A 144,179-nucleotide genomic window follows, 5' to 3' on the forward strand; every position below is an offset into this window, starting at 1 on the left:
TTGGTTCCTTAAGCGCACAGGCCACTTTCGGCCGCTTCCTCGGTGGCTTTCCCCTAATCCAGGCGGCCGACGGCCACTTCCAGCCCTCGTCCGCGGGTAAAGCGGCCTGTGTCGCGTGGGCGACCGCCAGCGTGGCTGTAGCCGCCCTGGGACCTGCGGCTGTCAGGGTCACTTTCGCCGGCGTCAAGCACTTCACAGGCGGGGTTCTCTGGGCCATGATCGTAGCCGCCGTCGCTTCGCCGCTCGCTGTGGCCGCCGGCCTTGCATGGGCGCTTGTCAATGTTCAACGCACCGCAATTCTTTTCACGGTATTAAAATAAAAAAGTGGGATTAAATGTCTCGTCTCGAATCGAGTGTTTTTTTTTAATTTTTGCAGAAGGTCTGCAAGATTCTTCCCAGAGTGCTGCTGCCTCTTGAAAAATCTTGGTGCCGCCTGCACCCTTTGGTGGTCTTTGATGTATTTCGCGCCCTGGGCGAGGCTTTGAGGCTTGTGGCCGCACTTGAGCCAAAGTTAGACGCCATGACGCTCGTTTATTGGGTAATTTTTTACCTGGTTCATCTCTGTCCGCTGGCAGTGGACCTGCAGATCTGGGCTCTCTGCAGGTTTCTAGAACGGGGATTTCAGTTTGTGAACGAATGCTTGAAGAATTTACTCCATGATGTAAGTTAAATAATAATGCTCTGCGAAGTTGTGATTTTTTATTAAACTTTTTAAACGGGATCCCTCATAAATATTTTATTTTACACAATTTCTTGCAAAAAATACGATTTTTGCCTCGGATAGTGACCGTAATCAAAGTTCCAAGATTTTAGAAAAATATCACGCTGTTAGATTAAATAAAATATCACTGAAATTTTTATATTTGGAAATAATTTGCGACGTTTTAAACGGCTACTCTGCTTATTTGAATAATAATCTATAAAATTTTCAATTTAATTTTGATGTTTGGCTCATTTTTAATTTATGATCGAAACAACTTAAATAAATTGCATAATTCCTGATAAATTGATATTACATACCTTGACTCAGGCTAACAGCTCTAAGTTAAAAAAAGAGAAGAAGCAAATTTTTAGCTCTTATTTAGTTTTTTTCAACTTAGATAAAGCAGTTTTGCACGCATTTCAGTTCTTAGTTTGCGCTGATTACAAATATTTTAAAGGACAACATGAAAATAAGCCTGATAAAATCAGAGCTCTTCTGGAAGCGGCCCCCGACAGAGCAGCGTCTGACGGAGCTACGGCGCCTTCACGGCGAAATGCGAGCCGTGGCGGCGGAGACGAACGGCCGCTTCGGCCTGGACATGTTGGTGGCCATCGTGGGCGGCCGCCTGCTGGTGGTGCTGTTCCTCTACTCCATGGTGGCCACCGTGCTGCGGGGCCAGACGGCCCTCACGCTGCGCGGCGGACTGCTTGAAGCCCACTTGGCTCTTGGAGTATTTACGGCCTTTGCGCGCGTCTACGCGCTCTGCCACCGCTTCCAGGTGGCGGCCTCGCAGGCGGCTGACGCCCTCGACCACCTGCAGAGACTCAGCGTCGAGAAGGTTGGCCAAAAGGCAGCAGAGGAGGTTGGATTTTACTTTATATTTAATCAAATTTGTTTGATGAGTGTTATTTTATTAAATATTGATTGTCATTAATTATCGACCAAAAAATATTGTTCAAATATTTAAGATATTAAATTCAAAATTGAGAAAATTGGAATATGAAAAATTCAAAGGCATGCCAATTCACTAATTATCCGCATGATCTGACCTCATTCATGTTGAGAATCCTAAAGACCTGGTTGAGATTTAATATAAAAAAAAACAAGAAGTAATTTTTACAAAAAAAAATTCTGAACTTGAATATTTTAAAAAAATCCTAGATGAAGTGATGCCGTTAGCTGATTTATTCAAAGTTTTATGTGTTTGAATGTGATGATTAAAACTGCGTCTATTAAGAACTCACGTTTAATCAATTTCTTCGAGCGCATATTAACTACATTTTTGAAGATTAATTTCAATTTTAGATCCAGATTTTCAGCATGCAAGTCCAGAGTTGTCCCGTCGGATTCACTGCCCTAGGATTCTTTTCATTGGACATTGCACTAATTTCTTCAGTATGCATTTTTGACCAATTTTAATTTTCTTTTAACTAAATCCAATTTCAGATTGTGGGAACAGTGATGACATACTTGGTAATCTTGATCCAATTTGAATCAAGTGATGAAAAATAGTGGAGTAATCTATATTCAAATTGTATATTAGCATATATCTAACAAAAGGCACTTGATGGTTTGAAATTTGAGCTAGATTGCCTACATATCACTTTCTGAGTTCAAGAACTTATTGAGGAACGCTGCATTAGTTTTTCAAGAGCGGCTACATCCTTTGGACAGCCGGCTGACAACACCTCGCATCCAGAGTTAGTGATCAAGACGTCATCTTCAATTCGGATGCCAATTCCTCGGAACTCGGCAGGAACATCCTTTCTGTCGGACCTGATGTACACCCCTGTAGAGAATTGACATAAAAACCTTTGACGAAATTTAGATTTTTCTTTAAATTACCTGGTTCAATAGTTATGACCATCCCCGACTGAAGAGGGAGGCTGTGGGAGATGGAAGGCGTATCGTGGATGTCCATCCCAAGAAAATGACTCACATGGTGAGGACAAAACGAGTGGGCGCCCTATGAACACCGTGTTAACACCACTTAATTGCCTATTTTCAATAAACTCACAGAAAGCAGTTCACTTCCTGATACGGATTTAGGGAGAAGGCCGATTTCTTTCAGATTCGTGCCCAGCAGCAGGCACATTTCAGCAAACAGCTGGCTTAGTGTCGGCCTGGAGGTGTCCAGCAGCTTTATCAGTTTCTGCTGCACGTCGAGGACAGCCTCGTAGACTACAAGCTGGGGTCCTGAGAAGCTACCGCTTAGCGGCCATGTGCGTGTGATATCACTGTTGTAACCATAGTACTCGCAACCTGAAAATCATCATCAGTTAATATGGAAATCCCCATAAGGCCCTATATCAAGATTTTCTTACATAGCTCCCCTATGAAGCTAGATAGAAACTTTCATTGGTGAATTCCTTCTAAATTCATGAAAGTCTACACACTTCTGATGCCAAAATACTTTTAATGCCGATAGTTATCCTGTGTTTCCTTTTAATTGACAATAATTTTAAATTAACTTTTTGGCAGTAAATTTTAAATCCTAAATTAAAGCATTTCAATAATCAGCTTGTTGTATGTTTTTAGTAAACTTCACATTTAATTATGATAGGTTTATAGAGCTCGATATTTTTTTGCGGACTTTGAAATCAGTTTGATTTTAGTGGGGAAACGCAATTGGATTCCTACCTGCATCCATCAGGGCCAGATCTCCAGACGCACCAATGTTGTTGTTTGCCACATAATGAATTGTGTTAGTCCTTGTTCCAGTTGCCACGACAGGAGGGTAACCCAGGTGCTGAGCACCATGACGCCGACACTCAAACTCGACACGAGCAGCAATTGAGCTTTCTTCTACCACATCTGGAGAGAAAAATTGATCTTTTCTATTATTTTGTTAAGGGATGGAAGTAGCCGTTTGAATGAAATCAAATTGCTATTTATTTATTCAGTGACCCTGATAAAAAATGGTGATATTAACGTTCCAAGGCTAGCACATTGGATGGAAGAAAATTCTCAGCTCCAATAACCAGTCGTGTTAAATAATTAAAAAAGTGAGAATTTGTCTATTTTGATGGTCACCTTTGTGTTTTAAATAATTTTCCTGAGCAATAGTCTCTGCCACAGCAGCAGCCCCTATTTGGCACGTCTTCCGCATGAGCTCAATTTCTGCCAGAGATTTGATGACACGAAGTTGGTGCAGTACTGGTCTGGTTGAGTCCAGCTTGATGGAGCTGATATTGTTGGCAATAACCGTGTCCATTGTTGAGCGCGGAGATCCGTCATGAGCTTGACCAAAACTTTTGTCAAACCTACAAAAGGGGTAATTTAAAATGTCTCAAAGTATTATAACAAACGTTATTTTTAAAAACAAGAAAAACACGATTGGTAATAACGTGCGGAGAGTCCAAATGAAAAATTATTTTGAATAGATGAAACATTAATGCAATTGTAAGCATAGTTTTTGTTTGGAAGGATTGAGCTATTTAAAATATTTGAGAGAGCATATATAAAAATTCAAATTATTGAGCGTCCAACTCTCAAAGTTAAATTCCTTAAGACCAAAACAAAACCAGAAGAGTCAAATTAAATTAAATTATAAAAGGCCAACAAGTTATACCAGACGTTGGTCATCCTTTTCTCATTGTCTCCGAGTGCAGCATGAAGGTAATCGCCCAGCTTGTCTGCGGGCAGAACGAGGTCAACGCCGAAAAAGTCAGCGGTAGCCTCAGTGGCGTAGAAACGGGGCCCATCCCAAAGTTCCTTTTTGTCGTCAGCGCCTCGGACAAAGAGCACGGCCCTGTGCACCTCAGGGTGGACGGCCCTGATCACCAGTGCCGAGCCAGGCTCCTGGCAGCCACTCAGGTACAACAGGTCTGATGACTGGCGGTAGGGGCGAGGGATCTTTTCGGACAGGAACTGGTCTGGCGCTGACGGGATCAGAACCATGGCAGCGCCGTTACGGCCGTTACTTTGCTGTGAAATGGTGTTCACCAGCATCGAACGCCGACGGCGAAACTCACCACGCCGCATCCCTGGCAGAATCTGGAAATACATATGTATACACTTGTAATTGCAGTGACAGTTAAATTTTTAAAAGTTTTCAAATTCATTCTCAAATCTTAAGATTTTATATTTTTTTTATAGAATCCTTTGCAATTTGGCTACTTGAATAGTCCATTTACACGAATTGAGATTTTGTCTTATCCACATAAAATGACTAAATTACATAATATTATTTAAATCATAGACTGCTGGGTATTAGCATTATAATAAGAAATTATAAATTACCTCTCCATTTTTGAGAAGCTGTGGGTGAGAGTAATGCGTAGGCTGTCCTGCCGGCATTTGTGCTGTTCTGGTCGAGCATTCTCTGCAGGTAAAAGCAGAAAATGCCTTTCTCAGACCTGTGTTAGAATTTAAATTTAGCAAGTCAAAATTTCAGCAGAAATAATTCCAAACCAGAACGCAGGCTGAATTTTCCAGCAAATTTGGAGATCATTTTTCAACCGACTCAAGTCAGGTTTCAATGCTTCAGGACGCCACAAACCACATTCCGACCGAAATGCGACGCACTTCAAAAATATTGATGGAATCCTCGATTTAGCCAAATAGCTGTGAATATTTGGGAAATTTCGCAAACTACATGACAGATTTGACCGGCAATATGTGCGAATGTTTTGATTAGTGACGTCAGAATAGAACTCGAAACTGATTGGTTGGTTTCAAAATAGTAGGATGGGAATGTTAGGCGGCAAACCGGCAGAGCTAAATTATCCTAATTATGTTGAGATTTCATCTGAAATAATATAGCACGCACGCGTATAGCACTATAACTTTAAATGAGATGAAGTTTATATTCTAGAATTATACTTAGAAATAATGGAAATAATATGGCATTAATGTTCGACGAATAAATTTTTTTACCAAAGATTTTTTGTATCATTGATGACTTATTTTAAGAATAAACATTAAATGGATATATAATAGTAGGTATACCCAATAGTTAGCACAATTTTTTGAACATGTTTTTAGGATGGTTAAATTTTTGAAATAAAACAATAGCATATTTTCATTCTTCACCTTTTATTGGGATGGAGGGATTTTCAATCAAAATATAAATATCAGAAGCTATTTATATTTCAAGTAGTATCCAAGGGCACAACAAGCACATGCACAATTTGTTTTGAACGGCTGGCGAATGAATAGAAATAGTGAAAGAGCAAAGTGAAATTTATACAAAAATAATGCAATAAAAACAGAGAAATTTCACATTGAATCTGAGTCAGAGTAATTTCTGATTGGTAATACATAAATAACAACTGCTGATTTTAAAACACGTGACTGATTCTAAAATTTAAAAACCACTGAAATTCGGTCTTCATATCAAACAGCACAATAATAATATCATCATTGAGATCAGTACAAGACAATAATTATTCGTTTACTGAAGTGCAAGTGTGCCAGCTCTGTCCGAAATTCCTTCTCAAAATTGTACAAATAATGAAACCCTTTTCAAAATCTCCCACAATAGGCTCAACAATCAGCAGCTCTTTTTGCTCTGGTAGTAATTTTGACAACCATTTTTACTCTTAATTGATAACAGGACAGATGGCAAACTGAACTTTTCATCCACGTGTGGACTTGTCTAGAATATATTGCTAGAAAGTCGCTCCTTCCGATTTATTTACACAGAAATGCCATCGATTTGTGTGTAAGAGAGTACACTATTTACAAATGGTACACAAATCGCCGTTTAAATGTTAATAATGTTGAGACACAATCAAGTCTGCATCTTTTAGGTAATATTATAAGAGTGTTGCCATCCATCTAGACTAGGTATTTTCTGTACACAGTAATTTTCTCTTTATTCTTCTCAGTAAGAATCAAACATTTATTCACAGAACACAACCAGATTTTTGTCAGTGATTTTCCAAAACGAATAAATTAATTTTCAACAATGTTTCAACGGCTAGGGAAGGAAATTTGGGAATAAAAAGCTATTATAAAAATTCTAGCAGCTTGTTACGTACAGTTTCGTCTCTGTTTGGCATTGGGCAGGAAAGGGTAGCTTTTTCTTGGGAGGGTTGGAAGAAATCGGCTGGCATTTTTTGTTTTGTTGGAATGCTGGCAGGCATGACTGCCATCAAATATACATTTTTTCCGTTCAGTGGGATTCAAATTCAGTCTTTTTACTTTCAAACATGAAAAGAGCGTTTTAGGAATGCCTTTTTAGAAGTATATATATTATTCAGGAAAGTAGCAAAACTGCCGCGGACTTAATTGTTTTCAATTTTCAGCCGGATCTTCCACCGTTTAAGACTAAATTGACATGCTTCTCTCCTCGTACGTTCCACCAGGACGCAAGTGAGCTTTGCAAAAATAGCATGTAAATCGAAACCAGAGGAATGACTCGCAATTCTCAAAAGATTGCAGGCACTCGAAAATAGGAAACTCAGACAAGTCCACTTTCAAGCCTCAGAGCCGTGAATATTTTGCACAAAAATCTTCAGAGTCCAGTTGTATGCACAAAAAACACATTCACAAATAAAAAAAAATTACAACAAACTATTATTGTACACTTATAAAAAGCTAACTAGGTCACCTGATCAGAAATCTACTGTGGTTAAACACACTGCGAAATCAAAAGTTCGTCCATCCACACATCTTGTCGCCCACCGCCATTCACGATTACAAAAAATGATCACAATAAATACGCATCATCTGCTACTCGGGCTCTCTCTCTCTACGCTTGTATGTGTGCGAGTGTCGTGTGTATGTGTGTTTGGCAAGTATCACAGTTTGGCAGCAGTTTTCCGCGTTTCTCAGGCCTGTCAGTAGAAGGGGCTAGACAGGAGAAGATCAGGTGACCCGCGTCGTCAGCATGTCGACGTCTCTTCGCCTTCGAGGGTGCAAGCCACATTCTCGAGCTTGTGAGCCAAGTGCATTTTCTTACAGTACGGGTCAGTCTCAAGTGAATCAAATATCTGAAACGTAGAATTAGAATATTAATTAACAACAGCACCATGTTACGCATTTTTATTACATTTAAAAAGGGTAAGTTTGCAAGGAAGGATTGATTTGATTTTGAAATTATGGAGGCGTGGATCTAGCAAACCATAAATAACGGCAAATTGTCAAATTTTATCAACCATTGCCAAAAGGTAGCGAAAAACACAATAATTTTGGAATTAAAAGGGGCTTGTGAGTAAAATTATTTCAGATTGTGGCCTTACCTGCTCACTATATTTATTGACGTAAATATAAAGCTCTTTGAGGGCTGCAACCACATCAAACTCTCCGATCTGCGAGACCGACAGTTGCTGCATGGCGGTGCTCATCTCCTGGTCGGTGATCTGAGGAAGCATCTGGATGTCGCAGTAGAAGTGCGACACCATTTCCCGATAGTTGGGGATGTCCTTGGCGAAGAGAAGCTTGTTCGAGGGCGAGTCCTTGCCGAGGCGGTGCTCAGAGGTTGAGCACGAGTCCATCAGGGTCTGGGCGATCACAGAGAGGCAGCAGTCGACGGTGGTTGTTTTGTTAACGTCAAAGATGAAGTCAGGGTTCTTGATAAAGTTCACCCAGAAGCGCAGAGGAAGACTGAAAAATGAACAGCATTAAAATTAATTTATTACTTAAAATAATAAAATAAATACAGCTAATACATCCTGTTCCAAATTTAGTTGATTTTTGTTTCATTATTTTAAAACAAAGTAAAACTAAGAAAAATGGTACAGATCTTTGCAGAACTTTCATATTGTGAGCGAGTTGGAAGTAAAAAAATGACAAGAAAAATGTACAGATTAACTAAATTTTCTTTTGTGTTATTTATACAGCTTTCTCTGTTATAACTTAGTAATATTTTAAGCTAATAAAAATTGCTCTCTTAGGTCCGTCGCCCTACCTGTTCGATTTCCAGGCGTGAACCACCTCAGGGTCAGTGATTCCGTGCCTTCTTGCGGCCTCGTCAAGGAGGTCGAACAGCCACTTGATGGCGGGTGGCAACGATTCGTTGGCGGCAAGGATGGTGTTGAAGAAGTCATCGACAAACTTCTGGATGGTACCTTTTGTGGAGAGCAGTCTCGTCAGGAAGATCTCTGGAATGGCCTTGTGCGTGCGCTCCGAGGCGTTCTTGTTATTCTGGTAGTGGTTCTCGTCTACTTGACGCAACAAGTGGTACACCTGAAACGAAGCGTGCTAATTTTTTACATCAGAAACATTGAAAACTGATAATGAATCATAATTTTACATTTTGCTCAAATAAATAACGCAGAGATTGTGAAAAATACTTAATTATTTTTTGAAGATTATTAATAGGGAAAAAATCTAGATGAAAATAGAAATTTTCCATGGGAGTAGAAATTTTAAGAACAGTAAAAATTGAAATTCCTAAATTCAATATCTATTTTTCTATTTACCACCAATTTTGATACGGTCTAGTCTCTATTACATTTATTCTTATTTCAGAAAATAATTTAAATTAAGCTTCATTTGAACTATTTTTTTATCTTAAAGGTTTTAAATAAAGAGGTGAGCCATTTAAAATAATGTAATTTTGACTGGGTTTGAAACTAACCTTGGCACTTCCAGAGTGTCCAGATTCTATGTCACCATTGTTGGTGATGATGGGAGAGAGGGTGTTGGTGAAGTAGGAGGAGCCAGTGCAGTTCTGGCACGGTTGCTTGCAGTTCGAGTTGAAGGCGTCGTTCTGTCTGGGGATGAGCGACATGACAGCAGACTCCTTGACGCCGTAGTGAAACAGCGTGTTGATTTTCTTCCACCCGCCAACAGTCTTGGTAGTCAGGTCCTCGTCCTGCAAGGTCAGGTGGCCTCCGCGGCCGTGGCGCCACTCGAGGTCGATCTCGTGGATCGAGGGGCGCATCGAGTAGGGTGTGTTCTTGTACAGGGCGTCCAGGATCTTTAGCTTCACCTGACTGATGGTGTCGCAGTCCAGCACCTTGCACTGGATTTTTTCATCCACGTCCTCCTGCACCACGTGCAAAGTCTGCAAACAGCCAGTTGAGTTAGAACACCATGTCAAAAGGGGTTGAGGGAAACAAATATTATGCTAGCAAGCTAAAATAGCTAATCTATGGGATCCTACTTAGGCTGACTTAAGAATTTTGGACAATGGAATAGTTGTTTTACTATAAGTTTAGAAAATTGACATAAAGTCTCCTCAAAAATCACGAATTCTAATTAAGAGATTTTTATAATTTAAGTAGGTACTTCATTTTAAGTACAAATAGATTGCCAACGAAGTGTAGAAAATAAATAATGAAGAGCAGAAGAAAAGCCATTAAGTAATTTATTTGTACCCCTATTGTATTTACTCAAGGGAAATTTTAAAAAAGAACCCTAATGTATGAAAAAATGCGAGATTTTTAAATTTAGCAAATAGGTCCATATGACATCGATGGAACCTACATTTTCTTGCATTTCTCTGATTGATAACAATTATTTAGTTCTAGATCTCAGACAATAATCAGAATAGTTGTAATTAATATTTACAAAATCTACTTAAAGAGTATAAATAAAATCAAAATTCATAAGTCAATCCATTAAAGGGATCTGGGTTTGGATAGCATGCAAAAACTGGGTTGTGATTTCTCTTAGAGAGACAAGGCAAAAAAGCAGCTGCATAATTTCTTAGAGTCAGGAACTGGACCAGAGAGAAAGGAAAGAAATCAAAAGCACATACTTGATATCTTTGATGGTAAGGAATTTTCTCATAATGCGGATCCTCCTGCACGAGGTGAATCGTCTGGGGAGAGGAAGAACAAAAATCAATGACTTGCCAAATATTTTGTCTTTCAATGAATTTCAATTTAAGGGAAAAGGTAAAAATTATAAACTCTCCAATTGACTATGCACTCTGTACAACGACACTGAAAGCTCCTCTAAAAAATCCTCCACAAGGACATCAAAGCAAGCCAAAAGCACTTGAAATAATATAATAGTGGAAAACTACATACCACAAAACCGTGATCAATCTGCTCCCTCAGCAGGCGCTCTTCAGACAAAGAGTACCGGGCGTCGTGTGTGATAGCGTCGACAGGTCCCTTTTCAATTTGGTACTTGATTGCCTTGAAGAGGAGGAAGAGCGAGGAGCCTGAGTACTCCTTCAGGTAGTTGTACATGCAGAGAGCCATCCAGTTGGTCAGCATTTTCTCTACCACCGACTCGGTGCGTCTGAGCATCAGCTGCGGGTGCTTGGTGCCCACGGACTTGTCGATCAGGCGCAAAAGAAGGCACCTAAGGATCTCAGTTGCGTACTCCATCTTGCCCATGAGGACCACCATCAGGAGGGACGCAACATTTACCCTGGAAAGGGTGGGGTAAATATTGGTTATAATCGGTTGAATTGAAGGATATGCAAATTTTCAAGGTAGACTTAAAGCTTTTAACTTTTTGTGTTAAATATGTAGAGGATATTATTACTGAGAACACAGTTTAGACGATATATCTGACGTTGAATTGTAGTTTAGTCCTAAAGAATGAACATCAAGGAGACCGCATTCCCTTTAAATTCTTTTTAAAATATTCTTGAAACCATGCGATGGATTCTTATTTTATTACTGGTATTACTGGACCAGAATATATCGTATTCCTTTTTCAGAGTTAAAAACTGTGAATTACGTTTAGAGATTTTCCCATCGATTTTATTTTTAATTTTCAAACGCGCTTTATCGCCAAATAAAGGTGAAGAGAAAAAAATTGAAACTACAGAGCTAAATCATAAAAAAATACCTGCTCAACGTTTATTCAGAACACGATTTTAAATTTCATCACTCACTTATCTCTAATGTTGAAAGACTTTTGCGACTCGAGCGTGTCGATGAAAGTCAGCAAAAAGTTTTTATTGCTGATGAGCTGCTCGAACTGCAGCATGGCCGCGTCGTAGTTGGTTCTCGGCGCTGAAATTTTGACCTGCGGAGGGAGATGCTGTATTAGCATAAGAATAGTTGGCAACGCATGCCGCGCGTGTCTCACCTTCGGGTCGTTCAGAATGGGATGGTCGTTGACGCCCGGGAAGAAGACCTTCATGATGTAGCTCTTGTGGTCCAGGGTGGGAATGCCGGAGGTTTCGAGGTCGGCAGTCAGGTCGGTCATATCTGTTTGGAGTTCAGCGAAAGCTAGAAGAAGACCAGAAACAAATTCGAGCTGTTAATCCAACAGGACAGAGGTTAGCGTCACACATTAGCATTGGTACAGACTCGCGCATAGTGTAATTTCATCTGGTCACATGCACGTCTCGGAAAAGGAATTTTTCGACCACCCTTTTGGCGCTTATCTCTAGCTTTAAAAACCAATACAGCCGAAATGGGTGCAAAATGGTGGCTTCCCCTATTTTACAGATGAACAAACTGAGCCCAAGGTTGACTGATGGTATTTAAAAGGGACACTGAAGCGTTATAGAACAATTAGGAAATTAGCGTAATACCATTTTAAACAGGCGGTGACTGCTACCAGCTAAGAATTCCAGAAGGCAGACAAATTTCAATTTAAAGCTAAACGCAAGAAAGCTTTTTAACTCACGCAACTCCAATGTCAAGCAGGTTGCATACGATTACCAAAATTGTATTAATTTAGAATAATTCCCATTTGAAACCAAATCCCTGGCTCGATCGCAAACTTGGCTTTTAAGCTGAAAAGTTATACGTGAAACGAAACAGGGCCGTTGAGCGCACAAGCAACTCTAGAAAAAGCAGCTCTGGGAGGATAAATATTTATGTACGAAGTTGACAAGACAAACAAGAGAAGAAGCAGCTCTGAAATTAAGATTGCACCCCACCGAGGAGGAGGGTGGCGGCTCGTTGATGAGACAGAAGAGTGGTGCACAAGAGGCGATTGTTAGTCCAGCATGCGGCTGCAAGAGAAGACACAAGAGACATTCAGCCTGTTAGTCAGTCGGTCGGTTAAGTGGCTACTCGGTTAACGCTACTAATTAGTAAATTCAGAGAGAGGCGGGCGGGAGCAGAGAGATAGTGTTTTGTGATATACCATGCAGATATGAACCACCATTACGTCGCGGGTCCCAGGTGCACATCTGAGTGAAAGCTGCAAAGAAAAGGCAGAAAAAAGCCCTTCAACATCATCAGTGGTTCAACTAAAATGATTAACTAACTAATATGTTAAGTAATATAACGAATAAAGTGAGAGTAATTAAAACGTGGTGACCTCCCCAGGGCAATCCGCACGAAAAAAAACATAAATAATGAAAATTGTGATCTGTACAAATATCCACTCTAAACACCTATCAATTAGAGATTCAAAATGTACAGCAAGTGCGGAAAAAAGCAGGACAGAGAAGGGAGAGGAAACCACCACTAATAAAAATAAAAGCGTGTGAGAATAAAAAAACTGAACGTAAAAGTTCAAGGTTTGCAATAATTGTTTTTAAACGTCTGCTTCAAACCAGAAACATCAGTGGAAAATATTAAGTTAATTATTGGCATGTAAGTCGATTTCAAAAACGCTCGGTTAAAATTACTAACCAGGAGAGTCAACAGTTAAATGGCTTAATTCACGTGAGAGCAATATGGATAATATGACTGGTTTAAGCTAAAAATTGAATAAAGCAAAACATCTTTCTAAGCAGTTTCATGAAGCGTGATTTTCATTTTTTACGAAATAATAATTCCAAAGATTTCCTGAACATGAGACAAAAATGGCTTGCGAGAGTGATAAGCTGGGTTGATGCCTCGTAAAAATTTAAAACTATAGATACTCCAAGTGTAGAATGTTGAAGTTTCTATAAATCAAATTTTCTCAAGAATATTTGTTATGGCAATAAACAGCAACATTTTGGGGGATAGCTAACTCATTTATATATTGTTGTTTAAAGTTTTTCTAACAAAGTATGGCCAAAACTTGGAGATTTTTTGCAGAGAATTTTAAAAGTCGCAAATATGGTCTAGTTGCAAATGCAGACGTATTTCTTTCTTCGCTTTAGCCCGGATAGCTGCTGACTTATAAGCCAATTACATTTTTTAAATTAGCGGAGTATTCTATTAATATTCACGCCCAATGAATTTCAATTCAATAACTTTCTAGAAACGAAAAATTTCCACTTTAATTGTAGACTCTCCTCGTGAGACACGATAAATATTTCGCAGCATACATCACAAAATTGTTCCTACCTTGTTTGCACTCAGAGCGGACGTTGCTTTCAAGAGTGTCCATCTGGATCTGGATGCGCTTGTACTCTCTCTCGGCCTGCGTTGACTTGCGCCTGTAGACGACCAGCACAGCCGCGAACAGGATGATCAGAAGGACAGAGCCAGCAGCAATGCCAAATATGGCCTCGTCGGCGTAGTACTGCAGCTTCATCACGTCGTACTGCAGGTAGCCGACAGGGAAGCGCAACGACTGGCCCACCTTGACCACCACCAGCGGCAGGCTTGAGTCAGTTTGGATGCCAAACTCATCTGTGCCGTGCGGCTGCATGTCTGGAGGTGTGCACACCAGCTGTGTATTCGCCAGGGAAGTAACGTTGCAAGGGCGGGTGCCGATCGTCACGTTCACGTCATACTCCTCGCTCGCCAGGTTCAGATTTTCACCCTGAAACCATCAAGCATATATATGTTTGAGCGCAACAAAATAACACAAATTACACAATTAAATCTAAGAAAAATAAATTCCATGTAGAATTTAGTTGCAGTATTTAAACAAGTGGAAAAATCTTCCTGTTGCTTGATAATGGTAGAAAGTAAAAATTCTGATATTGAAAATAAGTAATTTAGGAAATAATAGTTTTATTTAATTTAAACAAATATTAAAATATAAGTTCATAAAAAAGATGTACCTCAATGACTAGCGTGTCTCCCTTGTAACTCTTCTTGTAGTTGGGAAACTGGAAGATTTTTGGATCCTCGACATACGTCAGCTGAGAAGAGATGTGCTCAAAGTATTTCCCCATGTCCCTAACTTTCTCCACATTGTCCATGACGAATCCGATTTGGTATGAGACCTCTCGGAATTTAGACAAAGATCTCTGGTGGCGGGACCGCTTTTGCCTGGACGCCGTGAGGAATTCCAGGTTGATGGGGGGAGACGGGCACTCCATGAGGGCATCATTCAGGACGTTGCAAATCTAAAGAAAAAAACCACGTTTAAAATCGGCATTTCATATTTCAGACAAGGCACTCACCGTTTTGTTGATGGGCTCGTTGTCGCTGTACACCACCATCTCTGGCTTCTGGATTGAATCTAAGTCGGTGCCGTGAACCGTGATCATCCTGCCTCCTGAGGCAAAACTCTTCAGTGGCTTGATCTCCATGATAGTTGGATCCTTTGTGTAGTTGAAGCAATTCCCTTCGAGGGTCCTGTTTGCACCGTCGATGCTCAGGGTCAGTCTGTTGATCTGTCTGGGGTTGTTGGCCTTTGAGGTGATGCACGTGATCCTGCTGCTTGACGCCTGTGTCATGTTCACCAGGCACGGCAGCTCGTCCAAAGACGCGTGCACCGTCGAACCAGTGTTCAGGTTGTGTCCTGTGATGGCCAACTGCGTGCCACCACTCTCAGGGCCAATAGGGGGGTACAGACCCTCTAGCACAATGTTCTGAAATAGATACAACCATTAAAATTTCAAAATAAATCAATAATTCATTTAAGTGGAGTTTTATAAAATTCGTTAAGAAATTGAATACATAAATAAATTTGATAAGAAAGCAAATTATTACCTTGTAACTAAAGCCAACAGGCGACTCAGCTGAGCCAGCATCGTTCCAAACAATGACAGGGGCGGTCATCTCTCCATTAATGGATGCACCAGTTCTGCACTCAATCCGTAAAGAAACCTCAAAGTTGACTAGTTCGCAGGGAATGTCGCCAATACTGATCTTTCCACTGACATCTTCTCTCTTGAGACCGAGATTGCCACCAATGATGGTCACCAAAGTGCCACCTTCGATAGGTCCACCCAATGGTTTAACCTTTGGGAAAAATATTTGTTAGAACAATTTTGAATGTTAACAAAAGATCATTGGAAAGAAATACGCACGCAGGGAATTTTAAGAAAACTACGATTATATTAAATAGTTTATGACTGAATTATGCTGCTTACCACATCAATTCTTGGCTTGGGGCATTTGTTGGCTGGCGTCTGCTGGCAGCTTTTGCTGTAGCTGCATTTGTTTCCGCACCAGGAGCACTCGTACTTAGCATTCCTTGTCACGCAAAGGGAGCAGTCAGGGTGCTCCTTGTGTGAGCCTAGGATCTCACACTTGTACAGCGTGATGTTAGTCGTGTCCACAAAGTGGTTGTTGTTCCACACAAGCGTGAGACTCGCCTGATACTCGCCTGTGTTGGCCTCGTAGGAGTACTGAAACAACCGCAAAGTTTTAATCTCTGAATACGTAGAGGCATTTGGAAGCACTTACTGTCGTCTTTTCGCAATAGACAATTCCACCCTGCTCAACCTTGGTGGGCACCTTCATTTTAGCACCCTCGATTGTGATGATGCACTGGAAGCCAGAGTGCTCCGCCTGGATGTAAGGCAGGTTGTCTACTTGCAGGCGAATCTCATTTTGGACATTGTTGGGCAGCAAAATGCTGTCGTCAAGGTTGACAAAGCGCGGACAGGACTTGGCTCCTTGGGAGGCCAATTGAGTTGGATTCTGTGAAGAGGATACGGGCGATAAGATCAAAGAATGTGCATTTTCACTTTTAATATTTAGATATCACATGCTTAATTTCAAAACTAAACAAGAACAATTATTGATTGTTAATATTTTTAATTGGAAAATGAAATTAAACGTATTCACTAACTCTTCAGGCACGTAAAAGCAGTGTATTTAACTGGTAAAACAGTAAGCCTAGGAAATTTACTGACTACTGCTCTCAAAATGATGACAAAAGAGATAATTTTGGAAATCTTTAAGTCAAAAGGTCTTACTTTACTTAATTCACAAGACAAAAATGGTCGTGTTCGTAAGAATGTGCAGTCCAGCGGTAGTGCCAATAATAATTTCCCTTCCTTACAAATGCATTTAATTTACTCTTACAACTTTGCAGAGATTTTTTTAACTTCGTTTGGCAGGGCAAGCAACATCAAACAACGCCATAAACGGATCAACACATATTTTTCTAGTCCTTCAGAAAGAGCAAAGCAAAACATAGAAACGAAGCATGAAAGAAAAACGAAATAAATGCATCAAAAAGCGCCAGAGCAGAGTAGTGTGATCTAGTCCATTCCGAGCAGAGTGAGAGAGATTAAAGGTAGAAAACCCGGCGTTTTGGAGGTACCTGTTGGAGCATAAGGAGGATGCTTACATTTTCGCCGCTGACCACGGCCCGCTGGCAGGAGGTGGTGTTGTGCGTGCACTTGTTCTCGTACACGCACCAGTTGCACGCCCACTTGGACGTGACGCACTCGCGGCACGTCGTGTGCCGGCTGCAGTCGTAGTAGGCGAAGTTGCGGCTGACGAAATCCTTGTTCGTCTCTGAGGATCGCACCGACAACAGCACCAGCACGTGGTCCTCTTCCTCGGGGATCTTGGGCCGCTTGTGCAGCGGCGGCGACCGGCACTTCAACCCGTTCGGGAGCACGTCAGCGTCGATCGGGTCTGCTTCCCCAAAGACACACCTGTACTTGGCACCGGAGTGGAGCGTCGGCAGGGTGCGAATTTTTAGTTGCACCTGAAGAGAAATGGTTGGAAATCATAAATTAAAATTGGTAAAAAAGAACAATACAGTTGAATATAATTTTCCTTCAAAAAAGAGAAAGAAGAAAGTTTGAAGAGGTTGGAAATCAATTCCAATCACAAGAAAACTATCTCTCCGTAAAAGAAATGAAATTTAACAAGTAATTCAGAATATGTTCGTTTTTGTTCTACGATTAAGTTATATAAACATCACAGAGCCCAAAGCAAACCTTCCCAAGGATTTTTTATGTAATAAAATGACTAATCGAACAATTTGGCTCCTCAAGAAGCGTCTAAAGAAACCAAAACTTTCCTACATAGAATATAACATAAAAAATTAAATTTTAAATATTAGGAATATTTTTCAAAATCAATAAAATTAACAAATAAAAAATTTCGTCTGCGGAAATACATATATTCACATAACGACAGACTATTCCAAGGGGTTTCCTCTTTAGATTTTTATGAACTTAGAAATTTCGACTCCCTTTAGACGATTCTGGAGAAATGTGGCAAAAACTTTGATCAATTTATTTCAACAAGTACCTCGGTTCCCAACATTGGCAAGTTCCGGCTCCAAAACCAACAAATGTACGCTGGAAAAGTTCCTCAAATCCGCGGGGGAGTGAAGCGTATCGGAAAATCTCACGGCGAGCAATCAAAATTAATCCGGGGCCAACTTTCAGCGCAGCAGCAAACTTCGCTAAGTTTCCGCCCGCGGAGCAAAAAGCTGCGTACGTATAAACGTCTGGCATGTATGTATACATATATCCGAACGCTCGCAAATTACCGCGCGCGGCATTGATTTATTCATTCGCGAGGCCGCTCGCAAAAAATTGCCGTTTGTCAGCTTTTGAAAATAAATGTGCTCATTTGAGACTCACGAGCGGCGTGTACCCATCCCAGAAAGATAAAATCAATGGCCGGCAACATGGCCTCACAGAACGAGTCGATCGCCGGCCGTGTGGGTATAGGGTATAGAGCAGTGAAAAGAGAGATACGCGTGCATAAAAAAGTAAATAACTTACATCAGTCATTTGATTAATAGGAATACGATCTGGGAGCACTTGCTCAAAGTCGATACACTGCTGAACCGACCCAAAGGTCAGCCACCTCGGGGAACTGTGGTCTGCTTTTTGGCATTCCCCTCTCACGGTGCACCTGCGGACAAATAGACAAAAGGGTTAGAGCTGAAGAAATAGGCAAACAAAAGCATTACGGTGAAAACACACAAAACACATTTTCACAACGCACTAGCATGTATGTAAAGTTTACACTACTTTTGTAAACAAATTTCTTTTTGCAACAATTTATAACTAACGTAAATATGTTTAATGAAGTGACAGTTTATTAAAGAGTTTAAAAATAAAATATAACTGTTCAAGGAAAGAAATTTCGATAAAAAGTTTAACGCGGATTTCTTAACTGGGAAAATAGGGTAGATAAGGTACCCAAACTTATAAATTAGAGTTTGATTGCAACAGTGAACTCAACTTTAGTACGGCACTTAGAAAACCAACACTCTTTTAAATTTCCTTGACGGCATTTTTAGCCCTTAAAATACACTTTTGGACCAGTAAAATATGCATCAACTTGAGAAAAAAGATTTAAACTGGACGACGCACAAAAGAAAAATTCATCTCTAATCACATTTCAACCAGCCCAACTCATTTACGAGAGATCCAACCTATTTGCATTTTATTTGAATAGAAAAATATGAGATCGGACTTACGATATCCGGTGTTATTATCAAAATATGGAATCAACAATAAAACAATAATTCCATTGTGCATTCGAGTAGCAGGAACAATCGGTTTTATTCAAAAGCAGACGCAATTTATAACTCAGTTAGGGAGCCGAATTTGCTCGCGGGCGTCAAATGCATAACATTAAATTGCTGTTTGCTTTCCAGCCGCGCAGCCGCTGGACGCCATTATCATAAAGTGCGGTGCATTTTAATTCTCCATGCATTATTAAACAGCAGCTGCATGCATGTGTGTCTGTGCACGCCGGTTATGCATGACCGTCGTTTTAAGCAAAGTAGCCCCGGCAGACGAGCGGAGCCGTTCTAACGTTATTAAATTCAGTGTAATAGAAACACATAATTACGGCCCCAAAGTGGCGCGGACGCTTGGACAAAGCCGGCGACTGGATTAACCAGATCGGCCATGTAACTTAATGGCTCTACAATTCGCATAGCGATGCCTGCCTTAGGTGGTCAAACACCATTTTATCAACACTCCCGCAACAATTAAGTCTTTGGTTGTGTGTTTCAAGTAATTTGAGCTGGTGTTGTAATTGACTCTTTGGCTTAAAACTAGGTTTTCATCTGAGAAATAGCAACCAAAACTCATGGCAACGTTTTCACGAATGACAGTAAACAAAAGAAGCAATTTATTCGGTTTTTCTTGATTTGGAAATTTTAATATAAATATATTATATATATAATAAAATTCACACGATTCGTGCTCATTTGATTCGTCCCATGTCCACAAAAAGCTCAGTAAGAAATATATCAGCCACACCTACGTAATAAACAATTAAATTTGAACTCATTGTCAGATAAAACTGAAACCAGCTCTTTTCAAAATGATTTCCTTCAAAAGCAAACTATTATCCTGAACTAGCATAAAAAATATGAGGAGATACTGATTTGAATTCTGGCAGTTGATCTAATATTTTCAGCAGAAAAGGAAATTCAATCAAAGATTGCGAAAATACGCAGAGCATTCTTGGATCTGAAATTCACGACATGAATATATACACTTAGAAAATAATTTTTTGAAACGATATATCAATGTTTATTCGAGTCTGCATTATTTTGAAATTGATCAATTCAATTGCAATTCAACAGACTAAATTGAAACGAAATGCTGATGTTTTGTTATTGGATCTAGAACATCTTGCAGCTTCTCCCGAGCCTGAGACTTGGCCCTTACATCATCGATTTCTAATCGTATTTCCGTGGTTGTGATTGAAATCAGTACACCGCGCGCCGGCTCGATTGTTCCAGCCCATCTGAGCATCTTGTGCCGCTCTGTGAACGCTAAGCAACCAGCTCCGCTCGAGGCTCTGTTGGAAATGGACCTCATTCAAAGGGGGCGTGCGGGGCAGGCAGGGGTATCGAACCTGGCGAGAGACGCTAAAAAGAGAGGCCAGAGTCTGCCGCTGCTGCTGCTTCTTCTTCTTGTTCCCCGCTGCGAGGAGAGGAATTTTTTATTCAATTACACGCGCAGACTCTGCCAGCCAGCACTCGAAAAAGGTTTCCCATTTAGGAGAATAATTTGCCGGAACTAAATATTAATTAACTACCTGCCATTGTTCGCCGCTTGGCGGTGGAGGTCGCATCGGGGAATCACTTCGCCCGGCTCTGCAGCCAGATTGATTAGATCGAGTTTTGAATTGGAAGCGGCAAAAAAATCGACTGCCGAGACTCAATATGGCTTTTTGTCCTTTTGTCGAGTTTGGTTATTACTTTTCCTCGCGTGATTGATGAGTTTCACTCGCGCATGAAGAAATTTTTATTTTCCCATTTCACTTCGCCAGAGTTTAATTTGCGCCTGAAATTCGTTGCGGAATCGAGCAATGAAGAACCCAAAATAGAGCTATCATATTCACGTGCAAATGCGTGGGTTGAAGTTGTTGAGTATTTGGTTTGAGGCTAAAATTAATGCGTGTGATGCGGGTTTAATTGCTGGGAGCAAAATGGAAAATGATGAATGGCGAAATTTCGCACTGAATCGGTTGTTTTCAGGAAGCCAAAATAATGTTTCACCCTAAAGATTCCCACACGAACGAACTTTGAAATTTGCGGTGGCGGAAATGAAATTTTACGTTCACGACTCGGGATATCCTGGATTTTATGGACGCACGAATTCATGTCAAACTTTTCGACACCTTTTTGTGTTCGCTTTCTTATCCGGAGAGCGCGCCGCGCGCACCGGCTGTGCGGAGTGTGCGACGCGATGAGAAATCTATTTTTCAGGCACTCTCTTCCTGCGAACTCGATCTTCCAATAAAGTTTAAGGGCTGCTGATGGAATTGGAGAACGGCTGGCCAAATCAAATGGCGAGGAACGAATAGAATTTATTCGCACATCCCCGGAGCGCAGGCTTTTGTTTCAATTAAAGTGGATGTTTGCCGAGGTGCAATAAAACTAATGCGTGCACCCCCATTCCGGCTGAAAAATTGATACTGCCGCCGGGAGGGTGAATTTGAATTTCATTAAGACGTAGGAGCTGCGCGGCGCGGAATTGATGAGGCCTATAATGATTTTTTTATGCTCGCAGGAGAAGAAGAAATTGGAATGGAGCTGCCGTTTCGCCGAGGATGATGATGGAATTCCGTTCACTCTGCTCCTTTTCAATTAGTCGAGGGTAATCGCAAAAAATATAACTTTTGCCAGTTGGAAACTTGCCGGAGCTCGCCAGTAGAGCAACTTAACTTTGCGGCTGATCTTTTTTTATCTACCCCTCGTACCCGCCGGATTGGTCAAAAGAACCGACTGCCATAAAAGTGCAAATTACGTCGGCAAAGTTTGTAATGTGGATGGAAATTGGGAGGAAATGCAAAATGCGGTGGAAATTCCGGCACAGTAAACATAGATAATGATGCCCAAAGTTCTTTTGTACCGGCAACTTCCCGCAGTTACATAAATTGCAAAGAACAAAATTCGTTTCTAGTGTTTCAAGGTACGTGCAAGAAGGAAATTTACTGCAATTGAGAATTTTTACTGAGAATTTTATCTTCAAATTTAGTTTTAAAATTTTTGGCAAGGGTATGACTCTAGTCCCATTTTTCCTGAATTATGAGCCGCAGTTCCGCACGTGTCCTTACACAGTCAAAACATAGTTGCACACAAGAAAGTGGCAAAAATACAGGCGATTTCACTCCCCTTCCGCACTCTTGATATAATAGCAACGAGTTCGGCAGTTAATAATACATTTTGCTCATGTCCCAGTTGGCACGGGAAAATATAAATGCACCTCGAGCACTCCTCTGGAGGCAGCGGGGCGCATCGCATCGGAATTCCAGCGAGCTGGCAAGGCGGGTGCTAAAGTGACTCGGCGAAAAAGCTGCGAATCAATTTTGGCAGCAACACGCACATTCTTCCAGCCATTTGGCAATTGTTGAATGTGCTGCGGCGCGCACTATACTCGCTTTTTTCACAAGGGTGACGAGATAGATACAAATCCGCCCGCGCGCGCGTCTCCATCATCCTCGACGACGAGGCAGATATCTTCCCGGAATCGGGGGACGCTTTGCAAATATCTGCACCGCGAAGAAATTGGAAATTGAAGAACAGTGCAAACAGCAGCTCGCTGGTCGGAAATAAGAACCTTGCGCAGAGGGGCGTGAACAATGGTCAAGAGGGTGAGAAGAGTCACGTAAGAATTTATTGCCTTTCAGATCTATCTAAAAACCAGGAATTTAAACTTTTATTTGCAATCTCATGACTCTGGTTCTGGTCAATAAAGACACGGAGAGAACTGGCGTAAATTACATACGAGAACGTTGATTTTTATGACGCTTTGAACTAGTCTTCATCACCAGTTGCAACACAGCACGGGAAATGGGCAATTAAAGATACTTTGCGGACTTTATTTTCAATGTTTTTTTTCCAGAGATTGGAAAAGGGACAGGTTGATTAGAACGAAAATAATTTTTGAAATCTGCCATGCGCGCGGGCTAGATAAATTTGAAAAAAATTATGTCAACTAAAACCTGATTAGTTGAACTAGATTTTAGATTACTAATTAATATGAAATGAAGAAAAACTGAAATCAGTGGAAGAGCACGTTTCGCACACCCCTCCTCCCTTTGCCCTTAGCGGACAAGGAAGTTTTCGGCCGGCTTCGTTCATTCCACTGTTCCGTGATGCTGCACTGCGCGTGTTTGTCGCTCGCCCAGCGGAAAATACACACTTACAAGTGCACACGCTATTTGCACAAGACGTTTTGTGTTGTTGCAAAGGCAAGTCGAGAGAGAGACTGACTAGCAGGCTGATTCAATTACTGGGGTAGTTGGAATAATATCGCGCGCGGTGAGCACCTTTCGTGCGAGAGCACTTCTTGTGATACACAATCAAAATATTATTTCTGCCAGCTCTTTTCCGGCATTCGTTATTTTCCGCCGCCACCGCGCTCGCGTTCCGCTCACTCGTTTGAGTTTGTTGCTGCATGGTTGGGCAGGAACACAGTTTTTAATTAATTAGCCGCTGCTTACAGTTGATCTCCCTCGGGCAATGGCACTGGAGCGACAAAGTTTTGCCGAGCTTTTCAGCAGTCGCAATGCCCATTATTTAAAAAGCAGCTCGAGTGTAAGTTGTCGAGAAAGAGTAGGTCCTTTTTCATCAGCAAATAAATGGTAGTCAATATATGCGCAAGTACTTCTTTCTGTACTTGGCCAAATAAAAGAGAAATTTGAACTTAGAAATCAATCAATTAAATTTATTTAATGCTAAGATATGACCACATTTCTAATACAATGGAGATAATTATGGAGAACAATAGAGGTAAAAATATTTACTGGAATTTTAACCGTTGCAGGAAACTAGCAGTAAAATAATAATTTAAATTTATTTACCCAAAATATATCACATTTTGTGCTAGGAAACATTCCAAAATAGTTAAATTTTTGGCACCTGATAAAAAGCAAAATAATTTACAATTTTGTATTAGAAATCGACTACCTGCGGATTTGACCTTTCACGTGACAGCCCAGTTTCGTTTGACATGATCTGAATCAGCTCATCACATAGAGCACGATATGTACCCTTTTGATTAGCCCTCTGAACCGATACATGTTACAAATCTATCGAACGGAAGCATTTTTGCCTTAAGCCCACGCATGATATCTATCAAGAGGAAAGGTCAGATCTCAGTTTCACCGCGCAGTGGTTTCAGATGGCAATGAATGATCTTCTCTTTGAAGCAGCGCACAAAACAAAAAGAACCTCGTTAATTAAGATCTTGCTGAACTAAAATCCTGGTAATGGCAACATTATTTTAGCAAATATACCTCTCGCTAACAGCTTAATCAGAACTTTGTCAACGCTCACACACGCAGACAAGTGAAGCGATGAAAGAGAGACGCGGCGCGGGGAAAGGAAATTGCGTCTGTTGGTGCTGATTCTGCTGCTGTCCGAATCAATCAGCAGGTTGATCAGTCAGCCGGCGCTTATTAAACGCGGCTGCGCGTACGATAAGTTCGTTAGCACACGCACACAGGCAGGCGAGCCGAAAAGCCTTTTGCATAATGAAAGAGACTTTAAATTAGAATCCGTCGAGGCGGAAGCGATTCGGTTGTTCCACTGCAGAAATCAGTCGATTCGGATCAGCCAGTCAGAAAGTTGGGCGGCAGGTAAACGAACCGGCGGCGTGCGTCGCCGGTTAATTTTCACTCTTATTCGCCAGCGCGCAGCCGCTTGATGAGCTTAATTTACCTTTGAACGCGCCGCTTATTATCACTCCGATTCCGGCCGAGAAAGGGTCCTTTGCCTACTTGCTCTCTGGGGGCGAATTGGCCTTGTTGGAATTTGTGCAACGCGCGCCCGACCGCAGCCGTTTATTCGCGAGGGGACGTCATTTTAGGCTCGAGGAAAAGGCAAACGCACGAATAGATGGGCGATTTCTGCATGGTGCATTGCGATTCTTAATAAAAATGGGGTTTTATCGGCGTAGAATAGAGAATGAAATTAAAATGTTAATTATGTTCAAATTTAAAGGTAACCACATAGTAACTGGATTATTTTGAATCTTTTTAAATGTACTATCCATATCCGCAAGGTAAGTCCACCCGAAATACTAACTATGCCAGTAGATTCACAACTCACATGTCGGGTAAGAATGGCAGCTGCCTTGGTTTCTAGTGCAAGATATTTATGTCACAAAGAGCAAAAGTTGGTCATAATACTAAACTGAAAAATAAATATTATTAATAAAGTGAACTTTATTAAATTAAAAAAGCAGTCAGGATTATCTGAAACAACCTGGCAGTCACTATATCTAACTTGTCTGATAGACAGAACACAAATAACGACTAGCATTAGGCTCCAATAGCAATTAGCTCAACTAAATCTGCACTCAAATCTTTGATTGGCCAACAACGAGGCACTTCCAAAGACTCAGCCCCTCGAAATGATGTCGAACTCTCAGCCTATTGCAAAAGACATTTAGGGTTTGAGGGCAGCTAGCAGTTTGACTTCCGCTCATCAGTTTATCGCGGCATCAGGTACGTGGCAAAACGCTCCCTCGTCCCCTCGGATTTCATCGGCGATGGCAAATGAAGAAAATAATTATGCCGCACCAAACCCTCTGGGGGCTGCGTGTTTGCAAAGAGGAAATTAGTAGCAATGACTGACTGCAGGGATTGGAACGAGGTGCTGCGAAATTATGCGAGAACTCAAGCAGAGCAGGCGGCACTCGCCCCGAGATCAGCGCCGCCGAAATCTAATTTCTCGTGCATGTGCTGCCAACTTGGCTATGAATTCGCCCGCCCGCCCGCCTTCTCGTCCTTATGAATATAACACTCATTGTCGGCAGGACCGCTTTTGAATTATTGAGGCAAACAAACCGCCGCCACACTCGACGTGAATGCTGTGAATGCCGAAACTTGGCGCAACAGCTCCCCTTCCTCCGCACCTTCTCGATTTAAGTTTCGCCACTGAGCGATATATTGTGTACACCGTCGGTTGTTTCTTCTCCTGTTAGCAAAATTTGACTCGGAAACTTGGCAGTTTGTTGGTGCGCGCTTCAAACTTTCGGGATAATAGATTCAAAGGCAGGTGAAACGGGAGGATCGAGTGCAACTCTATGCTGATCAATTATTTAGCTAACTGGATTAGCGTATCAATTCCCTCAGTGGTTTTGTAATCCGTTTTAATGCGGTTCAGTTAAAATTGATGCTTCAATTTTCGCAGAAATTAAGATTGAGGAGGAAGCAAATGAATCCAGCGTTAAGAAGAAAATCCAAACGCTTTTGAGTTTAATTTGACAATCCTGTTTTCTTAGCATTTTCCAAATGATAGGGTAGATTTTATCATTTTTATAATACATGCATCATGAAAATCTAGAAGATGAAATTAAGTTTTTGACCAAACCATCCCAATTTTCTGTTGCTCAAAATTTTCAGTGCATTTTACATTTAAACGAAAAGCAGTCTTCTCCCTTCACCAAAAAGCAGAATATGTTTGATGTTTTCTCTTTGATAGCGACATTTTTAGCGTTTTACAATGTAGATTTCTGACGAGCAATAATAGTTTATGGGACTCGTTTGAGTGCGATTCGAATGTTAAGCAAAGCGCTTTAATGCACGCTCAGCAAAGTGGAATGGATGCAGTGAAAAGAACGATTTTCCTGGATCTGCACGGACGCAGCCGGCTGAGAAATGGAACCGTACAAACAAAGGCAAATTGAGTATGAAACGGAATAAAAGCATGCTGTTTGTGTACACATGCAAACTTGGGCGATCACGACGGCGAGGAGGCGGCCACACACACGCGAGCTGATGCGGCACAAAAGAGCCCATTGGCAAAAAGCCGGCTCCTGTGCACGACAAGAGGCGCGTTTGTTCGCTGCGTGAGTGACGCAAATGTTAATTTGATTATGTTTTATTGCGAGGATGCCCGTATTGCTTTTTTATCGAGTGTGTGTGTCCCAAGGATGAAGCGACCAGCTTTATGTGTTTGCACAGATACGGTTGATCCACGGGTGACGTGGCCGTTTGTAATGACGGCTGGTGGAATTGAGATTTGCGAACGTTGATAACAGTCAAGCGCATTTGTTGCCCGGCGGAAGCGAGGGTAGACGCGATTTTTTTTTTGCTGGGACGCTTTTTCGGCGTCTGTTTTTGATCCAACACGCTGATTGAGAAGAGCCGAAGGCAGAATTCGCAGAAAAAATTAATTCTCAAGACGAAAAGCTGATATTGATAGAGATTTGTCTCGCTTGACCTCTCAATTTGAAGAGGAATATCAGTGCTGCTTTAAAGATCTTAGAATTTTTCGTTAAATCTTTTCTATAGTGTTTTTTAATTTTATTGTAAAAATGTCAAGAGGTTTCTGCTTATAGAAAAACGTGGTTAATTTTGCAACACAAAGAAAACTCCTGCAAAGCTGTGCACCGCATTATTCAGATCTTAATTAGAGGAACGAGATTTCAGCCGAGCCAACAAGGAAATTGTTCTTATTTTCCAGATATAATTACAAAAGCCATACTTCTTCCACTTTAAAGAATATATTTTAATTACAATTTTATACATTTTCATTTAGTGTTTATATGTTAGGAAGTATGGAGAAAAAATAGCTACATGAATCAGTAAGAAGGCAATTTTGAAGCTAAATCCGGACGTATAACTCGTTACTTTATTCAGCAGTTGCTCCTGCTCAAGTGCAACTCGATTTCGCACCTCGGCAGTTTATTTTCCAGCGCCCGAGTAACGAGCCAGTTTTGCATGCGCGAGTCTTGCTTGCTAGACGGCCGGTGCAAAGAAAGAGCACGCTTTGTTCGCAGGCTTCTGGTGCCGGGGCAAAAAGCGAGCTGGAGCCGCTTTTTGATCTGGCGGGGGCCATTGATGCGCGATAGCCCTCAATCACTCTGGCTCGCTCGCTCGCTCGCCCACTCCGGTGCCATGCAAAAACAGCATCCATTTGATTTGATGAATTCGCCATCACACGCACAACCCCAACGTCGAGCACTGCTCCTGCTGGATGGACGGATGGATGGGGCGCAGCGCTGCCAAAGCATAATATTTGCGCTCGCTCTGCCTTTTTCCTCGGCGCGCAAATTAATCGGAGGGGGCCGCTGAAATGACAGGCGCCAATCCGTTTTCGCAAACTTTGACGAGTTTCGCACGGAAAACTTTTCAATTGCTGGCTAAATTGAATGTTTTTTGAGGATGCCACAGAGAAAAGAAAAATTTTCCTCAAGCATGCAGTCTAAGTAATGTTTTTACCTTTTTTGCATGTTATACGTTCTACGCACCATTCATTTGTGCTAAATCTTGAAATTAAAAATTCCTTCAGAGGAATATGATAGTTGCCATTATAAAGTTAGAATTTATTTAATTTGGCGAATGGATCGAATGATTACTTCTGAGCTTGCTGACATTTGGAATTTGGATTCAACAATATACTTTTGGACCTGGCGAGGTTGATGCACGTCAGGGGTTCATTAAAGCCACACGTTTGTATATTTCCAATCCCTTTGGAAATCATTCTGAGAGTGAATGAAATATTTATTAGACAGCAAAGGTGATCATTGTGAGAGTGAGTGTATATTCTAGAATGAAACTAGTTTAGTAATTAAACGTCTCGGTTCAAATTCATCCCAACAATTTGCATTTTCTTTCTCTCTAGGAGGCATTTCCACGTGATTTTGTATTGCAATAAAAAAATGCTCTGAACTATGATTGTGAGAATAGCTATGCAGCAAATTTTACTATGCTCATTCATTGAAAAACGAGGGCGAATTCCTTCCTGCAGGGTCGAAATTTTAATCCGAAGCAAGAGTCTCAGTGTAAACTCGGGCATTCCATTCACCGCAGCAGTTGTACTATTCTCTCTGGTGCACATTTCGCAACACTCTTTGGCGGAAAAAAACTAGCGCCTAGGGATTTCCTTCCGACTGGGGTAGATCGATAACTATGGCATAGTAAAGCACGACGGCAGCATCCAGGGCAAGACAGCAATAATGTAGTCATCCAGCGGCAGCAGACTGATGTCGCAAACTATCTCGTTCGTCGGGAATAGCGATCGACGCGCGCTCCGCGAGGATATGGATTGGAAATGGGCGTCGTAATTGGAAGGGAAATCAATTTCCAAGTGAACGACGGCCCGTTCGCTTGCTGCGTGCGGTGTTTGAAAACATTTTGCTGCCGACGAGCGCGGCATTATTCCTGCTGCTCGGCGTCGATTGGCTCTGCTGTTTTCACCAAGACGTGATGAGTACGAACAAAGTGCCAATTTTAGCCCGCTCGAGAGGAATAGAGAACGAACACGAGCGCGCCTCTCAGCCCGCTCTCTGGGGAAAAGTGCACACGTTTCTGACGAGTTTCCGACTCTTCTTTCTGCCTGCTGCTTATCAGACGCTCGTTTTATTGTTTCTGTTGAATTTGGACCGTTCCTAAGGCGAGGCGTGAAAGAAGGAAAACTATTCTTAACACTATAATACGAGAAATTACCTGGACTTTGCATAGATGAAAGCCCACAAGAAAACGGTTGAATGAGGTTGGGAATACCTTTTTACTCGTCTTTAAAACGTTCGATTAATTATGATTATTAAAATAATTTCAAGTAGCCTTGCTAGAGGAAATTTGCAAGACCTCTTACTTAGCAAAATCAGCATTGCCGCAAAAAAGTTTCCTCTTCTATGCCCTACAGAGCTCTTTTGTTAAATAATAAACGTGCTAGTCTTTTTGCGCGCAGCATAATTAAAAAGCGCCAACTATGCGAATTCGCATGAGCACGACGAGAGGCCGGATTCTGCAGGCCCAAACTGCGCGCCATAAAAACCCAACTTTGCACATTATTTTAATATTTCGCCTGCCGACGAGTGTGTTTCACGTGCGCGGAAAAAGCTCAAACTTTTCCGAACTCTTCGCTATCTGAGCCGACGGTATTTCTAGCGAGGGAGAAAATAGACCGGCATTGTTGAAGGCGTAAATCCTCCTCACCATCCAATTGCGGCCTCCAATTCATTCAGCTCAAGTTACTACGGCTGAAGATGAGCCTAATTGGTTTAGTTTCTATGGGATGTAAATAATTTCCTGTAAATTTATTCCCGTTTAATGACATAAATAGTGCACATTAACAAGTTACTCCCATGATGAACCGTTCTTAAGATTACTATTGATTAATTTTACAATGGTGACGCCCATAAGTAGATAAATAAGTCGAAAAATCATAAAAACGTAATGATATTCTAAAATTCGACTAAGCCAAAAAGAGAGGTATTTTTTCTATTATCACAGGGAGATCTGGTTGCTATTTTTCTTACTCGTTTCGTTTCTCTTTTCGTTTGCACTCAACTACCACCGATTCAAAATTATCTGCAGCTAATACCTTGGCTTTGAAACTTTGTTTTTGGAGTTGCAGCTGAGGCATTTATATAGAAGTCAAAATCTTCTTCCTAAATTGTTTCTCAATGGAATTATACTGATATGGCTTTTAATTTTTTTACTGTGTGTTTATCCCCAATTGCGCCGAGGGCATACAAATTATGAATGCACAATTATTGGCTGCGACAGAAAGTATTTTTCATCTACCACCATTTGCAACCATTAACAACAACAACACAAACGAGACTTGCCTCGTGAAGAGAGCTTATCGATTTCTAAATTCGAAGCCTGACGCCGTCTTTTGACAAAAGGAAATTTTCTGCAAAATAAATGAGCGTGGAGGGAACTTGCTTGCATGCGCACCAGTGTTTGCTTTGCCATTGCTGCGCGCTATTATTATTGTTCCGCCCCGGAATTCGTCGTTTGCACAGCGAGGGCGCTTTTGTTGCGGGGAAAGAGAACGAGAGAGAGAGAGAGGTAGAAAGGGTAATGGCCGAAAAACGCCCCGGCACCACTTTCTTTGTCTTCAATTTCCGGGGCACGAAGGGTTCTTAATAAGCCCCAAAAATGTAAAACGAATGTTTGTTCCGCAAATTGCCTCAAATGTGTCGCACGAATAGCAAATTCGTACGGCTGGCCAGGCGGTAAAAGCTGACGAGAAAAGCAACGCTCTAACATTTTGAGCGTTTTCAGGTTGGTCTCGATCGATTGGCGCCTTTTAGACCAATTGGGAAGGACGGTTTCAAAATTTGCCCTCCTGTTTCGTCGCAAAAAGTCGCGATTACCATTGTCCCCGAAGTGATTGTTATCCAGAATGCGTACCATCATTCACCTGTCTCCACGGGGCAGCGGCAAAAACAGTCGGAGAAGGAGGCTTGTGTGCATTGTGAGCAGCATTAAGTAGCTGAGGAGTGAGAGGGCGTAATGACGGTGGCATAATGATTATAACACACCGCCGGCCTTTGATGTTTTGCTGCTGCGTATTATTTGTATTATAATGGCTGTGCCGCCCGCGCTGCCTGCCTGCTGCTGCTTTTATATAAATAAATAGAGTGTACGTGTGTGCGGTGGTGTATGGAGAGGGATGATTGATTGGCGCGGGCACAAAACAGCACCTGTCCATTTGCTTGCTGCGGGCAAAAAGTGCTCTGGAGTCAGTCACTTGTCATATTTCATCAGCACCCCTAATGACAACAATGAAGCGGGCGCTCTCTCTCTCTCCCTCTCAACCCGGGCAAAAAAGCTGCTGGGCTGCCCGAATAAATCATGCTAATTCCCTCTGCGAATGAATTAAATTGGAAGGTTTCGGGTTGGGTGTCGGAGAAAATTATCTTTTGTCCGCGGGTAATTGTTTGGAATTGCGTGTCACCGTCGAGCCGAATTTTTCCCTCTCACCTGACTCGTGCCCATCAATTATGATTATTCGGGAATTTCAGCTCCTTTCACGCCGCGGCAGCTTTCAGACCAAATTATTCGTGTGTGTTATTAAAATGGATTATCAAGGCTGTTTTTAGCCAAATTGGGCCGGCCCCAAAACTAATGTTGATTGTCAACAAACATGAAATTGAGACATTAATCACGCCTGTCACTGATTATAATAACCTTTTTACCCGCAGTGGATCTACTGAGATTTTCCTTGAAAACAATGTTTCCATTTTTGACTTGTTAAAGACCAAAGTTTCCCCTGATTGGCCTTTTCCCTGCCTCTTGTTTTAAACATTCAGTCCGCTTCCCTCGGGGAAATCTTTTGTCTGGGCGCTTCCTTCAACGGAAAGACACAAGCCCTCTAGCACCAAGACCATGAAAGAAACCAAACTCGACTCCAGCAGCGACGAGCCGGCCTGCATAATTGCATTTCGGCAAAGCCGATTACCCGACTGAGCACCAATCACAACTTTTCACCCGTTCGCGGCGCAATCAATCGTGCGAGGCGCGAGTATCGATTAACTCATCTGAAGTTGTCGTTATCGAAACGGTCCGAATCATCTCTCGGTGCACAAAAGATGCACCCCCGACGGTGCAGTTAAGGGCTTAACCTGAATCGCATGTGCCGGATAGGGGGGAGCTTGATAAGGCGACGACGACGACGGCGGCAGCGGCGTCGGCGGGCGAGCGGGGGTTGCTAACTACGCCAAAATGGATCAATATAGAGGGAGAGAGAAAGAGAGAGCGAGAGAGTGGTACTGTGTTTAGAATGGTATCAAGTTGTGCAGCACGCCGCAAAACAGGCCAGTACACTCTGCCGAAACTCCAGCTGGCTCGAGCCAGCAAATTGACACTTCTTTTTTTTGTATTAGCTAATAAGCAAACAGCCTTCTCCCTTCTTCTGCGCTTAAGAGCAGGAATTTCGCCTTTTCGCCACTCTCGCTTGAGTAGCTTGAATTTTGCACGCCTCTAAAGAGCGCTCTTTAATTATTTACACCGCTTCATTTGAGTTTCAGAGGGAAAATTCTGGCAGAATTTTTCTGCCTCTATTGAAAGTTCTGGAGGAGAATATTTTCTGAAAGGATTACACAACTTGCTACTTGTGAAGTGATATTTGTCTCAAGATTGCAACACGGGATGCGAAGCCTTTGAGAGATACTGTAGTATAATTATTGTTTGGTGCGAGTGAAGCAGCGATGTAATTTAATGCGGATTAGAAGTCAAGACAGTGTAATTTCTCGTTTCATCTGATCAGTCTCAGTGAGTTTCAATGTTCAGTCGAGAGACACACAAGTCTGCTAGAGAGACATGGCAACCAGATATGCAGTGCTGCTAAGCAGGTTGCATACTTTTATCGAACCTAGCCGCGTTCGCATGATTACGTTTAATTTCCACAGAAACGCACCGTACGCACGTCCACTTCCGCACGTGCCCTCGTTGAAAACGAGGAATATTCCCCATTATTTGTGAGGCAGGAAATGAAACAAAGGCGAACGCATCCCCCGCGCTTTTCATTCTGCGAGCGTTGATTTCCAACAGCAACTCTTTCAGTCGTGTCATTTCAGGCCTCAGGGGACGCAAGCAAATGCACAAACAGCAGTAGCAGTAGCAGTTTTGCGCCGCCGCATGCGTGTGTGTGTGTGTGTGTGTGTGTGTGTGTGTGTGTGTGTGTGTGTGTGTGTGTGTGTGTGTGTGTGTGTGTGTGTGTTGCAATGCAAGGAGGGGACTGCAAATTGACGGAAAATTGCACTCGGGGCAGAGACTGCTGCCAGGGGTAGCAGTGAAAGGGTTGCCGCTGGAACTGAATGCTGGTCATTTGAAACGTTCTTTTCGAAGGTTTGTCCAATTAATCCGCGGTGGAAACCTTGTTAGCGAGGAAAAGCTCAAAGTCGCGAAAGAAAGATGTTTTAATTGAAAACGAGGAAATTTTAATTAACGCTGAGTAATTAGTCATGAAGCTGTCGTTTTCACGCTGCCAGAAGGCGTTCTTTCGCTCCCATACCTCCCACAACCCTTGTGTTTAATTCACTCGTCTGGCCCAAGCACTCGACGCGACCCTCTTTGCCGACGAAAAACTTGCTTAATTACGTAAGGAGCAAAATGCTGTCCGCGCGCCGCATTTTTCACTCGAGCCAACCGCGTTCTAAAGAGAGAAACAATGCACGACTTGAGTGCTGTCGAGTGTGCATAATGTTGCGGACTGGATTTTCTGTGCTGAAAACGCTAACGACCAAAACATGTTGGCAGGATCATTTCTCGCTTCTTTTTTGAGTTAATTGCAGCAATACACAAAGACGACAATTTTTTTGAGCAGTTATACACATGAAAAAAGATAGCGAGGCAAATTGAATGAAAATATTTTTAGACGGTAAAAAAGAGGCTTGGTTTAACTAAATAAATAAAATACTTCGCGTTTAAAATTTCAGGATGATTACCACTGTTTCAATGGAAAACAAATATTCCTGTTAAATCGAACGATGGACAGCCATGGATTCATGCTTGAATGCAAATGCGATGAAATAAAACAGCGGCAATCGATCCCTTCTTTTTTCTACTTCTTCAAATCGCACCCCTATTAACACAGCAATAACAGCGCACTTTTGCTGCCGATTACGATTTTCCCGAAGCCTTTTCTTTCTCTCTTACAGAGACGGAATGATAAAAATTCCCAGCGAGCCTTTGATGCTCTCGCTCATTTTCCTTTCTCCTCGCACTGCTCTCGGGCTTCTTTTTAATAAAAGCGGTGCTGCCGCCGCCTTTGTGTACACACACTCGCACTCACTCAGTCGCCGTGTGTTTTGTTGTTTTGTTTGCCGGCCATTGTTCGGCGGCAGTGCTGATTTGTTCAATGCGCGCAGGCCATTAGCAAAGAGTCGCCCCAGCTTTTCTATTCACTCCGCGCGCGAGTTTCATTATTTAATTCGGCGGCGTATGAAAGGCAACGTGCGTCGACGAGCGTAATCATGCTCTTATACGAATGATCAGATGCGCCAAAGGCTTACCTTTTCTCCAGCGAGCACCAGCCGCAGTAGGGGTCCCTGGCTTCCATGCAGGACGAGCAGTTTGAGTAGTTCGTGCAGTCCTCTACCTTCACCTTCAGAATCTGCAACACAGAACGCCAGAGCGGTCAGTCAACTGCTTCACTCTTCCCCCAACAAAACAAGTTTTCCACTTGTAATACCTGATTAAACTATTTATTGGAACTAATTGTTAATTTACGAATTCGTAATTCTTGCAAGATATTTCTGAGGATGCTTATATACTTTTCGGTTTGTGATGAACATAACGAATTGCATATAAGCAGTACAACGACGTAAGGATTTTTTTATCGGAGCTTGCGAGTTTTTGAGGTCCTGCCCGTTAATCGATAAAACAGTTTTAGGATATTTTCGTTTCAATTAAACGCTGCTATTGTAATGACGCTTTTATGAAGTTGCAGGTATCTTAGCCACATGACCATCAGTTTTATAGGTTGAAAAAAAAACATTTCCCAGTTAAAATGGGGCAGGGCCGCGATTTGAACCTAAGATAGAACCACCCGGAAAGAGAGTAGCTCACAAATAATTCCGGGCGTGCTGCTGTCAAAATGCGGGCCAGAAACAGCAATAACACCACCCGAGAAGATAAACAAGAGTGTAAAAATTCAATTTATTTTGATTAGGGCTGCGCCACGTCCGAAAGTCTGCGGCCGACGCACTTTTTATTAACAACGGCAGATGTTGCCCTTGCCGCACACACGCGTGTTGATGAAAACGACTCTTTCTGCGTGAGTTGGCTGCTCTTTTATACCATTGTCTGGCCGAATCATAATAAAACCTTAATTGCGGCCGAGACAGAATCAATTAGGAAATTTATGAGTTTAATCTGATTTCCGGCGCGAACCAATTAATCATGCACCGAAAAGGAGCAGCAAGCCACGGTGCCAACTTTACGACGCTCGTAAAAAGCGGCCAATTTCCATTATTCGCAGAGGACTTAATTGCAATCGTCTTCCTGCTAGAGAGGGAGGACTGGCTCGGCCGATGATTTGTTGATCAAAGTGAAAACAAAAGCGGGTCGTTTTTGTCAGAGCCTAATTAGACCGGGGGATCGATTTCGGCGGAACTGTAAGGACCGTGATGGATTGGCTGCTCCCACATTCAGGATTTAAAAAATTCATCTACAAAGGGCAGATATTGCCGCTTTTGAAAAATATTTTTCAGTTCTGCTTTAGTATTTTTATGCTAACCCAGCATTCCCTCCATATTTCACAGCTACAGACATTTTTATTTGAAAATTACGCTCTTGACACTCATCGTGCCGTTTACCCTGTTGTAAAAATATTTTGTCGCTTAATAGGATGAACTATGTAAAAATAGCAAACGACCGGATAGAACTGAAAATGATAATTAATTGAAATCACTGGTGCAGAAGACTTATTGAACTCCAACTAAACAAACAGAATAACTAGTGTAAAAACTGAGTGCAACCTCAGCTGGAAATGAAATGTAAACGCTTAGTGATAAATTGGACTGTTCGAATCATTCATTTGCCAGCACACCATGCAATATCCATTATTGACTTTTTAGCACTGACTAGACACTTTTCTCCCTGGAGCTTTTTATCAATTAAAACTTTCCTAGTATTTTTGCTGTTCATTTCAATCCGAAGGAAAAGAGAAGCGAATTTCCGCCCTAAAAGCCGCAAATCAAAGAAGTCGTTTCCTGCAACATGCAATATTCCGCTGGATGGAAATTATTGCTGCAGTCTGCAACATTCGCTTACTTATTCAACGACGAGCGGTTCCATTTCAGCAGTGGCCGTAATGGTCCCGCTTTTCCTCCGGGGTGCAATTGCACGTTGACACGATAAAATAATTCAGGCGCGCAGTCGGTGGTGGGCACAAGTGAGTTAGCGAAACAGCCACCGATGCTCGATAGATAAGCGCCGTTTTCGCCAATAATAACACGAGCGAAAAACGGCGAGAGGCATTTATTATTTTTATCAGCAGCAGAGTGGAAAATTTTTGCGCCACCACCGCCAGCTAATGTACAGAGCTGGAGCGATAATAAAATATCGCCTGGCATCCATTATGTAAGTTAAAAACACACACACACACCGCCTCGGCATATACATAAATTCTTTTTAGAGAAAAAAAGGGCGCTTGAGTGAGTGAGCGAGTGAAACGTCTGCCAGCTTGATGGCTCTGTGTGAGAGAGTGAGTTGAGTGTGTGTTTTATACGGCTTTTTAGGGCGGCTCTGGCCGTGTTAAGGTCTTTGCCTGCACGCGTTTTATTATTCCAGAATAAAAAGCCGGCGAGGCAAAATGAAAATGCTCGCAGGAGGACCAATTCCAACGCCGGAGCTTTAATTTAATATTAGCTCGCCAGGTTTGAATGCGTCAAAGGTCGAAAAGCTGCGCTTTAAACTCGGCAATGCACGTTGAAAGGGATTAAAAATCCGACGCAAAAGAGCCAAATTGGCCTCTCTATGGGACATTCTGCTCACAGATCGCAGCCGGCAGAGCTGAAAACGAATTCAAAATCGAGTCTGAGAGGTGTTAGCGGGTTTTGTTTAATTAAAACTGAGCCAAAGAGTTTTCCCCCAGCATATAATCGAAAGGCTTTGAATTTTGAGGCTTATGCCTTATGCTTGAGTTTCTTTTTGTAAAGAAATGGGAATAATCTAAATGGCGATAAATTTATAATCTAAATCAGCTCCCATTCAACGCCAGTAAATATTTCAAAGGTTTATTTCAACCACGAATCAAAAACCAAAATATTTTGGCCTCGGCTTTCGAAGGTAAATAATTGTTCAAATCTTGTACTCAGCAAAGGCTTGCGTTCAACAAGACGTTGCTAATAAGCATGGACAGAGTTCGTAGCGTCCTTGAGTTAAGGGCCAAGGTCGCAACCACACCACTCGAATTATCACGTTGCTGCTTTAACATCCGTGCAAAAAGTGGCGCAAATCTTTTGATGTCGCGTGTCTATTTGACGGATTTTTTCCTTTTGATGCCCGCAAGGCAGAGTCGGAGCGCATGCATAAAAACGAGCGACAATCTGAGAAGGCTGCAACAGCACTTTTTCCTCCCGCTGCCTTATCACCGTCGGTGCACTTCCCGGGCTGGCAGCTTTTCTCATCTTTTCCCAAAGCTGACTTGCTTTTACTTTTGCTGCTCCGCGAGAGGCCATGCCCGGAATTAATTATGTGGAACAACACGGTGTTTGAAGCTCTGAGAAAAGGCAGTCAGCGTGATATAAAAAACCTTGGGTAAAACAGCTGCTGCCTCTTTTTTGTCCGGCGCGCCGCTCTCGGCTCCTCTCCTTTTTTATTAGCACGGCATCATTTTTCATCGCACACAGGTGACTATTTTGTATTTTTAGAATTTCAATTAGCGAGCCTCAGGCTGTTTGATAGCTCGTAAAGTGTGTATCGGCCTCTTCTCGTGCGTCTTTTGTGTTTTACACACCTTTCACGAGCTGTCAAACGCATGAATGTTTTCTCTGCTAATAGGCTTCTGAACTGTATCGGCACTTTTTTCTCTTCTCGATTGAATGGCTTCCAGCGTTGACACTCTAAAATAACTCTGACCAATAGCCTATATAATGAGAAAATATTCTCCTTCACTATCACTTCACACGTACGTGCATTTTGTTTTCAATTTTATGCCAATTTAAGTTATTCGTTTGCTTTTACGTTAAATTCAATTTATCTACAGTTAAGAGGGAGGAACAGGAAAACTAGGATTTCCCATTATCAAGGATTTAAAATGAATAATAGAACGATTACAGCATTCATCCAAAACCTTTCAATTGCAGATTTGAGCACCGTTCCCTGCTGAACCTGCTGTTCAAGCTCCGGGCCGCCGCTTTTCTGCACTAAATTGAAGCAAAAATCTTTCCTACTCAAAAGTGGAGCAATTTATTTCACTTGAGCTGCTACCTCTTTAATTTCGTCCGCGCCGCGGATAAACTTCTGTGACTGACAATTTAAAAGCCTTTGCTCGCTCGTTCGCTCGCGCAGGCCGCCATCTATATGCTACGGCGGACCTGAACTTTTTCTTTCAATTTATCCGTCCTGAGATACTCTCCCATCGGCTTACTAGCGCACACATAAATTGTATAAATTGCCCGCGCGGAAAAATTATACCGAGCAGGAATGCTGGATTTTAGCGCGCGCACACATACACACTCACACAGCCGCCGACTCGAAGAGCTACTCACTCGCGTCAGCAGCAGAGAATTTTTAAAGCCTTTTCCCTGCGCGCAAAGTGCGCCTCAACACATTCGAAATGCCATTAAGCGTATGGGAGCGTGTATTTTTTATTCATCCTCAGCTACAAAGTCGCGAATGGTTCGCATTTTTCTCTCGAAACCGGCACAAGGGTAATTGTAACTCTCAGCTCGGAATGAATCCGCATTAAGTTAAAGCTTTGCTGAAAGCTTCAGAGCAAAAAGGCGTTTCAAAATAATGATTTTGCGACAGGCAAAACCTCTCCGTGAGCCTGAATTCCAAATCGAGTGTAAATAACCAATCTGTGTGTAGTGTACGCCGAGTCGCAAATTTTTCCAATATTCCGCTGCACTGACACTGGATCAGCCAGCTCATCAGTTGCTCGTTCACCGGCAAGCACAAAATATCTTGAAAGACAGCAGCCGGCGGCGGCAAAAAGCGACAAAATGGAATCTTGTCAGAGAAAATCATCTCGGCGGATTTAATAAATGTGTGTGTATGCAAAAAACCCGGCACTGCTGCGCGCATGTAGCGTTGTCGCAAACGTTTCCGCCCCGGGTGAGGCACAAGTGTAATTTTTATCATACGTTACGCGAACGAGAAAGGGGCGTGGAACACAGTCAAAGCTCTCTTTCTATACACAGACAGACTATGTAGTATGTACAATAATGACATGAATTTATTGAATGCCAACTGCAAAAATGCAAGTTATGCAACTTCTTGACAGGCGTACCACACTGGTTGCATAACGTTCAAATTATTTATAATAGTACCGGCAAATTAAAGGACATAGATGTCGAGAAATAAAATAGTTTGATACATGTTTTGCAGAAAATCAGAGTGTCGTTGAAATTTTAGAATCAGCCGCTGCATAGAGCGGACAAACGCTGGACAGGGAGAGAGACATGTACATTGTAACGTTACCTCTTCTCAAGTTAACCAAGATTTGGATGCGTCAATTATTGAATTTTCTTTTGTTGCTGATATTTACTGCGCACAAATATTAGCAAGGATTTAAGCTAACAGGGCAACAGAAGTGGCGGGCCCTAACACTGATAACGCCTCTCACATTGTATGATGGGGCTTGTCTGCAAACGCGGTTGCCAACTTAAAAAATCCATCTGAAAAAGTATATATTTTATACGAAGTCCACCAGCTAACATTTCTGCCAGGCAGGATTTTAACGACTCTCTTCAAAACAATTGATAGAGAAAAATCTGCAAATATTTATAACCTCGTTTGCTTTTGTCAAAATTAAAAAAAAATCAGTGTTTGGCCTTACAGAGAAAAGCACAATATCGAAAATACCAGGTTCTAACACCGAATATCATCAACGCTTTCTCACAAATCCGTTATTTTCAACAGAAAACTTGCACCAATTCAAGTTTTGCATTTGAGGGAAATGAAGCCTTTTCACGAGAAAAGATCCGTTTTTCACACCCCCCGGTAGGAAGGCACGAAAACAGCGAGACGAGCTGCGAGCGTATTGTGTGTGCAGAAAAAGAAATTCATTCCCCCACGGTTGTGGCACAAATGTAATTCCAATATAAAATTGCCGGCGGGCCCGCAGCAGCAGCCAACGAGCAGGTACATGGTACAATTTGCAAAGGTGGAAAGAGCGAATTGAATCAACCGCGCGCCATAAAGCCAGCCCGAACTCTAATGTTTGAGTTTGCCGGCCGGAGCTGCCTGTGTGTGTGTGCCATGCATGTAGCGAAATGAATCGATCGGCCGGCTAAAGGCTAAAAGGGCTCGAATATGGAGCATGTGCTGAGCACGCCATGTTCTCCCCAAATGTTGTAAAGCAGTCCGCTCGCTCTCGGTGCATGCTGCTGATTTTATCATCTGCCGGCCGAGCGTGTTTAGCGATTTGCGCTAGTCGGCTGCCGTGGCTTTCGGCCCACTGAGCGGTAATTGTGTGCATTAGGCGATTGGTGCCGGGCGGGACGCAATGCTGGCCCCGGAATCACTTGATTCGCTTGGACAATAATTGCGTGATTGGTGGTTAGTGTAATACAGGGATGAACACAGAATTTTTAGCAGGACCTTCCGTTTATAACGAGTCGAAAAAATAGTAATAATTTACATAATCAAGTCTGTCAAGCGTTTATTAATTGCAAAGAATTACGCAGCGACACCGAATTTAGCTCTTGAGCAAATGTGAGACGAAAAGGCAAAATTTTAAACGACGTAATTGACACAAAACACGTGAGTGATTTTGCTAATCATAGCGATTCTCTGAAGCCATTAATTTCGCTCTCCCAAGCACCTCTCATAATCCTCAATAAGGTAAACAGATACTCCAAAAGCTAATGCAACAGCAATATGATTGAGTCACGTGGACTGAAACGCGACTCGGAGAGCAAATTGCAAACGTCGTTTCCTCGTTTAATCTGGACTAATTGGCAGTTGTTGTGTGCGAACGCGTTCAGCCCCCTTTGACAAAAACGGCGGAACAGGAGAGAGAGAGAGAGAAATTAGGAGGACCCGCCCAAAGGCACTTTACCGAGTTTTTGCCCCTGTTCGTCACCTTGCCGGGTAGCCACGCTTTAGCTGAAGTGTGATTTTCATTTGAATGTGTTTATGTCCATTCATTTTGACCTACGAAAATATTTTGCTCCTTAAGATTTTTTTATCAATTTAAAAACAAACTAGAAATAATTTTTGTTTTGTTTTTAAAGCTGGAATAATTTTTTTAAAACAGGCATTGGATAAGAATGTATTTTAGAAATTTATTAACCATGTCATTAAGACCGATAAATTCTTTGAGGAACGCGTGGAAATTTCCCATTCTTGTTTTTACGCCAGTCTTTCACGACTCATGCAGCCACCCCCAGACGTGACGCTCTGGGGGTTGAAGTGTTGGGTTTCGGGGCGTGCCCGTTCGAATATAATACTCACTTTGCTGGTGGTGAGCACGTAGAGGAAGTCGCCACTTCGGTCCAGACTGGTGTCTGGCAAGATTGCATTTCCAGGGTCGAGAATAATTTCCTCGTACTCGTGGGCCACGTCTTTGTCGACCAGAAACACCTGAAACACATATAGAAGCGCGATGAGACCTGTGCTACGTGACACTGAGTTGATTCCGACTGAAATAATAAAGTTTGGGGGTGAGAGATATGAAATGAAGAGTATTTCTTCGTTTTCCAATTAACAGCATTTTTATCCAGTGTATGCTCTACTATAACAAAATTAACTTTAGCCCCGTTAACCAAAAACATATGGAAAATATTTTATTTACAAAAGAGGCATTCATCGATGATGCGAAAATAATTCAGTGATGTCCAAATATTTATATGCAGTTGAAAGTTGACGTTTCCACATAATGCAAATGGTCGTCGTCGAATTTCGGTTCAGACACTTTGACAAGCGAGCTGCTACGTATTCCAATTAGTGTCAGTTTTGTTCCTAACGTTTGCTCGAGTTTCAATATCGCCGAGTTTGCTTTTCCACCCGAGCTAGTAGAGAATAGGGCAGCTACACATTTGTGCACTGCAAAACAAAGGTAACTAGGACATTGATGGAGCAAGCTATTTACAACTGGGATATTGCCGGACATTGTGAAGACGGCGGCCGGCCGAGAGGGTCATCGTCCGTCTCTCCAGACGCGACGAGTGGTGCAATTTCGCGCGAGCGTCTTTGTTTGAATAGAAACGGACACGAGTCGACCGTTTCTTGCTTTTGCCCGGCTGCACTTTTCGCATTACTCGCGAGCGAGTGAGCACATACTGGAAAGGATGGGCCGCAGGCTCAAGGTCTCGATGCTCGGAATTAAAGGTTGTGTGCGCGCAATTTATTGAGAGGATCAGAAATCCGCGTGTGTAACGCCCGCGGCGAATCGTGAGCGCAACAAAGGTAAATGAGAAGGAATTTACGAGTTTGAAATTGAAAATTAGCATACATATGGAAAACGCAGCGATTGTATTTAAATTTCAGCTCGGCTCTCTAATAAACTTTTACCTGTTTCTCGTGAGTTGTTGTTTCAGAGCAAAATAAGGAGTGAGTTCCATTCTTGGAAATCGAGATTGAGGTTTCGAACGTTTTTTTTAATTTTGGTAGAAAATTTTCTATTCAGAGTTGCATCCCTCCCTGTTTTGATCAAGTAATGATGATTTAGGTATTTTCCGTATTTTCAAACACAAATTAGTGACGTTGTTTAATTTTTTTCGGAGAATTTTCATATTGATACGGATTAATTTCTGAATGCTGCATTGCCACAACAAAGTTCAAATCGATTAAACGAATAATTCGAATTAATAAAGAGATCCATCCAATGAAAAAAATAACTTGGCTCTAGAATTTTCCAGGCATTTTCTTGTACATTTCGGATGAGTTTTCGAATTTAACGGTGATTTTTTACGTGTTTTTCATTTTCCATAGGACACTAAATTTGGGATAACTGGGAGCTCCCTAAAAGGCTAAATATGGCCAATTGCCGGAGCTTCGCATTCAAATTGAGAACATTTTTACTACATCAGGAAATATACTTCCTGGAATGCCAACATTTAAAACGGAATCAGCCCGAGTTTTGAAGACCATAAAGATGTTGCATTTTGCGGGCAGACCCACACAGAAAAAATTGTAGCATTGCTTGCTTTTCAAAGCGAAATAATTAAACACGCCGAGCGTACATTCGCAACCACTTAACCAAATTTCCAGTTCTTTCCTGCGCGCAATAAACATGTACTTTTTATACCGCACACGGAATATGCGAGACAAGCAAGGAGGTCCGACTGCTGGTAATATGCCAGACGGAGAACCCTATAATTTGGTAGCAGCAAAAAGAGTTAAGTTGATGTCGGCTGGCTGACTGGCTGGCTCGGCGCAAAATAATAACAATCATTTTTGAGCCGACAACAACACACAACAACGAGGAAATAATAGCGCGGCTCGCATAAGATATATTATATAACTGATAGTTTTCATTCTTTAGAATACTATTTAAAATATTCGGGATGTGCACAATGGTTTGAAAAGTTACTGTAACAAGTTTCTAGCATTTTTTCCCCGTGGAAATAAAGGAAACGGCAAACAATCAGCAGAATCATTTATAAAATAAAAACCAATAAGAAATAAATTTTGTGAGGCAGCATTCAATTCAGATTTTATCAAAGGGATTTGGATTGAAATGCTTGAATTAAGCAAAAGGATTTAAGTTGATTGATTTCAGGTACGGAAACCATTTAAAGGTACATGCGATTGAAATCGTCTGTTTTTCACATCCCCACTGGCGTGTGGGTACCGAGAAAAGAGAGCGCGCAACACCCGTCATTATTTAGCGTGATGAAGGAAGCCTTCCTTCAACCAAACCAACTGCTTTTTTTCTCTCGTGTGTGGCCGGGAACGGAATATTTTATGATATTGTTAAATTGCGGCCGGTCCGCTTCGTTTTCGTTGCTGCTTAGTTTATTCAGCTCGTTCACGCCTCTCGTAAATTGGGAGAAAAATGATCCGGTCTACTGTATTAGTAGGAATTCAGACATGCAACAAACACCCTGGAATTGAGAAAAATGATCTGCCGTGATTTAGAACACAACTCAGAGCCATGCCTGTTGAAAGGGTCGCTGACATTTGTTTCTTTCATAAAATTGACCCAAAATGAAATAAATGATCTTTTTATTACTATTTCATAACACGTTGAAATATATATTTCAGAGTAAATTTATGGAGAAAAAAAATTGCTCAAATAATTTATGTAGTCTGACGGAGTCTTAAATCTTTGTGCTCTTCTTTCCATTCAGCTTTTCGACATTTCAGTCAGCAAATGCGTCGAAAATATAATGGACGTCAGCGGTGACATCCACATGCTAAAAGTGTGAGGCTAAAATAACTAATTTTCTCAACTTTTCGAATTACCCGGTATAATTCTGTTCAGTTGGTAGCAAACATCAGAATAATACCTAATTTCCATCCCAAATTCGGGTTCAAAGCGAAGAGACAAAAAATTGCCTCTCTCGGCAAACATCTTTTTCCTCTAGACTTGCTGCTGCGGAATGATCTTCAAATTCCATTCTTTCCCGCTTGTTAAGCACCCCGGGCCGGTTCTCACACCATCTCGTTAAAAGCGTGCACATACACACAATTTTACCGCCGCATTTGCGCGAGCAAATATTCAAACGGGCAGGCACACAGCACAATAAAATGTGAGAGTGTGTTTTACTCACACATGGGCGCGTGCTGCGAATGAGAAAGGCAAATGCGAGAGAGAGCGCGCGACGTATGAAATTATCGCCCCTCCGGTGTTGAATTAACCCTTCAGCCGCGCACGAGCCAAAGAACTGTATTTGGGCGTGCGTAATGGTCCGACGCTCGCGCACAACGTCAGTTTTGGACGGCTGCCTACCTAGCAAATTCACTGCTCATCGATAAACGATTGCTAAGAGCGAAACAGCGAAACAAAATTTTTGTCTATCCTCGCAGAGATAATTTGGTTACTTTGATTTAGGACCTAGACTTCAGCATAGCTCTAGACGAGGAAAATCTGTGGATCATTCATTTTGACAAATAGTGTGGTACAAGCCGATATTGCCTGGTTTAATAATTACAGATCTTAGAAAATGTAAAAAATTAAAACACAGCTCCTATCAACTTATGGCAAATTTTATTTTTAAAAATTTTCTGGAGCTTGTTAATTTTACCACTCTCAAAATTCCTGTTATTTTTCTTACTTAAAGTTTTAAAATTAAATCAATAAAATGATGATCAAGACAATGCGAGCAAGGTTTCATTGTCAGAAAATTTAAATACGCTATCTAAATCTATGAACAAACTATTTACAGGCTTTAATATAAAATCTTGGGACTATTCTGAAAACAAAACGTGACTATGATTAATTTGCCTCGTCGAATAGTCTCCTAATAAAAGAACTTGATTGAATAAATAATAGTGGCACGATTTTATATGTTCCCCGTTCTTATAATGATATTTCACCTTAAAAGCTACAAAGCTCAAAACCATCAAGGGTTTAACTAAAATTTACATCGTAAGCTTCGGTTCAATCGTTGGAAAAAGCACAAATTAAACAATAAGTAAAACATTAAGGCGGACTTCCCAGTGCGTTCTGATTTTTATTTTGGCCAGTACAAAAGACGATGAGTTTTTAGAGCCCCTTTAACTTTTTATTGAATCAATATAGTGTAATAAAAAATATGATATCATGCCGTAAGTAAAAAATTACATAGTGCTGAAAAATATGATATGTAATCCTACGGTTCACCACACACAGGACTATAAAATTCGTTTCCGTTTGCTACAGCCGAGATGGTCATTAAAACAATTTAAATTCTCGTCCCTCCTCTTCAAAGAATAACCAAGCAGAATAAATTTCAGCTCTGCCGAAATGAAATGGGAGTGAAAAATGAGAGCCGGAATCGTTTTATTTACATAATGCGCTTTTTTAAACAGGCCGGGCCGTATGATATGAAAACAATACAGCGCGTGCACACGGCCGCGGGCCAGTTTAAAAACGAAAAATTGATGTGCCCGATTTACCCTAGCCACTCGTTGTCGCTCTTTACGAGTTTGTGCGCGATGCTCAGCGTGCGTGCTATCACGTAGTGTGTTTTTATGGACGAGGGTGTGCATACATGCATACATACGCGCGGCAATAAAATTCACCGATACACTGCTGCAAAATGAAAAATAAAAATCATAGCGGCGCGTTGGTCATACACACCTGCAGGGGCTGCTTTCCCAATTGTGTGACACGCGGCGGCCGATTTAATTTTCGGCAACCGTCGGATTAATAATGCTACGTTGATTTTATTTGCGTTTCGCGTTTATTTCTCGTCGCCAGCCACCCACGTATTTAATATTTCCCGCACCGCTGAAACTTTCAAAGGGCAAGCTTTGGTGCGCAGAGTGCGTCGAAAATTTATTGGTAAATCTCTGTTATTAGCTCGAAGTTGGATGCTGCAGATTACTGGATACCTGGAAACCGGGCTGTACAGCTAATTATTCATGCAAACGGCACAGGGGGCAGGGGATCAAACAAGCTCATTAGGGATTTTTGGGTTATCAATTAATTCCTGTTAAACAGTAAAAAATATATATAGCATTTCAAAAATTTTAATTTCATGACTACTTCTTTTGCCGCAGCTTTGCTAAGTGAAGTAGAACACTGTATTGAACGGGAGAATCCTAGATCTACAGAAATAGACGGATCATAAAATGCGAGTGGAGCTGCACATCCATTCCAATCCAAAACCAAAATCATTTTGGACACTCCACCCGCAATAAACCGGCCGGAAAAGTGCAATAAAGTCAGCGTGCAGCTGAGAGAAATGTGTTGTAATTGAAAAGTGGGGGCACAAATAAAACTGCGATTCGTTGGGGTTTATTGCATCTTCGGCGATTTTCACAAGTCGTTTTATAACCTGGCAAAAGTATTGCAGACTCGACAGCACCGCCTGCAAGTGTGTTGAATTTGGTAAAAAGAAAAAGGGAAAACACGGCCCGCCATAAATATTATTATACAAAATATATGGTCCGTTCGTGTTTTGGAGGAAAAAATTAACACACACGCGCGCGTCGCAATTGAAAAAACCCGCGGCCGTTTATGACCGGGCCGAAGATCTCTCTGGCCGCAGCGTTTCCATCTTGCGCTTCACGCGAATATATTTCATAATAAAACTTGCGAGCAAGCGGGCGAGCAGGGAGGTAATGATTTATGGGCGACATATCAAAATATCAGTTTTAAATTCTCCGTTTATTATCTCGAATTGGCTGGCGGGCAGAAATTAGTTGGCTGGAGAAGCACCGGCCGGCCGGCCGGCGAGAAGTTACTACTTCTGTTGGATAAGACGCGCTCGCTGCGTGCGGTTATTTATGAATTGTTATTTATACGCTCACTCGCCGATGCAGGCAGCTGTTTATTTATTCCGCGCTGCTGCTGCTGCTGTCGATTTCCGATCGCTCGCCTTGCAAATCTGCCTGCTAATTGGCGAAAATTGCGATTTATCGGCCGCGAAATCCGCCAGCGAAAACGAGTTTTTGCTCGTAAAGTTGGCGACGAGAGGAGGCGGAATGACTTTTCATTAATAGCAGCAAGCTTTTTGCTCGTTTGCCCGCTCGGTCTCCAACGGGTCAAATTATGGCTCAGAGTGAGATTATCAACCGGATCGGGCCGCTGATGTAATTCCCCTTCCCAGCCGACGCATCGAATTTCATTTCTAATTACTCCTTGTTGAAGAAGCGCCATTCCGATTTTGTGCTCAGTTTGGGGTCAGTGGATTGGATGGTTTTTGAAGCGAATCCTTAATGACAACTACTCGACACGCTAGTTCAACTTGATGCACTAGTGGATTTCAGCAGTTTTCACAAAACTCCCTCGACGACATAGAGGTCGTAAGAATCGGAAACGGAATTTGCTTTCACGCAGTAGTGTTAAATTATTTAAAGTGGCTTGAATTTAATATGACAAATTTGCCTTTAAGGCTGACACTTAAAGAATATCACAAGTAAATAATAAGCAAACAATTTTTGAAAAATCAAAACGATTTCTCTTTATTTTGCAACATATTTATCTTGTGGTAAGCTCGATGCAGCTTTGGAACAAAAAGAATCGCATTCCCTCAAGTATACATCCATTAGGGCCATTTTCTTTATCTGAGAGGACACAACAGGATTGCATACTCGCCAGCATGGATCACGACGAGAAAAAAAGCAACCCATTGACGAGAGCAACGAGCATTTCCTTTGGCTTGGGTCAATAAGGCTCGCCCTTTGCGGTCGTATCGCTTTCCAGTGGGCAACACGATCCGCGCGGCGCTGGATGAATCGTGGCTGTTGCTCTCGAGCGAAAAGCAGCCGTTTGGGCTGCAGAAATGGAAGCCCATTGTTTCGCCCTGGCAGCTTCCGGTGCCGCTTCCACCCAAAATTACTGAAAGACGACGCTTTCCACTTGGCTAGCTCGTTGTTCTGGGTAACGCGAGGGCGCTGAATAAATAGTGCACAAAAATGTGGATGAGCCTCTTGGCCCGTCCGTCTGTCCGACCGACCGACCAGCCACATTCCCATTGAATTAACACAACAAAAGAAGGAGAGCCGGCCGCTCTTATGCGAGTTCCATAAATAATAAAGTACGCCTAGTTAATGCGCAAGCACGAACGCGTCGAATTCCAGCGCCGCTCGAAAATATACGCGTGTTCATCTTTAATATAAAAATAATATTTTCCTTTGGTGGGACGAGGCTGCTTTTTTTCGCCGCGAGGACACGGAGAGGGCACGCACAATGAGCACATAAAGATGCAAATATTATGTTGAAAAAATGCTGCCCGCAGCGGCAGTAAAGTATTTCTGAATTGGTAATTTACAGTTTGCAAATATGGGAAAATACCATTGCAGCTTTAATTTGATTGCTTGATAAAAGCTGGCTAATGGAGGGAATGATGGAATGTCATTGTTCTGGATTTACTGCACACATGTTAATTAGATGTGGCATTTTTACTACTCTGGCCGCTTGCAAACATTTTCCTGCTTTAGAGGAAAACAAAATTCGGTGATTTTATTATTTATTTGCGCAATTTGTAATTCTGTATTTGATATTTCTCAGAGCAAAAGATTTATTACGAGCCCTCAACTAATGTAAGATATGACAGCTTTATTTATACTCGGTCGAAAAACCGGAAAACAGCGTTCGCGAGTAAAATAAAAAGCAATCTGACGAGTGTATCGCGGCAGACATTCATTTCGCAGCGGAGAATAAAACTTTTTGTGTGTAAAATCCGACTCGGCGGGGCGGCTGTGTGTCTGTTTTGCATAATTTCAATTACACATACTTCTCCGTCTTTACGAGCTCCACGCATTGGCCTAGAAAAAGGCACTTTTGTACGGACGTGTATAAAAGTTTCCTCGCCGCCTCAACAGCTCTCGTGATAAAGGCAGCATAAAAATGCAAAACGAATCGATCTGCAGCGGCGGCGGCGGCCAAGCGGTTCCAACCCTTTTCTCACGTGCGCCTCTCGAAACCATTCCTTTCCACCGCCCGCCCTCTAACTAAACAATGAAGTAAGCCTGTACCCATTATTATTATTTCATTATACACGCGCCCGGCTCGATATTAATTCGGCTCGTTTCATCAATTTCGTGGGCGTGGGCGTTGAAAAACGCGCACGCATGTAATCCAAGCTGCTGTTTTTCGAAATAATATGTGATATTTCACTCGGCGGCGTGGTCGTGAGATGCGAGTGGACGATAATGAGGCGTCCATTGTGTGCTGCGTTTTTATCCAAACGCGCGGAGGACGTTTAATTAATTGTTTTCGGCGCTGGTGGGAAAAAAAAGAGTCGTTAGGTTGGTTGTTTGGGTTAAAGCGCAGCGTGAAAACCCATTCCAGATCATTTCAGATTTCAAGGAATGTGAAAATATGTGAGTTTTCAAAGGCTTGATTTTATTTTTAGCTAAAAAATATTGTGAAACAAACCGTGGGATTAAATCAATTTTGAACAAAACTCAACTTTTGAAATGAGCATGGAAAAAACAGTGATATGAGGCTTAAATGTTTATTTTCCGGCAGGGATTATAAATAAAAATCTATAGATTTTTATTATTTCCTTTCTTCTTTCCATTTTTAAACTACAATGTATATCCCAAATATTCCAGCAGAGAAGAAAGTTGCACCTGTACATCAGGCTGGGACCCAATTAATGCTCCCCTCGAAAAGCCTCATTTAATCACTCTGGATCAATCAAACGTACATTGGTGATTAATGCATTTTCTATAATCGAAGCAGAGTGAATAAATAACCATTCCCGTTATCCGCGTGTTCACAGCACCAATAGAAATTAATTAATTACTCACCTTTTTTAGTCGGCCATTCTTGGTGCCGAGAAATGCAACCGAATGCGTTCCCACCGTTGCCGTGGTGACCGATGTGAGGTACGTGCCGTCGAATTCTATGACTGCGCGGTTGACGATTGGGTGCGTGCCGGAGATTTTCAAACCAACGTCGCAGAAATTGCCGATGTTGCCCGCGGACTGCAAAAAGAAAAATTAGCTGGTTAGGAAAAGAAATTAGCACTGCAGGCGTGTCGTTCAAGAAAGAGGGCATGGGACGATTGGTACATTCATGCATGTATATAGCCATTGCCTGTGTGAGTGGAACATGCGGGGCAAACAAAATGATTTATTTCTTTTCTGTCTGCTTAATCAAATAAAAATAATCTTAACAATAATTTTTATTAATAAATTTCCCGTGTATTTAGGGAAAATGCGAGAATTTGAGGTATTATTACGATTTAAGCACACAAAAAACTACACCATGTATTCCCCAATTTATTGTCGACGAGCGTTCCAGATCAAATTGCATTGTAAAGGTTGTTTTTCTTCATCCATCAATCAATATCAATTTGGAGAGTAATCTAATACCAATCAAATGCTCACCGATTGTCAAGCAAACAGGATTTCTGCCTGCATTTGTGGGACGCATTGTTCGATGCATTAGCCCGCGGCAGCAATTTTGAGCAGAAGCAAATATACACCCACCCCGGTAAATGGCCACTCCAGGAGATAATCTAATCTCCGTTGATTATCTCTCTCTCGGTGCAAGGCACACAAAAGCTCCATCGACAGCGTCTGTCTATCAGGTGACCACTGAATATTCAAACTGGCCACTTGGCACACAAAACTCTGCATGGCCATCTTCCAGACATTAGTGGTCATCTTGACCACTGTGCTGCTCTTTTCGAGGGGTAAGACGTGCACCGTTTTTAAAATACTTTTGTTCAAATAGAAAAATAAAAAGGGCAGTAAAGTTAAGGCGGCCGAGAGTATTTTCTTATCTACTAATTGTCATGGAATCATTCGATGAGCACGAACAATGCAAATTTAAGCCAGTGGAAGCGGTCTTCAACTGCAAATGCAAAATGGTCATTAACCATCTACATCGTTTAAATATTCGTGTAAATACCAAATTTTCTGCTCTTTTTTATTTTAATGACAAACCCGATTAATTTTAAAAGCCTAAAAAGTCCACCATTTCCTTAAAATAAAATTACTCTCTCTTATGCACAGCCCTAAAATCAATCACTAGTTTTTGTGTATACATTAATTCGTTTGTTTTTAAAATGGCATTTGCTATTTGTTTATGTTACTCTTGGGACTAACAATCAGCTAATTCTATTCTGGAATCATTCCCCAAGTGCGATTAAGTTGCAATCAGCGAAACCACTCGTCAGTACAAACACATTCACATTCAAAACGCAAAAAGCGGCGGTTAAACAAATTAATTCCAGTCGAAAATGTATTCATTCATACGCGATTTTTATCACTCGCTTTGGCAGCGCGGCAATTGTTCCAATGCAAAAGGACAATTATTCATGCGCCGTGCCACGAACGTGTCGGTGCATATGGTGGAGGAAATTATGTTTGTCCACAAACAAATTCCGCAGCTGCCAGCCCAAGAGCTGCGCTGGGAAAAATCAATTCGTTGTCAGCAAAGCGCCCGCGCTCGCGGAGACAATCTGCATACTGATGATGCCTCTGCAATCATCGCGACGCGTGTTTGTTTTCCATTCACGTCACCGATTCATTTGTGCACATTGAGTTACTCGCGGAAGAATAATTGGTTATGCACTGACGCAAACAACACAATTGTTGCAGCTGGTTCAGTGGAGGATTTCGATTCTTGGCAAACACATAATGTCACAGATCCGTACTCGCAAATCACCTTTTACTTATTCACGAGGTGAGCTAGCCGACATTGCGCAAACTAATTTCATTACACCGCTCGTAACTAGGTCCAATCCTTCGGTGGCTAATCAAATTTTCGTCGGCGACTTGAACGGAGCAAACTTGGACCCTTCCAAGTCGACAAAATTCTTGGTGCACGGTTTTGCGGCTCAGGCGTTCAACTCGTGGCCAATGCAATTTAAAGACGGTACGTAGCAAAAGTAGAGGTCTGGTAATTCCTTTTACTTTGAGATTAAATATTCATGGCGTTTTACAATTTATAAAGATAATTCAATCCTTTCAAAGTAATTTATTTTATTTCAATATTTAGATAATTAAATTAAATTTCCAACTTCCAGCAATGTTAGCTTTGGAAGACGCAAACGTGGTTAGCGTCGACTGGTCAGGACTGGCAGCGGCACCGGACTACGTGGCTGCCAGGGCCAACGCGAGGCCCACCGGCGAGTACCTGGCCGAAATGTACTTGTTCTTGGAGCAACTGGGCCTCGACCTGAGCCTGGTGCACTGCGTTGGAAAGAGCTTGGGCGCCCACGTGTGTGGATTCAGCGGCAAAGCTGTTCTTAACGAGACCCAAGTGAGTTCGAGTGGTTTTAAGTTTACGTGAGACTAATGCGAAATGCGACCGACTCGAGTGCTCGCAGCTCCACCGAAGAGGGGCCTCCAGGGTGGGAAAAGCAAAGGGTGCAGTATCATCCACGTTGATGTTTCCATTTGATTCGGACGCAAAAAGTAATTAGAGAGTACAGCCATCGGAAACAACTGCGCTGCAATTTGTATGCAAATGAGACTGCAGTAGCATAGAATTGGAAATTAGGCAAAATTGTCATTTAACATTTTTCGTGTTGTGAAAATTTAAATTTCAAACCTGACCCGGATTTGCAAATCAGTATATATTTGGAAACAACAAACATTTCAGCCAGCTTTTAATTGTTCTTCAGTGGCGGCATCCCCCCAAACAAGTTCAATCAAATAACCCTTCTGCGTTTGGCGGTGGTGCGAGAGTGCGCCGCCGGTGGTGTTTGTAAATCAAATTGAGCAATTGATCGAGTCCAAACAATAGACACACACACTCGGCCGCTTCAAAGCGGATTGGGGGCGCCATTGTTTTCGCTTCAAACCAACGCACGACTGTCCAGCGCAGGAGAGCCGATTTCAATCCAATTTGCCCGAATGTTTCCACACAGGTTCTAATCAGCCGAATTTCCGGCCTGGACCCGGCCCTTCCGCTCTTCAGCATCGACCGGCCTGAGAACCGGCTATCCAAGGATGACGCCGAGCTGGTCGACATCGTCCACACCTGCGGAGGCGCTCTTGGTTTCGAGAAACCCCTCGGCCACATCGATTTCTTCCCCAACGGCGGCGTGCCCGTGCAACCAGGATGCAGCCCCGACATAACCGGTAACAAGGCCTCCTGAAGCGTGGGCCGAGGAAGACGAAAATGAGAGCGGAAATGGGAAATCGGCATATTAGAATTACTATATGGGTTGCATAATCTGACACCTGGTTTTTTAATCTCTAGTTTTTTTATAGTTTGTGCATGAAATAAGTAAAAATTTAAACAAATGTTTTTTTTCTAAACAATACGGGATATTGCAACCCTAACACTCGGAAGAGTAAGAAAAAGTAACCTAAATTTAATCTTGCCCAATATTATTTATCTCTGGGACTTCTGCTCAGCACATTCCGTAAGAAGGAGAATGGAACCCTCAACTATGCAGCATTTTCGTTTCAATATATTTTTTATAAGTAAACAAACAATCTTGGATAATTTCTTTAGTATACATTTATACAAAGATCTTTGTTACATTGTAGCTATTTCAGAAACTGGCGTGGGTGTAATTCCGTTTCATTGAACATGAGTTCGCAATCTTCTAATCCCTCTCCAACAAGCCGGTCTTTCAGCACGCCCTGCGCACGTGCACGCCGTTTTCGGCATAAATAATGCACGCGCGCATAATTAATCTGGACAAACCACGCAGGAAACTGCAGCCACGGCCGAGCCGACGAGTTCTACATCGAGTCCATCCCTCTGAATAATTTCCGCGCCGTCGAGTGCGAGAGCTGGGAGCAGTACCTGACGGGCGCCTGTGCCAATAATACGTTCACTTTTATGGGCTACTTGTTTGATTTCAGGTGAGAATTCGCCGCGCTACGGTGAAAGCGTGCGTGTGGTCGATTTTATTGGCGTTTTACACTTTGTTCGCAGTCTGACGGGCAACTTCTTCCTGGAGACTGCCAGCCAGTCGCCGTATGCTCTTGGATGAGACGAATATCGGGCGGATTGATTTGTAAAATAAAATAAATTTTGCTAATTACAATATAATTATTTACGATTCATGCTTTATGAGGCAGACCAAATTACACAGCATCTCGCCCAGCACCTTTTATGTATAAATTTAATTGCACGCCTGACAGATTTTAATGGAGGCTTTTGTGGAATGTTTTCCTTTCATTTCGTGCCGAAATTTGTGTTTTGCCAGGGAATAAATACACGAAACTCGAGTTTATAAGCCATTTTTAATGAAATTTCTTGGCAAACAAGGCAGGATCTCGTTTATCCTTTGATTGCCGGCGCTGCCAAACTCGACAAAAGAATGTTAAATTTATAAACGGCCAAATTGTGAAATTTTAGGCCAGCATTATCTTTGCATAACGAGATGAAAGGAGAGGAACAAGCATCGGAGCGGCAGCACCCCCGGGCGATGCATCCCATTAACGAGGAATAAAAATAAATCATGAAACACGGAGAGAGGGAAGCGGCAGACAAATTGATTCGCGCAAAAGGCAGCACAAGCAGCAGCAGTCTTTTTAATAAAATTCCGCCGCCTGCATGTGTATCAGCAGATATTGCGATGCTGGTACAAGACGCCGCGCTGCTTTTTCATCGCGAGCAATAATCAGATTAGATGCAGGCAAGACGCCAATGGAGAAGAGGAACCCCGCCGGAATGAATGCGGAATAATGAGCGATATGAAATTGTAATAATGGGCCCCGTTCTCCCTCGCCTGCATAATGTCATGCATAATGCAGCTAATAGCGCTCGTAAAAATTAATTTTGGGAGAAAAATTCGGCGGGGAATCTCGATTGTTTTGCGCACAATGAATGGCGGCGCCCGTTTTGTACACACCGAGGTGTAATTATGCGGCACTGATATGAGAACTACTTTCCTCGCTAATTATTTCGAATCGCCGTCGCCGCTGGGCATTAGCAGAAAGCCTAATTTTTCTAGTGTGCATTAAAGTTAATGGCGCTCCATTAATATGGAATAACAATGGCTGCTGCTGCTGCCGTGTTGCTCTTTCCAATGCAGATATACACGCCGGCGTTTTAATGGTCCGTGAAATTTCTGCTCTGTGCTGGACGAGTGCTGCCGCTGAGCGCGGTCTAATTCAATTTCCAGAATTCGCGCAGCCTGCCCAGTGTTTGCAGTGTGTGTGGATGGGCGTAATTTGATAATAATCCAGCCGGCACGCCTACACGTGCTTAGATTATTTCGCACACGCGTGAGAAAAGAATCGTTAAACTCGCGCGGCCAATCTACAGTTTCGACCCATACGCCCGAGTTTGACTGCGGGGTGTCTGGTTTCACGATGCGAATCGTAAAATCGAGCCCTTCAACTTCAGCGCGGCCAAAAGCGTCAAATTGCGAAAACGGTCGTAAATGTTTTAGAATTTCCAAGAGATTTAATTTGGATGGCAACTAAATTCCTGACTATGGAGGAAAGTAATAAATTTTAATTTTAATGTGTCACGTAGAAATTTGGATTTCAGATTCCCACAATTGGTTTATTATTTGTCTGAAAAATCCTTTAAGTGATGCCTTTGTAACTTTAGGTCTCTAATCGATAAGTACGATGTGCAGACTGACTCAAACGAGCCATGAAAATTACCAATACACGTAACTTATGTATTTGGCCAGTTCGATCTAACAACGAATCATGGACTTTTGCAAATTAACTCACGATAGCTAAATTGATTTCAACTAACTGCTTTGTAGCACGTCAGGAAATTCAATCTGCCACGGCTAATAATCCGAATCACACACCCAGGACGGACGGACGGCCGGCCGGCCGGTCGGTCGGTCGGTCGCTTTGCAAGCAATCCATATCGCGTTTTAATTTGTTCTCCAGCGCAATTGACCCAATTGTGTCCAATCGAGCCTTGGGCCAAAGAGAGTCGGTCGGCAGCGGAGAACCCAATTTGCGAGGACGCCTCATCACCATCGCATCGCATCTGGCACGACAGCGGCCTGCTTGCAGCACCAGTGATAAATATTTCAGTTTCGACTTGATGTTGTTTGCATATTAAATTGTATGGCTGGCGATGCCACATAAACCACCACACCGAGCGAGCGTTACCACAAAATTCCGCAGCTTTTTGACCGAAATGCACGAGGGCAAAAAGGCCATGCGCAGGGTAAACAATCAGGCAACGCGAGAGTGAGGAATGAATATTTTAACAATTAATCGCTTCTGGTCGTCATTGTAGTGCTTTTTGTTGCAGTGAATGGATGCTCACAATCTGGCCAATGAAATAACACTAAACTTCTATATAAACGTCTATATAGTTAGTATCTTTGAAAACTAGAACTTATTGTTAGAATATCGATGAATAAGAAAAAATATCACTTCCATTGATTCCTGTAGAATTTGCTAAATCCAACTTATTTGAAATACATCGACATGGAAAATTTTAAAAAAGTTATGTAAAGTCTAAACATGCTTGAAAAACGAAACAATGTCTATAAGAAGTTTTATCCCAATTGTTGGAATAAATGAAATCACGCGCAGAGACTTTAAAAACAATAGCTGCTGTCCAGTGCAAAAACGTGCGAGATATTTTTTCTCTTTGAATTTTCACTTGAAGCTGCCCATTCTAGTTATAAATCCGCACAGATTAGCGCCATTCAGTTATTTTTTGCTAGTTTGAATTCCATTAATTGACTGTTTGAATTATTAAATAATTCCAAATATATCAAAAACCAGACCAACAATCAACAGAAGAAAGAATTTTGCCCTGAATGTTTTAGTCTCAATAAGAGAAGAGTAATGCAGATTTCCAAATTCCCACTCTCTTTTTTCATGGGATGCTCATAATATTCCAACGACGTATTAATTTTTCCTTGAAAAAAAAATGGTAATTTGGTTCCTGCTCATCACGAATTTTGGACCTCTAGTAACGTTTATCAGGCTAATCGAGACAACAGCCACCACTAATCAGATTAAATCACCTAATTTGACTAAATTAACTCGAGGAAATATCAATATCGCTCGATCCCGTGGCTGGCCATTCATTCTAATTACGGCACCGCTGCATCCATCAGGAGAATTGAAGTCGAGCCAATTATTATTTGCACGCCCAAAATGGAGGAGTCCAAATCAGTGGCGAAATCGCAGCCCATGAATCGGTAAGCCGGCATTTCAAACAAGTTCGCACTCGATGAAGCGGCGTAGGCGGCGTCGGCGCTGCATTAATAATTGAAACAAAAAGCCATGGCGCACGCATTTGTTGGTCGTTTTGATCGTCGATTATTCATCGGATGATTAATGAGCCCGCCAGAGCCGAAATAATAGCTACCGGACCGAGTTTGTGCACACGTCCAAGCGAAAAACACACCGCGCCGCCTGTCCCAGCGGTTCGCTGTAATTTACGCAAACAGACGACATGCTTCCCGGACCAAATTTTGATGGATGCGCCGCGGAATGGACAGACTCGGCTCAATAATCGTCCATTATTCATCTAGGAATAAAATATCGCCGAAAATGATTGAGGGCTTTTGTCTTTCCAGATCTGGATCTGATAAGTGTCCGAAACTGACATTTTATTTAACCCCCACCAAAAAGTTGGTTCGGAATTGATATAGCTCCCAATTGCAGGGAAAAATGGCATTTACCTGCATGAAACACTTTTTGCGAAATTCTTGGGAGATTTTCTCCAACATTTATATCCAATTTTCTGCAGACTTTATCTTCACGAATCACGCCGGCTGAGAAGGGCATGAACAAAACGCTTGGCGTGCCTCAACAAGTCCATACACGCTACATGCTTGGCTTTTTTACATAATAAAAATCTCCGCCTTTACATCGCCATCTCGGCAAATCCATATTATCTCTTCCACTCCGCAATGCATATTTTACCGACTCAGGCGTGCAGAAAATGGCTTTTCTGGCCTGCTTTTCCAGCAGCGATATTTATATTCTTTTAAGATTCAGCAGCGGGAAAGATATTACATCTGCATGGAATTAAGCATCCCTCTAAGCAATAAAAGTCGGTGCATAAAGCACATCCGCCATTGAACGGCGTCCAAGCGTTTAACCCCAATTTCGCAAATCAAAAATAAATCAGACGGCGCTAGGTGGCTCTTGGGGCGGCAACAAAAGTACAAATTTATGCCAGTGGCACAACAAACGCAGTCTAAATTCGAAATTATTCCGCCAACTCCGACGGCGACATGTATAAAAATGAGACGTTTAATGGTGTCGGACGAGTGTGTTTTTATTGTGGCGCCGCTGCCGCTTCTTCGTCGTGCCGAATAATAAAACACGACGCGCGCCCGCACGGCTTGTGGACAATAAAGCAGGCGCCGCCACTGTTATGCTGTATGCATAATATCGCATTACCAAGGGAGCTGGCTGCCTCCACTCTTGCATCTGCTGGAAATTTGACACACACGCAAAAAAATCTGGAGCGATTTGTGTACTCAGCAGAAGGATAGCACCTACGCAAGTTTCAAAGCTTTTTTGGCTAAGGGGAAGAGTCAGTGTGTGGGGCCCTGTTTCGTTTGGTCCAGTTGCAGCAAAAAATAAATGCCGCAGAGCCAACCGCAAGGCACTGGGTTGAAAGTATTTTCTGAATTTTTAAAAGCAATTTAGGCAGATTTCAATTCCCTCGAGTTAAGCAAAATCATTTCAACTAATTCTACTTAAAAACCTACAATGCATCGGGAAATTTAATACTTCTAAATTAACTTGTTAAGTTTTGTTCACTAAGTTTAAGAAATTAAATTTCTGTAGACGTTTCAATATTGAATCTAGATTTTTTTCAATTTCTAATCCTGCAATTTTATAGATTTTAATTTTACGCAAATAGGTATTTTCAAGAAGAAGTCCACCTTTACAATTTGCAAAACAAACCTAAGAGTTGAAATTCTCGAGAAAAAAACGAAAAATGTAAATTTGAAAGAGAATTGAGGAATCAAATATCATTGAAATCCCTGGTTCATGCGCAGAGAACTCTCTCAAGTTTGATTGATACCAGGAAAGTCTCCACCAGTGCAAATACCAGTGAAATTTCCACCAGAAACGCGACAGAAAATTTGATGGAAAAGCAATGGAAATGAATCGGTCTGCGACGTCGTCTGAGTCAGTGTTTGTGTGTGCCATTTCATTCTGGCGACGAACGTACGCGGTTTTTTACGGCCAACGATCGGCGGCGGCAGCGTGCTTTTTACTGCCGCTAACGACGCAAAGATGAATTCCGAGCTGCTGCTGGAAGTGTCACCTCGCAGCCGTAAATATGCAGCAGCCGCACGGCTGTAAAATGAATTGATGAGTGCGGCACCGCACACACACACACACACTCTTGCTTCTCCCGTCTGCTCTCCTTGCGATCAATAAATTCGATATGTGTACGCGGCCGAATCTGCCGCTGAATTCGTTTTCGCTGCACGCCCATATCAGTTGGCGGTGCAGCTTATGCAAATATTTGGCCAGATGGTGTGCGTTAATCGTGTGCTCGCTCGCAGCGGGCTGCGAACTTTGAAAATTTTCTCGCGGAAGAATCGAGCCCAAAGTTTGTGTAGGGAAATTCACATACGGCTCCTTGGGCGGAATGTTTTCACAGGATCTACTGTCGTGAGATGGGGAATTTTATTAAAACAAGAATGTTCGTCGCACAAGAAAAAACCCTACATGTGAACGTGATGCATTTTTTTACAATCACTTTTTAAAATCTTTTAAAATTACTAACTCGTTTAGATGATTGAAGAAATATTATGATATGAGGCTTGTTTCTATTTTCAATTCTTAACTCTCAATATTTTGTTTGAATATATAGAGCTGCATTCTCGTTATTTCTCGTGTCAGTCTACAATACTCGGTGCAACGCAGACCAAAACTGACAGATTCCAATCACAGATCTTATCTACAGAAGCACAAGATTAATGAAATGACCCAAATACTCCTGATTTGAGTGCATCTGACGTTAGTTGAAGAAGTTCCGCCAATGGTTTGTAAGATAACTGTTCGGTACGCAGCAAAATTATGCCGAGAAGAATGTGCTTATACAGGGAACGTAATTTCGTGTGATATGAAATTATCCAGTGACTCGATTCTTCTTTGTGTTTCGCTTTGAGATGGAAGAAATTCAAGAAATGCAATGAAGCATAACTTGCATTCTCCATTGTGAAGTGCGGCTGCAATTTCTCAAACCAAAACGGACTGCCAAAGCGCCGGACAAATTCCGTTTGCACTGCTCTTCATGAAACACAACAATCGATCTGCTAACGAAGACTTTACAGTAATCGTTTTTCCGCCGATGCCGCGCTCGAATAATGCCGCGGATTCCTCGCCATAAATCGCACATGCACGATTGGCAAGATGCAATTTAAAAAGCAGATAAAAATTTCCTTGGCACGTCGCATTCATTTGTCAGAGGGGAAATGATAAATGCCCCATTGTTGGTTTTCGTTCCCAAGTGCACGATTCCAGTTAGATGCCTGACATGTGTGTGTGTGTTTTTTGCGGGAGGACGCGCAAAAAGCGCCGATCGGCACGCTATTGGGAATTAAGCATGACCGAAAAAATTGGAGCTACCTCGGCCGACAACAAAGGGGTCACCGATAGGGGCCGTCAGTTTTATTGTGATCGGCCGGCCGCCGGCTAACTGTACTGAATATTGAATCTTCACGTTTCCACGGCACAACAATGGCCGCCGACGCCGCCTTCGGTGTGTGTGCGCGCGATAAATAATGCATAATGCGCGAGACGCTTCTTCTTTTGTCAAAAAGGCTGAGCTCAGGTGCAGCTTGTGAAAAAGTGGCGAATGTTAGTTTGTGATAGAGCGATAAGGTTGCCTATGTGTTTGTTTAGCCAAAGCTTCTCGATATCACGAAATTCATCCTACGTTAAACAGAGCTATGTAATTGTTAGTCGGGAGATTCCAGCCCAAAGATTGATGTTTCAGGAAAAAGGGACGAAAGTGCACAAAATGCGTTTAAATGCGCATCAAGTTTAAGAGAATTTGGCCAATTGATACAATTTATCAATTAAACATGTTTGCTATGTGAGGTATTTTGATACTGACTTTATTTTTCACAGAACACTCTAATGTTGTTATCCGCTGCAGTTACTGAGCCAATATTTACTTTTAAGAGCTGCCCTTGTACGTGTACGCACAGCTGTCAAGGCCTCAGACCGAACTTACAGAAATGACTGAACATGTGATGTTTAAAATATATTTATTTATTTTTTATGAACATTTTTTTGTGATTTTTAAACATTTTCAACCAGGAACTGTAGTAGTCGTTTATATTTCTTAAATCTGGATCGACGAAGAATAATAATAACAAAAAAAAAATCCAAATCTTCATTGAGTACGGTTCTGCTGTTCATAAAAGTGCAAAATCGACAGGAAGCACGGAGAAAATTGCATTTTAACTGCAGAAAGGGCACAAGAACCTCGAGTAAACAACGGAGGATTAAAACGTCATCAAGGGTCTGGAAGTAGGACCAATTACTCGACATTTTTTCCGTCGTCGAGCACCCTGCCCGGCCGGCTAACATCGCAATTGCCTCCAATTATACCGGGTCGAGTGGCCACGGCCACCACTTTTTGCGCCGGCACCGCCGACGCACATCTGGATTCTGTAAGTGTGTTTTGCGACAAAACAACGGCGGGAGCGGGAGAGCGAGAGAACGAAAGCGGCAGGATATTATTTTAACAGCATTTGCGTGTGGCCTGCAGCTTTAATTACGTTCGGCCTCATCTGATTACCTCTTTGCAGGGCTTCGTCATTTTCTTTTCGCTCGTTTCCGTCAGCCAGCACACCCTTGCCGCGCACAGCCCCTTTTTTCCCGAACCCTCCGCGCCTGCTGCTGTGCGGCGCAACTTCCTCCGTCAAATTTCATACTTACTGCTGCTCATTGTCGGGCCAGGTAATTTAACCCTTTCTCTACCCCACCGACTTTGGAAAGAGAGTGTGTGTGTTTTTCGCGAGAAAAGGCAGTGGCGGAGGAAGTGGAAGTGGCGTTCTTTGGCGGAACCACCTGCCTGAAAGGTGAGCAACGTCGTTTTGTTTGAGATTTTGAATTTTTAACAAGAATGAAGGCAGAAACAGGTGGCTTTCTCTCTACTATTACTTTTAGCATCTGCACTTGTCTTGTCATTCTTTTTAGAAAAATTGTTAAATGAGTGATTATTTTGCAAAATTTCCCTTTATTTAGAATGGGCAGTTTTAGGTTAAACATATTTATTTCAAGTCAAGCTGTATTAAACATCATTTTGGGAGTTCTGACAAACATCATGATTAATTCAGCTACGACAGTTTAAGGTATATCTACTTATGATCTGAAAAAAATTAACGAAAATTTGAAAGTTGCAAAATTTAAACATTTTTAAGACAATAATGTGGCAAATTCGGTGTATCAAAATTCAAGTATATTTTATGCATCGATTAATTTAAGAAAATTAAAATTTACACTGTCCAGGACAAGCTTTAAAACTAAATTTTGACGACAGAAGTAGTAACAATTTTCATTATAAAATTTTAGCCTTTTTAAACTTTAGCTCGCAGCTATCTTGAAAATTCGATACTGAAATCTCCCTCTCTTGCATCCCTCCGACTCTTAAGTTTGCATCAAGGGTGGCTGACTCGAAACAAAGGGGTGCGCGGGGGAGGCTCCAGCACACATTTGCCGTGTACCATGTTTAGAGTCAAAACAACCCCTGGATGCTGGGATATGTGCTGATGAAGCTGATGATGATGTCTTGTTTGCCTTGGCGTGGATGATTCATCACCCACCCCGTTAATCCGCAGAGAGAAAGCAGCAGCGCTTCCAGCAGTAACATTTCGGTTGGTCAGCGCGCGCGTGTTCCAGCAGCTGGCAATTCAAATCTCGGCCCTCCCCAGGGGCGCGCTGCTCTTGCTTAATTAGCAACCGCAATCTCATTCCGCAGCGGAAAAGAGAGCCAGCCAGCTTTGTTTTGCTTCGTTTTTAAAACGCAAACACAGTTGCCAGGCAACAAACAAATAATCTTTCGCTTGCTAAACTCCAATGTGTGATTCCAATGTTAGATCAAAGTGCATTGAATGGCGCCTGAGGGTTGTTTGTTTGAATAATTGGCTTTTGATAGAAGCTAATGGATTTTGCGTATACCTGTACTAATAGGCCAGTTTAATATAGGGTGCGTTTGTTTATGTATATAGAGTTTGATGGATAAATTGGATAAGCATAAGTGTCTATTTATCTTTCTGTTCCGATTGAACAGTCTCAAATCAAATAAATACATTTATTCGCAGGAACTATACGTCAGGGTAACTTTTTCAAGACGTGTTTTGAAAATTTCCTTATAGCAAATTAACATAACTAACTTAAAATAACACTTGACGGCATAATTACTATCGAATAATGAATATTATTCACACAGTAAATTTAATTATCCGCTAATATCACCAGACATACAAAAGAGAATGATTTTTTTAATCCTATTAAACACAGTCAGATATATAATCAACATTGATCGACAGCTGCGTTTGATCAGCCCAGAAAATTGTATGTTGAAGAGCGATAATTGAAAACTGTCAGGTGATGCCGGGTAGCAAAACCCAATGGAAATGAGCAGAAGCGGCGCAATTTTTGCCCGCTCAACGCGCGTCACGCAAACTTTCAATTTCACCGCGTGTGGCACACGTGAAATATCACCTCGTGCGCTTGCTCGGCGAATGCGAAATAATTATCAATTAAAAATAATTAAACCCCTGGGGGCGTCATTTCGCAAGTTGCTCGGCTGCAATTACGCGTCGGCTCAGAAACAAATCGCGCCGGCGTTCGATTGTGTCAGCCTGTCTCGCTTTAATCTAAACAAATTGCAGCGAATGCAAATAATCCGCCGCGAGAGAGCCCTTGTCGTGCTCGCGGCCGGATAAGCACCAAATTAATTGTCAGTCGCAGAATCACGCCGAGGGAGCAGTCAATTGCACTTTGCCTCGCCGCCTGATTAATTCCAAGAGCTCAAGCAGCACACGACCGGGCGGAATGCGACAAATTCTCGACACTCTTAATTATGCTGCAGGTCTCGCGCGTTGCACTTTGAAATGAGGGAATTCCTGAGGGTGGATTTGAATGAAGGATGTAGCTTGTTCTCAGAAACAGAATATCAAATTACGTCAGACAGTGTCTGCTGGTTTGTTTCAGTCAGTATAAGCATCGGAAATAAAACTTAACGCTATAGCACACTTGTCAAGGCTGGCAGTTCTGAATTCAGAACAATTTAAATTAATTAGGCATTCATTAGTGCCAATTTATTCGATCTGTCGTAAAGCAAAATTGATCTGGAGCAGCTGTGGCGAAAACACGGATGCGATTGCTCCAAATTGGCCGCAGGCAGACGAATTGTGAGATTTTTGACCCGTCGATCCCGACGGAGATTATTCAATTTCAACAAATAAAACGCGACCTTCGTTTTGCGCCGAAATCAGATCCACTTTGGCTGTAACATTTTTTTCGTAGATCTCTGCTTTGCTTTGCACTCTCTCCCGGCAGAGGATGAGCAAACTACACATAAATAAAACAAACCACCTTGCCCGCTCGCTGGCTGCAGCTTTTATATACTTTTTGCTCGGAGAACACACGCGGGCATCATCCGCACAGCGCCTCTCTCTCATACCAGTTTTCAAGGTCGCAGACCGATGGAGAAGAAAAATCGGCGGCCATCTGGGCGAGGGAAATAATACGCTCATGATGTATGGCGAAATTAAATTAGAACAAATCGCCGTGCCGCTTTTGAAGTTCAACAATGGGCTGATTTGGTACGCAGCCGCCGAGGTCGGCTTTTCAGCATTTCTCCTTCGTTTCGTCCGGTCATCCGTCAGCGGATAACTTTCAACGCTGACGTGTATAATTGCGGCGAATGCCGTTTTTTGCCTGATCAAATTTGTTTTCATCATAGCGTACGTACATAATGGTAATTATCCACGTCAAAGCGTACGCCGTGCGTGCTTAATAGTTCCGAAAAAGCGGCTCCGCCCGGCTGTGCTGGCGATTATGCTCGAATTCGCCGCGTTATCAATCATGCTTCCAATTACCAAGTAATGAATTTCATGGCTGGCTTGTGACAAAGGAAACCGCAGTTTGCAGTTCACCCGCCTTCTGATCTCCGTCAACCAGTCAGGCATCGAGTCGGACAACCGATATTTAATCAGGCGCCAGGCCGCCTCCAAAAGAGCCCACATTGCAGTTTCAATTAAAAAGCCATTAATCCGATCTGCGCGAGTGAGTGAACCAGCCTGCAGCTCGGCCTGAGCTGGCCAACAATTTCTGCCTCTGATTAGCTTTATCGATCTCGAAAATCATAGCAGAATATATATGTGCTTTCCGAACTAACTTGATTTTTTATTAATTATTTTCCAATCCCGCTGGTTTATAGAAGATCCCCTGGGAGCATTGCATGATTCAAACAGATTTAAATTGCAGTTCAAAAATATGTTTGGTTGAGTTTTGTCCGAAATTTAAAGACTAAACTAAGCAGTTAAATTAGTGCGTGTTTCAATTGTACGACTGAGGTTTGTTGGTGCGCAATTAATAAACATCTGAAGATGCCTCAAAATAAAATGACCTTATGAGGTCGTTGCACCTTTGGCATTGAAATTTAGCAAAGCCACTTCCCTCCTCCTTACGTTGAAAAATCGAACAGATTTTCCGAGCATAGGTCAACACGTTGATCTACTTTGGGGAACCTCGAGCGGTGCAAAGGTCCAATTTGCGCTGGCAGAAGAAGAGAGCAAAGCTCTGATCGGCCACTCGCTGACGTTGTCTCTTTTCTTGGCCTTGGAGGCTGGCTGTTGGTTCGGCTCGCCTCTGCGCTGCTTTTATGTGAGCTTGTCTGCTCGCTACATTGACCCTTCAGAAGGCTTTAATGTTGTTGTAGTATTATTATGGTGCCCGGCCGGTTACATATCTCAGCCTCGCTCGCTCCGTCTGCTGTAATATATTCCGTAACACACACACACTCTCTGCCATGCTAAATTATTTTAAAAAGAAAAGCAGTTTTCAGATGGAGATCGCCGCTGCCGCTTTTAAACTCTAGCGTTTTGTGCGTACATATATATTTTTCGACTGCGCGAATTTATTGCGGCCCAATAAAAAGATTTCGCTGCTCGAAGGAGGATTTTGCGACAGTTGACGCTTTTTTCTTTTGAATGGCCGACGCTGTGCTCTCTCCTCTTGCTTTTTATTTTATTTCGCTCTCAGCTTTTTCTCTTATCGTGTGCGTGCTGTAGCACGAGAAATAAAAATAGTATGGTAGGAGCTGCCCTCAAGAGCGGGAGATGAGTTTTTCGTGTTCGACGCCACTATCCATAAACTTTGCAATTTGGACCGCTTCTTTTGTTTCTCTCCTCGGCCGCAATTGCAGCTAAATGACGTAAATTTTTTAGCACATTTTGCATAAATTTTCCAGCCGTGGGAACTCGCGGGCTTCTCTGTTCCCTCTTGGATTTCCAAACGCGCCTTCTTTCCCGATCGAAGGATATTTTCAGCCGCGCTGCCGTCGCTGATAAGGACATCTTCCCATTTCTCTCTGTCCCCGCGGCAATCCATCAGCCAGAATGATATTTCACGGCGAGAGAGCACGTTGCCCAACTCACTAGTTTTGTAAGTTACAGTGAGCGAACATTATCATTTTTCCAGCCTGCCATCTTCTCCGCTCGCTTAGCCACGAATTTGAGAAGCGTTAAAGGTGTGTAAAGCGGCCCGCAACGACCGCCGTACATAAAACTGCTGCCGATGTTCCAGAGTGCTTTTATCCGAGCGGCCGTGAGTTGACAAAAAAAGGCAAGATGATGTGTCGCTTCTCGCTGAGTTTTGTACCTTTCTGTCTGTCAGTGTTTGAAAATTTTCATGCCTCTTTGAAGCTGAAAATTAGGATACGCGGGAGAAAAGAAAGCTCTTTAAAGGCAATTTCCGCGCGGCAGCCGCAGCGAGAAAGGCGCCCGGTTTTGAAGAGCATTGCAAACTCGACGCAGGATTGATACCTGCCACTTTATGAGCATTTTTAATTGCGCAAAAGAGAACGAGTGGCATGTGCAAAGTACTATGCAAACTCACCATGCGAGAATTAAACCAGCAAACTCGTGAGAAAGATAGAGTTTTAAGGAAATAAACGGCGGTCTCTGTAATTAAAGTAAAAATGCAAAAGTAGCCTCAGCCTCTGTAAAATAAATTAATGTTCTTCAATTCTTAAAATTTTTCAATTGAATCACAGAAACAAACAATGGCCTGAGAAACAGATGTAAATCTCCCTAAAAATGTAATGGTTTCAGATTTATAATTACCAGTGTAATGGCTCCATAAACCAAAATGGAACAATTAGTTTCCCTTTCTTTTTATCTCTCCATCTGGAAGGCCAACTTGGAATAATTAAAGCTCTTGACCCACGTTGCTGGGAGACAAGCTCGAGCTGCATTTAACATTCCTTTTGTTCTCTCTGGCAACAATTAAAAGACGTCTGTGCCCTTTTTCAGTTGTGCTGACAATGCGCGCACATCATCGGTCTTGGGTGGCTGGCTCTTTCAATTAAACGGTGAGAAAAGGCCGGATTCTGAAAGCCACCCTTTCTTTCATCATCATATCTCAATAAGTGGCATGCTCTCTGACTTATCATGCATAATCCTTCACGAACAAGCAAAGACGGACGGACGGACTCAACAGGCGGGCGGGCGGGCGGACGGGCATTCCTCGCCACTAACCTTGGTCCATCGAGTCAGACTAAAAGGATACTTGATAAATGACTGTCGAGCCTTTTAAGCAGCATTTATAAAAGGTTATTAATAAACCTCGAGTGTATACCTGCGCCAAGGGTCTTGACTTTCCCACCTCATCGCCGTGTTATGAGCCATTCTTGAACCCTTGCGCGCTTATTTTAGGTTTAGGCCGCAAAGCCAAAGTTATTTTGATGCTTTGGCCGAGACGCGAAAAATGAAAGCAATAAATCGGGCTATTAAGAAAACAAAAAGAGACAACACCGGCCGCGAGGGATGTTGTGAAGTATACCAAGGTGTGAAGAAGCATGTACGTGCCACGGAAAATTGTTTATTTTTTTTTGCAAATCTCACTGTAAATTTCAGAGAGTCTGATGCAATATAAAAGACTTTCTGACATTCTTTTGTGCATTTTTTAATTTCTTTTTTGACATTCACCAAGCATTTCTGTTTGAATGGGGAGAAATTTAATAAAGAGTAAAAAGAGTACATCTGCTGGGCAGACGAGGATTTCATCTAACAGTCAGTGACGAAAGGGAATACGATTTATCAAGTTGAAATCTAAAGATTGTGTTCTCCAATTTTTCAACTGAAGGATTTTACCAGGAGAAACACAGCCAGGAGAGATAATGCATATAGAATTGTCAATTGCCCATTTTAGATCAATGGCTCCAGAATCTGCAGAGCATTGACGTCAAGTGCAAGGACCTTGCTCAGGGTCCAGCGTGCCCTCTTTAAGACGGGAATTTTCCGACACCTCTTTAAATAAAAGCCATTGTGCAGCAAACGAGCAAAAAGACTGACACTTTTCTGGCCAGCCAGCAGCATTCCAGCTTTCAAAGACAAATTTCACTCTCCATCGAGCAGGGCTGCATCATTTTTCCTCGCGTCTTTTAATTCATCTCCAGCGGTGCACGACTGGCAAGCTGAATGGCAAAAATCACGATTCGCACGCTCGCTTGTTCGCTCACTTTTTGCGCCTCCCTGCGCATCCGAAGGATAAGGCAAAAAGCCGTACCAAGTAAAATTGTTTTATAACAACAAGACCGCAAAACACACGTCCCTGCATGCAGATGCTTGTTTTTGATAATGAGCTGTAAGAAAAAATGGAAAAACGAGCGTTTTTATTCTCATCGTGCATGACTCTCCTGCAGTCTTGTTGTTTGTGTCTTGATGGGTGGCGCGCATATCGTTAATACACACTGTAATATACAAACTAGAATCAACTAATAGGAGAGGCAGCTGCGCCCATATGTTCCCATCGGCGCGCACGGCACGCCGAAATTGAAATTTATAATATCGCCGGCAATTAGAGTGAGATCAGATGCTGATTATTATTTAAACAGCGGCCGTAAAATTATCATTATTATTGCTCCTGCTGTTTCTCGCGGCACTCTCTCCGCTCTCGAGACTCCCAGGCGCTTGAATTTTTATATTCATCGCCGTGTTCCCACCAGTCGTTTGAATTAATAATCACTTTTCTGATTTCAGAGAGTGCTGGTTTGTTCTGACGCTGCGAATTAGATAAATAATCAGTCGTATTTCATGCCTTCCAATGCTTTTGTACCGTTTGGTGATCAGAAAGGGTCAGAAAAGGTCTATAAATCGCAAGCCAAAACAATAATATTTCAGAAGACCTGCTCAATTCGAAAAGTTAATGGATTTCTGTCAATGACAAGAGAAATAAAGATTCCTCGTTAAAAAAAATCGGATATTTTTTCAAACAAAACTTTCCTCAACGGTTCCAGCACGAACTTTTAGACTGGGGGAAGACTAATTTGGACTGAGTTTCCGCTGGCTATGCCGGTGGCCTCGGCTGGGAGCGAAATAAAATAATAAAACGTGTTCAAAGTGTAATTAGCTGGAGCATAGTGTTGCCAATTATCGCTAATGGAGTGCATTTCAAATACACACACGGCAGCCGTGCCGCGGCTTCCTCTTCTGTAACGACCTGATGCGAGCGGCGATAAGCGCGGCAACACCACTTTTGACACAACTGCCGAAACGGAATGCGAATTGAATAAATTAATTATTGCCAAAGAGAGAGTCAGTCCATTAGTCTACTTCAGTGAATGTGAGAACTTTTCTAGCTGGCTTCTGCAGCTGCCTGGCATTGGCATATACAAGCAGAATTAATATTACACATTCACGTTCAATTTGTTACGAATTAAAAATTATTTATGTCGAAGATGGGAATCTCTGCTGTCTCCACCAAGAATTAAAAATGCAAATTGCGCTCCACGTAAGTGCGTTTCCACCTTTTGTTTTTCAATTAGCAGAATCCATATTTACGAGGATGGAATAGCGATTTGCATAAGAGGTCGTGATTATTAGATGCGAGAATGCCAACAGCGATGCTATCTCACCGCATGTAATTTGCTCAAGCAAGAGAAAAACGCCTTGAATGGGATTTCAATTCCATCATCAACAAGTATACTTTTTAAAACACGCACGTGGAATTTTTCAACAACAAAGAGGAGACACGGTTGGAATGCGATTATGCAACAACTTTAGCGTTCCCCTAGATTCCTATTTTACGCAGTGCCGGTAATCCTTTTTTCAATTCTTGCTGCGTATCTTTATATCTAGAAAAACATGGGTACTCACTTGAACATTTTCATTGCAGTCTCCGTTGAACACAGGTCCCGAGATATGGTGCATATTCCTGGACTTGACGGTGCCGTTCAAGCACAGGTGGATGTTGGTGTTGAACATGGCGTCGATATCCCTCATTGTGTACACGCACATGGCCGACTTGTTGATGGGCTCATCGGAGCTGCCCTTGCTGGCCCCGAACACGGCCACCAGCACCCTGGTGTTAACGTCCAAGTCAAAGTCGTTAGCCAAATCGGGCCCGGCCTGCGTCAACTTGGCGTCCTGCACCAGGGTGTAGTTGATTCCCTTGTCTTGCGACACGCACTGCAGCGTCACTTCCGTGTACGTCTCGTAGTTGCTGTCCTTGATGCAGATTCGCGCCAGCCGCGTCTCGTAGCCATGCTCCTCGCCCTGCAGGTGCTTGTTCTTCTGCATGATCACAAAGTATGCGTACTCGGTGTCGTTGAAGCCGTAGACGTACCTGAAAAAAGAAGCAATGCCAGATGTTACATCAGGTGACAGCCAATAATTTTAGTTTCATGCAAGGTGTTCAATTTTAGATCATGAATATAAGGAGAGGAATTAAAAACTTAACTTTGGAGACGCAAGAACATTGGCAGAACAAATGCATTTTAGTAAAAGGAGCGAAACTTGGTTGGCAAATACAAGACGACTTTCAATGATGAATTTATGGAACTTTTCTTTTTAAAGTTTATATTTCTTTTGTACTAAATTAATTTGTTCGAAGAAACCTTAACTTGCTACTATTTAATGAGAAGCTGGTGAATATGAAAAGTCAGAAGATAAAAATGATAGAATCAGAAAATAAATTAGAGCTGCAGCGAAGCACCAGCCGATATTTTCATTATTTGAAGTTGGCTGATTTTGTAAGGTTTTCGACAAATCAAGAAATATCCTTCACTTGGGAACTTTGCACTTACTTGACCAAGAAGTGGTCCCTGCTGTTGTCATTGATGAGCAAACTGGCACGCTTGAGCGACATCTCGACGACATTCAAGTCTTCGAGGCTCCTGCTAGCGATGGCAGGCATGTCGTACCTGTAGAGGCCACTGTTGGTGTTGGTGGCGCCGACGTAGAGAACGCTGTTGAAGTCGGTGTACTTTGCCGGACCAATGAAAGCGAAAGTAGAGCTGGTGGCGTCGTTGGCCGCGACGCTCTTGGCCACAAACTCAGGCGCTATGGACAGGTTGGACGCCAGGTACTTGCTGCAGGCGCCCTGCCGCACCGAGCCGCACACGATCAGGTTGTTGCGTTCGTAGTCGAGCACGAGCACCTTGTTGACGTTGTTGGTCATTGTGGTAGGCGCTTCTTCGGAGCAGCCCGACGCAGAGCAGTCAGGGCTGTCCGGCTGCGGGCCTGTTTTCACCAGCTTCTCCTCCTTCAGGCCGGCGTCCAGCTGCACCAGCAGGTTGGTGCCGGCGACCAGCACCTTGCCCGTTGACCGGTGCACCAGCATGTGCGTGAAGTGCGCGGCAGGCGCGTCCGTCGGCGGATACTGCCCGTGAATCACGGGAGGCGGCGGAGGCAGATTCGGAGGGGGCGTCGTGACCGCGCCAGGGTCGCCCACCGTCGGGGGCCACCACGTGGTCAGCAGGAAGCCCAGCACGAGCAGCAGCCGCGGCGGCGGCGGCGCTGACGCCGGGCGGGAAAGGCGGCGCGCAGCCATCTTGTGTAGTGCGGAGGAACTCTCTCGCTCCTATTTCACCTGTGGACAGACGAGGACAAAATTTGTCAAAAAATACATCTCAAAATCAAGGCAAAATAAATATACCCCTTCTTCGACATTATCTTTTAATACCGAGCAAAAAGTAAAAGTTTCAGTGTTTGCAATTCACGGATATTTTCCTGCTACATAGTTTTTAGATTTTTGTGTCATAAAAAATACACTTTTAAAAAGCTTAAAATTAAGGATATTATTTTGGGATATGTTGAATCATCATAAGAAGGAGTTCTGGAGGACGAGCGGTGGAATTGCACGAGATTTTGACGATTAATTGCTCCTCTTTTTGGTTGTGCTGTCAGAAATGAGTGCTGTTAATCATTCGCAATGTCTGTATAGTGATTCAGATTTATTCTGCTGATGATTTTTCGGCGGCGAAGTTTGTTTATTTGCCGGTAAATTACGACTGATAAGGCCTTGTATATTACTTAGAGCGTGCGCACAGTGAAAAGCCACTAAAGTAACTCTTCTTACATTTAAAGAATAGTTAGTTTTCATGTCCAATACTGTCTCAAAATTTAAGGAAATCCGTGGATGGATTCTCCAATACTTGTAGGGCTACACTCAAGAAACTTAATTTTGATTTATTTATTGATTTATTAAACGCCAACGGCGTATAACTATTTTGTGTTGATAAAAATTTATTGATAACTCAAATAACAAATAATTTTCTCACGTGGATTTCTCACATCATTGGAATGCCACAGACATTTTAAAAGTAACAAATGTGCTATCCACGTCAAATATGCTCACTTGTCCTCGCCTTGTTAGAGCAATACATTTTTACAATAGTTGGCACCTGATGAAAATAGCTCTAATTTTTCAAAAACTCCGACAAAGAGCTGAATTTTAATTTTTGCATCAGTTGTTGAGCGTTTTTGCAACAATCGAATTTGTGTCAACTAGTAAGCAGTTAATGGCAATCGCAGCTTCCATCACAGAGAATTACTTACAGGGATGTGATGATTTCCGATTTTCCTTTTTAGGAAGGGTTTGACTAATATGTGAAATTTAAAGCACCCATACGGCTCCTTTCTCAATTTGATGGTTTTCAATTTTCAAGATCACATTTTCAAACAATCATCGATTGTGACAGTCTCGTAAGAAACAGGAACATCAGTTAAAGGTCAATTTCAGGTGGTCAATCCATATTAATTTAAAAGTTATTTCTAAATTCCGTGAATGAATAACTGTCGTTTGCTGGTGAGGCAATTTTATAGGAATTTCATCATCAAAGGCTGCCAACCATTCCAAAAGATCAAGTATTTGAAGCACTGCCAATTAATTCATAGCATTAAATGTCTTTTGGAGAATCGTCTCAAATATCCATTTCCTCGTACAGCAGGTCTGCAAATCAGCTACATGGGAAAGTGTAGCGCGGAACTTGTATCATTAAATCGGGCCCGTCAGGGCAGAAGTCAGCGCGAGTGAGATATCAAAAGTCTAAAAGTGTATCTCATTTCAGCACGGAGGCGTTTGCTCGTTCCAACGTATAACACAATCTCGAGGCGGGAGGGTGCGATTTTCGCCCGGCCCGTCGAGCAGAAGTCATTTTGCTCAAACGAAGCCAATTTTCGCGTCGGATTCCTGAGAGCGTGGAGCGGGAAATGCCAAAAGCGGGCTGGCGGGCAGGCGGCTCCGTGAATCGTCAAAAATGCTTATCAGCGCGTTATTCATTAGAAACACACCGGCTGGCGAGGCAGTTTTTCAAGGCGTGCGCACAAAGGGAAAAAATTTGCGCAGCAGCACGCGGAGCGAGAGGCGACTGCAAAAACAAGAATAAGAGTTGTAGACAAGGGCACGCCTGGCTGCTCGCCGCTGAAATCTTTCTTTTGGCAGAAAAGGCAGGCAGGCTGGGGTGTGACAGGGGCGCCGACGGCGCCTGCGCCCCCTTCAATGGCAACCACCGACGAGGGGTTGCTGTGCGCTCTCTCGCAAATGAAATGCATCTCTCGGCTCCGATTTTGATCTGCTCGCACGCGCAACTTGCCGCTCCAGCAGCTGAGTGAGAGCGGCGGCGGTGGCGGCGGCGGCAACGGGCCTCCTTTTCGGAGCCCCCGTCGACGAGGGCAGGAAAAGAAGAATTGATTGAGAAGGAACCGCAACTTGTTCCGATTTGCCGGGCTGGCCAGCATAGCAAAATGTCCGACTGCCTCGCTCCATTTATCGATTTTTCGGGAATGCACATTTTCAAAAGGAAGGAAACTTGTAAATCGAAGACAAAACTTTCCCATAGGACGGATGTATAGGAATGGGGTCGGACAGATTCCATTGACAAAACAATTCAAGCTCATCAAATGAGACGTTCGTCGTGCCCCTGAGAGTTATGCAACCAGCGGCTTAACAGTTTATAGTGAATATATCTGTATGCAAGACGTGGGTAGTAACAACGGCTCGCGTCGTATTTTTGTTCATAAAATGCATCATAAAGCACGGAGGGACGTTCGGCCCAGATCCATATAATGCGCGAGCTAGGCCGGCCACCGACATTCAAGTGCAGTTGTTGAAAAATATCGCCGCCGCTTATTGAGTCCATATTTCGCTTGTCTTGGTCCAAATGGGCCGTAATAACGCCGCTCGCCTGCTTTATGATTATTGCTCGGCGGCGCGAGCTTTGTTTAAAAAGGGGTCACACAACTCCCAATCCGACGAGCACGGGAAGGTTGAGTGACCAGCGGCACCAGATGGGGATGGCCGCCGCTCTGTTTTTATGCCTGCGACCCGGCCAAGCGAGTCGCTTTCCGTGCAAAAGGGTTGCACTCGGATTTGATCAGAAATTTGGGTTCTGGGAAGCAAACAAGCCGTAAAATAACTGCCATGCTCGAATGGGAACCACGCCGAACGTGGAAGTTATTACCAATGTACTTTATAGTCGCCTTTTTTACTGTTCTTTTTTCTTTGATAGTAGTTAATATTGTTTTAGGTTTGGATTTTGCTTGGGTGGGTCAATATTAAAAAAAAAACTGATATTTAATCACCACATTGTCCTTTTTCAACAAGTTTGGTTTTGAGTTCATTTATGTTTTGAGAAAATTTAATCAAAACTCAAAACTTGCGGACTCTTGTTATATAGTGTCTTAATCTTATTTCCACGAAAAGGCGGTGCACAAGTGAAACAATCTCTGCCAAATCTCAGAAACGTTCACTAAAAGCAAAAGAGGGCGGCGTCTTTTGTGCAAGTATCGTCGCTTTAATATATAAAGCGTTTTCCTCCAGCGAACGCCTTATCATTTATTAAATATTTTGTTTACCGAAGGAGGCGCAGCAGCCTCATCATCCTCTCATTCTTTCGCATTCATCCTCTCTTTCTCTCATTTGCCGGCCGAAAGTCTACCTGTTCATTAGAAGACAACGCCAGGGCAGAGCGGTTTTGTTTCGCCCGCGCGTCTTTGAATGCATTCAATTGTCAAATCCTTCCTGCCGTCTCTCGTTATCAAAAGCACGCCGGTCGGCTATTGTATTATGTCGTCGACGGCGCATTACGCTATCACATCTCGTAGCAGTCACTGACGATTATTAAATATCCGGCTATTAAAGTGGAAATATGTGTCATTCATCCTCGTCGTCACGAGCGGCCGCAAGTGACATGTGTCCTTTGTCATCTGGCTATCATCAGACAATGCATCTCGTGCATAAATATTATTTAACCAATTGACACTATGCAAGTCTGCAGATTGGCAAGCAAATGAGTACGGGCTTTTTTCGAACAAACCTCGGCTCTAGTAAAACATGACTTCCGGAAAATTGTATTTCCTACCCTGTGGTCAGATACTGACGGAGGATAAACAAGCAAGCTGCATCGTGTGCATAATATTTGCGGTTTGATATGACTTTGAAATTATTATCTGTTGCGATGTTCTGACTTGAAGGACATGCATATGAACCAGCAGATGAAACCAACCTAAATCGGACAATTTTTTTATTTAACACAATGCGTCGTTTTGAATTAAGCTATTTTGCATGCAAATATCAACATTTATTCTGGTCTAGCCTTTGGGGAAAATTCATTATTTATGTTATTTTACAGTTGTTTCCGTCTAAAGAGCTTAGCGAAAAAGTTTGCAAAAGTCACCTGTTTTCTGTTTCTAACGTAACTTTGTGTGTATACTCAAAATTAATTAGGAATGCGTGGTCTGAACACATCGAAAGCAATTTCCAAAGCAAACAGCCGCAAGATGCACACACACTGCAAACAGGAGCGCATTTCTGTGCGGCGAACGTGAAATTATTTAGACCGAAGTCCCCGGGCAAGAGGCACACGCTTGAAAAGCGCGCTCAAAGTTCTCATTTGCGAATCCCCTGCGCGATTTGCAATTCATTATTATTTCTGACTGCCGCTGATGTAGCTGCTTTTTCGGCAACGATTTTATTCCGCGTGTATACCTCGCTCGTTCTCTCTTCTGGGCCTCTCTGTTCGCTTTATTATCAAAAAGCACGCACTATAACGCACAGCAGAAGCAATGTGCGGCTGTGCAGCAGCCATCGTCTGTCTGCCCCAAGAGGATTCGAGAGCATGAATTTTAAACAATATTCGTTCGCTCACTCACCGAATGTAAATTTGGAAACGAAGCAAGCAAGCAGAACGCGAATTATTCGCAGCAAGGCAAATTTAAAACTGAGAGGCGATTTTTTTGCTGCTCGAGTGAGGTGAGAGATGTGTGGGACTTTCCTCGTCTTTTAATTTAATTATTTCCGCGAACCGTTAAGCACTTCGTGTTTATAGCTTACTTGGCGCAGATTAAAATGTTAGCAATTTGCTTTTAATTGTGATTTTATGCGATTTATTCTCATTTGCGATGCACAATTAGCACAATGGTGAGAAACAACGGAGCTCTTGGGGTGGAAAACCGATAATCCAAGAATTTGGGTTCTTGGGAAAATAAACAAATTGCCTCTGATAGCAGATTTTTTAAACGATTAACCATACATATTATGAACAATAGGTATAAAAATAATCTTATTAGCACTACAGCATGCTTCAATGACTATGCGATAATCAAGGCTAACAGGAGCCTTTTCATCTCTAAACTCATTCAAACAATGGTTGTTTTCAAAATCTGAGGTAAGATAAAAGCAACACAAAGCGAGAAAAATTTTGGCAAGAGAATCTTCTCAGCAAGTGTTAGCGAAAAACGTCAGGCGGAGAAACAAACAGCATTCCGCAGATGTTTACCTTGGCATCTGAACGTATTAGATTTCATAAACAAACAGAAATGTATGTACAAACACACACCTCACTTGGATGTCACCGTATTTGTAGAAGCCTGCAGAAGGAAATAAGAATTCGCTGCACATTTTGCTTTAAAATAATATCAAAATCCGCTGGCGAGAAAAAATAAACTCCGCCGAGAGAACAGACAACTGGTGCTTCTTTCCGTTTTTCTCTCGCTTGGCTGGGCGTTGAAGAGTTTTAATAAAGCAAAAAGCTGTTCTACTTTTTTTGCTTTTAAGTATTTGGACTTTCAGGGAAATTTCTTTCAGTTCCACACCAACACCTCTGCAACCTCTGCTGCAAGGGTTTCTTATTAATTTAGTTAAACGCGATATATTTCTTCTCATTATGATTAACTAAACGAGTTGGAATTTGGTGTAAAAGTAAAGGTCTTATGGGTTCTATCTATAGACGTGGCTATTTATTACAGGGAAAAACTAGCATAAAAACGATTTATTGGCTTCTCAACGGGAAAATGAAGCTTTTTACGAACCCTTTTTTGGCTAAACCTGGCAAATAATTGGATAAAGACGCAAACCCTGCCGCAAAAATCTGAAATGGTAACTCACTTGATCCCCGCGCAATAAAAGGCAAGCAAACTTTTAGAGCTTCAGTCTTAAGCTCCAGTTTCAGCGAAATCAGCTTTGCTACGAAATCCATCAACTCGAACCTCATATATACCGTCACGGCTGCATATACTCGACGAATTTCTGGGCAATTTGAGTGTGTTCAGGCCGCGGACACCGAATACGCAAACGCTGGGATTACGTTTCTCAGCTGACCCTCCATTACGCGCGTGTGTTCCTTGCTCGTCTCCTTTGTGCCATAAGCATTTTCTGCACGCCCCGAAATAATATTTTATGCTCGTGAAATAGGAGCAGCAGTACAGCAGCCAGCCAGCAAGCCAGCAGCAGGCCGCTGCTTTTTGTGCCGGGGGAGCAGCTGTTTTGCGTCTAAAAAAACACACCCTACCTGCGGTATTAGCTTTTCTTCCTCTCTCTGCCGCCGCCGCCGCCCGAAAAGCAAAGCGGCGCACACGTTTCAATTGATTGATAGCGTATACTGGAAAATGAATGCACTGCAGAGGGAAAATTCCGACGCCGGATTCTTTTGTAGGCATTGTACGGCGACGCGCATTCTTGGATAATGTAAATAAATAATATCCCAAGATATGACACGATGGAAATGAAAATAAGAGCCTCTTTAATTCTCTCCGCCTTTTCACGGAATTTTATTTACTGCCAGACCTGGAGGGAGACGTCATTTCACAACCCTTCTTTTCTCTTTCTCTGCGCTCTCTACCCCGCGGCTGTAATTGTGATCAGGACGAATGGGTAAATCTGCTGGGATTCTCCTTAAATGCAGTTCTAGATTACTTTCAAACAGCTCTCAAACGGATCATCCTGCATCACTCACACGTCATTCCATTTCCTGAATCCATCATATGGTTCGGTTGTAGCTTTCGCTAGTTCTTTAAAAGGACAAAATATAATGTTATCTCCGTTGTACACAAAATGGTGATTGATTGATAATGTTTTCTTAATAAATACATTTTTCAGGAGTCAGATTTTTAACGCCAACAGCAATAATTGTTGTTGTAGGTGTAGCTTAGCGGGAGCTACCTTGAAAGCTGACACCCTCGATACATCTTTAGTGAGTAGAAATAGAAAGTCCAGCTTTTGTGAGGTAGTCTATGCATGTATAGTAGTCCGCAGGTCTACAGCGGCGACAATTATTTTCAGGCTGATTGTCCGCGCCAAACGTCAAGTCGGCGCTGACTCCCCAAGGTGCTATAGTCTGCGTCCAACCACTTTAGAAATTGTAAAAGCGTGGCAAAGAAGTCTTTCACGCAGCACACATACCTACAAGAGTGTTCTGTGTGGCTTTGACACAATACAGAGAAGAGCCCCTTATTAGGATCACTTGACGGTTTGATACAGTTAGCGTCTCTTGCATGCAGTGTGTAATTTTTTCGCCTTTGTGCAGAGGCGAGGAGTCCATAAAAATGCCAAGATTGTTTTGAAGTAAAAAAATTTACCTGCGTGTGCTGCTTTTGAAATAAATTTTCCCCTTCTGCTCGAGACGCTGGCTGGCGACGGCCCGAGATGAAATTCGAGCCGCCCCAGCAGCTTAGCGTGGCAAGCACGGCCTCCGACTCAACTGACCATTTTATGACTCTGTCAGCAGCAGCACATGTCTTCTCCCTCTTTCTTGAACAAGGCTTTTGCATTTGGCCTTACTGGAAAAAATTAAAAGCAAGCTTGAGCGAGTGAGTGCGACTGATGGCAGGAAATCTTTGTCAGTACTCGCTCTTTCTAGTGCTTCTGCCAGACGATAGGGATGAGCCAGTCAGCTTGCCTGCGCCTGCGGGGCTATCCATACGGTGAAGAAATCCGCTGGAATTTTGATCCTCGCCCTTTCTGTTTTCATAGTGGTTAGTCACAAACTTAGCTCGTCGCGGAATTTGACTCCGGCAATTTATTGCAAAGTTGTGATTTCCACATTAAATTTCCGGCAGGAATCCTCGCAGTACACTTTTGGGCGAATCTTGTGTAATCTGAGAGCCCTCATCCTGTGTCGGCACACCCCGCAAAATGGCCAGCAGCAGCGGGAGTCCACTCTCCAGCAGGAAAACACCCAATGGGTGCATGTGTGCGTGCCATGTTTCTGAATTTGGGTGAAAATAATACCTGCGCTGCTCCGTTTTGACAGCAGATGAGCATTATAAGCTACATTCGCCACTCGCGTGGAAAAGGTTATGAGTCAACAAGGTTGGAGATTGCTATTCACTTGCTTTTGGGAGGTAAAAAAAAGAACGTTACGAAAAATGTTGCAAGTTCTTAAAAGTATATCTTCACGCGTCACAGTATTTTATGGCTCTTTTGTGCTTTAATTTACAGACTGAGAGGAAAAAGCATTTTAGTCCCTCTTTTTTACTTTTTTAGCGTTGGCTTTCAATAATCGCAGCAAGAACTTGTCAGTGCGTGCACAAAACGTACGACAAATCCCTTTGCAACATCCACGCACGCTTTTCGCCCGGCACAATCATATTTGGCGCACTGCAATAAAGCAAGTTTTTATGACGCACTTGGCGTGCAAATTGCCGCCGAGAGAGGAATAAACGCAAAAATTAAATCCAGGCATCAGCAGCAAGCGGTCCAAAAATGCAGTGAAAGCAATAATTGCGCGGATAATTGTTCACGGAAGCGGACAATGCGCTGAGCGATTCAATTTGAACTTCAAACCACTCTCATCATCACTTTTGTCACTTTTATGGTCCTCTATATATACACACACATTCGCCGCCGAAAGTCAACATTTTGCGAGCGGAATCCAGTTTAGTTGCACTAAAAAATCTCACATGAAACGGATTATATGTTAAATCAGCACTTTCGTCAATTCATTGGCACGGGAAACAAATGTTTTTTTTCAATGTATAACAATTACTCTATGGTTTTGTTGTGTGCATGGCTAAACAATTATCTTCATCAAAAATTGTACTCAACTCTACCATTGAAAAGCATAGCCGACTGTGTACTGTGTGACCTTTTCATTAGACTCCGTCTCGAATCTTGAGCCTAATACGAGTGCCTGTTCACGTTCGTAGCTATAGGATAAGAGACTCAATTGAAAAGCACCGCAAAACTTTTGTTCTTGCAAGACATGCATGCTCGCTGTGTGTCAGCTGCGGCAGATTTGCGGATTTGCGCGAAGAGCACTTTTCTCACCGCGCTTGCCAGCAGATTAATTAAGAAGAATAAGCAGCCTTTCCTGCAAAGACCCTTTTCTCTTTTCCGAGCGAGCAGCTATTCATCCAACGGTGCTCTCAAATATTCAAAACGCGGCGGCAGACAGCCAGTCCTTTTCTTTTATTTTCTTAATTACAACAATGACTTAAACTGCAGCAGGGAAAAAGGAGAAAGAGAAGAATATAAGAGGTCTCTTTTGCTGCTTGTGAGAGGAACCTCGAGAGAAAGAGAGAAGACGAGCAGCTTTTTCTGCAGGCTCGTTCTCGCGCCTATCCACTATTATGCAAATGACGCCTCTTATCCCGTCTCTTCTCTTTTGCAGCTTTAATTTTTGTAGTGGGAGTTTGGCAGCGGTGCGAGGGTAGTGAGAGAAACACCAAAATAAATATTTGGCTTGGCTGCGAGACGAGGTGTTGAGAAGAAAGGGTCTTCTTTTAAAATGACAATCCACCGCTTCTCAATCCTTTGAAGAGTGGTGAAAACTGCCTTTAAGTCTGTTGAGTGACCTGAATGGACTGCATAGTTGTGACGTAACTTAAAACTGTTTACTCAAGAGGAAAACTTTTAGGAGGATTTTATAATAAAAGACCTGTAGAAAAATCTTTTTGGGCCTCTATACATGGAATAAAAATATCACTGCTCTGATTGTATCCTTAAATTCACCTCTCTCATTGCGTGTGGGTTATACAAATTCAATGTAGACAACAGCCAAATTGAATCATTTAGAGAAATCTGCAATCTGCAGCGCAATCGACATTGCGACTAAAGGTTACATCAGCGCCCGCGGCCGGCATCAAACCGTAAAAAGACGTTATTTCGGCCTTCCAGGGTACAAAATCCAATTTGGCCGCCCCCGTTCGCTCACTGCCCCTCGAGGGCATTGCATATTGAAGTCTTAGCGCATTCCAGCGCGCATTTACTTGCAAATTTTCCTTCCTCTTTACCCTCGTCTCGTTATTGTTGTGCAGCAGACTGCTGACACGCAGACGGGGTTAAACGGGCTTTCGCCTCGTCGACGTTTGCAGCCAGCAGCTAGAGACACTTGGCGTGTTTTTAAAACCAGAGAAAGAGAAGTGCTGAAATGAGCAATAAGATTTGAGCAGAGACGCGTGTGTATCTCCCTGCTTGGCGGAGAGGGAGAGAAAATGTTTCTCACGCTGCAATTGGATACATCAGGCGGCTCTCTAAATAAAAGCAAACGGCCAGGCTGTTTAATTAAAGGAGACCTTTGAGCGCCTGAAAGACTCGCTTTTAATGGCCCTCTAGCAAGTTTATTGAAAATCCGCAACTGAAAGAGCCTTTTGTTCTGAACCTGAAAATTTGAGGAAATGTTCTGTACCATAAAAACCAAGTAGAACGCAGTATGTATGTGGGAAGCGTTGTTGCCAAAAATTTTATTTTTCAGAATTTTGTGTTCCTTTGCAAAGTTACTACACTGAGAGGTAGTGCCCTGCAGCTCTTTTCAAGTACAATCCCTTTAAAGCTAAGAAAAATTCCATTAGCCAGAACAATAATGAAAATCGAACCCCTCGAGAATACATATCTCGATATATTCGTCCATATAGGCTGATTATTAAAAAGGCACAGGATCATTTCAATTCACTCCAGTAAGGCCAGGTTACCCCTCTTCAGCAACAATGCGACCCTCCAAGCCAACCCCCGTCAGCCAAGAAGAATTAAATAGCTGCGTATACACTTGGGAAAAGCAAAGGTGCTCTGCTCTTCTCACAAACCCAAAATATTTGTGGGTTTGACGAATATCACGAATATCATAAAACTCGTGATCGAAACGGCTGCGGCGAGTGGAAAAACAGCATAATGGGGGTTACCGCCGATACTGCTTTGAGTCGTTGACAAAAGTTGACCCGACGCGCCGCGCACGCAGCCGGCTGGCCCAAGCGGCAGATAAATCAAAACGGCAGCTGATTCGTCGGGGGTGACTTCGCTTTCAGGTGAATTTCGCCGATTTCAATGAGAGTGCAACAATCGTGCGGTTAATTGGGTGTTAACAAGCAACAATTTCGAGAGGCAGCTTTCAATTTGCACGGCCTTTGTCACTGGACTAACTTCCTGCTCGCGGAGGGCCGCCGGATCGAGGAGTCGGCACTTTTGGGTAAAGGTGTCAAAGCCGAGCGAATCGATTTGCGCGTGCCTCCTTTCCTTTTTTGGGCCAAAGACAAATTGAATTTTGATTGCTTTGCGATTCGTTTACAATGCTCATTGTCAAAATACTCGGAAAGCAAACGATGCTTGTCTGCTTGTCACAAAACGTAAAAAAATGTTTCTCATTTGAGCCACTCGCTTTATTTTAAATGCGTCCGAGGGAATTTCCGGATCAATACTATCTCTCAGAATTGATCATCCCCGTTAAAAATTAACACGCAACCATAACTGGCCCGCGTGCCGCCGCGTCTCGTCGAAGATTCATTAGCATCGAATTACGTGATGGCAAAAACGAGCCAGCCATTTATGCGGCCACAAAAGCAGGCGGGGGATGAAAAAGTGCTGGCCGGCCGTACATTGATTAGATCGTTTGTATCGAGCTGCGCATCTCATAATATTCTCGAGCTTTTTCTTATCGTCCCGCCTGCAGCCATCAATTCAGTGCGTGCGTGTGTGTGTTATTATTCCGAGTGATGCTCCCGGCTGCTGCTTCTGAATGTGCGGGGGATTTGGCGCGAGGAGGGTGAAAATGCACATGCAGTGAGGGCGGCCATCCCTCGCGCATTGTGCGCCCACATAATAGGCGAAAAGAAGAAGAGTCTTCTTTCGCCTTGCAGCAGCAGCAGTCTTCCTCGATCCGGAATATGTGACCAGACAGCTAGGGGTGCCAAGGATGCAGACTGTATTCTCTTGGCTGGAATTCCTCACAGCCACACTTTGGTGGAATTTTTAGGATTATTTGTCGATTATATCGTGAGTGCTGTTTCTGATTTTGATGCAGCGATCGATATGGATGAGATTGGGAAATCTATAGGATTTCGTAATGCACTGGATACGGTCAAAATTCTTTGTAAGATTATTTTGGTTTACTATAAACCTGATTTTATGTGTTGAGAAATAATTGGAATTGTTATAGAAAATTATATGTCGTTGAAAACTATTTAATTCGTCTGCTCTTCCAATGATTGATGGATTGATAGTGCTCTCTGATTTTAATTGAAATAGTAGAATGAGATAATTCTGATAATACTGATGTAACGTCACACCACCATTACCTCGAAAACAGTTGCGGCTTCAGCAAATGAATTAAAGCGTCCGTAAAATTGGAATTCAAATGCTTCAAATTGAAACGCTTGTCACCGTCTCCGCACCCTCCCTCGAGTGAAAGTCATGCACTCTCTTGTCGACGAGGGCGGAACGTAAAAAGGCAGTGAACATTCCTTAATGTCTAAAATATACATCAGGTAGGACAAGCTCAGTGCTTTTATGATGGCGCTGTGAAGAGGAGGCAACCTCCCCGGTAATAATAAGCGAGAGAAACGCGCGCTGCGGCAATATAATGGCCTCGAAAATTGGCCTCTTAAACCGGGATTTGCCTCAGGTGGCGCGTCCGTCGCGGTCGTTTCGCGACACAAACAACACCTGAAGAATTGAAAAGACTGCGAGAGGGCAGCGATCTCGGGGAGGCGCAGAAAGAGAGCGAGCGCGGTTTTTTACGAGCGTTGGATAATCCTGAGAGCCGGGTAATGACCGCATGCGCCGGCGAGGGTGCTTTTCTTTTCGATTTCGCCGGATTTCGTTTACTATTCCCGCACGGCCAATACACTTTAAACAATGGACTGCGCTGCAATGGCATTCTCTTTATTTAGTGTGACTGAACAATGATTTTTAAATGTTCTTCCTGTCCAGGAAACGTCTTAAATAGGGCTTCTCTTTTCAGCATTTGTTATAATTCAATTTTTTTAGCAACCAGAAAGAAGGTTCTTATCTTCTTGTTGCGTACCTACAGTGCCGCAGAAATTAATTAGAAGACTGATTATTTTATTTCATTTACATTTTCAAAACTATTTAATTTACGCTCACACTGCGGTCGATCACGTCTATTTTAATTTAAGATCAATGCCGCCACGTGCACAAAAATGTCGTTGCCAGAGAGCAGAGAAAAACGCGCCTCTCATCGGCGCACGCAGAGAAGCACGCAAAAAATATAATAAATCGAAATTCTTGCGTGGAGCTCACGATAAATTTCGGCCGGCGAGCACTTTTCGCCGTGTGATATTTTATTTATGTGAGAATCAGCCCAACATAAAGCTGCAGCAGCCCCATGTGTGTGCACGCACGTCGAAAAATAAATTCGCGCGCACACATCATTGTGTGTACATCCCGAACACACGATTCATTTTTTATATAAATATACGTACGCACAGCCCTCGCCGAGCTTCCATCAATCTTTGCGCAAAAGCGCCGGAATTATCATTATTTCATTCGGCGGGTCGTAAAATAAATTTCGCACAGACGTGGCAATACAATTTGCCCTGACGGAGAATTAAAAAAAAATAATGACGATAAAATAGGATGAGACATGAAAGGCAATGATTCACTCCCTATGGCGCTGCAGGCTTTGAAAAGTGGATATAGGTGGTTCCAAATCAGAATCAGATGGGTTATTTTTTTACTGCAGAACCAAGACCCTGCCTGCCACTGAAAAATCAAATATTTATAAATAAATAACAAATCATATTTTTGGCAATGTTACTAAAAAAAATAACAGACACATCCACAAATCAAACAAAATAAACAAATATGTCAACATTTTTTCATCTTTACATTATTATTGGTGTTTATTCTCATATAGTTAGTCAATACTTTTTTTTAAAACATTCAAACGTGAAAATAAAAAGAATTATTATTGGACCAAACCATCAGAAAACTATGCACTCCTAAAACTACTTTTGAAATTGTCTAATCAATCCAAATCTGTCAGAAATTTTTTTATATAGTTATCTCATTGAATTTATATTCTTAACCTCGAGCTATTACAAGCTGCATAAATGCATCAAGAAGAAGTGAGAAATTCCGTTTCCTTGTTCGTGCTCATCCTTCATTCACTCAAATCAAGATTTTTTTATTGGAAACGCAGATGTATCAGTGTATTTGTCTATGTCGGTTGATTTTGATTGACGCTGGCTTGGTCGCAGGCTTAGTGTTTGCGGTGCATTTTTATTTTTGTTCCACACAGACTGCAAATGACGTGCAGCAATTGCCGAGCCATTGTGTTGGTTTTTCGCTCGCGGTAATTTCATTTCACACCGTTTTCATGCCCGTTTTCATTGAGCGCGTCGCCGTCAGCATGACAAACTCTCGGGCGTTTTGAAAAATGCTCTCTGCATACGACACGTTGAGTGCATTTAAACAAAACTGATTTCATATGGCACTCTGGACTAAGCAAACGGACGAATAAGGCTGAGGTTTTCCTTTATTGCTAATGCTGATAATTGAATCGGTAGTGGTTCGCCAGCGACTTCTAGATTTTATTTTGGTAGCAACTGTCACATTTTGCGTGTTGCTCATACAGCTGGGACAATTCATTTTATTTTTCCATTAAAAATTTGGCTAAGTGTATTTTAATCTGCAGTAAAAAACAGCTCTATTTTACTTATTAGATGAACGTGTAACAGTTTATAGCAAGAAAACGTCTAAAAGATTGACAATCTTACAAAATGAGATGGTTCCATTCATATTAGGGTCTCAAAGCGAAAATTGAGTAAGTTTATAGTTCCATTCATTAGCTCGGTGCAAACTATAGAAAATTTCAAAACTTAACATTACACCACAAAGACGATAAAAATATGAATGGAACTGACATTTCGTTGGACCATTATTTTAATTTAATTGCTTCATTATGTTGCAATTCGACAGATTTTGACAATGAAACTGAAGTTTGTGTTTCGCATTTTGGCCATTTATTTATTGCTCTTTTACAACAGCAATAAATTAAATCAATTCTAATTTTATTGAAATTTTATATTTTTAATCCAGAATATAGAAACATACAAGAATTAGAATACCAGACATTGATAAAAAAAACTCGCCGAGTTTTGGAAACGTGTTTTTTTATTTCATGCTATTCTTCAAAATTGATTGATTGTAACTGAAATAGGAGGCACCCTTATTTGAAAGATAAGAATCAAGAATAACAGACATCATTGCAAAAAAGCTCTCTGTTTCTGTCAACTTTTTTGAGACACGCACCGGTAGTAGCTATTTTGCATCTAGTTTCCGCCAACAAGCAGATTGTTTGCTCTTGATAAAAAATTTATCATGAAATCATCTTTGCGTGTTCGTCAAAAATATTATTCTCTCTTTCAGCGCATTTGTCTCGACACGAGCTTGATATTTTTATTTTTTTAACTCGACGGAAGGCTCATTTTCCGACTGCTGACAGGCTGTGATATCCGTTTTTATTTTCTCACGTTCGTCGTCTAGCCAGCCAGCAGATTCCACCGTCCAATTTACCCCATCACCGAGGCAAGCCCTGAGAGTAAATCGTGCCACACACATGCAGCGTTTATTCACTAACGACCTGCTTCATTAAAACAGCCGCCGCTCCTACTATTCAATTATAATACAAAGGTAGATAACAACGGAGAGAGCGCCGTTTAAAAGTTTAAAAACCCCATTCGAATCGGAAAAATCGATCTGGACTTACCATTCAATTGAAACGCCGAAATCCAGCCATTTCACAAGTGGAAGAAATCGCGAGCACGGACGACGCCGCGAACATGCTCGGCGGCAACAACACTGATACAAATTTCAAATCACTGAACCGTCCCGGGGTGGAAACTGCTGCGCCTCGGTGCACAACGAACGTGTCAGGGTGCGAGCCGACCAGTCAGGCGTCCAGCAGCAGCAAGTCTGCAAAACACATTGGCGAGAGCACTCGGAAAAATGGAACTCGCCCCTCGAAAAGCTTCTCTCGGACTGACAGTCGTCGAGTGAGTTCACTCGCTCACTGCTGCCGAGCCGCAGAACCGGCGGCGTCGACGCCCACGGCCTCAAGGCTCACATCACCGTGCGCAGACATAGCAAAATGAACCTTGCGGCCGGGTGATGCCAGCGCCGCGGCGGCCCACGCACCAACCGCGCACTTCCCCTCGGCTGGTGTCGTCGCCGGCCGGCCAGGCCGAGAGCTGACTGAGACGGCAGACCCGCAGAGCTTCGCCGATTTACTCAAATCCAATGCGAAAAAAATCGCGCACATAATAAAATTTTACAGCCCTGCGTCTGCCCGGAGACGCAGCCACCCACGTGTGAAGAGGGTTTAGCCGGGTGGAAGGAGGATTTATTTTCCTTGCATAATTCCATCTTTATGGCCGGCTGCAAGGGGCAAGGGTGCGACTGATAGTCCCATTTGTTATTAGTTGTGTCTGCGTGAGGAAAAAAAGAAGTGACTGCGCGGCGGCGACAGCCACGCATTCCCCAATTGAGCTCCGCTTTTATTTTATGGAGGAAAGGGGCTGTGGTGTGGTGTTATCTCGATGCGAGAGAAAAAACACTGCCTAGAACATTTTCGGTATCATTGAGATGCCAATACCCAACGTTTTAATTTCCACAGCATTCGTTTTATGTTTCCCAGGCCTATATGCTTTTAGATAAATCAATTTGGTTGCATGGCTAGCAATCGGACTTGAAAAGATGGAGAAAGAAAGAAAACAACTTGGGCTATATTTTTGAAATTTTTAAAATCTGGCTCTTGATTTGGTCTGTTTTTTTCAAAACGAAATCTTATCAATTTTTTACAGTTGTAAAAGTTGATAATTTTCTCATGCGTCTTTCTATTTGGTTTGAATATTTAATTTACGAGCAAAATTAAAAACTGGAATCAATTTGGATCGGAAATTTCCAGTTTGATCGTGGTATTTTATTATATTATTAATTGCATACAGATAATCAACTGGATTCTGATTGAGAAATCCAGTTTCCCAATTTGTGTTCAATCCTGTATTTCTCCTCTCTAGCCAATATACTGATTCTCATCTTCAACTCGCTAAGAAACCTCTGTCAAGTTGTATGTACCTTGCTCTGATTCATTTTCTTTGGAGCAAACGCTTATTCCTTCCGTTTTCCCATGAGTTTTGCTGGCCGAGTTTCTTTTCACTATTTAGCCTGTGCTCGAGCAAACACAATTTAGTCATCTGAAGGGCTGGTTCCTGAGAGATCTCAACCCAGTTTTTGTTTTCTCGGGAAAGGATGTTCCGTGTCTCCTGCGCGCCCAGAGATAAAATCGCAGACGCATACATATTTAGTGCTGATGGCGTATATAGACGCGCCGAGCAGGAGATTTTAACAAAAAGCATGCAGCGGCATTCCCTCGACTGCTGCGAGAGGAAAGGAGAGATAGCTGCTGCTCTGCTGTGCAAAGGCCTTTTTCGGATATAGTTATAAAAATAATTTATTACCGAAAATAGAGAGCAAAGGTTGAGCAACATCTCTCGCGACCGACGAGCAGCATTCCTCCTCACGAGACCAAATGGGGCAGAAAGGGTCGTGGAAAATAGTGTGCAAGGCCACACCCTGCCTGCGCTGCAACGGTGCGTTTTATGCTCATACTTGAAAGTTTTAATGCAGTCGGAAATTAATGTACTGTGCGGAGTGCTGAGAGAGAAAGAAATTTTCTTGATAATCCACATCCTGCACACGCCAGATTTATCTGAAAGCGGTATTATAGAGTCTCAAAAGTTTGATCAAGGTCTTTTGTTTTATTGAAACTAGGAAAACTAAGTCACATTTTCACAAATTATTCCGTTAACTTAAATTTCATACCTAATTAAATGCTTTTTGAAGGACCTGTAAAAACGTTTATATTTTTGGATGTAACTTTCTGGTATTTTTTTAATGATTGTTTTCGTTATCATTTTTTCAAGCACTTCTTGTTCTAAATTAATGGTGAATTTTTAGCCGCAGTTTGTTATTGGTCATATTTTTTTGCTCTTTTTATCCCTGTCCGAGTGTGTATATTTTTTATACCAAAAACCAGGCCAGAAATGTGTTAAAATAACTTAGATAATGATTATACTTTTAATATCATTGGAAGAGAATGATTTTAAACATTATTTTAATCGTACAAATAAGTAATTGATAAGATTGGTTGCCTTGTCTAAATTTTTAAGTCATATTGAAGGTAGCTCTGAAGGATTCGTTCACACAGAAAAAGAAAAAACGATTTCGTGCCTCTGAAGAACAATTCCTTAAGCGTTGGTTAAATTATTTGCAGTCCGCACAAAAAAAAAATAATAAATCTAGGAGGAACTAGAAAAAGAAAATTTTAAACTCCCAATATTTCGAGCCCGATGGAGATTTTATTGAAAAACACAAAACATGACATGTGTGGAGATTAAAATCCGTCAGCCAGAAATAAGTCTCTGCATGCACACCAACTCTTGACTGGCTCCAAAAAGGAGCATAATGCGCGCACTCTCTGATGCTCCCTCCATGATAAAACCAAATTATAAATTTATGTCTCAAGAGGTCCCGAAAACTTCTTTGCTCAGCTCTCAAGAAAACAAACCACCGTTGCTCGCATTTAACCACTTATTTCGGCGCCATTTCACTCTATGGGGCGCATGAGTGCATTCGCCACTAGCTTGGGAGCGAAATTAATTAGTTCGTCCCGCAGAGAAAGAGCTCAGTCGCAGAAACTTTTGATATCGCGTGCATGTATTAGAAATTACGATTATTGCCGTTTTGTTTTGCGCGCGCGTTACACAGATAAGCGCGGACAAGAGTAGAGCAAGTTTGTTCCTGCGCTTTTAATGGGATATGATTATGCATGATATCGTAGCGCAAATGCGCTTTTTGCACTGAGGAATTGCGCAACTAGGTACGGCGAGTGCACTTGGCACTTCATTTTGTGGAACAAGGATTATTGTGAGAGTGGTCTATTTCTGATAGCACATACATCGGCTTTGTTCAAGTTGCACTATGCACGGATATTTTTCAAATGCCCTTTGAAATAGACCTTAGCAGTTGCGATGATAAGAGGAGGACCTTTAGCAGGAAACTTAGCAGCAAATAAGCTTACTAAAAATGATTTAATCTGAAAATAATGATCCAGATAACATTCAAGAGATCTTGAGTTTACATTAATTTGAACAACTGTAATACATAGCGTTTGGCTTGCATTGTTGAGTGCATGCTTTGCGTGCACATTGCAATGTGAGAATCCGAGCGATGCTGGGGGTAGAGTATTTGATTCTCTTTTGTTGCAATGACGAGTCCATTCGGATTTGGGAGGATTGCGATAGCTTTACGACTCGCTTCTTGCTGGTTTGAACCTTTTTGTTTATTTGCGTGAATTAAGTTCATGGGACGAATGTCTAGCGACTCAATAAAAAGACACAAACGAGGGGGCAGTAAAACAACTGGTCCTTTCCTGGATTGGGCTTCCTCCAATGAGGCCCGTTCGCACATGTTATTCGTTCGTGATGCGTTATTTGGGACACGGAGTTTTCGCGAGTTGTTTTCTATCAATGATGCACCCATCTCAAAATAGTTCAACCGATCAAAATAATTGTCAAAAATTGCTTTAGATATTCTTTTATATAATAAAGCATAAATGTATTCTTTCGCCCAAAATGTAGAAATATGTCCCAATAAATTTGATGTAAAATAAATTAAATAGCCTTATTTATAGACTCAAACTTAAATTTTTAGAAAAAGTGCCAGTGTAGTTAATTTATTTTTATAAAACTTGTTTATGATTTTCTTGATTTTTGTGCTCTCACGCACACTCATTATAAAATTGCAATGACACCAAGCCAATTTTTGAAATTCCTTGTGAAAATGAATTACCAAAAATAAAAATTTAAACTGAATGAGGAAGAAAATAACACATTCAAAATTGCGCATTCTTTTTCTTACTTGTCATAATTTATTACGTAATATGTTGCATGTTTTGCGCACGTCTTATTACAAACAATTAGATCATTGCGCAAATTCAAAAGCCTACAGAATATGCCATCATCATTACGGAGAGCAGCATGCGTATAACAGTTTAAAAATTAATTTAATTAATGAAAGAAAATTTAGCATGAATTTAAAGTTAAATTAAATACTGCACTGAATGTTCCTTGCGTTGCTTTGCAACTTCCTATCTTGCGTTAAGCCCAGAGGAAAGCCGTTTAATTTGGGAACGCTGAATCGACCACCAAACAGAAGCAAAATGCTAATCTTGGTGTCTGGCGCTGAATTCTCAGAATAAATCCAAACGACTCATTGTGAAGCGGTTGAATTAACTTCCATTACCGTTCACAAAGAGTAATTTCCATCCGCGGTCCTCGAAACACACACACATATCTTAAATGTCGCACGGAATAAATTATCTGAAAATGGAATGCGCGCAGCCACCGCAAAAAAAAAATTAACAAAATGATTTCACTTTGGTGTCCTTGCCCGGTTTTGCGTGTATATTGTATTTTATAAAGCGTATAAAAACATATGTCATGTCAGCACTCCATTACAAAACCCCGGCCAACCTTAATTTTTTTGGCTTGTATATACGAGAAGCATACCATACGCGTAGGTTCGCCGAGCATATCCACGTTATAGCCGGCAAGTGAAAACTTGGAAAATTTATTTCGCTCAACCCGCTCAACAAACTTGGAGAAAGATGACTTCGTTTGATATGAATACACCCTTTATTTAATAGTTTTCATTTAATTTTACACTTTATTTTAAGTGCATTTGATATAAAACTGTAAGTAAACAACATCAAACTCAAGAAGAGAGAAGTCAGAAAGTTTGGTAAACATTATAATCAAATTGCATGCTCCAGCGCAGTAGTCATAAATGTCGTTTTAAATCCTGTAATCTTATCTTAATCTGAGCAGGTATATTATTTATCTTATCACAAATATTTCTGAAAAATTTAATCATAAAAAAACGAGTGATCTGACGTGTAATTTTATATTTCAAAATGTTATTCACAAACTTTAGAAGCGACCCAGATAACATAGTTTGCTGATTTGTACAGGAGCTAAATTTTCGCCTCTTGGGTGCAACACACGTGTGTGTATATGTTCCAAGGGGCTTGAGACGGACGACTTATAAGCCTTTTTATTTGCGCCAGCCGGGAATTTGTGCTCGCATAAGCAGACGAGATGTGTGTTTGATAAATGTGTTTTTGCGCAGGGAGCAACAACGCTGATGGAATAAAAGAGCGGGCTGCTTTTTTGGATGACATCGCCGGCAACAAATTTTAGCAGCCTTGGCCCGAGAGAGAGCTCCCTCGACTCGTCCGCCCGTCCGTCTATCAACATCTGACTAATTGGAGGCAAATAATAATAACAAAAACGCGCCCGCCATCTACTCTCTCTTCTCTCTCGTGAACAGCATTCCGCCACCACACCTTTTCATCTGCGTTTTCGATTTTGTCTCCGTGCGCGCTGCGATGCAATTAAAATTTTTCGCTTACTTCCAGCACGCTCGGCTTGGAGTCTGGTTTTTCGTATTATTCGCACGTATTGAGCATGAGAGGCAGCGGTGCAGCAGCGTGTTTGGCTATTATTCCCTCTCGCGCGTTCGCTGCCAAGTCGTGCTCTCAGATTTTGCTGCAGATTAGAACCATCTTGTGTGCAAACACTCGCGAGAGTTGACCAGTTGGGAAACTTGAGGAATTTCAGACATGAATGGTGTTGATCCCCTTTTTTGCATGTGACTGTACAGCTCGAGAAGTTGAGAAGTGCTGCAGTCGAGTTCTTATTTCACGATCTTGTCGACAGATCGCAAGCCATAATATAAAATCTATGCATCACGCTTTCCTTCATTTAGAAAGTTTGAAATATAAACATTGATTTTGAAAATTTGTATAAATACAAATTTTATGGGATTTTATTTATTACTATACAGTTAGAATGACTTTTTTAAGTTAAGAATCAATTAAACATAACACAAAATCTAATCAGAATATCAGCATTTTACATATGTGTCAAATTCCTAGATAAATAACATAATGCGAAGGCAAAATTAGTCAATGTCATTCATCATCCTTTTCTGTAAATTTTTGGACGGTGAGGTGGAGACAGACGCGATGGCAAGAATAATGGTTAGCCCAAAGAAATTCGAAATTTGGACGGTGAGCGCCGACTCATTTCATACCAAGAGCGCGCACTGACCTCGGCACTCACTCATCTAAAGTTTCGAACAGTGCAACAGTAGAGTGGAATAAATAAGACGCACTCGACCCCAAAAATCGCTCGGATTCTCACAGTGAACGCAAAGCATACGCTCAAAATCTCAACAATGCGAGCCATCGGCTTGGTTAGACTATATCAAAAATATTATTTTGGTTTCAAGATGTTGAGACATTCTCAAAACGATTTAATTTATGCGGCATTATTGCTCGTTGGCTTTTTATGATCTAAACAAAATTATGTTTTTCGTTTTATGAATCATTATTTAGAAAACAAAAGATTACCTCATTACAAATCCATCCTCTTTAACCTGGCTTTACAAATATTGCATTTTTTCATTTTTGCTGCATAGTAAATTAAGCTGAATTAGCAGTAAAAGCTAACAGACCTCATTTTAATATATAACGTATACCTTTGGCTCTGCATATATCACGAATATGGTAAATAAAAAAGTCACTTTATGCTGTTCATTTCTCTCCGAGCTCTTTGTGCCGGAGCTCGACGACTGCATGCCGGCTCGCTGAGTGGGTATTTAGCGAAATATAATTACGGAAATTGCACACGGTTCTTGGCATGTACAATGAGATTAATAAATTAATAAGGGGAGTCTGCGCGCACTGTTGGGTATGGTGAAATGTGATATGCGCCTCACAAACTTCTCATTGTTTGATCGCATGCAATTCTGTGTACTTGCTCTCTGGAGCAAAAGCAACCAGCTCCAGAGTTGGCTTAATTACGATTATACGTGCTTCGAGCTTGAAAGAACGAGCAGGAAAGCGGGTCGACTGGGAACATATATAGATTATTTTGTAAATGAAATATATTAATGCTCTTCATGGTTATCGATGATGCTTGTGGAGGGTATGATGATACCAATTAATTGAAAATATGTATCATAAAATTAGCAAAGGTAACCATAGTACCCGTAGCGGTATCGAAAATGGCCCAAAATAACCCTTTTACGAAAAATTGAGGACACAGCTTTTTGCCTCACAAATTCAAAATCATGATTGCTCGATTGTGCGATCAGGTATTAGTGATCAGACGCGTGTTGACAAGCCGAGTTCAAAGTAGCATTATTTATATCAACATCTGGCTGTTGTGAAGCGCGTTTCAGTCGGATTACAAACTAGCCGGCTGTTTATACACCAGAATAAGCTCCAAAAGAGTCTCTCTAGTCAGCATCACACCTTTGTCACCAGGCCAGGCGTGCACTCATTGATCTCATTCACGGCACAAGGAAAAAGTGATCAACAATGTAGATTGTATGCTGGAAATGCAGGATCCTTTGACGATGAGACCTGTTTATTTATGGGTGCGGGAAGACGAGCAGATCTGCGAGGAGATGAAAAAGGAGATTCGCGTCGTCATGAATTGAGAAGAATATCCTAGTATTTGCCAATATAAAATTGATTCTTGTGATTTAAAATGCTGTTAAAAAGGAGCACTTTAAAATATATTGCTCAAAAGATTAATGTTATTGATGGACAGCACTGACCAAAATCGTGTTTTATTTTGCCTAAAAGTAATTCGTCCTGATCCCGGTAAAATCGCGCAACTTTCAACAACCAAACGCGAATTTCCTTGTTGCAAGAAAATTTGGGTGTTTGTTGAACGTTGCACAATTTTTTCGGGACCATACCTCTCGACAACGGTAACAAAAGTCGATACCAGCTATCAGAATGTCTGTCCAAGTGCTTCAAAATGCTTGCTAGGTTCTTCAAAATACAACTGCTTGAGAAACGAGGTAACCTATCAGGGCTGTACTCCATCAATGGCATGTCTGGATAATTCATATACAATTATTTTACTTTTGGGATGTCAAAAAACTAATAGAGACCTAACATATTTTTGGATATTTTTTTGTATTAGTCAATGAATTTCCACACCATATTGGCAACCGAATTATGGAATAGGGTTGCCAAATTTGGTACATTTAACACATCAATCGGGTGATTGGTAATATTCGTATTGTAATATGAATGGAAGGGAAGAACCGCAAACGTAACACGAATCTTTCTCTGTCTTTCATCACTCACTCTCTTTAAATCAGGATGATTCAGTCATTTTTTGAAGTTAGAAAGAGAGCAGTCCAACCCTGAGCAATCCAGATAGAATTTTCAGCACAAAGTTAAAACGGTACAGTACTGCCAAATCATGATTTTATTTGTCTGAAACTTAATCCCAACAACTGGTTTTGAATTTGAGCATTTAAAATGGAAAAAATAGTAAAATTAGAGAGTATCAAAAGTAAAAAAAAAGATTTGATGGTCAGCATTGTCAAACCACTGTACCTGTAGCAGCAGCAGCTTGGAAACTATAGTTCGCCGCACGTTTTCATATGTGAGACAACAGCGGCGCCAGGCCTTATCATCATTAGCCACAAAAACCTGCAACAATCCACCGTGAATATCGAACACTGAATTGAATCCTACATGCATTCTGCATTCCTTCGCATTATTTTTCCGCTGTCAATCGAGACTTTTAATGTGTTTAGAGCTTTTATCCTGAATAAACATCTTGACAACTACCCATCAAAGTGCATTATTGACAAATAATTTCACCGTCAAAACAAGAAACTGAATAAATTTCAGGTTGATTTCATCCGTGTTTGCGCATCTCCATGTGACGTTTCCCTAGTTTAGAGCGCCTCGTCACATAATAAAACCCAACGGAAGCCAACAGAGGAGATTTTAGGCTTTGAGAAAAACGAGAGGATATTATTGATGCAGCTCGTCGGGCACAGCAAATCGACACAATAGATTGTCCTTTTCCAGCGCAAACCTGCCCAGCTCACTCAGAAAATGCGGCTTTTTGTGCACGCAACTCACCTTTTCTCTCCCTTGTTCAGCTTGGAGAGAGAAAGAAAAAGGAATGGCCACAACACAATGCGTATAGCGCGCAGCATTAGGGGCAGGCCCGCCTTTTATAAAGTATGTTTTTCCCTGCCAGCCAGCCAGCCAGCACAACCACGCGTCTGCTGCGCTGGATTTTAAAAGGAAAATTTCGGCTGGCGTATAAGTAGCACTGTCCGCCGCCGTCTAATGCAATATTTATGGCCGCGGCTCGAGTGCCTCTGACTTTCTGGACCGTTTTTGTTGTTGCTCTTATTATTATATCAGTGCATTATATGCTGCAAATACCACTGGCCTTTGTGTTGGAAAGCGTTCTCTTGGAATAAGACGTATTCGGTACATATAAAAAAGGCATCAACTCTGTGGTCATTCTTTCCATCAAGCTCAGAGGCTGAACTCTGTGTTAAAAATGCAAAATTTTTAATTTGACCTTTCCCGTTCTAACGCCAAGAACTCCACACATTACGCATTATGAAAGAATTTATTTTATAATCTGGCAGAGCGACTGAGTGAATAAAACGCCCTTTACAACGCACACACAATACACATAAGCTTGGCTCTGCAGCATGTGATGTATTTCAAAGAGCAAAGAGCACAAAGGCTATTTTTCAAAGAGAGAAACCCTTTCTTCCGAGCAATAATTTATCATTCTGCAATTGTTTTCATTTTCGGCGTCCAGCGAGCAAGCGAGTGTGTGCCCCATTGCTGCTGCGGCGGCGGCGGCAATAAATTAAAGCGCCGCTCAAAACAAGCCGAGCAAAATAATAATAAAATAACACACACACTCACGAGAGCATTTACACACTCCTTTGGTGGGCCCGGTTCGCATGCCAAAATCAATTTTTCAGCTGCGGGGCCATATTTGGCGGCAGAAGTCCGCCGCTAACAACAATTTTACAATCGGCCAGCGTCATCATCCTCACCCGACCGAGATAAGCATCACACTGAGTGGATAAAAAACCCAATTTATCCGCAAGCTGCAGAGAGAGAAAGAGCAGGAGAGAAACAAACACCAGATGATGTGCGATCTCCGATCGGCGAGGGATGTGAGAAATGAGGCCAATCTGATGAAATTAGATATTTTGTTTGTAACTTTTGAGATTATTGAGTTTGAAAATCAACAATATTTGCCAAATTGTATTTTCTATTAATTCTTTCTTTTCATTAAGAATTTTGCCACAACTATAGAAAAAAATATGATAATGGCTGCACTGAAAAAAGATCTCATTTCCCTGATGCCTTTTAAAATTTATATGTATACATATACATAAAAATAAATTTTTATAGTTGTTATTTTATTACTTTTATTAGCATGATGCCAGGAATTATAAGGAGATTGATTTCAAAATAAATAAAAGCAATTTTAAATAAATTTGCCTTCGCTATAAATCTCATTAGCAATATTAATAATTGAAAAAATAGTTTTTCTCTTTTGCTCATGCATCACTCTTGACTTATAGAACATGTTGTTTCACACCCCTGCCACCAGTAGAAAATATTACATTTAAAAGCAAATTACCAATCGGCTCCGTGGCGGCCGCTTATTGAAAATTACTAATTTTCCATTAGCGCGGCGAGGAGCAAGGCTCAAATCTCGCCCATAGTGTGTAATTATGAGGTGCAATCAGCAGAATCCACGCAGCCGGCAGCGTCTGCGGCGCGCTATATCACTCTCCATCTCGTTGGCATCTTTGCAATCTGTCAAAAACTATAGCTGGCGAGCGCGCACCTGATGCCGTGCGTGCCGGCCAAGGGCTCTGATGGATGGTGATTCGTCAGGGTCGCCTCGAACCCACCGCCGGAGATAATCGATCAGGGCCGGATCGGGATTTTCGATAGAAATCTGCTGATTCAAGCGGCAATCATCACATTGAATCCGCTTGAAAGGAGCTATTGAAATTAGTGTGTTTTGTTTAGTAAGCCTTTAAAAGCATGTCAATGTGCAAGGCTGAATTTCAAAATGATTTAATGGTAGATGAAAATTGGAAACTAATCTCAGCCTGCTTAGCATTATCATTACATTTTGAAACAATATTTAATATATGTTAAAAATTCAGCCTGCATAGTGAGGTTGAAATAGGATTTGTCTCTTTAAAATACCTTTATCCAGTCCGTGCCTGCGTGATCAAACAAGGAGCAAAGGCGGTAGCGTCAGCCTTAAACGGCACTGGATTAATTCCATTTTAATTAATATGGCAGCAGGCAGGCAGCCAGGCCGAAAACGAAGCGAGAGTGGCCAGGGCCACACACCTATGCATGGTTGCGGGGAAAAAAGGAGCCGACACTCTCTCACTCGGCGCTCTCGCTGCTCACCATGCTGTGGCTGCATGCAGCTTTTTAATTCTCTGGAGAGCACAATACAACAACGCAAACAGACAGCGGCAGATTAGAGAGGCCGAGCAGTGAGGCGCGCACGCAACTCGCATTATGTTCGTGTTTTTATAATAAACCGAAAATTGAATATGTCAGAATTTATAATGACACACTAGGCGGCAAGCCACCCGAATGATGAGATGTGAAAAGTTGGCTTTTCGGTGAGCGATTAAGACTCTGGATCGCCCTGAATTTAATTCCAACCCAGCCGCATTTGGTCTTTCTCCCAGTGTCAGAAGCTGGATGCCAGCGGGAAGCCCAGATTTCTGGACTTATATACGTCTGCAGAGAAAATATAAAACATTGCCAAAGGGAAAACTATAAAACAATATCTTCGAGCCAAGTGGCAAGATAAAATATTTATCGTGGACAGCCGTTTTCATTTTTGGACGGAAGCAAATGCAGAGAAAATAGTTATAAATTGACAAATTTTGAGAAACGAGTCTGGTTAAAAATACTCGCTCGGTGTTGAGTCGTTGGGCTAATTTTAACGAAGTCGAATCATTAGAACAGAAGAGAGAGAACTGGTCTCGTCAAGCGTCAAACTGCCTCTTCCCACACATCCCGCCCGCAAATGTGCGCATCGCCGCGTGCTGGCTGGCAACATTAAAGGCTTCCTCCTCCCTCACCGCAGGAATCACTCAAATTAAGTCAGACAAATTCGAATCTGTCTTGACGTTTTTTATTTCCATTTTTCTTTGCTACTCGAGGAGACCACCGGCGTCACGTAAAAAGTGTGTCTGAAAAAGAGTGTCGCTCCCTTTAGACGCAGAGTAATTACTTCAAGACAGCAAAATTTCATTCTTAAATATCGATTACATTCAATGATTCGCTTAGGAAGGTAAAAAAATAATTAGAGAAGCCCCATTGGTTCAGCGTTGGTTCAGATGCCACGCGCCCATCTTTTGTTGAGCAACAATAATAAAGAAGGAGAGTGGCACCTGCACCTTCAAAACCAAAGTGGTAGTGTTTCTTTTAATACCCTCCTTAAAGAGGATTGAAACTACAAAATCCTGGAAAATCTTTGTTGCTAATGCATTAAATCATCCCTTAGGATTCAGTTGAAGCCAAAATTGACCTATAAAAGTAGAACTGTAAATTTTTGAGAAAAGTGGCTGAAAAGTTAGCATGCTTTTCAAATGGTGAGGAGACTGTTTCCTTGTTTGAAATCCTATTTTATTGCACAACAAAGAGTTTCCCTTTTAAAGGTTTCATACGCTTTGTGTTGGACAGATCTCGTCAGATCTGATGTACCCACAAAATCCACAATTTTCACATCCACTGAAAACTGACTGCACTGCTATGTTATTTAAATAACTAAAAAACCATTTCATTGTTCACCGCTACTTGACATCCCAGAAAATTATATCGTCCTTAAAATTCAGATAGAGAAAATTCATATTTTTCTAAATAACAATAAAATTAGCGTAAAATAAATTTTCGTTATTTCCTAAAAAATTTTGTATACCTTAATTAAGAATAATATTTCTATAAAATTTACTTGAAGAAAGGTTGGCAATATGAAATTTAAGTGGCAGCATCATTATCATTTTCCATATATGATTGCACAACCAGCTCAGAGAGCTACTCAAGCGGAGAAAGCAAATTCATTATATTTTTTGTTTTGTTTTATTCCTGGCAGGCTGTTCATTCGAGAGGATATGCGACGCCAGCTCTCATATCCAGCAGTGCAGGACGAAACAAAAAACTTGCATTTCATTTCTCGTTGACGGCGATGAGGATGATAATACCTACAACTCGTCGACGACGACGAGTCTCGAAAGGCTGCATGCCTGCTGCACTCGACGCAGAGGCAGAGAGGGTGCACGCCGGGGAGACACATTCGTCCCGCATTTTTAATCTGCTACAAATTAGAGACGCAGACCTTATGGTTGTAATTAACCCTCGTCATCCTGCCGCCACTCCCGGCCGAGCCGGCGTGCTGCTTGCATAATATGTGCCGCACAGGTTTGAGCTTAATTATGTGCTCGAATTGCAGCCTCTCTTTTCAATTCCTTCTATATGCGACAGCGACAGACACACACGGGGGAGGCTCTGCAATTAGGCACGAAAAATGCGAGCGGGAAGCTATTTTGAAGAAGTGTATAGCGGGTACGAAACTTCCAGCAACTCTTCCTGCTCCTCTTCTGAGAGGAGTTGCGACCGCGACTGCCTTGCAATTTTTATTTTTCTGAAAACGTAAAAAAATGCCTGAATGTTTATCATTTTCTGTAAAATATCAAATATCTCATCTCCCTATATGCTTTAGCAACCTTTCACCAGAGTTTGAAACTGCTAGAGAAACAACAGTGATCTCAAAAACAACGTTATTAAATTTCTTCATAGCATCGTGGGTTGTTCTTATCAACTCACCGTTGTATTTTCTTTTTGTCGGAATTCATAAAACATGACACCCACGCGGCAAGTCATACCTTTACTCTGACGCTATTCGCATCTAAGGATTCGTGTTGTGGCTCTCTTGTAGGCGAAAATGAACAAAATCTGCAGCTCGTCGTGATAGACAAATTTATCCCGAAGAATTACGCATAAAAGCTTTGAAAATAAATTCTCTCGGTAGACGGTGCGGTTCAAAATGGGTATATGTGGGGTTGGTATAGTATAAAATTTGAGCTTCTTTTGCACTCTTATGGTTTCCTTGTTTTATCAAAGAGTAAAGGATGAGCATCTAAAGTTAGATCAAAGCTTTCTTTATAGCTCCAATTTTTTAAACTCAATAATTAGTCAAGGTCCAGCTTTAGTTATTATTCAATTATGGGAATTAATTATATGCTACATATCTTTCAATTAATTATATAATCAAAAGTTTAACTTAAAATCACATACTTTTGGATGGAGATGCAATAAAATTGAAGTTTAAATTGCTGCTAATTTGTGCGAATTATTCGGCGAAATCAAAGTAGCTCTTGATCATTGAAGTGGAAGTATTTGCAATTGCTCTAGCTTTTGGCAATTGGACGATCTCTTTGCTGTCGCTTTTCATTAAAAGCCTTCTTCCGAGCGAGAGAAACTGCCAATTTCCTGCGTTTCGCACAAGTGGCCGTGCCTGACGTCAAAACAAAGTGTGACAGACCCGCGTGTGCAAACGACGCTCGCTCGGCAGAGAGGCGCAATAAACCCTCGAAACAGGATTAATCCGTAATTGAATCGCGCCGAAATCGCTTTTGAAACGCGCGCGGGCACAATGCCTGGGCGGGTGAAATCGCTCCTTGCAGCAATTAGCGACAACACGTCATTAATCCCGACGCAGCGGCGGCATCAAACGCGTGCGCTCGCTATGAGAGAATAAAATGATTAAGCAAAGAAACCGAAAACTCCCCCCGTCGGCCGCCCTCCCCTGGAGTTTTTTCAAGTGACATCAATTTTCATTACGCATAAATTGCTGCGTTTGAATAATCGAGTTTTTGATTGGCCTTTTTTGTGTCTGTGCACGATTGTCAGAAGTAAAATAATAGTTATAACTCGTCCAGGGGCACGCATAGACGACGACGAATAACTAGTTTCTCTTTTCATGTCTGCGCGCAGACCGCACGTACACAGGAGCGCGGGGTATAATGGTGGCTGCGATAATAGACAGGCTCATTACCATAGCGCGACGACGACGACGACACGAATGCAGTTATCAATCTTCCATTCATGATGCTTAAAAGAATCAAATGAACCATGCTATTCGGAGAGGGGCATTAACGCCGACGGGGTGCTGCTACGCTCGCCGACGACGACGAGGGGGCGAGACGAATGCTCCTGGCAAAGGGGTGCGACTATAGTACACACCACCCTACATACAGACTAGGGTGGGCCAAAAATTAATGCTTAAATCTGTTCAATGATATCATGAAATATTTCTTCCTTTTCAATAAAACTTTTGGATGGTAAATTTTTATTTTCAAATTTTCTTCCTCAAAAGTTTAAAGACCCTTATTTGTAAGTAATCCAAATGTCAAGCCAAAAATATAAAATAATCGACTCGCAGGACACTGCCGCACATTTTTAAATAAAAAACTGACCTGATTTTACTTTTTTATCAGAGCAAATTTCCTGTTATTATGGAAAAGTCGTCAATATTTTCAAATTTCGTAAATTAAAGATGATCCATTTATCTGTAAATTTGCTGTGAGTAATATTTGATCCCCTAACTATAAAAAAATCGCATTTTTGAGAATATCTGCTCGTCTTTATACTGTGTGCAGCAAATTAAAAATACTTAAATGTAAATATTCTCTTATGCGCTGAAAAATGAACGGATGACAATAGTGAACAAAGAAAATTATTTCACACGTTCTCGTGACTGCTTTAGCCCTTCAGGCCCCATCTGCAAAAAAAATTCTCCATACATATTAGTATTACCGGCAGGAAAATGGTTGGAACTGATCGACTGCAATATCATTTCATAGCACGAATGAAAAGAGAACTACCTATAAGATATCTTTTGAAACCTCCCAACATTTCCAACAGCTTATTTTTTACTGATTCCTAGAAGAAACATTATTTGCGTGTGGATATTATTCGAAATGCCTCTGTTGGTCTTGATTCTGCAATCATTAGAATCACTAGAAAAAATCTATACAACAGAACCCTTGAGAGTTCAAATAATAATGATTGTGCGGATGATGCCCTCTACTTTCGAGGTTACCGCGTTCTGGTTTGCATCTCACTTCTGGGACACCCTGTAAACACACACATAGGGGATGAGAATGACGTCGGCTCTGGCAGTAGCGGCAGTGGCGGCAGTCTCAAGTGTTGTCGCAAACGCGAGCATCAAAAAGCCGGACGCTGTCTGCGTATGTTCGTTCGGCACGAAGCGCGAACTACAAAGTAGTTTAGAGCTTTTACGCAGTGATGTGACGCAGCGATAACTGGTGCAATTGCCACATCAAAATATTTTTTGCTCGACAAAGGATGCTCTATCATATAGAAGTGGCAGGCTATCAATCGGCTCCCCTCGTGCACTGATTCTCCAACTTTGCATAACCGAGTTCTCGTTTACAAATTGAATAATGCATGCTGATATGAAAACACAAACAAATCTTGGCATGTAAGTAGTTTGGAGTTTGAACTTTAAGAGCCCTATGTTTGGATATTTTTTTCCAAGTGGCTGAATTTTTTCATGTCCATTACTCCACGAGAGAGGGCTTCATATTTGCAATGCTGATTTTAGTATCATGCAGGAGTAACGTTAGTGTCAGTTAATTTTTCACAAGACAAAAGATTTTATTTCCACCAGATACACATGCTATGATTTTGTAATTCTTATTCCTAAAATGGGAAGAATTACCGTTATGATACAAATTGAAGACACAACAATAAGATTGTAATTTAACCACGTGAAAAATAAAATATTGGAACAAATTGAAAAAAATGCTCTTGAAAGGGGAAAATAAAAACAATATTGAAAAATATTTTTCCTGATTTTAGAATTGAAAGAACTGAAAATATAGAAAATTTACTGTGCTTTGCTTTATCAGCAAAGAAATGAAATAAACAAAATATAATGAATCAATCGAAAAAATTGCAGTTAAAAGGGCAAAAAGTGAATAATGAATAGAACAATTCTTTCTTTTTTTGTCAATTGCCGTGAAAAAGTCAAATAAAAATAAAATTACGAAAATTACAAGCACTGCATTTTAAATAAATTAATTTAAAATAAATCCTCATTAGAACAAAATAAATGAAAAAAAATTTACCAAACAAAAATGCAGCATGAACAATTACTATCCCTTTAATGTTTAACTGCTGTCGGTTTGTCTACTGACGCAATCCAGTTTTCTAGGAAGTATTTTGTTCCCTCTACTCCCACGCAGCAAATGCAGCGCGACGCACGTGGGTTCCAGCCTGTGTTTACCACCGAATTCTTCCAAATTCCCAAGCACATAAGCCCTAAGAGTCGATTTCACTGCGTGTCATTCACTCAAGCCTGTGTGAACGAACACACACGAATGGCGCATGCACGGCCACATAGTGTATTAAGAAAGAAGAAAGCATTAAAACACGCGGAGAGACAGGCGTTTCACATGGAGCGTACATATGCTCGGTGTATATTATTTCAACGCTGACTATTTTATGAGCTCAAGTGCAGGCGGAACGCTCATGTTGATCCTGTGTTGTTATAGGATAAGCCTGCTGGAGACATAGCGCAGAGAGATAAATATGGACAGGATCATTGGTGCGCGCAGCGTGCAACCAGGCGCTGCATTTTGTATGAGACTCGTCCGCGCCGCGTAATATGCAGATCGGATGCAGAGGCGAAGAGTGAGTGCTTTTGCATGTATATGCTGTACTCGCGGTCGCTCTTTTTATTGACAACGTTGATACCGCGCCGCACTCCTGACACGGTGTTGCTTTCCAGATCAGTATTTTTTCTTTGTCCTCGAAATCCACATTATTGTTCCATCGGTGTACAACAATGTATTGTGGGATGCAAAAAATTAAAAATAAAAGTGACTATACAGGTACTGTAAATGTAAATAACCTTTGGGAAATAATTCTTCAGAGATATCCCATCTTACCCTTCCATATAAATAATATTTAATATTTTTTGTTTTAGTTTCTCAAAACTATTAAAATTCAAATTAAACCAAACTTTTCTTATTGTAGAATTTATTTTAAAACCCTGGAGTAAAGGTTTTAAATTAAATCACGAAAATCAACCCCCAATGATTGTGTTATTTTCAAACGGCGAGTGTTACATGTCAGCCGATAGAAAATCATAGTAAATTTAGCCACAAGAAGAAAAATCCCTCAATAACTGCACCGTTGGCTGGATCTCAACTATAGGAATCAATAAACAGTGACAAAAAATTGAAATTTTCCTTTTTCTAAGGTAGTTTTTGCCGCTTTAATTTATTTTCATTTGCCTATTAACATGAAAAGATTACAAATTTTAAATACTTTAATTATATGAAGTTCAAAAGGTGTTAAGCAATGCTTTTGAACGGAGCATCATATCATTACAATTTTAGGACATATATAGGGTCAAAGTGCACATCCAGCCGCACTTCCACAATATTAAATTTGCATTAAGAAAGATGCCCTTTCGCAAAGCGAAACAAGCTTTCTGATAAATTACGGTTTTATTGTGTGTGCGCGCGCTGGCGAAGCTACATTTCGAATTCAGGGAAAGAGGAGGCGGCAGGAAGGAAAATAGTACACCGGTCTCCAGCACCATAATTTGCTATGCATCTCGTGTGTCAACCGCAGCAACACAGAGAATATACACACACACAGCACAGCCAGCGGTATACACACACAGCGAGAGTTGCTGCTGCTGCTGGATGCATTATAATATATTGATGATGCTGTTCGCGTGTGTGTTTGTTGAATGCTAGCTCAGGGGCTCTTAAATCTACCCGCTTGACTGGGCCACCATTATGAAAATGGGCTTTTTTACTCTCTGCTGCTCTTCAAACACAAATGAAAATTTAATTTTCCACCTTAGGCGTGAAAAATAATATGAAATTAATTTTTTTAATAATTGAATAAGCATGCAAATTACCATACCAAAGTTTTAAAATGTAAATTTGTCTACATTGTTATAAATTGAACTATACCTCTACTTTTGGCACTCGAATAGCATTAGACTTTATGTTAGTTAACAAAGAGAGAAACGTTTTTCAATTGTAATATTTATTTCATGAAACCTTGTAAATCTTTCTCTAGTTCAGATGGTTTTTCTAATTGTAAGAATGGTTAAAAAAATTAATTTTTTTTCATTTACTTGGAAATGTTCCAGAAATAGTTTCAAGGGAATTTAGCAAGATAAATTAAGTACGCCAATAAATAATAATATAACAGCCCTTGTTGGACGTCGCCATCCAATATTTTTTCAATTCGCGGAATGTGTCACCGAGGCACAGCCAGTGAAGCGTTCCGAACAGCCCCAGAGGGTTTTCATCAAAAAACATGCACGCCTGGTGACACAGAGAGCGCGCGCTGAGAGCTGCTCTCGCCGCTGGGTTTATATTTAAATGTTCCATCGGGCCCAGCATAAGTGCATGTAGTACAAGCAATAAAATTATACTTTATGCATGTATGTGTGCGAGTGTGTTATCATCGGCAGGAGGACACACGTTATTTATGGGCAAGAGCGCGCGAGGTGACGCCTTTCTGGCACTCTCATCTGCCGCTTGAGAAAGCGCGCGGCAATGAATGTCAGCAGTCGGTGACAGCTCGAAAAATCCGACCGACTCTCGACATCGTGGCCTGTGTCCGTCCAACCAACCATCCGACCAGTCGGCATGCCCCACTTGATATGCATTTCAATTTTGCAGCATGTATGAAGGGGCTGCGAGTCCGTTTCCACCATCCCTCAGTATAAATAAAGAGTTTTTCTACGTGTCTCTCGGAATTCTCGCCTTCTCAGAAAATTTTTTTGTTGCAATCATTCGTGGCATATTTCTGATTGTTTCAAATTTACTGCGGCATAATTCAGGTTGAAAATCTACAGAATAGATGGAAATAATAGCATTGTTTGCGGGCAGGGGTGGGGGGTAGAGCTGATTGCACACCTCATCCACTGAAAATAGAAATTAATTTTTTTGAATGATCATATTTCTTATAAATAATTTGTTTTTGTTTATTTTTAGGGGGGTCAGACCAAGATTAAGTCTTTATTTATCATAATTTAATTTACATAATCTTCTTCACAGTCTTCAAGTTTATCGTGAGTTCGTCTTCATGGGGGGGGGGGGGGTTAACGAGAGTCAATTTCTTCTGGGGTGTATCACAGGATGATATATAATAAAAACACAATTATTAAACTTTGTTTTTGAAAAAAACGTGGTGAAATTTGATCAAAAAATCTATGAAATTTTTAATTGTTGTTTCACACCAAATTTTGTAAATTATTGAGCAAACCGCGTGTAAATCTAGACATTGGCCATGCTTGTATATCTCAAAATTTAAATTTGTGCTTGTCAGTTGCATGAGACAAAAAATCTCGGAACGTTTTTAGGCCACAGGATGACGACAGGAAAGAATTCTAGCGTGCGTAATGATTCGTTGATTGACGAGAGCTGGTGTATAATATATCTCTGCTGTGTATGTGCCCGAGAAGAGAGGACATGAGGACATTTACTTGTCAACGACTCCACGATTGTTCTCTGCTCTCTTTCCCGGCCGATTGCTTCGCTCTTTTTTATTCGATTGCATTTTCTGTCTGTCAGCAACATGGAGCATCTGCTGGCGCGACATTGTTGCCATTGACTTCACGTTAGCAATGAGAATTGGCGGAATTTTCATTCCCTGTTTGTAAAAATGTTTGGTATTGTTTGCGACAATCCGTCGAGAAACTAAAAATTAAAAAAATAATTCCAATGTTTTATTTAAAATAAATTTTAGTGCATGCTGCGTAGAAGAGTGTAATAAAAATGTAAATGTTGAAGTTATAACGGAAACACCATAGGCTATGTTATTTGTTTCAATGCCCAAAGCCCTTCCAGCACCTTTATTCGCTTTCAAATAGAAGGAAACAATTTAAAAATTGAAAAAATTAGAGAACTAATATGTTTCACCAAGCCCTTTCAATCAAATACAACTTTATTTGGTTTATGCAAAACATTTGGTATACAAAGTATGAATTTAATATATCCTTTTGCGAAAGCAAATAATTTGATTTATTATAGAACAAGTCTAAAAAAAAAGCATTTCGCAAAAAACAAAAAAGCACTCAGCGCTTTAGTTACGTTCTAAAAAGTAAAAGTTGTAGAGTTAAAAGGGATTATGGGATGTATTTTGCGAAAATTGAAGGTTTTTAACAGAGACGAGGTACAGGGAAAGTTGAATAAAAATTAAATCCCTATGGTAGAGAGGGAAAGAGAAAAAATATAAAATATCTAAAAATCAGTTGACTCTCAACTTCACTGGATGTTAGCATGAGCCTTATTGCGTTTGATGTGAGTGTGCAGTCGCACATGAAATAACGAGCAGTCCACACACGACGGCGGCGGTATTCGCAGCGCCGTGCCCTAACGAACTCATTAAATTATTTATAAAGAGGAAAATAAGTGTACACTTGCGGTCACACTGACGTGCCCGGGCAAAGACACACACAATGCAACAACGGCGACCACATTTCGTTATAGTCGCGTATATATTATTATTTCCAGCATTCGCCGCCGCCGTACCGACCAACTCGATAAAATATACTGCCCGACGCGCACAAATGAAACAATGCCGCCGAGAAATTATCATTTACAAGCGCGCGAGGTGAACAAGCGCAGGTCGTCGCGTGAATCTGGATTTATTTTTATTTATATGGCACGCAGACGGCATATCGCGATAAAAATGTGCGGCGATATATTGGAGCCTACAGGATTAGAATGGTTTAACCCGCTGGATGTACTGCATACTGTTTATTTTTATTGCCTGCCAGCCATCGAGCGGGTTTATTGGAGGCAAAGTTTAACACCATTACTGCAATTTGCTTTTTTACAAATGAAAATTTGGAGCACTGATATTAATGTTTTTAGAAGTGTGTATATCGTGTGCATTTTTCTTTTTCCACTCACGTACGGTTAAATCCAGGATATTATTAATAGACTTGGCAATTATAGTTGATTTTGCGGCTATACAAAACAGTTGTTCACAATTTAAAAAGATAATAATATGGACCATTGCCATTTACAGATCTTAGAAAATTATAGTCAGCCAACTCTAATTAACTATCCTGACTAGCAAAAAATAAAAAATAAATTTAATTTAATTCAGTTTTGATTAATAAGTTGAAGGTTCATATTTTATGCTTTAAATGTAGATCTTACCGAGAAATTAATTTTTTTCTGTCTGGTTATGTGAGCATTCCTATGTAAACGAATTTTCCTCCTGCCGCGAGTTCAAATTGACATTTAATTTGTGTGAACAATGTTATTGCAGCGTCTTTCAAACTCAGCAATACCCTAGCGTGATTAGCAAGAAATTTTGCTTTTGCAAACGAACCCGACAACTCTCTATTGCGCGTCTCGTTCAGAGAATTTGCAGCAACAGCCACGGGCGCTCTTTTCACCCAATTAACGGAGCAAAGACTGATTGCTGCGACAACATGCGTTAAATGGCCGTAATTGAATTACCTTTGTGCGCAAACAGGTCTCTTTTGTAAAGCATAATGGAAGCAGGTGCTGAAAAAGCAGTCTCGCGGTGATGTAGCACTGGATGTATGCAAATGCGAGAGACTTTAACAACAACAATAATGCGTGTGCCGCGGTAATGGCTGCGCGTTGTAAATTGGCTCCATCAGCAGCTGCCTGAAACGGTCACAAATGAAATTGCGCCGTCGTTTTAGCTCACTCGAAATTGTGTCCCTTGCGCGGCTCCGTTTTGATGTTCTTCAGCTCGGGAAGGAAAATCCTAAAATTATTTATCTCCCTGCACGAAGAAAAATGATATATTATGTCTATTTTTGCTGCAAGCAGACAGTGAAAAGTGCAAGTGTTTTGACTCAATGCTCGAAATTCCCAGAGTCACCTGGGCACAAAGGACCAACAAGCAAAAGCGAAGAAGAAGAGGTCTTTATTCTCGAGCCGAGAAAGTCAAAACATTCTGACGCATTCCGACGGCCATTGTCACGCCTGAATAAGCTAAAATATAGCAAAATTACCAACAATGCCTTTCTGGAGAGGATGAAAATATTTTTGATCTTCACGGATAAGTGATATATCTTCTAGGACGGACATGAATGAAATTGTCACCGAGGCTGGAATTATGACGTCCTGTGCGAGTGATATTCCGGGGGATGATGACAAAAGTCGAGCCACAAAACCTCGGGTGGACGCTTTGTATGAGAAATGCGTGCGAGCAGCATGAATGCGCTCCGCTGGGGAAATAAAACACAGCGGGTGACCGAGCACCAGATTTTTGGTCCAACACAGTACCACACCAAGAAGCTAGCTCGTTTGACTTCTTGCTTCAATTGACTGACTGACGGAGATGTCCCTGCCTTGATAAAGCTTTCTAAAAACTTCCATTGTAAGCGCATGGACTTTGATCATCACTTTATTTGTGCACGTAAAGGGCGAGAGACGCTATTGCACACAAAATATCATTTGAAGCAGAAGATTTGGCATCTTATTTCCGATCATTGGAAGATTTTCGCAAAAGGAAGGAAAAAACAAATACAGTCGACTTTGCATGCAGTCATCTTTCCTGTTAAAAAACTGACAAAGCGGTGGTGGCATTTAACCAAGGGCTGGGGAATTCAAAATGGTTATGATTGAATATTTTTTCAGTGCGTCTGCTTCACTTTATGATGCCAAATTAGCACGAATATAACAATTTGAAGATTTGAGCTTAACTTACAACCGTTTAGAACCATCTAAATCGCTTGTGAAGTTGTAACGTGTGAAGTAGTCTAAATTTTGGTACAATTGTGTTATAAGAAACTCAATTATAATATCATATGGCATCAGAAGTCACAGAGTTTGTTGATTGCGCTATAGGGAGAGAAAGAATTGATAAAATGTTTAATTTAAAGTTTAGACCATATCTGGCTTGTTTGGTTTACAATTAAAAATTCTCTCAAAATGTAAATTGGTGTATCAAGACATGAATTCTTCTAATTTGGATCAAGCGGAAAAGGAAAAAATCCCATAGTATGAATTGCCTAGTAACTAATAAAAAGTTTATTTTTAGGTAAGAATTGGGATAAAACACATGCACTTTGATGCTGTTTGTGTTTTAAAAACCAGTATGGTCATCCCACCAACATCTGCAAACTTCCAAGTTAAATTTGAGTCCAAGGCATAAAAAAAGAACAAGAAATAACTCCCTTCAAGATTAACGTGCAAACAATCCTTCTAAATGCCAGCTGAGCGACCTCATTTGCTCCAACTCAACTGAGTTAATTTCAAAATTAATTGCAACTAGCTCTACTAGCTCGCTGCACTAAATTGGAACGGAGCGTACATAATTTTTGTGATCGCCAATTTGCTGAACTGCCAGTGCAGAATAATTAAAGTGTCACCGTTGGTGTTTCCACTCCATTCACGGCGTCCCACGCCCGTGACACTGCTCAATTATACTGAGCCGTGTACACGAGAAAGACGTACACACAGCGCACAATCGAAGCAAATGCAGCGGATTACTTGGTGCCCTACTCGAATGAATTTATATGTGCGCGAAAGAATAGCACGGATGGGTGTTCTCCCGGCTCGATGTTTTGTGTGCGCAGTTGAGCGCGCGATAAAATCACAATCGTATTATGGCCGCAGCCGTGAAACCCTATAAAGAAGTGAATTATTATTTCGTACATTATTATGCGCGAAATCTCTTTCGCTCGTCCATTATTTACTCAGTCAGCCGCGGTGTTGCATGTGTGTCATACACACTTATTCGGAGCCCATCCTTTCATTATGTTCCTCTTTTCCCTTACACCAGCCGTGCAACACGAGACGTGCTTTTTCAATTGAATTATTCGCACCACCACCGCGAACAATGTGACTCTGGTTCCTTTGTTTGCGTGCTACGAGATTAATGATATGATTTACTTTTGGAGAAAAACGACTCAGGCAAAGATATAAATTGCGTGTGTGCGACAGAGAATTTGTTTGTGTAACGGCACAAAAGCGGAGGATGGAATAAAGTTCGTGAAAAGGAGAAATATATTCTGGAAAAGAAGTGCTGAATTTTGTAATTCGAATATTTTTCAGAGGGGAATTTTATTTATAACAAGTTCAATGTCAAATTCTAATTTTAACTGCAGTATTTTCCATTTGCTTATGTACAGTAAGGTGGTGAACTTCACAAAAAATACCTCCTTGCTCAATTTTTAAAATTTACTACTTGATCGTGTATTCAAGCAAATGGAAAATTTCTTCTTCCAACTGAGAATTTTTCTTTAATTTATTTTAGCACCTTTTACATTTTACGTTTAAGCTTAAGATTGGTATTTTCAAGTAGGAAAGACAAAAAAAACTTAAAGCTAGCTGGCACAAGTAACCGTTGTATTAGTGTTTTCAGGAAAGGAAAAGCAGAGGCAAAAACGCGGCTGGCATTCCTAAACAAGACGCTTGTTAGGGTGACACAATACCTACACACTGCGCCTTTGGAGAGATGCGTCTTCCTCCTATGAAACACTGAATATCTCCCTTCACAATCACCTCTCTAGCATTTAATATTTATGTTTGTATTTAGCCGCTGCCATAAGGGGCAGTGCGATGTGTGAGTTCCGCTGGGTACTGGGGCGAGAAAAAAGAGAAAAGAAGAGCTGCTGGGAAATGATATAATAAAGTGAGTTGTTCACAAAAGCCAGAGGAATGCTATAAATTACAGTGCAGCAGGTCGTGTTTCCTTCACACCTTCCATGATGCACTTTGTTGTGACGCGCGCGTTCAGTGAGAAACCGAACACCCAGATCGTTATTTGGGCACACATCTGATTGTGAGATCAGAGGCAGAATGGATAGAGATGCTCTCTGTGTGATTCTTCCCTATATATATGGCCGATTTGACAGGGGGAAAATTATTATTGCCTCGGATGCGTAAACAAAAACGCCCTCCAAAAGTTTTGTCGCGCGAGCAATGTATCTCCTTTCAAAAGCGGCAATTTCAGGTTTGTTTACATTTCTTTTGTATTTCTCTATCGTCTGTATCCCATTCCCGTGTAACCTAATTGATTTATTTCTGTTTTGTTTCTGGATCCACTGCAAATGAAGATAAAAGCCACAATGCTCTCCTATCTTGATATATCCAATGCAAAAATAATAAATAATACAATACAATGACTTCTTTCAAACGTTATAATATTCAAGACAAGGAATGCATTAATATGGTTAATATTCTACTTTTCAATGTTTATTTTTTTTTTGAAACATGGTTAAAGATAACTTTTCATGGAAAAATTTTTATCAATTATCACAAACCACTTTGAAAAAAATTTAAATTTAAGTTACACTGCAAACTATATCTACAATGCAATAAAATTGTTTATCGAAATTCATTTACATCTGGTTCAAACAACTAAAACTTGCATGGATTCATGTTTAATTCATACATCAATCAAAAGACTCTCAACAACCACTGTATTAAAACAGCGTGATTTGGAAATATCTACAGTTTCAAAAATTTTAGTTTGTAGAGGATAACTAGTATATAGCTACCATCTCTTCATTTGGATTTTAGTTGATTTTTTTATTTGGTGACATGTGCGTGAAGTTTTCCCCGTTTTCATTTTTTTAAAGAGTTTTCCTGTTTGCTGGATAAACAGATTAAATATTTAAAATTCAGCGAGAAAGCCTTTGCTTTCCACTCATATTGTGCTGTCAGCAAAAATGGTTTGAACGAGTCCACGCTCAAGCAAAAGTCAACTTTTTCCTCTGCGGCTTTGTCCGCAGCGGCGGCGGCAGCGGTCAGGTGTTCAATTGATCGAGCTGCCATCAACGTTGGTTTTACCGCGAGCGGTCGGCCGGTCGTTCGCGAATCCAAACACAACAAAATGCGAAAACGAGGCGCGAGCGCCTTTTGTTTCCATTAGTGCACCGCTGAGCTTTTGAGTGAGGCGGCGGAGACAAAAAGCAGCGACCCGCCGGCGCTCTTGCCATTTATTTATTTCAAAAGCAGCTTTAAAACAATGGTGTCAGCTGCTGGACCCATCCATCTAGCGCGAAACAAGTAAAACCTTTCATTTCGCCTTTAAACACAAACAGCGCAGCTGACTGAATTGTTTATGCGCACGACAATTGTGATGTGCTCTCTCTCTCTCTCTCTCTCTCTCTCTCTCTCTCGCACGCAGAAAAGGGTTTGTCGGATTATATTTGGCATATCGCTGTCGCACTTTCGGTCCTACTACACTTGCGTGCTGTTTCGTTTCATTTTTATTAATGTTGGGCGCGCCTTGTGCGGCGAAATTTGTAGCCCGCTCTGCTGCTTTTGACGCCTCGCGTTGAAAAATTGCCCTCTGGTTGGAGCTGTCAAGAGTCTTGCCCCCAAACCGAATCGCTTTTTGTTTTACCAGAGAGGAAAACGCTCCCCATCCGAGTGTGAGGAAGGAAGAATGATTTCCAGCAGGAAATTTACATATTATAAATGCGGTAGAGACGTAGAAACAGTCGAGAAGGTCGCTGGGAGCAGAGTTTCGTAAGCATTGCAGAGTTCGGGTGTCAAAATGAGTCACCTCCTCTTGATGTTCTCCGACGGCGGCAACGCCTTCAGGCTAGCATGGATTGGTTTCAAAATAAAGCTTTCATCAACTATTTACATCACCACTGTATACAATCAATTTATTTGTGTCTGAATCATTAATTGGATTTTCTTGTACACAAGGGATCATACACGTTTACAACGGAATTTTTGTACTTTTAGAGGGACAAGTGTTTGTATAAAAAATTTTGCTGATAAAAAGTAACATGAGCTTTAACAAAAACTTTTGATTGGGAGAATGAGTCAGGAATTTTGGATAGAGTTATCTGCCCATAAAAGTGGATCTTTTCATTGGTTTTTGAAACACCAAAATAGTTAGAGGCCGAAAAAGTAATACTGGGATAAAAAATTGGTCACAATTTCCAGAAACCAGTTTTCTCAATTAAAAATTTCAGTTTTTCAAACATTTTGTAGGATGACCACCAAAAAAATTAGAACCTTTTTTTCAATAGAATTTATTTAAACAGAAGTAAATCAATTTTAATCTGTATTTGAGTGATATAGGTGAGCAATTTCGATTTTAATGCACCTGAATAATGTGGTGAATTTCCTATCCAAAGCATCTTGAATGAAATCAATTCAAGGTCGTACAATTTTTACATACCATTATTCAAATTTCTAAGCCAATGCACCAGACTTTTGTAATATCCTCATATAACCTAGGTATCACATAATTATGTATAAATCATCATGTTTTACGGTAGAAAATCTGATAATGACCTTAATTTGATGTTGTGAAGCATTTCCAAAATGGTAAGGTAACACTCAGCCTTCCAAAATTTGAACAACTCGAATTGATAGAAAGGCTTTTGACTGATATTAATCTCAAATCGGATTTTTTTGTTGTTTTGGTCAGTAAGAACTGGAAATTTCTGGGAGCAACTTGAAATTTAAAACCTTTTGTTATGACTAAGGTTTATGCTGTGCTTCAGCTAAAAGAATTTGAAAAATATATGATATAGAATTCAAGTGTGATATTTCATTCCAACGCTAAAGAGGATGAAATTTTAGCCATTCTTATATTTCACACAAGAATAGCTTTTGTGACATCAAAACTTCTTGAACGACTTTGCCAAAGAAAAGTTAAAGGGTGTGCCTGTATTATTCCCTGATGTTAAGACACGATTTCTATAGAAAAAGGAAGGAGCCGGACTATGTAACAAAAAGTGATTTGAAACACACGGCGCTGTCCAGATATGTCGGCGTTATCGGCGCGAATAAATTTCCCAAAATGTCACGCTGGACAGCAATAATTAATGGGCTGCTCGTCTTCATCCACGGCTTTTGCTGCTCTTTCCAGCACTCTGTGTGTGGCATTTTTATGAAAACGCACGCAGCTGACACCGCAGTCCGCTCTTTCTTCATTTCGGCGTCGCCCCAAACGCGACAATCAGCTTGTTGCATCTTTTTTTGTGTGAGAGAGGAAAAGTGTCGTCCGTACGTCACAAAAGTCCCACGGACACAGAAATCCGGCTGGCCGTAATTTGTTATGCGCGCAGAGGTGCGGGTTATAAATTGAGGCGTGCGATAAAAACGCTCGCACAAACTATTCGTTTTCCGCGCCTGAAAAGCAGCCCATTTGTTGTAACTTAATCCGCTAATGTTTAAAGTATCATTTTGTATATTATGGAATCATCATACACGCACGCACACCGCCCCGTTTGATAACCACGCGCTCACTGCCTTGTGCTGTATTAATCTTTCCGCAGCACGCTGTCTCATCTCGCAATCTCGAGTGGCATAAATCGCGACCGTTTGCTCTTCCGCGAAACGTGTTTTTCGCCGGATTTATTGCGCACGCCACTTGATATTAGCCGGCGAAAGGACGTTTGGAGCTAGAGGAAAAAAATTCAATTTGTCACATGGCCGAAAGACTGCTTTAAATCGTCGAGCAGCGGCTTTGATGTTCCAGCTTTTTCTTTTATCTATTATGCCACTTGTGAGTTGAATTTTTATTAGTTAAATTTTTTACGCTGTTTTTATCTTAAAATTATGTTTTACCTCTTTCGAGATGGGTGACTCCCTGATTGCGAACAACTCGCGAAAACTCCGCATTACAATCCCATCGCGAACGAATTACATGGGCACACAGAGGCCTCATTGCAACCCGGTGCGAATCAGCAAGAAGCGAGTCGGAAAGCTTTCGCAATCCTCCCAATTTCGTCGGACGTAAAGAATAGTTTCATTAAATTCTATGAGCATTTTTAATAAATTGTAATCAATATTACCCTATCTCTAAAATATTGTGATTTATCTAAAACTAATAAACATCTGTATATCCCGACAAAGTTAATATATTTTGTTGAGGAAAAACTTCTACTTATAGCGTGTAACATTTAAATAAAAAAACATTTATATAGTAAAAACGTTTTTTACTTTTCCGTTGAAAATAAAAAATAATAAAATAAGTAAATAACAAATATTCTCTCCCATTTGAGGTCAGCAGGATCACCTTAAAAATGTAATAGAATTCGATGCGGCTTTTCTTTGCTTTGAGCTTTTTACAAAATGCTCAAAATGGTTAACTATTTTTCTTCGAAATATTCCCTTTGTTTCCAAATTAGCAGAATGACCAGCCGAACGAATTTACATTGTTTATGGCTGCAACAAAGCCACTTCATTAATCAGGACATTTTGTAAAACACATTTTTTAGTGGTTTTTGTTGTGTTTACACTTTGAATCGAATATGGAAACTCCAAGAGAGGACATAATGGTGCCGCCATCATTTTCGCCTTTTTAAATCCGTAAGCCGTGGCGTGGACAAAAGTAGCGCGGTGTCCATTATTTCGCGCATTTACTATTGCCATTACTTTGGCGACATGGGCCCTAAAAAGGCGCGCCGGCGAGCGCGCGCAGGCATGCAGGGTCGCCGGCCGCCGGAGCAGAGGTCTTATGTGTAACACGGGGTTTTACGGCCGCAGCAAAGTGCACACACGTTATTAGGGCAAAGAGTGGAAGTAAAATATCGCTGCACACGCCAACGAATCATAATCCTCTTACGGCCAAATGGAAAAGCGAGCGCCGCCGCGGCCGAGAACAGGGCAACTTTGCAAAACTCGACCGTCATCACCGCACCAAGCAGGCAGGCGGGCAAGTCTGTTATATATGGAAGACCCCTGCAATTTACCAACCACAGCTCGTGTGCGGGGCTCGGGGATAGTTGTTTTTGTTGTTGTGTCGCCCTCTAAACAAACGAAACAGAATATTTTGAAGCATTTAACTTTTAGGGGAAGAGGGATGAAATCGAACTCGGATACTTGACGGTGTCACTAAAAAAGATACTAAATATTTCTGTAAAATATGTGATTAGTTTTTTTTTATATGTACTTGATTATTCTTGCATTGGTCAAATGAGTCAAATACCAAATAATATTTGGTAAATAGGAACAAAATCTATAGGACCTGTTTTCTTAACCGTCATGAGAACAATTGTAGCTGATGATGACATTGAAAAATCAATACTTTTCACAAAACATCTGGGGGAAAACGTCCGAAAACTAAAAAAACAGTATTAACAGATTGCTAAGAATCTTCAGATAAAAACAATGCATGGACTGCAATTTATCTCTCAGGTACCTAAAAGTCCCTTAAAGTATATAGGGCTTCAAGTCTAATCAAACTGAGCGTAACATTTGTAATGGCAATGCATTTGAAGCTTAAGTCTAGACGAAAAACACAATTTCAATGAAATATCAATAAAAATTTAGCGGAAAGACCAATGTCTCCACTGCGGCCTTTAATAAACTCAAATTGAATATCATCAAACTCATTTTCGAATTTGGTTTGAAACATATAGTTGAAGAATTAAAGGCTTAAAAGATACAAACTTCCTTGCTAGGAATTTCGAAAAATGTTGAATCTGCACAAAATTTAATCATAATTTAATTGAAAGATTAAAATGTAAGAATAGGCTTAAAGAATGATGATCAGCAGATGTAAAAGATGTGCGTTTTTGCTCATTTTCATCGATAAAATCTGTACAGTACTTTTGTAACAGTCATTAAAAAACTTATAGTAATCTCAATCAAAATGAGTTAAATCAGAAAAAAGCCCAACTAAATGCGGATCAACGCAACGGGAAATAAAAACTTTAATATGCTATTCTTTCAAGTTATTTTTACCACCGATTCTCACCAATTTTTTCTAGATTAACAGTCAATTGTAAAGAAACCTTTCAAGTAATGCGTTTTATTCAATTACTTTTATCTTTTAACATTATGTTTTAGATTTTCCTCGATTTTGAAAAACACTTAAATCTAGACTTGATTTAATAGTTTTCAAGAGCAATGTTTCAAAAAACATGGGTTGCAGACGAAAAAAGCCAGTTTGATGCGAAATCATTAATTTTAAGGGATCAGGTAACACAGCTGTTATTTTGTTGGACTTTAAGTGATCGATTGATTGAAAGTATATAAGCCAATATTGATATAATTTAAGAATTTTCCGTATATCCCTTTCTATACCCAAAACTATCATATTGAAGCTTTTGGTCACAAGGTGGCTGGATCGAACATTTTCCTCATCACATCAAACGTTACGCTTCAAAAACGTTTTTATGATTTTACGTCAAAAATATAAAATATTTTTTACAGCTTTCGTGCCTATGGCGTGTTATTTTTGTTTATGGGATTCAGGTGATTTATTTGGCAAACAAAAATCATTTCCATTCATTGGGTATACAGCATTAATTTTCAATTACGAAAGTGGTCTGCTTTTCCAGTGATCACCTCTGCGACGTGCATAGGGCGTTGTTTTGTTCCTTCTTATTGGTTCTGTCAGCAAACAATAATAATGAAAAATGACGACGACGATTACCCTGATGGCAGGCAGGCATGCTGGCAGGCCGCCTTTGAAGCAAATTAAAGATGCAACAAAAGCAAACGCTTTGAGCTGCGCCGACAAAAGCAAGCTGCGCCGTGAATATCTCATGCACACACACACACACACAAACTGTCGAGATAAAGCGGAGAATTGGCTGCTGCTTCAATATGCCCATACGACGACAGCAGCGCACTGGGACTGGCGGCGAGGGCGGGCGGGGAAAACTGTTTTTAAATAATTAATAAGGTGCATAGAGCAGTGGTGCGGCGGCGGAAAGAGCTTAGCTTCCTTTCATCCTCGGCTGCTGCTTTTTTGTCTGCGAATTTCAAACAGGACGAGAGGCAAAAGCTTTTCGATGACATGTTATGCGCAGAGCTCTGCTTTTTATTTCCAGCCCAATTTCCCTTCACTCATTTCTTTTGCCCTTCTGTCTCTGCCAGTCTAATTGCGAATATCTGCTTTCTCCCGTTCTTGTGACTTTTCCATGATGATTTCAGCGCTCGTTCATTAGGGTGGTTTGCATGCATTACTTCTCGCGATTCAAACCTCAGCACATTTGGCCGTGCTTTGTTTGTTTGTTTGGCGCGCTCTTTCAGAAAAAAAAATTGTTTCGCACAGCACAGAGGGAGAATTGAGAACTTCAAACGGGGAATATCAACCGTTTTGACTTTCACTTTTTAGCAGGACAAATTATGATGTGAAATGTTTTGTGTATTCTACTGTTCCCTCCAAAAGGGTGAGGTGTGTTTTTCAAAATTCTCCGGAAGAATCTGATGATTAGAGATTTGGATTATAAATGAGTTATCTTGTCAAAAATGTATTTGACTTTTTTCGATTATTTAAAGGAGCAAACTAGTCGGGTTTAGACGGTTAGTTAGCTGATTTAGGCGGAATACACATAAATAATTCATGATTTAAATCGTACCGTAATCTATACAGACTAACTTTTTTCATTTTAAACACCATTGTTTTTAGAGGTTTCGTTTTCTTAAAGCACATTTCCATTGGAGTACGTTATATTCAATTAAGTAAAACGTAAACGTGTAGATAATCCCCAAAACTGATGTTTCTAAACACTAAATCAATAATGAAATATACAAATGCTGAGTTTTTATCGTTCAAAGTGCGAATGATCTCTATACTTTTTAAACACTTGAAGTAAGAACTTGAATAAAATGTTTTAAAAAGGTTTGGTAAATTTTGATGGTTTGTGACAGTTGTAAAAAAGTATGAAAGCGGCTAAAGGATGTATGATTCGTAAACATTTGATGACGACGTTGGTAAAAATAAGGTTCAAGTACTAGAGAAGATATTTCCTTGTTTTAATACTGGAGTGTTTGAAATACAAGTATATAAGATGAAAATATGCGACTAACCATATCACCGTTGACAGCCTATTGATACTGACAGCGGTTGCTTGTGGTGAATGTGTTCTCATATAATGAATGTCCTTTGCAGTGTTCATCTATGTTTTCAATTAGCTTTTCCGGTAATCGTTCTGTGCATTTTCAACATTAATGAGCTAAATAGTGTTTGCAGTCGTAATTGAATGCCAGGGCAGTCGAGCTTTGGTCAATAGCCGTCATAATTGCGCAGAAAACTAATTTAGATGTAAATTATATAGATAAATATAGCGGTGGAACTCGACTTGAAAGTTATTTGATCAGGGTATGAATGATTGGCAGTTAAAAAATAAAAACACATAAAGTTTGTGCTTAATTGATATTAAAAATATAATTGTATCTTAGGGGAAATTTTAATAATATACGCCGGGGCTGGAAATATAATTTTTAAGAGTCAAGGGGAAATATACATCTTTAGAGAGTGTGATAATTATTATTTAGATAATTTTAGTATTTGAATAATATCGTTTATGAAAACGCCATTGAGTAGCCGATGTACATTTAGGAGAAAAATGGTTGGAATAAAAATGACACAACACAAACCTCATAGCAAAAACAGCTTTGCTCGTCCTTTTGTCTGCAGTTTCCGCCAAAACCGCAGTCGGCCAAAAAAAAAAGCGAAAAATTCATCTGGGAGCCTTTTGCGGCGTCCTTCTGCCGCCGGAATGCGACCGGCCAACCCCCTCCCGCGCGCGCGTTTCGCCCTTTCTGCAGCCCTGCACGACGCACCAATAAAGTTGGCCGCTTTGTTTGGCCCAGCGAAAATAAATTTACATTGTTGTTTGCGGTCGGCGGGCGGGCGAGCGCGCTGATGAGATTAAAAAAGACATCGGGACGCGCGCATCAGGGTCACTTTTCATGACCCTTATCTCCTGTTCGTCTCAACACCACCAAGACGCACAATTGCATCCTACCGTCACGACGGGTAAACTGTTTAGAATCGAGATTTAAAAATGATTAGAAAATAATGCTGGGAGGAATTCAACTTTGAAACTTTCCGATCGAAGCAAATATTGTAACCACAACATATCGGCTTCTAATTTGCAAAAATTAAAAAAAAACACACACACACCGTTTGAATTGTTTCGACCTACCCCGGTGCACTGAAGAGTTCTTGGTTTGCTCACTTTTCTAGCCCAAAAATGATCTTATTGCAAACCATTCGTTAAAAGAAGTGGAAGCATTAGTAAGCTATTTTCTTGAGTTATTTTTTTAACCTTTGAGGATTAGGGCTACTCGTTTCATTGCGAGGATTAGTCTGTAAGAGACCCCAGACATCATTCGCTTTTGTTGAGACATATCAAGATGAAATTTTCAGAGTAGCACTTTGTCATGTTAGTTAAATATTGGAGTGCGAAATTTTCCAAACCCTTCCAAAAAGATATCACTTTTTTGCATGATTACTCCTTTCCTAAGACCACAGCTAAGGACATACCAGGTTCAAAGTTTCAGGGTCATGCTTTGAATAAATTAGATAAAGGGGTGGTGCATGACATTTCCACCCCCTACTACCCCCGTGGCGAGGGAGTACTTTTTATGTTGTGGTTTTTTATTTGCGTCAGTTTTTACGTCAAGAGAAAAACCACATACGTTTTTAAAAGTTTAGAAACTTCACTTGATTATGATATTTATTTTGTGTCGACATGACCTTAAAATTTGTGTCATTTTTGATTAAGCTTGAGGACTCCAAAGCACGCCTTTTTTGAAACGGTTCTAAGAGAAATTCCCAAAAGAGTACCAAATAGAAATAGAACATTATAACGAACAGCATATTTTGCAGATTTTCGCAATATATGGACTGCGAATGACTTCGCTTAAAATGATCCGAAATCCCCTAGCAATACTAGTTTCACTCTAATAATCAATTTAAATTAACGTCTGCCTGATAAGTGTTTATTGGTTGTGTGGACATGTTTACAATAATTAAAACCATAAATAGCTTTATTACGAAATTGGCTGCACTTTATTCATGGTGGGGTGTAGCAGTTTCCATTTCACACGATAGTCGAATAGAAAAACCGTCCGCGTTCCAAAAGCACCCTCTTAATGGTCCTCTTAGGTGGAGTTGTTAATTTTAAGGCCTAGCGCGTGAAGTCACAAGTGGAACGCATTATTACCTTATTCAAGGAGCTTCTCCCCGCAGAACTCGCTTATTCCCTCAGACCTCTCGCTGCTGTTTGTCCCAGCGGGAGAATTAAATGAAGAGGCTGTGCGGTTTGCGGTAATTCCATTTTCCAATTTGGCCCTGCTCAACTTGATTTTCAGCCAACTTTACGGTATATAATATAGAGGCGGGAAAAGGGCGAGTCGCTGCTGGCTGGCTGGCGGCTGCTCGTGGCGACGTTATAATATGCAGAATATTTTACGCTCGCTGCTGGGAAAACAGAGCGGCAAAACGACGCCAGGAGAAATGATAAATCACACAAAAATGCAATTTTCAACACCATCACATTACGCCGCCACCAGACTAGCGGAGAGAAAGAAAGTTTGCTCTCGCTGCCGGCTCCCTGGCTGGCTGAGAGAAAAATATTTTATGCGCGCAAAATCCGCCCTCCGAGAAAGAGGAAAGTTCGGCATCTGAGGGGCGAGATTGGGGCGCAGCATACAAAAATGGACCAAGATTTATTGTCTACAATAAGGTCTATCACAAAAATTATCAGATTTGCGCCAAATCTCATTCTTATCGAAAGCAATAACAAATTTTCTCCCATCTTTGACTTATATGGGCTAATATTCTGTCTATTACGAATAATGATTCAATAATTCAAATTTCACTCCTCTGTCAAAAACACACAGATTAGAACCATTCGACAGTTTCAATTCAGTCGATTTCTTAAAAACAAGTCATTTTATATTTATTTAAAATAAAACAAATCACATTAAGGAGAAATTAGGCATTAATTTGTAGTGTCAGAGACTAACTCGTTGAAATTCATAATTAAAACAAAAACGTTTTCGTGGAATACAAAGGAAAAAATTGTTTTAGCTGCCAAAAATTTTGCTACCCATTGAATGGGAGAGGGAATAGTTTTTTATTATGATATTAAGAAGCATGGCATGAAAATATTAAATTCATTCACTTCAGAAATTCAATAAATATTTTTCCCAAAGTGAGTGCTACATTTGCTGGCGCGTGAGAAAATTTATGCATATTCAAAAATTGGCCGAGCGAAGAGCGGCAGCGGACAATTTGTCGCTCTCGGCCCAGCAGGCAATTTGCTCCGGCTCCCCATTTTCTGCATCACGACCGGGGCCTTTGTTTGTGTGCACAAAAACACAAAGGCCTGGCGCGGCAATCAGCAAAATAATTTATATTTCCAGCCGGCGAACGAGGCAGTCGCGCCGAAGAGTCGGGTTGCATGTGTTTTTATCAAGCGAGGAAATCAGCCTACAGCCAGCCCCGGCACTCTTCTCCTTTTTCCAGATCAAACTGCGGATAAAGTCCTGCTGCCTTGATGGGTGTTAACTCTCATCAAATGCATGTTTTTCTTTCTTTCTCTCTCGCTTTTTCTCCAGCGGCACCATACGTATGTGTATGGGTCCTTTGTGCCATCCGAAAGGCGATAGTTGAGAGGCGCAAAAATGGTTGAAAGAAAATCGGAAAAGGACGACTAATTTTTTGCGTGATTTAATGATGACACCAAAACCGAGTTTCCGAGCCCTGATTTTATTAGAAATAATTGGTGCAGTCAAACTTACCTTCTAATAAACAATATTAGGGGAAAACTTAGAGGTAAAAATTTTACAAAAATGTGAAAACGTATAAAGTATAAAGAGTATATACATGCTGGTTACAATTTACGGTTTAAGGTTGATGGTCAATATGGCAAAACAACCCCAACTTTATATTTTAGAAAAATTAAAAAATAATAAAGAAAAGCAACACACGCATTTGCGTAAGGGAAATAAATATGTGTTTTAAAATTAAGATCTTGAATAAATTACGACAGTGATACGATTCTTATCTAAAACATTAATAATTATCTAAATGTTTGAAAGAAAATAATAGGGGTGGAAAGGGTGAGAAAGGAAGAGGAAAAAATAAGATTTTCCACTGAGAAAACAATCTTTGGGCCTCACTACCCATTCACACAGCAGATCTGTAGCTGTTGCTGAAGCCAAGATTCTGCTTATTCATCTTTCTTCGTCTCGGCGGCTTTTTCGCTCGTCCTCCACGCGCGGGAAGAGAGAGGACCAAAGCCAGCATCTGAAATTCCAACACACACACAATCGCGTTGAGTGTGCAAGCTGGCTTCTTGTTGCTTATCAGCAGCTCTCCAGCAGCCGCCTGTGAGAAGAAAAACGTCGAGAGCACGACACACAGTGTGTGTGTGTGTGTGTGTCTATATATTACGTGGAGAGAAACTGGCGGAGCCGATCGGCGGCCGACACAACACGTGCGTAGTCATCACCAATAATAACTGCGTCGAGATAAGCTTTAAGCAGAAATCATCACGCCGAGTGCTCTAATTACAAAAGGCTTTTTGCGGCGCGGCCTGAAATGAATTATTGGCCATCGATGGGAACGCGCAGCAGATGCAGACGCGCGCTGCTCCATTTGCCGTAGCCGCTATTGTGGCCACTCGCGGAATTACTAATCACGAATTGATTGCAGCCACATCATATTTGCAACATACCAGAGGCTAATATAAAAAATATCAGCTGAAAGAATGTTCTTGGTATTTATTCTAATGCTTTTATTCAGGCTGAAACTGCTGCTAACAAATTCATATTATTTTAGTCTTTCGTTTCTTGGAATGAGTTTATTCAAAATGTTGATTTTCCCGGCACGAAGAAGGAAGTCAAAATATTTATTCCGCCCTTTGCGAGAAACGAGTCAAATGGCAGTAGTTGTCATGAGAAAACGTGAGTGCATGCAGGGATTTTACAAATGGCAACTTCTCTCTAAGCAGAACAGATAACAGCTTCGCCTCTGTATATTGACAGAATGTTTTCCTCTTTTCTAAACTTCTCTGTCAATTAAACAGGATTAAATTTCTTCAAATTTAACAGTCTCTAAGACGAAATTGTAACACCTCGCAAAAATTGATGGTTCAATATTTATTTTCTGATTAATTGAATAATATAAAACAGGATTTTAACTTGCTGAACAATGATTAATGAAACTGGTCGCGCGCAAAATCAGCATTATGAAACTTTTGCCCAACACAGATCGTACGAGTTTTGTTTGCTCAAGCGGAGCGGTCGCGAGGCGAAATTGTCGTGTGCGCTACCCTCGACTCGGTCAGAATACAAATTGACCCACGGTGACGTGGTGCTCAAGTGCAAAAGCCGCTTGACTACTTCAGCTCTCGGTGCACTGCATTCGATGCAAAAGCTCAGCGACGTGTGCTGCTGATTCGTCCATTTTTTTCAATGTGATGCGAGGGCAAACCAGGGGCATCGTGCGCCAAAATATATGATTAAAAGAAACAGTGTTTATTTAATTCCTGGTATGAAAAGATGCGTTAAATAAAAAAATTTGTATTTTATTATTCAATTACATTTTTAAGCCCTTGATAAATTCTGCAGCATAAGGAATGCTAACATCGAAGATAAGAAATCTAAAACAATTTTTCTCTTAAGTCGTGGAGGTAAACAACAAATTAAAATTTGAGAAAATTATTGTACAAATTAAAAATTGTCACTGTCTTATTTTTAAAATTGTCAAACCAAAAATGACACTGATTATTACAAAAAATTCCCCTCAGAATACTTTACCTTGGACGTTTGGATAGAAATAAAAGCCTAAAGCTATCTATTAGACTAGCAATTAATATCAGAAAAAATTTATTATGTTGCTTTTATTTAAATTAACTTTTACTTCTGGCGAATGGTGCTCCCAAAAGTCGATACACACACAAAATTTCTCCAAGGACCATTATTCTATTAGCAATTAAGTTGAAATATTGCGGAAGCTGGATCAAAGAAACCTCCGCAGGCCAAGTGGTCTCGAGGGTGACACAAGTTGACCACGCTCAGCGCTCAGCGTCGTCTTTGATGTTGAGCAGAAACTTCAAAACTAGGTCGTTGATTTCAAGCTTTCCTTCACCTTTTGTCGCTGTCCAAGACGGAGAAGATTGTTCGGCTGCTCTCCATTGCAGCGGCAAACGCCGCGTTCACGCAGCGGTGCACCCGACTCGCCCGGTATGCCACTGCCTTGGTGCATTATCCGCTCGTTATGGCGGCGGTGGCTGCAATGGCCAGATCGAGGCAGCGTGCGCCGCACAAGAGCAGAGCTTTGATCTTGCAATACACACGGCATGGAGCGCTTATAAAGCAGTTCCACGACAATAATAACACATACAGCTTGATCCCGGCGGCCGCACCACCTCTCTCGGCCGGCGTATCCTCCATTTCTCTGCCCGTAATTGGGGTCAGAACAAGGCGACTCGCTCGCCCCTCTCGTCTATAATTTCAACCCCGCACGGCCGGTGATTCTCATTCCGAGCTGGCCCACGCTCGTTGTCGTCGTCGTCTAACTCGCGTGTGACCAATTTCGGGCCCGGCGTTCAGTCTGGAAAGCGAATTAGTCGGCCTGCCAAGGGAAGAAACGGGTCAAAGGCCTCCGTGCGGCGGTCTGAAAAGCAAGCGTGGTCCAGCCTATTTAGCTGCAAATTAGTGCCCGTTTTCGTCAAAGCCAAAGGGACGTGCGGTGCAGAATGCTTGAGAGGTTTTGGAACACCCATCAACACTAGATACTTTTTCAAATATTTGTTGTTTGTCAGCAACAAATTTTCCTGCTTTTGCAAACAATGCAAAAACTCCGATTTTCCGTTTCAATTTTTGAAGTTAAATTAAATGGAACTTTCCTCATTGGGAAAGTTTTGATTTATTCCTATCAACCTTTTTCGGTTTTTTACTGTAGCCTAAATGCGGAACAATAGTAAAAAAAACTCAGTTCAAACTTAAAAAATAAAAAAATGACCTGCTATATAAAGTTTTTGTTACCTCACTGTTTCAGTATTTACATTTTTCAAATATTTAGCCCACTTAATTTGCTCTGAACTCCCTGTTAGAAAAAAAATCAATAAAATTGATATTCATTTTTTTCGGGATTATTATTTCGGGCATTTTTTATTTCGGGGCAACGTTTTCGGGCCAGACCAGTGCCCCAGAGTTTTTTCCAACCATTTAATTTTTAAGAAAATGACATTTTAAAATATTTTTATCAGTTTAGTTGAACTTCTTGTCAAATAGCTAATGATAAAAATGCCAGGAATGAGGAAAATTCTACTCGCTTTTTTATTTTACAAGTGACTCGAGTTTTTTCACTTCTTGTGCTTGCCTCCTTCAAATCCAAATCAGTCGATACCTTTGGTCTTTCTTCTCTGCAGGGGAAAGAGAGCTGGTAAATAATTCACCTTGCGCACTGCACCTATCCTTTCCTGCGTCAACTTTTCTTTCTTATCGTTTTGGTGAAACAATATTTCACAGTGCCGTAGACGACATAAGAACCACCGGGGCTCAGATCATCCTATGCATAGAAATTACCTTAACAAGATTGCCCATTCGTCTTAAACGGGTCTGCCCTCTGAGAAACCGAAAATTTCCTGCTAAACTGCTTTCAACGCTGAGCACGCGCACGCGGCATTTTGTTATTGTTAGTCCGTTCGCTTCAATTTTCCTCAAGAGGGCATGCTTTTGCATTTTGTTTCAGGGTAAGTCAATCGAAGCGGCGCATTTTTTACAGAATGGGAACAATAGCTTCAGGTAAAACGACAAGGAAAAAATCTGAAAAAATGCATCTCAACTGAACTAATGGTTTGGTAAAAAAATATAAAATTGCAACTGAGCTGAGCTTGATATACTTTTCAGTTCATTAAGCATATTATTGTGCATTTAATTAAAAACTTATTTTCACAAATAAAAGCATTAAAATCTTTCTGCTAAAACTAAAGTTTTCAAGCAATAATCTACTGTATTTTATCTTCGATCGATATATGATGTCGTTATTATTCATGAAACAACGCAAGCTCAAAAATGAGTAATTTGCATTTTCTGCTTGCATTTAGTTTAAAAATGAAATGTATTGCAGTTCAGCAGGGCTCTCTGCCCTATACATTTTGCCACCTCCAGAAAAAATGAAAAAATTGACACAAATGAAAAGTAAAGGAAGGATACGACAAATTGTTTCATACATCTTGGAGCATTTTTTCTAGCCATTTTTCTGGATTTTTTTAATAATTTCTATAAACAATTTTTATAGCATAAACTATATTAAAATAATAACTTCATGAAAGCTACACCAATTAATAAAAAATTGTTTTCTTTTAATGCTATCTGTTATTCGTTGTTCAGGGTAACCTTTTCTCGCGGAAGCTAATGAAAAGAATCCTTTTTGTCCTTGTCTAACCGCTGCTGTAGGTTTTCTTATTTATTTGACTTATTCCGAAGCAACATCCGCCCCATAAGTCAGACATGCTGCTATAAATTACTCATTTCAACGCGTGATGAGAATGATCATCTCGGCAGCCGGAGCGAGATTATTAATTCGAGATGCGCGGTGTGTCCCTGACTATGTGCTGGCGCCTTTGTTTACACGCGTTTTTTATTGTCTCCTCCTCTCCAGCCGTTTTCGTGCTATGCATTTTCGCTTCAGGCGGCTCGTTAAAAGCCTCGCCGCAAAGGAAGTGCATCCATGGTAATTATAGCCCTCTTCATAAGCTGGATTCTCTCTAATTGCGGGTACGACTAAAATAGGGATCTAATTAGTAGTATATTTGGTGCTAAAAAACTAAATAATTGAGAATTCTTCATTTTGATCACAAATTAGATAAATTTACAATATTCTTAACTTTTGAACTATGTTCAATTTTATTATAATTGTTATGTAACAAGTTTAGTAATAAAAATTGGTACAACAGAAGGATTAGGGAAAAGAGTTGACCCATTATCACGTCTCGTGTGTTGCACGTCCTTTGTCAGGGTGCGCAACTGCTGCGCACGCACTCCCATCAACGATTTTTATTGCATCCGACTTCGACCTTGGTGATTACAAAAACGTGTGTAATCAGTCACCTTTCCCTCTATGGGCCAAGCCCGTACCACCTCGAGTAGTACCCCAACCCAAAGGGCCTTCGACCAAACTGACTCCACTTTTTTGCCCCTGATATATGCGGCCCGTGTGGGCTGGTTTGTTGTTCACTGATTCAACCTTGGTCCGCACTGGAGCGGAGCCCATGCCCGCGGGGATGTGTCTGAAACAATTCAACATCACACATGATTGTGGCAAAGCATCTTCGATAGTCGGGACAATTTTTGATAACATTTTACTATAGTTTGAATTAATTAGTACAAACATGTTATTTATTTTAAGTGAATATAAAATGCTATGAAAATTACGCAGACTTCCCCAAAAATGAGGATAAACTCTAAAATTATTCGTTATTCTACAGTGCTTTCAAAAACCTGAAAAAGGGTAATCAATTAGATAATTGTCATGTGCTCACTTCATAGGATAGGATATTCGCGGGATTTGAATTTTTTTAATAGCAACGCGAATCGTGTGTTTTGCGACTTTTGCGAGAGATCGCGGAGGGTGACAGGAAGTGACAATAGAGTCAACCCAATTTCCGTTAAAATGATGCCCCGACTGTGAAACTAATTTTGAACTGAAACAGGCTGCATATTTGATATTTGTGCTCTCATTGTTCCATTCAAATCGTAATTCAAATCCCCTTCACGTCTGATCAAACTCATTAGGTGAGAGTAAGTTGAAAATTTCAGACCTGTGAAATTTGTATATCAGGAGGAAAAAATGCTTGATCTCTCATAATGAAATAAAATGGAAGGAAAACCCTGGCACGCATTTGTAGACCGTGAAAAAGTAATTTCCAATAATTTCAATCCATGATTTTCATGTGATATACTTCTTCTCTTTGCGTATAGTTGCAATAAAAATAAATGAAGTTGGAGGTTTGTTATACGTATTATCTTTTTTCAGGTCACCTTGCGTTGTTTTTTTTTTCACTTAGTTGAAGTAAACTAGGAAATTAGGTTACAAAGAGACATCTATTCTAGCGTACAGTATAATCTGAGCAATAAATGAGTTTAGTAGTGAATCGCTGGAAATGACAATCCCATTAGCGAGGGAGATGATGCAAACAGAAGAAGAGCAGAACAGATGGAATTTTGCGTGCGCGCAGATTAATCTGGAAATAAACAATCGAGCTTTATCTCTGGCGGCGATCCACGCAGCGCACAAAGAGGCGACAGAAGGACAAGAGGGCTGACACACACGCACCGACAGACGAGACTTTTCTCTCTCCTAGGGCGGAAATTACAAACAAGATGAGCTCATCAGGGGCTCCACTCCGCCGCCACCAGCCAATATCCCAGGATAATCAAATCAGAGGTCAAACTCGCTTGCTCTGCCGACACTTAATTGACCCAAACTACTTTTAACTCCCGCGCGTTGACGACGGCCAAGACAATTCCGATTGGGGGCGCTTCCCATCGAACAGGAAATAACGGCCCTGAGCCATGCATTATTTTACAGGACTCGAGGGATGTTGCTTGCGCTGGGAGACGGCAACAATGGAAAACTCATCTTTCGGTGGGGCAGTGAAAAGGGCTGATTTCTAGAGAAATATGAAATTTTTTGCTTTTGTTTTTGTTCAATAGTATTTTGGACTGTTCGATTTTCGAGTGCTCGTTGAAACGCTGAAGTGAGAAATCTAATTTTGTTAGCTAATTCATCCAATAAATACACGTATTGTTTGATATTAAAAGTGTTTTATTTAAAATTACCTATTAAACCACACGGTTTCTTGTAAAACATCAAGAGCTGTTAAACGAAGTGAATTGCTGCACTACCCCGTTTGATAAATAATTCTGTGGTGTAAGCTGCGATCCCAACAGAGAATTTCGTACCCTCGGTCAACAGTCGTGCAATGCATGTGGGTCGTTAAATTAGGCCAGACGTTGCAAGATAATTCAATTACAATTAGCACGCTAGGCAGGCAGCGCGAGTCTCTCTAGTGACCTGATTATTTGTGTCGGCCACCCCCATTTTTCTTGTTCACTCAGAGAGAGAGAGGGTCGAACAGAGGCACTCGTGCCCCCTTTTGACTGGAATTTATGGGCCCTCGTCGGCGATTCGGTCACAATAAATCTGCGAGTGGCTCAAGAGGGCACCCACGCGTGAGTTTTAGACGGAAAAACGCCCTTTCTGTCTAATTTTTAGGCAGAATAGATTTCATGCGAATTATTTCTTATAAAAATGCTACTTTAAATTTTATTTCCGACTCTCTTAGAAATTTTAATGTAGTGACAAGGAGAAACAGATTCTTATTAATAAATAAAATCAAGCCTTTTTTGTGGCTATTTATTATTTTCTCTAAGCTCAAAGTCTTATTTTTTGGTCACTGCCCAAAATTTCTTTTTGAGGTTTGACGTTTTACCCCAATTTCGATTGATACCCCAAGTATTTTGACCTACACAACTAAAACAGCATGAATAAGTTTAATTCAAAGAGAATTTCCTCATACAGATGAATGAAATATTTGCCAACGACACAGCATTTCAATAAGCCTGTCAATGCGACATAAACAGATTTTGTTCCGTGTGTGCTGTTACGCAAAGCGGTTTCGTTCAAACAATTTCTTTTATAGATTTGAAAGCTAAACCATTTTTTAAACTGCTTTTGAAATTGTGTAGATGACTCTCCAATTGACTTTATTAGTTGTATTCGGTAACAATTGTTAAAAACTAGATGTTTTTATGTACAAAATAGGTTGCGTAACAGAAAACCGATTGTGAGTTTATGAATGGAAGAGAAGAAAAAGTAATAGGACTGGTTTTATAAATACCATTGCGTAATTCTTGTGAAATCTTACTGTAAGCATTTTCAGTAATGACTCTCTGGAAAAATATAGATAAACACACTGGTCTGGAGGCTGGGGAGTCATTCAAGTGGTGCGGGGAGTGCATGCATAATTTTGGCGCGATTTCCGTCCCATTAGTCGCGGCGACGCGTGCTTTCCGCGAGCATAAATCAACATCATTCGGCACTCGGCGATAATAACTCTTTCGCTCGATATTAATGCACATTCGCGGCGAATTCATTAATACACCGCCCGCACACTCTCTCCATCTTGCTGGAGTGTGCACTAGAGGGGGCTGTTCAGGGTGGTTGGAATTAATGACGCGCTGCTGTTCGTGCTGCTGTGAAATACGAAATGCATGGGGCAGAGTACGTTGACGTGCATTCGCCTTTCCAATCAACGCGGACTCGGCTTTTCACTCAAAAGGCGAACTTGACAGAAACTCACACATGCACACGTCAAGTTTCGTAGAACGTAGTCAACGCAGTGCAGTTTTCTTCAAAAGCACGTAATGATGCAATCTTAGCCATACAGCACTGACTGAAGGTCTTGAAGGCTGCTTTTGATGAGCAAAACGTTAAATAAAAGTACAGTAATAATCAACTGCAAATTTTCACTTGCTTTTTGAAAATTTACACAATTTTCTTGGGTCGCATGCTTTGTTCACACTTTCATTGTGAGAATCCGAGCGATGTTTAAGGTCGAGTGTGGGCTGAGTTTTGCCTATACATTTCATTCTCTTGCATTTCAATGACGAAAGCTTTCCGACTCGCTATACTTGCTGGTTTGCGTCTTTCCAGCATGCGTTAATTAATTTCACGGGACGAATGAAGAACCAGCAGCAGTTTCGCTTTCTCTGGCTTCATCAACAGTAATTCCCAATGAGCACCGAAGCTGAAAATTTGACCTCGCCATTGCTGATGATCCAATGCAGGAAAAATGAGAACGAGTGGCAAATTCCATAAATGACAAACAATCTCTGTACAGAGTTCACAAGCCCGAAGCTCCGCATAGAAAAATGTCAACAACGTTCATTATTTGTGCGTTTATTTCATATTTTTCCACAGCGAGTGAAAGCTGATGAAACCATTCAATTGGTTTTAACCTAATTTTTACCATAAAATTTACTCCTGTGAAAAACATCATTATTTGTTTTTGAATGCCTTATTCGTCTATTTTTCTTGCTAGTACAGAAATTATTAGTTTGACATGAAAACATTAGTCCCCCTTTAGATGTTCTAGCACTGAACGCAATCTAAAATGCAACGCCACGTTTACTGTTCAAACAGCATAAATAAAAAATTTTTCATCGTGGCAGGCGACATTCCGCTCGAGTGCCAATTCAAAACGGAATACATCATTAAATACAGAGCTCAATTTAATCAAGATCAATTTGGAAAGTATAAATACAAAAATTCTATTTTCTCACGGTGTGTTTGCTTTGAAATGAAATAACACAGAGCGAGAGAGAGAGAGAGAGAGAGAGAGAGAGAGAGAGAGAGAGAGAGAGAGAGAGAGAGAGAGAGAGAGAGAGAGAGAGAGAGAGAGAGAGAGAGAGAGAGAGAGCACGGTTCATTGTTATTCAAACAAAAATGCGCGCTTGAGAGCACTCGCCAGCGAGTTCTGCCTCGATTCAAACAAACCGACACTATTTGCGCGCACTCGAAAATCCTTGAGGGCACTGAAACACGAGTTACAGTCCTACTCCATTAGACTGATTGAATTAATCTCGCAGACGGCAACACCGGCATGACCTATTAAATATTCTGCAAACAGCGAATGCTTTACCCACCAGCCCCGAAGGGAGTTTATCAAATAATGTATTCAAACGCGCGCGCATGCACTAATACCCCGTCTTGCTGCACTGCACTGCGCACACTATGCACGCACACGCGGATGACACTCCATTTAAAAAGTACGCACAACATGTGACAGCGGGGGGACAACAGCCCCCTCTCATTGTGCTGAGTAACAACAAGCGTATACCCCCGTAAACTCTTTTTATATATGCACGACAGATTTGTTTGATGCGCCGTGCGTCTGTGCTTGCATTGCCCGCTGGTGTTCTGACGAGGGTGCTGGATTTTAGACACCAACTGACTGGAAGGGGTTGCTGAGTAAGACATTACAAGAACAAAATATTTTCCGGAGCTAAATATTGTCATTCTCTCTTCAGATGAGCCAATTCGAGAATTTCCCATGTAACAAAGTTGATAAATAGTTAATTTTTTAATTTCTAAGCCAAGGGAGATGAGGTTTTGGGAAGATGTTTTTAAATAAAAATGGAAAATTTAGGTTTACAGCATGACTCAATAACAGCTGTCAATGAATTTCAGCTAAAATAGAAAACAATTTTGAGGGTGCCCATAATGCCTGATTATGTAACAACATTTTTACACTTTTATTAGGATGGATTTACGGTCAGATTTTAGTTGTTGTTTTATTTTTCTTGGTTTTATCAACATTTTATACAACCTTAACTCTATTTTTGTCCGTATGATTAGAACTAATCATTTAAACTCAAAATCCATATCTACTTCTGAAATATAATTTTCATGCTTCGTTAATTTGTATTTAATTTGTGGGAACAACAAAATTCATCTTTATAAATCTAATTTTAACATATAAAATGTTCGTATATATATGTGATAAGATATATGGGATTTTTATTAAATAAAACCTTTTAAAACAAGTCAAATCAATAATCTTGTACTTTACATTAGCATTGGTCTTTGTAATGCATTATTTATTTAAGCTTTTTGTTTACATTCCAAAACCCCATTTCCGTCGCTTCTTTCCTCCCGGCTTAATCAAAATGCAAATACTTCCGCTCGACTGGTAGTGAATTTTCTATTATGCCGAGGATTAAGGTGGCCGTGCGGCAATCAGAACAAGAAAAGAGCCATGCCAGGGGACAACCAGAGCGGTTGCTGGAATTACAAATTCACTCGCAGCGGCTGTGATCGATTTCGGGACGGAAATTATGGCGCCAAAGTGACACACGCAGGAGCAGGAGATTGAGCAAGATGAATAGGATGAACAGGCCCTTTGTGTCAACATTCTCTTGTTCCTCTTCTGCTTGCATTTATTTCCAATCAATTTACTTTAAATAAAACAATATTTAAACCAGATTTAAGAAAAAAGCTTTAAAACAAAAGAAAAAAAGAATACCTGAAAGCTTGATCTTTTACTAAGAAACTAAGTTGCAGGTTGTATCTGTAGAAATGGAATAAAAAATATTACGCGTTTAATTTTTAATTACACTTTGCTTGTCTGGATAGATAATGAGCGTTGTATTCATTCATCTTATACGATGGAAATTTCAGTTGCAGGAAACTAACTACATCAATTTCGCTGAGAAGCAACTTTTGCTATGAAGTTTGTTTACATTCATCAGCATTTTTAATTAATAGCAATAAAAAACATGCAGTTTTCTCCTGGGCTCTCGAGTTTTCTCATTATTCCGGTCTCCGGATTTGCGCTTTTCCGCGCGCTGAATGCAAAAAAGTATGGAAACGTTGCTGAGTTAATGAAATTTTCCTGAGAAGAGGGCGTAAGATGATTAAATGCACCACTAGCTGTTTTCTGAAACCGCGAGGATGATGGAAAATTCTTCTCAATTTCCATAAGATCATAAATAAGCGCGCTTTAGGGGATGCTTACGGAATATTAATATCTGTGTTCATGAATATTCCACTCTGAAGAGAGAATTTCTCTGAATTAAACATCATGTCATCAAATTTGGCCCGACAAAGTCATAAATCGTTTTTTCATGAAGATGAGATAAAATTTGAACATCTCATGACATTGGCGCACTTGCATAGTAATAAAATCAGGCTAAATGCTTCTTACATATAATTATCTTTTATTATTATGGTGGTTATGTATGCAAAATTAGCTAAACCTTTATATAAATATTATATATTTTGCTATGGGGTAACTCAAAAACATATGATTGGGAGTTAAATTTTCTGTATCAAATATAGAGGCAAGTAAAAACATTCTTTTTGATAATTATTTTTAGCAGACCTTAAATCAGAAATATCGTCTGAATTCATAGTCAGTATTCATCCACTAACCACTTCATCGCGAATTATTATTCTGCAAGCCTTGCCGTGTAAGTGTTGTTTTGTACTTTACAAAGGAGCAGAGTTGCGCTGAGAGATGCTCGGCAAACTAATGGAGCTTCATCTTCACGGAGAAAAATAGCCCTCATTACTTTTGATGCATTACGGCAACGAGCCTGTGTACACCTCTCTTGCAAGTTGCCGCTCGCAAGGTGAGGTGAATAATGCCAGCTCGAAGCTCCCAACTGCATAAACAGCCATATCATGTCTTGCCGTTTAATATATTCGCGAAATGCATCTCCTCGACTTAACTTTGCTTTCAGCATGCACGTCCTGTTTAATTTGCAAACTCCAAGAGCCAATTAAAGCTCGCAGACTTGCTTCCTTGGCAGATTTATATAAATAACACTTGTGATAACCATTACTGTTCGATTAAAGACAGACAATGCCGTAAGAGCGGTGATTAATTTCTCATTAAACTTTTGCATGTGACTGAATATCTCGACGGTTTAAATGACGTTTGACAAATTAAATACAAATAGGGTTTCCTTATGAGTGTTTAGTAGGGACATATAAATCATGAAAAGAGACGCTTGTGTTGCGCTAACTGCATGTTTTTCCTCTTGCAAGATATTAATATAAAAAAGAAAAATTAAAACCAGTATAGCAAAATTTGTAGTTTTTTCTTCCCATTTTGCAGAAAAATGTTTTCATGGAGGTGATTTTTTTTTTTAATTTTGTAGTTGCAATTTCTTCAATCAACTGTAACACAAATGCGCCTATAGGGGCCTTTTCTTCCGAGTTCTGTTACATACATTAACGATATTACACGGAATCTGAAAGACGAAAAACTTTCATATTCTCTAACATGTAACTTGTGCTATGGCGCTCAGTGCTGAATGCAAAGCCCTGAAGAGAAATGTGCACTTTCTGCAGCATATGGTCAATATGCATTTGATGCAGCAGAGCAAGAAACTGAAAACCAGACTTTAGTCTTGCGGCAAGAAAAGTTTTCGCACTGGACTCGCGGTTGCAGGGCAAAAGTTGTAGCTAACTAAGTTTAATTACCACGAGAAAGAAGAGAGCTCTTCACACAAGAAGTGTAAGCTATACTCTATTTTTCCCTAAAAATATACTGACTCGCTTTTCCTTGGAAGTTGTTGGAAACAGTCCATTTCAATACACGGTAAAATGCTGCTTAATGAGCCCTGCGGGATTGGAAACTAATTGAGCCGCAGAACAAACTCGGCTCGCAGAGTAGAAAACTCGTGTTCGTCGGGCGAGAATTTATTCTCAAAACACGTCAGTCTCTGAAATTTCCCCTCCGTGTTTTTCGAAAGGCTTAACGATAATTCTCGACGGTCGTTTGTGTTTTAAAATAAAAAAGCAAAGCTTTATACGAGGCCACCGCCTCGGGACAAATTCTCCCGAGGAGATTTGCTCTCTTTGAAATGCTGACGTTTATGGTGTTACAGCTGTGTAGCCGCGTGTGTCGCGTAAATATATCACCTCGCACGCCCGTCCATATATCCATCAGCTGGCGGGCACACACTTTCGAGTAGCGAGACGCTCGGCTGCGGTTGGTAGCCACCCTGTTCGCGTTTTTGGCCCTCTGCCATTCGATTTCTCGTGAAAAACGCTCGCCGACGAAGCGTCAACGCGCGGACCACCACGATCGTTTGACAATTTTCTTAATCAGACGGCAATCCAGCTTGCCAAAATAAAACATGAGTGATTTCCGTTGAACCCGCGTGAATGTGACATTGCCGTATGTTAACGACCACGCAGCTTTCGAGTCTTTTCTTCTTTCAATCTGTGGAGAGGGCCAAAAAGCGGATTCGCTCACTATTAAAGTTTTCTTGCATATGCAACCCGCGCGACAAGGAAAGTTTTTTTTGTGATTTAATATTTCAAAGGGTCCTTTTTAAGGTGAAGACTTATTCCTATTCTGGATTTCCATAAGTAGCAAAATTACACACGGAAATTTTTTGAGTGGATTGTCGCATCAAACTATTTATTTGCCTTAGAAATTGCACAGATGACAAAAATTGCTGGACAATCTATATCATTGTAGTCCGATGGAAATTAATGTTTGAGTAATTGAATGATTTTGAACTCTATTTATATGCTGTGTGGTATTATCCTGTCTGCACACGTAGAATATGAGGCTGTATGAATTATAAATTTATTGACTCTTGATGTTTCTAGATTGAATTGCAATTTGTGTATAACATTGGCAGAAATTTAATATCCTGCAAAACAAATAAAACTTTTAGAGGGCTGCTGGAACTTTCTGTTTGCTTCCAAATGTCAATAGAGACTTTTAAAGGTTTTGTGTAACTTTCAAATATATTAAAAGGAACTACAAAAATCTGAAAGCGATAACATTTATATTATTTAGACGCGAGGTAAACATATAAACGATTCAAAATTTCCGCTCGCGAATAAATCTCACTTCAAGTATTCGCCATTCCGGTCCTGGCAGCTGAAAAATGACAACTTTGGCTTCGCTGTATCCATCCATATTTCTTCACTGGCACATATATCGCAGCGCGAAATTTCTGATTCCCCAGACGCCACTTGGAACAAATTTATTCTGTTTGAAATGTCAACGCTGGCCTCCTCGGGAGCGGTGAATTCCCGCTTCTCGCCCTGCTCTGCGTAATGCCTCTGGGTGGCCGACAATATTTCAGCCAAACCGATTTATCACGCGGGATCACGGTCCAGAACATGTTGGCAAGGGTGAGGCAAACCGGAGACCAAAGAAACTGTGGGCAACAAGAAATGAATTGTACAGTTTAAATCTGTCAGACATTTTCACTCTTAAACCAAAATTTTGAATTCCTTTTTAGATTTATTGTGTTTCATTTATAAAGTGTTTAATTCTAGTGATGGAATTTACGCAGAAAAACAGAATAAAGACAACACGCTCTTGCCTCAGTTGGCAGTCGTTCAGCCAAGTGCCACCAGTGTGTCTCCCAACACTTTATTTTTCTATAGGATGATGATGATGAAAAATTTATTGTTGACACACTACCCTTATTTTTCACGCGAGACGCACGCAGAATATAAGGGTTGGTTGGTGATGATAGAGATTGCTAGCTCAGCCCTTCAATGCTGGCTAAGGCGAGGGTGTAAGAGAGCAGATGATTCTTGTGTTTGCTGATTGAGTTAGCAGCTGTTTTATTTCATCTTTTGTCCAAATCATTCCTGAGGAATATAAATGGCTTGTAAAAATGCATCATGTGTCGTACTAACATAATCAAAACAATTAAAACAGCTTTGCATGAACCAATCTTTCTTATTTAATTGGAATTGCTGTCTTATGCATGTTTGATTGATAACGTTCCTGTCAGCCCTATATTGATAGGGGAAATATTAATTATAACTTCGAACAAAGTCCACAAAAGCTGCCACTTTACCTTGCCATTAAATTTCTTTTGCGATCTCGTGGTGATTTAGCGGATTTAGTTTGTAATTATAAAATTTAATCAGTGATGAAGAAATAGCGATAGTGCGCAGTGTAAAGATGGCACATAAAATATTCTAGCAAACCCTTAGTTTCGACTTTAATTAACTTCGATGCTTTTTGTCTTAATTAATTGAAGTTAATTTAAAATATACATATTGCTTTCATAATTTTGTTGCAGAACTCTTTGTAAAAATCTCAACGCGTACTGCGTGCTAAATTCAAAATTCATTTTTTCTAAAATGGTACCAATCAATTTTGGAGAAAAGTAAAATATGGGTAGCCGTGCCTCAACCAGGAACATCCGGCAAAAGTATCAATTTCTCCCCCTGACTCCGAACTCCGAAAGTTTCTGGCTGCATTAGTAGTGCAAACACTCGAATCAATACCTCCGCGAGCAAGCACAAAAGGGAGAAAAAGACCGGGCACAACCGCTCCCGTACGCTCCCCGAAGGAAAAGGCAACTTTTTCGGGATCATCATCATCTTGTGGATTTCCAGCAGTGGGCGGGAGGAGCGGAGAAAGAACGAAAGCTCTACGTGTGAGTGAATCACGTCCTCAGGGGAACTTTTCGGCTTGCTTTTCATTTTGCCCGTAACACTTTAAACAGAGTTAGAGCTGGCTGCTTTTTCCCCGATGTGCACGAGAGCGAGAAACGAAATTGTTTTGTTTCAATTCCACTCGCTCTCCTTCGTACTCTCTTTCTCTTTCTGGGACAATATTATTCTTATTTAATGGAATCGCATCCTGGCTGGATAGGCAACCGGCACGACCGAAGCAAAGTGCAAAGAGCTGCTGCTGCTGTGCTCGCACGATCAGCGCTGGGCAAACTGTTGGGATCAGGTGGAGCGGGTAAACTTCAATTACCCACCGCTCCTGCCCCAAGAAAAATAGGCCAAATGTGCACACTTGCAATTTATGGTGGCGCGTTCAGCGGGGCCTCCTCTCTTGCCAATTTCTCCTTTTAAAGCCGACGATTCTAGAGTGTTAATGAATCAGATTAGCCACCCGTTCTCTAGGGATTTGAAATACTTTTTGATTGAAATATCTGATTAGAAACCTAATTTTTGTATCACTTTAACAATAATTTTATCTTGTTTGTGACATCTTCTTGAAATGAGGAATAAAATAGGTTAGTTTAGTCAAGGCTTCTTTTAGTGGTTGATTGAGTCGATTACTTCAAAGGGAGTTTCTGATAAACAATTATCCAGAGGAAGAAGATAGCATGGTAACATTAAGATTTTTTAATTCGTGTCTCAAATTTTAAATCAATTGATTTTTGTGTGCCTGACTTCATTTCTCTTCGTAAATTGTATCAAAACGTCACATATGGCTCTTATCTTTTAATTAAATAAACTCTGGTTTCTAGACAAGGTATATGCTTGAAATTAAAAATCATGAGATCTGCGGCTTAATTCCTTTTGCAAAATTAACTCCGTCGTTTTGGCTAAAACCCTTTGAGACTGATTTTTCTTTGAATTTGGTGAAATCAGTATTCTTAAGAACCTCTCTATTCCCCTGATTTCCTGATGAAGACTAGATTTGACTGGTTTTTTTCTGGAACGAATGCTGGCTGGTCCAATTGGCAAAAAAAGCATCGATATCTTTCAACAAACAGACCCGATTTCGGGCAAAAAAGCAAGAAAAATACACGACATTCACTTCCTTTCCAAATTGATCTTATTCACCGTGTGCGGCGGGAGAAAAAGTTTGATCTGCTCTTTCCAGGCCAAGCTGATTGATATTTCTGTGGAAAGCGGCTACAGCGGCGTCTGAGAAAAATCGCTGATTCTGTAAAAACGGAGACGTCGACGATCCGGCGGATTCAATGAAAATGAGCACCATCATCAAATAAATGCGGGAGTGCGTGCCGACTCGAGGCAGTAGTAGTTCTGGGAGAAAGCGCACGAGAGAAGGAAAAAATCAAAACCGACGCAGCAACTCGTGGTGGGCTTCTGCGGAATAAATTTCCGTGGCCGCGGCGCGATAGGGGCGGTCGGTCCGGTGCATGCATTCAACAGCATTAAAGAGATTGATGGTCGAAGCAAGACAACAACTTACAGCTATCAATCAATTTGTCCGCTGCAGCTGCTCGCGCGCTTATTCTCGGCCAGCAATTCCACATGA

General features: G+C 41.2%; 3 protein-coding genes across 9 annotated transcripts; 1 reads left to right on the forward strand and 2 right to left on the reverse strand.

Moving 5' to 3' along the window:
- Positions 1 to 1,933: 1,933 nt before the first annotated feature.
- Positions 1,934 to 5,331, reverse strand: LOC135946640 (xaa-Pro aminopeptidase 3-like). The gene is made up of 8 exons (XM_065494941.1): positions 5,117 to 5,331; positions 4,946 to 5,061; positions 4,275 to 4,699; positions 3,737 to 3,966; positions 3,344 to 3,517; positions 2,721 to 2,965; positions 2,549 to 2,669; positions 1,934 to 2,492 (listed from the first exon to the last, which is right to left on the reverse strand). The coding sequence occupies exons 1-8, from the start codon at positions 5,154 to 5,156 to the stop codon at positions 2,317 to 2,319; spliced, it is 1,527 nt and encodes a 508-aa protein (XP_065351013.1). The 5' UTR covers positions 5,157 to 5,331; the 3' UTR covers positions 1,934 to 2,316.
- Positions 5,332 to 5,721: 390 nt separating this feature from the next.
- PlexB (plexin B) lies at positions 5,722 to 88,903 on the reverse strand. 7 transcript variants are annotated; one of them, XM_065495738.1, is made up of 24 exons: positions 88,613 to 88,903; positions 72,200 to 72,984; positions 71,271 to 71,739; positions 50,797 to 50,973; positions 41,899 to 42,027; positions 34,785 to 34,885; positions 18,330 to 18,462; positions 16,931 to 17,296; positions 16,039 to 16,275; positions 15,723 to 15,980; positions 15,340 to 15,591; positions 14,808 to 15,218; positions 14,463 to 14,750; positions 13,798 to 14,218; positions 12,659 to 12,715; positions 12,450 to 12,524; positions 11,648 to 11,790; positions 11,451 to 11,599; positions 10,630 to 10,978; positions 10,356 to 10,418; positions 9,231 to 9,659; positions 8,559 to 8,851; positions 7,891 to 8,254; positions 5,722 to 7,641 (listed from the first exon to the last, which is right to left on the reverse strand). In XM_065495738.1, the coding sequence occupies exons 2-24, from the start codon at positions 72,943 to 72,945 to the stop codon at positions 7,534 to 7,536; spliced, it is 6,018 nt and encodes a 2,005-aa protein (XP_065351810.1). In that variant the 5' UTR covers positions 72,946 to 72,984; positions 88,613 to 88,903; the 3' UTR covers positions 5,722 to 7,533. The 7 variants fall into 7 exon arrangements, with proteins under 7 accessions (XP_065351810.1, XP_065351808.1, XP_065351809.1 ...); XM_065495736.1 differs by having other exon boundaries at positions 11,451 to 11,584; positions 16,904 to 17,296; XM_065495737.1 differs by having other exon boundaries at positions 8,559 to 8,836; positions 16,904 to 17,296.
- Positions 51,531 to 55,009, forward strand: LOC135947135 (lipase member H-like). The gene is made up of 7 exons (XM_065495743.1): positions 51,531 to 51,686; positions 52,597 to 52,681; positions 52,734 to 52,873; positions 53,025 to 53,260; positions 53,871 to 54,084; positions 54,666 to 54,819; positions 54,893 to 55,009. Exons 1-7 carry the CDS (start codon positions 51,629 to 51,631, stop codon positions 54,948 to 54,950), a joined length of 945 nt encoding a protein of 314 aa, XP_065351815.1. The 5' UTR covers positions 51,531 to 51,628; the 3' UTR covers positions 54,951 to 55,009.
- Positions 88,904 to 144,179: the final 55,276 nt, after the last annotated feature.

The sequence above is a fragment of the Cloeon dipterum genome, chromosome X (assembly GCF_949628265.1).
Source record: "Cloeon dipterum chromosome X, ieCloDipt1.1, whole genome shotgun sequence".
NCBI lineage: Eukaryota > Metazoa > Arthropoda > Insecta > Ephemeroptera > Baetidae > Cloeon > Cloeon dipterum.

Excerpts from the sequence above, each read along its gene's own strand:
- PlexB (XM_065495735.1), bottom strand. The coding sequence starts at position 72,945 with ATGGCTGCGCGCCGCCTTTCCCGCCCGGCGTCAGCGCCGCCGCCGCCG. Across the intron at positions 15,219-15,339 it reads CTGTTGGCTTTAGTTACAAG|AACATTGTGCTAGAGGGTCT; the intron begins GTAATAATTTGC and ends TATCTATTTCAG. Across the intron at positions 8,255-8,558 it reads CACGCCTGGAAATCGAACAG|TCTTCCTCTGCGCTTCTGGG; the intron begins GTAGGGCGACGG and ends TTCATTTTTCAG.
- LOC135947135 (XM_065495743.1), top strand. The coding sequence starts at position 51,629 with ATGGCCATCTTCCAGACATTAGTGGTCATCTTGACCACTGTGCTGCTC. Across the intron at positions 53,261-53,870 it reads CTGTTCTTAACGAGACCCAA|GTTCTAATCAGCCGAATTTC; the intron begins GTGAGTTCGAGT and ends GTTTCCACACAG. Across the intron at positions 54,085-54,665 it reads ATGCAGCCCCGACATAACCG|GAAACTGCAGCCACGGCCGA; the intron begins GTAACAAGGCCT and ends CAAACCACGCAG.
- LOC135946640 (XM_065494941.1), bottom strand. The coding sequence starts at position 5,156 with ATGATCTCCAAATTTGCTGGAAAATTCAGCCTGCGTTCTG. Across the intron at positions 3,518-3,736 it reads AAATTATTTAAAACACAAAG|ATGTGGTAGAAGAAAGCTCA; the intron begins GTGACCATCAAA and ends TTTTCTCTCCAG. Across the intron at positions 2,493-2,548 it reads GGTCATAACTATTGAACCAG|GGGTGTACATCAGGTCCGAC; the intron begins GTAATTTAAAGA and ends AATTCTCTACAG.